Source organism: Haliotis rubra, unplaced genomic scaffold (assembly GCF_003918875.1).
Source record: "Haliotis rubra isolate DU_JTF1 unplaced genomic scaffold, ASM391887v1 Scf1654, whole genome shotgun sequence".
In the NCBI taxonomy this organism is placed as follows: domain Eukaryota; kingdom Metazoa; phylum Mollusca; class Gastropoda; order Lepetellida; family Haliotidae; genus Haliotis; species Haliotis rubra.
Window position 1 is genome coordinate 1 of NW_025765619.1, and position 134,012 is coordinate 134,012.

The window sequence follows — 134,012 nt, forward strand, 5'->3', positions numbered from 1 at the left end:
GAAACGTCGCTCTATGCAATAAACAAGCTAAGATAGCTTGATAATGGTGTGAGAATCTACACAGAAACGTCGCTCTATGCAATAAAACAAAGCTAAGATAGCTTGATTAACGGTGTGAGAATCTACACAGAAACGTCGTTCTATGCAATAAACAAGCTAAGATAGCTTGATAACGGTGTAAGAATCTACACGAAAACGTCGTTCTATGCAATAAACAAGCTAAGATAGCTTGATAACAGTGTGAGAATCTACACAGAAACGTCGCTCTATGCAATAAACAAGCTAAGATAGCTTTGATAATGGTGTGAGAATCTACACGGAAACGTCGCTCTATGCAATAAACAAGCTAGATATTATCTTGATAACGGTGTGAGAATCTACACAGAAACGTCGCTCTATGCAATAAACAAGCTAATATAGCTTGATAATGGTGTGAGAATCTACACGGAAACGTCGCTCTATGCAATAAACAAGCTAATATAGCTTCGATAATGGTGTGAGAATCTACACAGAAACGTCGCTCTATGCAATAAACAAGCTAATATAGCTTGATAACGGTGTGAGAATCTACACGGAAACGTCGCTCTATGCAATAAACAAGCTAATATAGCTTGATAATGGTGTGAGAATCTACACGGAAACGTCGCTCTATGCAATAAACAAGCTAATATAGCTTGATAAACGTCACCATGCAATTGTGAGAATCTACACGGAAACGTCGCTCTATGCAATAAACAACGATTGTAAGAAATATAGCTTGATAAACAAGCTAATATAGCTCGATAACGGTCAATAGAATCTACACGGAAACGTCGCTCTATGCAATAAACAAGCTAAGATAGCTTGATAACGGTGTGAGAATCTACACGAAACGTCGCTCTATGCAATAAACAAGCTAAGATAGCTTGATAACGGTGTGAGAATCTACACGGAAACGTCGCTCTATGCAATAAACAAGCTAATATAGCTTTGATAATGGTGTGAACGTTACCGGAATCTACACGGAAACGTCGCTCTATGCAATAAACAAGCTAAGATAGCTTGATAACGGTGTGAGAATCTACGGAAACGTCGCTCTATGCAATAAACAAGCTGAGAAAGAATGAAATAGCTTTTGTAACGGTGTCAGAATCTACACGGAAACGTCGCCCCATGCAATAAACTATGCAATAAACAAGCTAAGATACGCTTTATGCAATAAACAAGGATAGTGAGAATCTATACACGGAAACATCGCTCTATGCAATAAACAAGCTAATATAGCTTGATTACGGTGTGAGAATCTACACAGAAACGTCGCTCTATGCAATAAACAAGCTAAGATAGCTTGATAATGGTGTGAGAATCTACACGGAAACGTCGTTCTATGCAATAAACAAGCTAAGATAGCTTGATAATGGTGTAAGAATCTACACGGAAACGTTGCGCTCTATGCAATAAACAAGCTACACAGATACGCTTGATAACAAGGTGTGAGAATCTATCTATACAGAACGTCGCTCTATGCAATAAACAAGCTAAGATAGCTTGATTACGGTGTGAGAATCTACACAGAAACGTCGCTCTATGCAATAAACAAGCTAAGATAGCTTGATAACGGTGTAAGAATCTACACGAAAACGTCGCCTCTATGCAAGTTAATAAACAAGTGAGAAGATACAGAAACGTTGATATGCGGTGTAAGATATCTATAACCGAAACGAAACGTCGCTCTATGCAATAAACAAGCTAATATATAGCTTGATTAACGTTGTGAGAATCTACACAGAAACGTCGCTCTATGCAATAAACAAGCTAATATAGCTTGATAGCGGTGTGAGAATCTACACGGAAACGTCGCTCTATGCAATAAACAAGCTAATATAGCTTGATAACGTGTAAGAATCTACACAGAAACGTCGCTCTATGCAATAAACAAGCTAATATAGCTTGATAACGGTGTAAGAATCTACACGGAAACGTCGCTCTATGCAATAAACAAGCTAAGATAGCTTGATAACGTGTGAGAATCTACACGGAAACGTCGCTCTATGCAATAAACAAGCTAATATAGCTTGATAATGGTGTGAGAATCTACACGGAAACGTCGCTCTATGCAATAAACAAGCTAATATAGCTTGATTACGGTGTGAGAATCTACACGGAAACGTCGCTCTATGCAATAAACAAGCTAATATAGCTTGATAATGGTGTAAGAATCTACACGGAAACGTCGCTCTATGCAATAAACAAGCTAATATAGCTTGATAACAGTGAGAATCTATTGCAGAAACGTCGCTCTATGCAATAAACAAGCTAATATAGCTTGATAATGCTAATATGTGAGAATCTACGCGAAACGCGTCGCTCTATGCAATAAACAAGCTAATATAGCTTGATAATGGTGTGAGAATCTACACGGAAACGTCGCTCTATGCAATAAACAAGCTAATATAGCTTGATAATGGTGTGAGAATCTACACGGAAACGTCGCTCTATGCAATAAACAAGCTTAATATAGCTTGATAATGGTGTAAGAATCTACACGGAAACGTCGCTCTATGCAATAAACAAGCTAATATAGCTTGATAATGGTGTGAGAATCTACACGGAAACGTCGCTCTATGCAATAAACAAGCTAAGATAGCTTGATAATGGTGTGAGAATCTACACGGAAACGTCGCTCTATGCAATAAACAAGCTAAGATAGCTTGATAATGGTGTGAGAATCTACACGGAAACGTCGTTCTATGCAATACACAAGCTAAGATAGCTTGATTACGGTGTGAGAATCTACACAGAAACGTCGCTCTATGCAATAAACAAGCTAATATAGCTTGATAACGGTGTAAGAATCTACACGAAAACGTCGCTCTATGCAATAAACAAGCTAAGTTATCTTGATAACAGTGTGAGAATCTATACAGAAACGTCGCTCTATGCAATAAACAAGATAAGATAGCTTGATAATGGTGTGAGAATCTACACGGAAACGTCGCTCTATGCAATAAACAAGCTAATATAGCTTGATAATGGTGTGAGAATCTACACGGAAACGTCGCTCTATGCAATAAACAAGCTAATATAGCTTGATAACGGTGTAAGAATCTACACAGAAACGTCGCTCTATGCAATAAACAAGCTAATATAGCTTGATTACGGTGTGAGAATCTATTCGAAACGTTGCTCTATGCAGGAAACAAGCTAATATAGATTGATAACGGTGTAAGAATCTACAAGGAAACGTCACTCTATGCAATAAACAAGCTAATATAGCTTGATAACGGTGTAAGAATCTACACGGAAACGTCGCTCTATGCAATAAACAAGCTAATATAGCTTGATAACGGTGTGAGAATCTACACGGAAACGTCGCTCTATGCAATAAACAAGCTAATATAGCTTGATAACGGTGTAAGAATCTACACGGAAACGTCGCTCTATGCAATAAACAAGCTAATATAGCTTGATAATGGTGTGAGAATCTACACGGAAACGTCGCTCTATGCAATAAACAAGCTAATATAGCTTGATAACGGTGTGAGAATCTACACGGAAACGTCGCTCTATGCAATAAACAAGCTAATATAGCTTGATAACGGTGTAAGAATCTACACGGAAACGTCGCTCTATGCAATAAACAAGCTAATATAGCTTGATAACGGTGTAAGAATCTACACGGAAACGTCGCTCTATGCAATAAACAAGCTAATATAGCTTGATAATGGTGTAAGAATCTACACGGAAACGTCGCTCTATGCAATAAACAAGCTAATATAGCTTGATAATGGTGTGAGAATCTACACGGAAACGTCGCTCTATGCAATAAACAAGCTAAGATAGCTTGATAACGGTGTGAGAATCTACACGGAAACGTCGCTCTATGCAATAAACAAGCTAATATAGCTTGATAATGGTGTGAGAATCTACACGGAAACGTCGCTCTATGCAATAAACAAGCTAAGATAGCTTGATAACGGTGTGAGAATCTACACGGAAACGTCGCTCTATGCAATAAACAAGCTAATATAGCTTGATAATGGTGTGAGAATCTACACGGAAACGTCGCTCTATGCAATAAACAAGCTAATATAGCTTGATAATGGTGTGAGAATCTACACGGAAACGTCGCTCTATGCAATAAACAAGCTAATATAGCTTGATAATGGTGTGAGAATCTACACAGAAACGTCGCTCTATGCAATAAACAAGCTAATATAGCTTGATAATGGTGTGAGAATCTACACGGAAACGTCGCTCTATGCAATAAACAAGCTAATATAGCTTGATAACGGTGTGAGAATCTACACCGAAACGTCGCTTCTATGCAATAAAACAAGCTAAGATAGCTTGATAACGGTGTGAGAATCTACACGGAAACGTCGCTCTATGCAATAAACAAGCTAAGATAGCTTGATAACGTTGTGAGAATCTACACAGAAACGTCGCTCTATGCAATAAACAAGCTAAGATAGCTTGATAACGGTGTGAGAATCTATACAGAACATCGCTCTATGCAATAAACAAGCTAAGATAGCTTGATTACGGTGTGAGAATCTACACAGAAATGTCGCTCTATGCAATAAACAAGCTAAGATAGCTTGATAACGGTGTAAGAATCTACACGAAAACGTCGCTCTATGCAATAAACAAGCTAAGTTATCTTGATAACAGTGTGAGAATCTATACAGAAACGTCGCTCTATGCAATAAACAAGATAAGATAGCTTGATAATGGTGTGAGAATCTACACGGAAACGTCGCTCTATGCAATAAACAAGCTAATATAGCTTGATTACGGTGTGAGAATCTATTCGAAACGTTGCTCTATGCAGGAAACAAGCTAATATAGCTTGATAACGGTGTAAGAATCTACACAGAAACGTCGCTCTATGCAATAAACAAGCTAATATAGCTTGATTACGGTGTGAGAATCTATTCGAAACGTTGCTCTATGCAGGAAACAAGCTAATATAGATTGATAACGGTGTAAGAATCTACACGGAAACGTCGCTCTATGCAATAAACAAGCTAATATAGCTTGATAATGGTGTGAGAATCTACACGGAAACGTCGCTCTATGCAATAAACAAGCTAATATAGCTTGATAACGGTGTAAGAATCTACACGGAAACGTCGCTCTATGCAATAAACAAGCTAATATAGCTTGATAATGGTGTGAGAATCTACACGGAAACGTCGCTCTATGCAATAAACAAGCTAATATAGCTTGATTACGAGTGTGAGAATCTATTCGAAACGTTGCTCTATGCAGGAAACAAGCTAATATAGCTTGATAACGGTGTAAGAATCTACACAGAAACGTCGCTCTATGCAATAAACAAGCTAATATAGCTTGATTACGGTGTGAGAATCTATTCGAAACGTTGCTCTATGCAATAAACAAGCTAATATAGCTTGATAACGGTGTAAGAATCTACGGAAACGTCGCTCTATGCAATAAACAAGCTAATATAGCTTGATAACGGTGTAAGAATCTACACGGAAACGTCGCTCTATGCAATAAACAAGCTAATATAGCTTGATAATGGTGTGAGAATCTACACGGAAACGTCGCTCTATGCAATAAACAAGCTAAGATAGCTTGATAACGGGTGTGAGAATCTACACGGAAACGTCGCTCTATGCAATAAACAAGCTAATATAGCTTGATAATGGTGTGAGAATCTACACGGAAACGTCGCTCTATGCAATAAACAAGCTAATATAGCTTGATAACGGTGTGAGAATCTACACGGAAACGTCGCTCTATGCAATAAACAAGCTAATATAGCTTGATAACGGTGTGAGAATCTACACGGAAACGTCGCTCTATGCAATAAACAAGCTAATATAGCTTGATAACGGTGTAAGAATCTACACGGAAACGTCGCTCTATGCAATAAACAAGCTAATATAGCTTGATAATGGTGTAAGAATCTACACGGAAACGTCGCTCTATGCAATAAACAAGCTAATATAGCTTGATAATGGTGTGAGAATCTACACGGAAACGTCGCTCTATGCAATAAACAAGCTAAGATAGCTTGATAACGGTGTGAGAATCTACACGGAAACGTCGCTCTATGCAATAAACAAGCTAATATAGCTTGATAACGTGTGAGAATCTACACGGAAACGTCGCTCTATGCAATAAACAAGCTAAGATATCTTGATAACGGTGTGAGAATCTACACGGAAACGTCGCTCTATGCAATAAACAAGCTAATATAGCTTGATAATGGTGTGAGAATCTACACGGAAACGTCGCTCTATGCAATAAACAGGCTAATATAGCTTGATAATGGAGTGAGAATCTACACGGAAACGTCGCTCTGTGCAATAAACAAGCTAATATAGCTTGATAATGGTGTGAGAATCTACACGGAAATGTCGCTCTATGCAATAAACAAGCTAATATAGCTTGATAATGGTGTGAGAATCTACACGGAAACGTCGCTCTATGCAATAAACAAGCTAATATAGCTTGATAATGGTGTGAGAATCTACACGGAAACGTCGTTCTATGCAATACACAAGCTAAGATAGCTTGATAATGGTGTGAGAATCTACACGGAAACGTCGTTCTATGCAATAAACAAGCTAAGATAGCTTGATAATGGTGTGAGAATCTACACAGAAACGTCGTTCTATGCAATACACAAGCTAAGATAGCTTGATTACGGTGTGAGAATCTACACAGAAACGTCGCTCTATGCAATAAACAAGCTAATATAGCTTGATAACGGTGTAAGAATCTACACGAAAACGTCGCTCTATGCAATAAACAAGCTAAGTTATCTTGATAACAGTGTGAGAATCTATACAGAAACGTCGCTCTATGCAATAAACAAGATAAGATAGCTTGATAACGTTGTGAGAATCTACACAGAAACGTCGCTCTGTGCAATAAACAAGCTAAGATAGCTTGATAACGGTGTGAGAATCTATACAGAACATCGCTCTATGCAATAAACAAGCTAAGATAGCTTGATTACGGTGTGAGAATCTACACAGAAATGTCGCTCTATGCAATAAACAAGCTAAGATAGCTTGATAACGGTGTAAGAATCTACACGAAAACGTCGCTCTATGCAATAAAGAAGCTAAGTTATCTTGATAACAGTGTGAGAATCTATACAGAAACGTCGCTCTATGCAATAAACAAGATAAGATAGCTTGATAATGGGTGTGAGAATCTACACGGAAACGTCGCTCTATGCAATAAACAAGCTAATATAGCTTGATTACGGTGTGAGAATCTATTCGAAACGTTGCTCTATGCAGGAAACAAGCTAATATAGCTTGATAACGGTGTAAGAATCTACACAGAAACATCGCTCTATGCAATAAACAAGCTAATATAGCTTGATTACGATTGTGAGAATCTATTCGAAACGTTGCTCTATGCAGGAAACAAGCTAATATAGATTGATAACGGTGTAAGAATCTACACGGAAACGTCGCTCTATGCAATAAACAAGCTAATATAGCTTGATAACGGTGTAAGAATCTACACGGAAACGTCGCTCTATGCAATAAACAAGCTAATATAGCTTGATAACGGTGTAAGAATCTACACGGAAACGTCGCTCTATGCAATAAACAAGCTAATATAGCTTGATAACGGTGTAAGAATCTACACGGAAACGTCGCTCTATGCAATAAACAAGCTAATATAGCTTGATAATGGTGTGAGAATCTACACGGAAACGTCGCTCTATGCAATAAACAAGCTAAGATAGCTTGATAACGGTGTGAGAATCTACACGGAAACGTCGCTCTATGCAATAAACAAGCTAATATAGCTTGATAATGGTGTGAGAATCTACACGGAAACGTCGCTCTATGCAATAAACAAGCTAATATAGCTTGATAACGTGTGAGAATCTACACGAAACGTCGCTCTATGCAATAAACAAGCTAATATAGCTTGATAACGGTGTAAGAATCTACACGGAAACGTCGCTCTATGCAATAAACAAGCTAATATAGCTTGATGATGGTGTGAGAATCTACACGGAAACGTCGCTCTATGCAATAAACATGCTAAGATAGCTTGGTAACGGTGTGAGAATCTACACGGAAACGTCGCTCTATGCAATAAACAAGCTAATATAGCTTGATAATGGTGTGAGAATCTACACGGAAACGTCGCTCTATGCAATAAACATGCTAAGATAGCTTGATAACGGTGTGAGAATCTACACGGAAACGTCGCTCTATGCAATAAACAAGCTAATATAGCTTGATAATGGTGTGAGAATCTACACGGAAACGTCGCTCTATGCAATAAACAAGCTAATATAGCTTGATAATGGTGTGAGAATCTACACGGAAACGTCGCTCTATGCAATAAACAAGCTAATATAGCTTGATAATGGTGTGAGAATCTACACGGAAACGTCGCTCTATGCAATAAACAAGCTAATATAGCTTGATAATGGTGTGAGAATCTACACGGAAACGTCGCTCTATGCAATAAACAAGCTAAGATAGCTTGATAATGGTGTGAGAATCTACACGGAAACGTCGCTCTATGCAATAAACAAGCTAATATAGCTTGATAATGGTGTGAGAATCTACACGGAAACGTCGCTCTATGCAATAAACAAGCTAAGATAGCTTGGTAACGGTGTGAGAATCTACACGGAAACGTCGCTCTATGCAATAAACAAGCTAATATAGCTTGATAATGGTGTGAGAATCTACACGGAAACGTCGCTCTATGCAATAAACAAGCTAATATAGCTTGATAATGGTGTGAGAATCTACACGGAAACGTCGCTCTATGCAATAAACAGGCTAATATAGCTTGATAATGGGTGAGAATCTACACGGAAACGTCGCTCTATGCAATAAACAAGCTAATATAGCTTGATAATGGTGTGAGAATCTACACGGAAACGTCGCTCTATGCAATAAACAAGCTAATATAGCTTGATAATGGTGTGAGAATCTACACGGAAACGTCGCTCTATGCAATAAACAAGCTAATATAGCTTGATAATGGTGTGAGAATCTACACGGAAACGTCGTTCTATGCAATACACAAGCTAAGATAGCTTGATAATGGTGTGAGAATCTACACGGAAGCGTCGTTCTATGCAATACACAAGCTAAGATAGCTTGATAATGGTGTGAGAATCTACACAGAAACGTCGTTCTATGCAATACACAAGCTAAGATAGCAAGATTTGATTACGTGTGAGAATCTACACAGAAACGTCGCTCTATGCAATAAACAAGCTAATATAGCTTGATAACGGTGTAAGAATCTACACGAAAACGTCGCTCTATGCAATAAACAAGCTAAGTTATCTTGATAACAGTGTGAGAATCTATACAGAAACGTCGCTCTATGCAATAAACAAGATAAGATAGCTTGATAATGGTGTGAGAATCTACACGGAAACGTCGCTCTATGCAATAAACAAGCTAATATAGCTTGATTACGGTGTGAGAATCTATTACAGAAACGTTGCTCTATGCAATAAACAAGCTAATATAGCTTGATAACGGTGTAAGAATCTACACGGAAACGTCGCTCTATGCAATAAACAAGCTAAGATAGCTTGATAGCGGTGTGAGAATCTATTCGAAACGTTGCTCTATGCAAGGAAACAAGCTAATATTATCTTGATAACGGTGTGAGAATCTATACAGAAACGTCGCTCTATGCAATAAACAAGATAAGATAGCTTGATAATGGTGTGAGAATCTACACGGAAACGTCGCTCTATGCAATAAACAAGCTAATATAGCTTGATAACGGTGTGAGAATCTACTCGGAAACGTTGCTCTATGCAATAAACAAGCTAATATAGCTTGATAACGGTGTAAGAATCTACACAGAAACGTCGCTCTATGCAATAAACAAGCTAATATAGCTTGATTACGGTGTGAGAATCTATTCGAAACGTTGCTCTATGCAGGAAACAAGCTAATATAGATTGATAACGGTGTAAGAATCTACAAGGAAACGTCGCTCTATGCAATAAACAAGCTAATATAGCTTGATAACGGTGTAAGAATCTACACGGAAACGTCGCTCTATGCAATAAACAAGCTAATATAGCTTGATAACGGTGTAAGAATCTACACGGAAACGTCGCTCTATGCAATAAACAAGCTAATATAGCTTGATAGCGGTGTAAGAAGAATCTACACGGAAACGTCGCTCTATGCAATAAACAAGCTAATATAGCTTGATAATGGTGTGAGAATCTACACGGAAACGTCGCTCTATGCAATAAACAAGCTAAGATAGCTTGGTAACGGTGTGAGAATCTACACGGAAACGTCGCTCTATGCAATAAACAAGCTAATATAGCTTGATAACGGTGTGAGAATCTACACGGAAACGTCGCTCTATGCAATAAACAAGCTAATATAGCTTGATAACGGTGTAAGAATCTACACGGAAACGTCGCTCTATGCAATAAACAAGCTAATATAGCTTGATAATGGTGTAAGAATCTACACGGAAACGTCGCTCTATGCAATAAACAAGCTAATATAGCTTGATGATGGTGTGAGAATCTACACGGAAACGTCGCTCTATGCAATAAACATGCTAAGATAGCTTGGTAACGGTGTGAGAATCTACACGGAAACGTCGCTCTATGCAATAAACAAGCTAATATAGCTTGATAATGGTGTGAGAATCTACACGGAAACGTCGCTCTATGCAATAAACATGCTAAGATAGCTTGGTAACGGTGTGAGAATCTACGGAAAGCGTCGCTCTATGCAATAAACAAGCTAATATAGCTTGATAATGGTGTGAGAATCTACACGGAAACGTCGCTCTATGCAATAAACAAGCTAATATAGCTTGATAATGGTGTGAGAATCTACACGGAAACGTCGCTCTATGCAATAAACAGGCTAATATAGCTTGATAATGGTGTGAGAATCTACACGGAAACGTCGCTCTATGCAATAAACAAGCTAATATAGCTTGATAATGGTGTGAGAATCTACACGGAAACGTCGCTCTATGCAATAAACAAGCTAATATAGCTTGATAATGGTGTGAGAATCTACACGGAAACGTCGCTCTATGCAATAAACAAGCTAATATAGCTTGATAATGGTGTGAGAATCTACACGGAAACGTCGTTCTATGCAATACACAAGCTAAGATAGCTTGATAATGGTGTGAGAATCTACACGGAAACGTCGTTCTATGCAATAAACAAGCTAAGATAGCTTGATAATGGTGTGAGAATCTACACGGAAACGTCGTTCTATGCAATACACAAGCTAAGATAGCTTGATTAACGGTGTGAGAATCTACACAGAAACGTCGCTCTATGCAATAAACAAGCTAATATAGCTTGATAGCGGTGTAAGAATCTACACGAAACGTCGCTCTATGCAATAAACAAGCTAAGTTATCTTGATAACAGTGTGAGAATCTATACAGAAACGTCGCTCTATGCAATAAACAAGATAAGATAGCTTGATAACGGTGTGAGAATCTACACAGAAACGTCGCTCTATGCAATAAACAAGCTAATATAGCTTGATAACGGTGTGAGAATCTATACAGAAACGTCGCTCTATGCAATAAACAAGCTAATATAGCTTGATAACGGTGTGAGAATCTACACAGAAACGTCGCTCTATGCAATAAACAAGCTAATATAGCTTGATAGCGGTGTAAGAATCTACACGGAAACGTCGCTCTATGCAATAAACAAGCTAATATAGCTTGATAACGGTGTGAGAATCTACACAGAAACGTCGCTCTATGCAATAAACAAGCTAATATAGCTTGATAACGGTGTGAGAATCTACACGGAAACGTCGCTCTATGCAATAAACAAGCTAATATAGCTTGATAACGGTGTAAGAATCTACACGGAAACGTCGCTCTATGCAATAAACAAGCTAATATAGCTTGATAACGGTGTGAGAATCTACACGGAAACGTCGCTCTATGCAATAAACAAGCTAATATAGCTTGATAACGGTGTGAGAATCTACACGGAAACGTCGCTCTATGCAATAAACAAGCTAATATAGCTTGATAATGGTGTGAGAATCTACACGGAAACGTCGCTCTATGCAATAAACAAGCTAATATAGCTTGATAATGGTGTGAGAATCTACGGAAACGTCGCTCTATGCAATAAACAAGCTAATATAGCTTGATAATGGTGTGAGAATCTACACGGAAACGTCGCTCTATGCAATAAACAAGCTAATATAGCTTGATAATGGTGTGAGAATCTACACGGAAACGTCGCTCTATGCAATAAACAAGCTAATATAGCTTGATAATGGTGTGAGAATCTACACGGAAACGTCGCTCTATGCAATAAACAAGCTAATATAGCTTGATAATGGTGTGAGAATCTACACGGAAACGTCGCTCTATGCAATAAACAAGCTAATATAGCTTGATAATGGTGTGAGAATCTACACGGAAACGTCGCTCTATGCAATAAACAAGCTAATATAGCTTGATAATGGTGTGAGAATCTACACGGAAACGTCGCTCTATGCAATAAACAAGCTAATATAGCTTGATAACGGTGTGAGAATCTACACGGAAACGTCGCTCTATGCAATAAACAAGCTAATATAGCTTGATAATGGTGTGAGAATCTACACGGAAACGTCGCTCTATGCAATAAACAAGCTAAGATAGCTTGATAATGGTGTGAGAATCTACACGGAAACGTCGCTCTATGCAATAAACAAGCTAATATAGCTTGATAATGGTGTGAGAATCTACACGGAAACGTCGTTCTATGCAATAAACAAGCTAATATAGCTTGATATAATGGTGTGAGAATCTACACGGAAACGTCGCTCTATGCAATAAACAAGCTAATATAGCTTGATAATGGTGTGAGAATCTACACGGAAACGTCGTTCTATGCAATACACAAGCTAAGATAGCTTGATAATGGTGTGAGAATCTACACGGAAACGTCGTTCTATGCAATACACAAGCTAAGATAGCTTGATAATGGTGTGAGAATCTACACGGAAACGTCGTTCTATGCAATACACAAGTAGCTATCCATAAAGTTGTATGCTTCATTATTGACTCACCAGAAAACTGCCGAGAAAACTATGGTTATTCAATACTACCTACATCGCCAAGAGAATCTGCATTCCCCAGGCAAATAAATAGCTGCTTTGACACGCTGACGGTTTAGCCTGGGTTTGCGGAAATATTCATACTAAGTTCCATCTATGCTAAGTCTCCTTGCTCGAAACACTTTAGTACAAAGGTCCCGGTAAATCGTGAGAACATTTCCCCACATGACGTTTATATTGTTTTATGTTTGATTGTTTTAAAAATGACATTTTCGAGATAACGTTACATTTTCTATATCATAAATAGATATACGTGGGTCACACAAGAGAAAAATCGCTTGATTATGATCAGTATTTTGACACGTGCTCTGGAAAGAACGGGATCTGTTACGGCCAGTCGTGGTGTCAACAACCAGTGAAGAAGCTGGACTTTCTTTCAGTAATCTCCCCAACCGGACTTGACTTTGGGTGATGCAATGTGTTCATGTGCACCGTGACCGTCGTGATACGTCGATACGTAACATGCTGTTGTATTACATAAATCTATCATCTTGGGCCAAACCACTGAGGCCGCTGAACCGTAGACTTCACCGAGCGCCATAGACTTGATGAATGCATATATGCATCTTATGTCACTCTATCCTGCTTTGTAACTGTCAGTAACCGTAACGACACTTACCCGATTACTGTTGTATTTTGTTTGTAGAGGATAGAACTTAAGGAATGAAAGCTTAATACATATTTCATTTCGAATAATATTACGTTAATTAGCATATTTAAACATCTAAAACATTACTATAAAATGGCGGACGGTATCAGCTGTATCTAACAGTTAAGAATGTAAGACAAATGGCACGCACGCACGCACGCACACACACGCACGCACGCACACACGCATATACAGAGAGTGAGAGTGGCGTAGTTCAACAGTGTAAAGTATATGTGTGTGTGGTGAGTGTGTGTGTGTGTGTGTGCGCGCGCGCGTGCGCGTGCGTGTGTGTATGTGTGTATCCACCAAATAATGACCTATCACAAAATACAGTTGAAAATAAATAAACTCTGTTGTGTTTGTGGACCTTTTACGCGTAAATAAATAGATGCTTGGACTGAGAAGGGTATATATTTACATGTCAGGGTAAACGTTCTCACATGAAAATTTGTTTCATTTCAGATCCAGGCTTTACCTTTTTATCATGATCCATTGTCTCAGCAATCAAATATTATAAACGTGCCAGTTAAGCCACAATAGAATCTTCAGCTGATCCATTATGTATGAAAAGAAGTGACGAATGTTTAAACACTTTTACAAACCGCGGACAGGAATGTATCGTCGAGTGTCAAGAGCATTATTTTTCTATGTACTGGAATTGCAAAGAAACATTTCTATATCGGTGACATGTGCAGTTTATACAGACGAAAAGAAATTACATAAAGAAATTGTACTGGTAAACACTTCAGAACACAATTGTTATTATTATCAATCCCCGTTTCTTCGGAAACATCGAGAGATAATAAAACGTCTATAACTCCAGGTTTTGGAGACTTAAACTCTGACACCGAAAATCAGCGTTTTAAAAGATATGTAACCAGCTAAAAATTCTTCATTGGGCTCATCACCAGTTGCACTGCCAACATACCAATTACTTACAATATGTATGTAACTGAAACACCCCTCTAGATTATATTCAAGAGACTGTAAATGTCGTTCAGTGACACCCTGACAGAGAGCGACAGGAAGCACCTCATTCGAAATCCCAACTCGGCTTCTGGGGGATTTAATCAATATCCCTTAAAATCTGTTAAAAGTGTAAGAAGTATGTGGCCATGCTGATCTATAGGGATGTCCACATGATCAGGTTAAACAAATCGGAGTGCAGTGGTACAGTGGATCGAGCGGCTGTGAGAGGAAGGTCGGGGTTCAATCCCCGTTATAAGATGATACCCGTTATTATCCTGTAATCGGCGGAGACATCGTACCCTGTCACAGTGTGGCATGGCACCTGAGTTGGAGGCCAACACTATATAACTGGCATTTGTCCCAACCAGTACAAGTATACATCTTGTCATCTGTTTCAGTGGGATTCTTGTTAATATACACCCTTGTGTGGTTAGATGAGCAGTTTCTTTTTTTAAAAAACAACAACAAAGGCATGCAAATGTCACTAAAATGAGTTACTAAATGGTGCCACAGAATCCGAGACACGTACCGGGACACAGGAAGATAACCAGAGTGACTGTCAACTGTTTAACGAGATCAGTTTGTTTGAACTACAGACAGCAATAGACAACTCCCGTAAAGGGAAAGCCCCAGGTATTGCGATCCCAATGGACCTGAAATCGAAGATCATCATAGAGACACCCCACAAACTATTCAACTTGTGTTTCCCACCGGAAAATACCAAAACTGTGGTCACAGGGTATCATTACCCCGATCCCAAAATGTGCCACTAGGACCCGAGAGACCCCCTCTCATATCGGGGCATCACACTGACCCCGTCAATATACAAATCATATAGTAGCATTCTGAACAGGAGACTACACGTGTGGACAGAAAGCAACGGTATACTACATGATTCTCTGAACGGTTCCAGACAGAAGAGACCAACTATAGACCATGTATGTTATCATCTATTTTAGAAACAAGAAAATCTGAAAAAAACTACATTTGTTGCGTTTATAGATTTTAAGAACACTTACGATTGGCTCGATACGATAATATTATGGGATAGAAAAACAAAGGGTGAGTGAGTTTAGTCTATAAAGATGTCAATTGTTGTGTGCGAGTGAATGGTTTTCATGGTTCAATGTTAATCGTGGTCTAAAACAAAGATGTCTGTTGCCTCCTATACTTTTTAATCTTTTTATTGACGGTTTATTACAAACCCTCAATAATGTTATCCTTGTTGTAAATATAGACAATGTAGATATAGCAACTTCAGTATATGCTGACGACCTAGCTCTGATAGCAGAGAATGAAGATGATCTTAACGTTAGATGTTTTACATAACTGGTGCTTTACAAATAAATTGGAGATAAACATTGATAAATTTAAAATTGTACATTTTAGAACACCGTCTACTATGCAGACGAAGTATGTTTTCACTGCTGGAGAGCAAGTTTTACGGGTTGTAAATAGTTATCATTATCTAGGTTTGTTGTTTTCTGAAGTTTTAGATTTTTCTGCAATGACACGTGCAGCAGCTAAATCAACCAACAAGGTTCGTTCATCTCCAAGTTTAGACAGTGGTCCTGTATTGCTAGAAATTGGCGTCGATTCCATAACATGGAAGGTGGATTAAATAATCATGTTTTCATGTGGGCTGATAGATGTGTTAAAATTGGAATTTTGGATTAAGGAAAAAGATCCTGGCTTACAACACATTTTAGACACACCCGTTAATGTTCATAAATTGTCTACTTATTTATTTTTTGTTGAGAATGTTATCATGAATGAGTATGTGACATGTTGGTATGACCAGTTAACTAAACCGGAAGGAAGAGCGGGCCGCAAGGTTGTATAGTGACTATAAGAATTATTTGCCAAGACACTACAGATCTGTGACAGCAAGTGAACTGAAACTGTTCGTTATGAAAATATTCTTTTAGAAAATAGGAAATCATAAATGTCCTAATGATATTGAAGATGAATTACATGTATTGTTTCACTGTGTAATATATGACAACATTTACTTTTAAATGATTGTGTTAATTTTTGTAGAGGTTTTTTATATAAACCTGATATCGACAAGTTATATTTTTCTATTCAACAATAATAATCTTTGTTATGTTTTTGCCAAATTATGCTTTTTAATCCTTAACAGAAAGAAAATCATTATTTATGCTAAATAATGTGTTGATAATCTAGAGGTTTTTATAATGATTTTTGTCTCTCATAATTCTCTCTGAATGGTTCTGTACATTTACTCTTTTGAATGTTTGTAAATATTATTTCATGAAAAGAAGTGAGACGTAAATAAAATATTGTCTGTCTGTCTGCAAATCTTTCCGTATCTGGCAGTCATGACCGTGTATGTGCGCGTGTGCCTTGTAACAACAAATGACACAGGCAGTTTGTAACAGTACATTATTTACTATGATAAACATATAAATCCAGATTATTGCATACACCGACATATAACCTACTAGTATATATTTCGTCATGTCATGTATAGACAACTCCGGTAAATACAAACGTAAATTCAGTTGCACATATACTTTAGTCAACCTCTGCCTTTATTTTTCTTTAAAGATATTGTTCAAACTTTAATTAATGTGCAAATAATCCAGTGATGGTGAGAGTCTTGCCTTGACCACGTAGGAATATCACTGACTGGAAGCAAGAGTATTGCGGCAAGCCATTCGTTTGGGGATTCAAGTCCTCATGTGCAGGGGTTGTAATAGTGGCGAATGGGTCATGTGCACTCCAATAGGTGCTGATGTTGGCTGATCTGGTTCCTGATTCTCTTCATCCTGATCCGAAGATATATCGAGGTCACTGTTTGTCTCTTGATCTCTCAGACCCTCAAATGTACTCGTATAGCTAGGAGGCAGACTTGCAGCTGAAGCCTCACTTCCAGACATCCTCCCTCTAGATGTTTCACTTGACTCGCACTTAGGATGAACACGTGATGTGGAGGTTTCGAATACTGAGGCAACACCTCCAGGGCTTGGTGATGGTCCTGTCTGAAGTGAAAGTGATTCTTCATAACTCGGAAGTTTTGATGCAGGTATGAATACAATCTGTGACCCATCCGACAAGTGCTGGTATAAAACCTGACTGGGCATGTGTCCAAATATTGATTGGGGCATTGGGGGCAGAACGACGTTCCGAACCGGGAAGTCACGTCTTTCATGGCCTGGCGTGGACGCAGCCTGGCTGGGTAGTCGAGACATGTTCTGAACAATCTGTCGGTAGTGTTTCTGGGTCTGGTGACGCTTGTGAAGCCACCGTAGTAGCCCCGTGATGACCACGGCACAGGAGACTATGGCCCCGATAGCTGTGACGAAATACACTCCAGTGTGACTCTCCTCGTCCGAGTCAGCCGTTGAAGCAGCGATGTTATTTGCGCTGAATTTCTTTTCGGAACACAAAGAACTGCGATCTGAAATGACCATTGACACCTGGCGATAAAACCCTGTAAACCATTGTTCATATTAATACTGACGAAATAACTGCAATATACCAAACTGAACCTGATACACTTATTAATGCTCATTGTTTTCATACAAATCCCTGTTCTGTCCCTGTACTTTAATTGACGTCCAGGACCAGTTTATTGTTGAAGATTGTTAATACCTTACAGTATGGCTGCAGCACGCAACCTTTCACTGGCATATTTTACAACAAGGATCGATTAGGATGTAGTTAGTAACATTTACATGTAGACTTGAACAGTATGGAATATTATGATTGTAGCTATGGAATACGAAATCCTACGTTGAGTTGTCTGTCTGACAGTTTCGGAATTAAAATAATTTATGTTCAATCCATCCCATTCTGCAACGAAAACGCCCTGAATGAAGCAACTCTTAATCTCACAGTTCACTTTGGCTTCTTCACTATTCAAATGGGGATGCTTGTGTCTCTGCTAAAATTGTACTTAATCGAAATTCAACTTATCATATCAACAATACATACTTTTGTGTGGGACTCCTTCAATCAGGCAGCGGATGCCATATGTGCTGTTCCCACATTTAGCTTTGCATGTGTAAATTCCTTTGACCGTGTCACTAAAAGACAAAATCTTGAGATGTGATTTATTGTTGTTTAGTTCCGAGGTCACTCTGTAGGTTGGGTCATCGTGTGGCGGGGTGAGGTGGCGGTCAGACTCGTGCGACCACCATATTTTGGAACATGTTTCCTGTCTGACGTGATGAGTAACGGCGCAGTGCAGCACTGCTTCCCAGTGATCTTGTACTCTGAAGTCATCTTCATGCACTTGCATCAAGACCATAGTTTCTGAATAGATAAACCAGCCTTCTATAGCTATTCAGGACTACCAAAGAACTTTACCACAGTGCAGAAAAACGCTGAAGGGTCCGCATTAATCGTGGAAATAGCAACATAAACATAATACCTCGCTTCTCAAACAGTAAAAACGGCCACTTTAAATCGCTAAAACTGGATCATAAAACGAAGAGCCTGCAACTTCGATTTTGCGCATGCGCACATTGAAGAAGAAGGCTCCACCGCATGTGGACATTTTGCAGCTTGGACAAAACTTACATTCCCTTTTCAAAGTATTTCTGTTGTGTTATTTGGCATTTATCGTCATCATACTTGTGTGCACACTTGTAAAATGATTGACAGCAATTATTTCGACATATAAAATCATTTTTCAACGCGTGGCGATTCACGGTTGTTCGGAAATTTTAAAGGAACTCGGATCGTAACGCGCATGCGCAGTAAAGGTCAAAGTTTGCTTTCATGGTCTTTCGTTGCCGTTTTTACTGTTTCGGTAGCGAGGTATTATGTTTATGTTGCTATTTCCACGATTAATGTGGGCTTTTCTGCATTTTTCTCCACAGTGGGAAAGTTTTCTTTGGTAGGCCTGGTTATTGCACAATTGTCAAGATGACGTTCTGTAGACCGAGTCACTACGTCATGTAGGAGCATTGCACATGATTCTGTCAACCCGAAAAACATTCCATTTAGATATGTTTCATACTTACATTGAAAGTCAGAAACTAAACATCAACATTTAACCGGTTTGATGACCTGGTCACAATATATGTGAAAGTGTCCCTGTGTCGGGTAGTCACCATCGACTGGTCTGGAGGTGTCCCATATATTTAGTATATTGTGAATGAAAGCAAGTTTCTCTGTAGATGTATGAAAAGATACATTTAATTTTCGAGTTGATCCAGTATAACAGGGCGACGTAAAACCGTACTCACGCCAGCCGTACGTTAATAGTAAATACGCTACACAATGTCAGAGTACGACAGTAAGATATAATGACAGCCGTGTGTTATGGTATCCAGTCTGGTTAGTGTTACTGGCTGTACAGCGTTGTGGGACAATTGGTGGATTGTCTGCTACCTCTCACTACTGCTCTATGGCAATAACACCCTAGAGGTCGGTCGTAACATCTCCTGTACAACCGCGCAGTTGATATGTATAAAGCCTTTTGTTTAAATCTAGGCCCACCGCCTCCGTGGTGTAGTGGTTAGAGCGTCCGCCCGGAGAGCGGAAGGTAGCGGGTTCGATCCCAGACTGCGTCATACCAAAAGACGTTAAAACATGGTACTTGTTTGTCCCTGCCTGGCGCTCGGCATTAATGGGTACAACAAGGACTGGTCGGCTCGGAGTCAGTATAATGTGTCTGAGTGGGGTATTCATGCTTCACTGCGGCATGGTATCTTAGTGGGCTAGCACTATAAAACCAGCTTCTGGGCTAGTACAAGCAGCCGCACATACACATGTGAGGGAGAGCGAGAGAGGGTCTCACTGCACACTGTCCCATCCGTTGTATCTTTGCCCTGCTTGTTGTTATTCCAATGTATACATATTCGTCCACTGAGTAACCCTGGCTCTTGTTAGTGACCTCCTTAAAGTCATGCCTGAGGGGAGGCTGACCATTAAGTGCCCAGTCAAGGAGCCGGGACTGGACAGGTAGGGCAGACTGCTATTACCTCTGTCGTGAGGATTCAGACTGCATGTGTCCAACTGACAGGGGGTTGATTGAAACCGACGATGTGCATAGCAGGGATGCCGGAGTCTCATTACTGACACATTTTGGTGACTTGTGAAATAGACATCACAACACACTACATGCTCCGTGTCTGACTGCAGCGGCTAGTCACTTCTATCTGAATTTCACCAAGCCATGGCTCACACTACAACAATGTACTGATGATGTATGGTAAACCATGATGTAGCTCCCTGGCACACACACATTATACACGGTCTGGCGAATCTATTGATTAAAAAGGATACTATAGTACACAGCGTGAAACGGGGGACTGTTAATGCTTAGAGGGAGTCGGGTCATGTTATATTGTACTAGTGCCAGAACAAAACAGTCATCATAGGTCATGTGTTTCTTTATCATGCACATTGTTGAAATAATTAGGTTTCACTTTTGATGTTAAATGGTATTTCAGTATATATCAGTAACTGATACGGTTGGAAGTTTCTCTTGATAAATACGCCTGAAGGAAATACCTAATATCACACACCCCTCAATCAATTCGAACATAACGGAATTAAACATCCACGTCTCAGGCGTCATGTCGGTGATGACATAATGTGATACGATCAGTATCGGTCCCCACCTTCATGCGGGTTTTGACATGTATATCAGGAAAACCTACATCGTGCAAACATGAGCAATAGGTAGTTAAATTGAATCATCTACCTCGCATGGAATTATAATTCATACCAAAAACGTTAACTTTACTTTTACAAGAAAAACGTCCTGTGAGATCTGATTTACTATAATCATGAAGTAAATACGTTACTTACCCAGAGACCACGAGTGTCTCATTAGTAACATCAGCAGAAGATATGGGAGTTTTGTCTCCATTTCCTTGGTCTACAAACAAGTGAAGTTAGGTTTCTCGAGTGTAGTTTGCGCCTCCTTGAAGCCTGGGCTATGTCGTCGCCCATCACCGCACATGAAGCTGCTGCAGTCACCGCCGCAGGACATTCAGTTAGTCACCTGATTATGTGGTGTCCATTGCATGTACATTTCGTCCTTGCTTCAAGTTTGACATGCGTGACCTACTTCTGTATGACGAGGGCGTCCAGCGTGACAGCAGTGAGAATGTATGAAAGGTTTCCAGTCCAAGCCGGTGCAAGATCAAGGTGAAAGTGCATTTGTGTTATCGACAGGCAACAATGTGAAGAAAACCCAACTGGGGAACTGACTGATGGCGCATCACTGCCGTTTTACTGACTTAACATCCAATAAAACACCAAATTCTTCGTAATATGGGATGTTCATTTCATGCCGCATAAAAAACACAATGATTGGCACTGTTATAGGAATCCACTTCAGTTTAACAGTAAGCGTATTGGCTTACATCACCAACACAAATTATGTAGCTGTATGTGCATGTGTGTGCGTGCATGCGTGCATGCGTGTAAACAATGACAACACCTCCTCTTTCTTCATTAGTCATTTCGCCTGCTCTCCCGGGCTTGACAGGTGGTTTTCGGGTTCTCGTGATTTGCTTAGCAGTGGAATCAGTAGTTGTATCACGTAGTAGTAGTTGGATGTAGCAGTAGTTGTTGTTGTTGTCGTCGTAATAAGTAGTTGTTTTAGGTAGTGGTTGTAGAAGTAGTTGTAGCAGTAGTTGTTTAAGACAGAACTACTACTACTACTACTACTACTACTACTACTACTACTACTACTACTACTACTAGACATCAGACATCAATATAACTGCACGGAACTGGAAAGAAAATAGAAATAAAATGCACGTGCAAGTTGTGAAAGCCATGTGTAGAGACAATGACTTAGAAAGGTCAAACGGCATCAACATGTACGCTTGTCACCACATGTGAAGTAGGAAACTACCGAGAGTACATGCCAGAGGATATCTTGAAGCTGGGGAGTCCCAGGCTAGAGGTGCACGGCCACAGCAGCAGAGCAGAATATCTCGTTTATGGGATGGGTATACCCGCCTCAATTTTCAGATCGCCTGAGATGTGGTCACCGACCTTACACAAGATTACTTCGTCCGGGTCATCTGGGTCATCGACATGCCACTGCCACCAGTACTACAGGGAATGTACATGGTATAGGAGGGTATAGGAACTAACAGTCATGTGTCGTCTGCCAGAGGTGGGAAATAGGCCCACACAGTTGAACAAACAAAAGTTTATTAAATGATCATTGAAACTCTCGTGTAAATGAAGTGGGCACGCCACCCCCCTTTCTCAAAAGGGTGACACCCCACCCCACCCCTATCTCGAAAAGCTGCATCCGACCGACCCTGTGCATAGACTCTCACTAAATGGCAGAGTTGGTGGCGGAAGTGTGAGGTGAACACAACACAACTCTGGACAAGGCGTTGCAAGAAGGGTGGATGGGAAATCCACGGAACAGAATCCGTCGACTCATGCAGTCTGAGCGTGGAGATGTAGAGCAGTGACCATAGTAAAAAGCAAGTCTAGATTTCCTCAGGTTCAGAACCTCTGGTCTCCCTGGGGCACCTTTTCAATTTAAATGGGTTTGTTTGTCACTATCAAAATTATAATATCATATATTCAGAGACTAAGCATTAGTCTACAGTGACCACGGCATCCCCGGTACTGACATGATCTCCCCTCCCCTCGTGATCACGGCATCCCCGGTACTGACAGGATCTCCCCTCCCCTCGTGACCACGGTATCCCCGGTACTGACAGGATCTCCCCTCCCCTCGTGACCACGGCATCCCCGGTACTGACAGGATCTCCCCTAGAGCTCCCCCCGTGATCACGGCATCCCCGGTACTGACAGGATCTCCCCTCCCCTCGTGACCACGGCATCCCCGGTACTGACAGGATCTCACCTCCCCTCGTGACCACGGCATCTCCGGTACTTACAGGATCTCCCCTTCCCTCGTGACGACGGCATCCCCGGTACTGACAGGATCTCCCCCATCGTGACCCCGGCAACCTCGGTACTGACAGGAACTCCCCTGTCGTGACCACGACATCCCCGGTACTGACCACGGCATCCTCGGTACTGACAGGATCTCCCCTTCCCTCGTGACCACGGCATCCCCGGTACTAACAGGCTCTCCCCCCTCGTGACCACGGCATGCCCGGTACTGACAGGATCTCCGCTCTCGTGACAAGGCAACCCCAGCACTGACAGGATCTCCCCCCCTTCGTGACAAGGCATCTCCCCCCCGGTACTGACCACGGCATCCTCGGTACTGACAGGAGCTCCCTCTCGTGAACACGGCATCCCTGGTACTGACAGGAACTCCCCCTCGTGACCACGGCAGCCCTGGTACTGACAGGATCTCCGCCCTCGTGCCAAGGCAACCCAGGTACTGACAGGATCTCCGCCCTTGTGACAAGGCAACCATGGTACTGACAGGATCTCCCCCTCGTGACCACGGCATCCCCGGTACTGACAGGATCTCCCCCTCGTGACCACGGCATCCCCGGTACTAACAGGATCTCCCCCTCGTGACCCCGGCAACCCTGGTACTGACAGGAACTCCCCCTCGTGACCACGGCATCCCCGGTAATGACAGGACCTCTCCCATCGTGGTCGTGTGACAGTCTTCAAAACATGTGACTATCTCCCAGGTCTATTTCATCCTTGTGTCAGTCACATTAAATGACAGTCGTCCTGTATGTAGTACAATGCGCTGTAAATGCCTTCTCTTGATATGAATACATATGGGTAACTAGAATACGTTTAGATAATAAGTCGCTTTCTTTTGATTATTAGTGGCCACAAATTGATTGAGCCTCTCGTAAAATATATACATAGCGCGCCTCCCCTAGTTGTGTTGGAATCTCCTCAGCTCTTGACACCTTCGTCAGCCTGTCAACCTGACTCTGAACCAAATATACACAATGCAGCCCATGCAAGTCTAGAACGCGTAGCGTGTCTATGCGAATAAAGTCTCTGGGCTCAATAATGTCATATTTTAAAACATAAGTAGAAGCCGTTTTTCTGTCAAATATGTTCATTTCAGAGACTAAATGTTAGTCAACAAATTCGTTTGTACTTTCGGGAAAGAGAGCTCCGCCAATTGCCTATCGCTGTGAGGAGTTTGTTTACCATTTGTTGATTAACCGGGACAATCTTTCTTGAGGGGACGGTCTCCAGAAGGAACGCCTGTACCTTAATAAACAGGTTGATACCATGAACTGACCGGCGTCTTTCCTCATGTGGAGGGCAACCTATCTGAAAGCATCGACCACCCGCCAGGCTCATTTCCGGATTCCGGTGAATACGTGCCTCTTTCCAGACAGTGACCATCCAGACAACTGACTAAGTCTGACATTCGTGACTGCCTGCCATTTATAGTAGAGTGTATTTATAGTAGAGTGTAGAGATAGTGGCACATATTTAACACACTGTATTTTCTTTTGTGAGTGTAAACCTAACTGTGTGTTTCTGTACGACCTGTGCATGGTCATTTGCTTTCAGTGCAGTCTCCAATAAATGGGCTACCTGTCTCGTGTCATCTTGGCATTCACTTCGAAACATCACTGAACCAAATTAAACCATATTATACCATGTAGTTCGTAGGTACAGCTATACATCGGCCCGCCTTACAAAAGTTCGTAGGTACAGCCATACAGCCCCCCGTCCTACCATAGTTCGTAGGTACAGCCATACAGTCCCTTGTCCTACAATAGTTCGTAGGTACAGCCATACATCGCCCCGCCTTACAATAGTTCGTAGGTACAGCCATACAGCCACCTGTCCTAAAATAGTTAGTAGGTACAGCCATACAGCCCCCTGTCCTACAATAGTTCGTAGGTACATCCATACAGCCACCTGTCCTAAAATAGTTAGTAGGTACAGCCATACAGCCCCCCTGTCCTACAGTACTTTGAAGGTACAGCCATACAGTCCCCTGTCCTACAATAGTTCGTAGATACAGCCATACAACGCCCTGTCCTACAGTAGTTCGTATGTACAGCCATACAGCCCCCTGTCCTACAACTGTTCGTAGGTACAGCCATACATCCCCTTGTCCTACACTAGTTCGTAGGTACAGCCATACAGCGCCCCGTCCAACAATAGTTCGTAGGTACAGCCATACAGCGCCCCGCCCCTCAATAGTTCGTAGGTACAGCCATACAGCGCCCCGTCCTACAATAGTTCGTAGGTACAGCCATACCGTCTCCTGCCCTACAATAGTTCGTAGGTACAGACATACAGTTCCCTGTCCTACAATAGTTCGTAGATACAGCCACGCAGCCCCCTGCCCTACAGTAGTTCTTAGGTAAAGCCATACAGTCCCATGTCCTACAATAGTTCGTAGATACAGCCATACAGCGCCCTGTCCTACAGTAGTTCGTAGGTACAGCCATACAGCGCCCCGTCCCACAATAGTTCGTAGGTACAGCCATACAGCGCCCCGTCCCACAATAGTTCGTAGATAGAGCCATACATCTCCCGTCCTACAGTAGTTCGTAGATACAGCCATACAGCGCCCCCTGCTCTACAGTAGTTCGTAGGTACAGCAATACATCGCCCCGTCCCACAATAGTTCGTAGGTACAGCTATACATCGGCCCGCCTTACAAAAGTTCGTAGGTACAGCCATACAGCCCCCCGTCCTACCATAGTTCGTAGGTACAGCCATACAGTCCCTTGTCCTACAATAGTTCGTAGGTACAGCCATACATCGCCCCGCCTTACAATAGTTCGTAGGAACAGCCATACAACCCCCCGTCCTACCATAGTTCGTAGGTACAGCCATACATACAGTTCCCTTACCTACAATAGTTTGTAGGTACATCCATACAGCCACCTGTCCTAAAATAGTTAGTAGGTACAGCCATACAGCCCCCTGTCCTACAATAGTTCGTAGATACAGCCATACAACGCCCTGTCCTACAGTAGTTCGTATGTACAGCCATACAGCCCCCTGTCCTACAACTGTTCGTAGGTACAGCCATTCATCCCCTTGTCCTACACTAGTTCGTAGGTACAGCCATACAGCGCCCCGTCCCATAATAGTTCGTAGGTACAGCCATACAGCGCCCCGTCCCACAATAGTTCGTAGGTACAGCCATACAGCGCCCCGTCCAACAATAGTTCGTAGGTACAGCCATACAGCGCCCCGCCCCTCAATAGTTCGTAGGTACAGCCATACAGCGCCCAGTCCTACAATAGTTCGTAGGTACAGCCATACCGTCTCCTGCCCTACAATAGTTCGTAGGTACAGACATACAGTTCCCTGTCCTACAATAGTTCGTAGATACAGCCACGCAGCCCCCTGTCCTACAGTAGTTCTTAGGTACAGCCATACAGTCCCATGTCCTACAATAGTTCGTAGATACAGCCATACAGCGCCCTGTCCTACAGTAGTTCGTAGGTACAGCCATACAGCGCCCCGTCCCACAATAGTTCGTAGGTACAGCCATACAGCGCCCCGTCCCACAATAGTTCGTAGATAGAGCCATACATCGCCCGTCCTACAGTAGTTCGTAGATACAGCCATACAGCGCCCCCTGCTCTACAGTAGTTCGTAGGTACAGCAATACATCGCCCCGTCCCACAATAGTTCGTAGGTACAGCCACACAGCGCCCCGTCCCACAAAAGTTCGTAGATACAGCCATACATCGCCCGTCCTACAGTAGTTCGTAGGTACAGCCATGCAGCCTCCTGCCCTACAGTAGTTCGCAGGTACAGCCATAAAGCGCCCTGTCCTACAATAGTTCGTAGGTACAGCCATGCAGCCCCCTGTCCTACAGTAGTTCGTAGGTACAGCCATACAGCCCCCTGTCTTACAATAGTTCTTAGGTGCAGCCATACAGCGCCCTGTCCCACAGTAGTTCGTAGGTACAGCCATACAGCGCCCCTTCTACAATAGTTCGTATTTACAGCCATACAGCCACCTGTCCTACAATAGTTCGTAGGTACAGCCACACAGTGCCCCGTCTTACAGTAGTTCGTAGGTACAGCCATACCGTCTCCTGCCCTACAATAGTTCGTAGGTACAGACATACAGTTCCCTGTTCTACAATAGTTCGTAGGTACAGCCACACAGCGCCCCGTCCAACAATAGTTCGTAGATACAGCCACGCAGCCCCCTGCCCTACAGTAGTTCGTAGGTACAGACATACAGTTCCCTGCCTTACAATAGTTCGTAGATACAGCCACGCAGCCCCCTGCCCTGGCACAATAGTTCGTAGGTACAGCCATACAGCCCCCTGTCCTACAATAGTTCGTAGGTACAGCCATACATCGCCCCGTCCTACAATAGTTCGTAGGTACAGCCATACAGTTCCCTGTTCTCTAATAGTTCGTAGGTACAGCCATACAGCGCCCCTGTCCTACAGTAGTTCGTAGGTACAGCCATACATCGCCTCGTCCTACAATAGTTCGTAGATACAGCCATACATCGCCCCGTCCTACAATAGTTCGTAGGAACAGCCATACAGCGCCCTGTTCTACAATAGTTCGTAGGTACAGTCACATCATCACCCGTAACATCACCATCCCAACTCATCCCCAGCTGTACACCTGGCAGCACCACCCGTAACATCAACATCCCTACTCACCCAAGCTGCACATCTGCGATCACCAACCAACTCATCCCCAACTGCACACCTGACACCACCACCCCTACTCACTCCCAGTTGTACACCTGACGCCACCACCCGTAACATCAACACCCCTACTCACCCCAGCTGCACATCTGCGATCACCACCCCAACACCATCACCAAGCACATGTGATGCATGTGGTCTCACCTTAGGCAAGTGAGTTTGTTCAAATTGCCTCTGTTCACCCAGCAGAAAAATGGGTACCCGGTGGGATAAAGTCTTGTGACTATAACCTTCTAGCGCCTAACAGGCAGCTTGGGTTATCCAGGGTAATAAGAATCAGATTCTGATTAAGCGCCGCGAGCAATCACTTGGTGTTTGGAGACTGTGCGCTATAGAAGATGACTTATTATTATTATTAACTCACCCCCAACTGCACACCTGACACAACCGCCCCTACTCACCCCAGCTGTACATCTGACACCACCACCCCAACTCAATCCTAGCTGTACATCTGACACCACCACCCCTACTCACCCCAGCTGTACATCTGACACCACCACCCAAACTCAATCCTACCTGTACATCTGACACCACCACCCCTACTCACCCCAGCTGTACATCTGACACCACCACCCGAAGTCAATCCTAGCTGTACATCTGACACCACCACCCCAACTCAATCCTAGCTCTACATCTGACACCACCACCCCCTACTCACTCACCCCCAGCTGTACATGACACCACCACTGACACAGCTGTACATCTCACACCCCCAACTCAACCTTGTAGGGATACCACCAATTTAACTCTAAGCTGCAGCTGGACATCTGACACCACCACTCCCTACTCACCCCAGCTGTACATCTGACACCACCACCTTAACTCAATCCTAGCTGTACATCTGACACCACCACCCCTACTCAACCCAGCTGTACATCTGACACCACCACCCCTACTCAACCCCAGCTGTACATCTGACACCACCACCCCAACTCAATCCTAGCTGTACATCTGACACCACCACCCCAACTCAATCCTAGCTGTACATCTGACACCACCACCCCTACTCACCCCTAGCTGTACATCTGACACCACCTCCCTACTCTCACTCCTAGCTGTACATCTGACACCACCACCCCAAACTCAATCTCTAGCTGTACATCTGACATCACTTAACTCAATTCCTCAATCCCAGCTGCACATCTGACACCACCACCCCAACTCAATCCTAGCTCTGTACATCTGACATCACACCACTCAACTCAATCCCAGCTGTACATCTGACATCACCACCCCAACTCAATCCCAGCTGTACATCTGACATCACCTCCCCAACTCAATCCCAGCTGTACATCTGACATCACCTCCCCAACTCAATCCCAGCTGTACATCTGACATCACCCTCCCAACTCAATCCCTAGCTGTACATCTGATATCACCCCTCTCATCTCAATACTCCTGCACTCCTAGCTGTACATCTGACATCACCTCCCCAACTCAATCCCTAGCTGTACATCTGACATCATCATTTCTACACACCCAAGCATGTACACCTGACAGCACCACCCGTAACATCAACACCCCTACTAACTCCCAGCTGTACATCTGACATCACCTCCCCAACTCAATCCTAGCTGTACATCTGACATCACCTCTCCTCACACTCAAGCTGTGTACATCTGACATCACCTCACTCTCTCCCAGCTGTACATCTGACATCACCTCCCCAACTCAATCCCAGCTGTACATCTGACATCACCACCCCCAACTCAATCCCAGCTGTACATCTGACATCACCACCCCAACTCAATCCCAGCTGTACATCTGACATCACCTCCCCAACTCAATCCTAGCTGTACATCTGACATCATCATTCCTACACACCCAAGCATGTACACCTGACAGCACCACCCGTAACATCAACACCCCTACTAACTCCCAGCTGTACATCTGACATCACCACCCCAACTCAATCCCAGCTGTACATCTGACATCACCTCCCCAACTCAATCCCAGCTGTACATCTGACATCACCTCCCCAACTCAATCCTAGCTGTACATCTGACATCATCATTTCTACACACCAAGCATGTACACCTGACAGCACCACCTGCAATATCAACATCAACACCCCTACTACATCTGACACCCCAGCTCACATCTGACATCACATCATCATTCCAACTCAACCCAAGCATGTACACCTGACATCACCTCACCCTACTCAACCCCAGCTGTACATCTGACATCATCATTCCAACTCTCACCCAAGCATGTACACCTGACACACCTTTCCACCCGTACACATCACCACCCCTACTAACTCCCAGCTGTACATCTGACATCACCTCCCCAACTCAATCCTAGCTGTACATCTGACATCATCATTCCTACTCACCCAAGCATGTACACCTGACACCACCACCCGTAACATCACCACCCCTACTCACCCCAGCTGTACATCTGACATCACCTCCCCAACTCAATCCTAGCTGTACATCTGATATCACCACCCCTACTCACCCAAGCATGTACACCTGACAGCACCAACCGTAACATCACCACCCCAACTAATCCCCAGCTGTACATCTGACATCACCCTCCCAACTCACCCCCAGCTGTACACCTGACACCACCATCCGTAACATCACCACTCCAACTCACCCCCAGCTGTACACCTGAAATCACCACCCCTACCCACTACCATCTGTATACATGACGCCATGCCGTGCATTGTGATCACATTACCAGTGTCCAATTCCTTGAACAATATGTGACGCCTCCACTGTTTGCATGTTTTACTACTATGATGCTGTGATTCTCGGTTACATATGGCGATCATTTTTGCAAAGGGTATCACTTTTGATTTTTCAACACAAGGCTTGTCAATACACTCTTCTACTTATGACCGTCCTGTATGTGAAGCAGCCTTGGTTGACGCGTGGGAACTGCGTGTGCTTTCGACTGACTGCACACCGTTCACGCTCGCATGTGATCATATCAATGTGTGCAGTACACACCCACACATTGGAAATTTCGACTGTCATGTATAACAGCAAAATAATGAGCCACTCACTCGATTATTTGAATTTGTTTCCGGGTTTTCAAACAAGCCCCGCCCCCTGCTCAATAAGGGACCGAGAAGCAGGGGTATAAGGTACCCTTCCCCCTTACCCTCGTGCACTGTTGCCGCCGACTCTCGTCAACGTTCAACCCTCCGTCTCTCCACACTATCAATATGTCCACCAAAAGAGTGTTCAAAGTTGGATCAAGAGAGAGCAAAGTAAGTCAGTATTAACTATTTAAACTAAACATAGATATCTCGGGATATCATTATGGAAAGCAATGAGGATAATGTGTTTGTGTATCTGTTCCATGCTTTCCTCCTGGCTTGTATTGCTGTACTGTCCAAATAGGACACGTCATGAATTTATCTTTATCGTTTAAAACAATAAATTTCAAACCCAATTAATATCATCTCACAGAAAACACGCTTTCAATACTTGTTTGACAAACGTAAACTAGATGAAACATATTTTGGCATTTTAAAACAGCCTTCTATTTGGACACTTGTAATTTATTATAGGGAAGAGGGGCCAGTAAGATTGGGGGTAGGGGGTCACGGAAATGTGTTATTGAAAGGGGGTAGTGTAGCACAGTTACATGGGGCAGGGAGTGGTATGAGAAAATGCAACCATTTTATTTTATTTCAAAAAGAAACTTTATGCTATGTTACTGTGACCCTGTTGAAGTTGTACACGTTGTAGAAGGTTCTGACTGGACATTTATCAATGGCCTTACAGACACGCTATAACTCAAAGGTCGTGTGCGTAACTATCCCATATATCCCAAACCCGGGTCGAAAAATATATATCGTTAAACAACACTTGTCCGACCTACTGTATACCTTTCATCGTATTAATTCATGTATGTATACAGTGGCTTATATACTTCTTATATTGTTATACCGTACCTATTTTACATGTACTTTTATTGTATATATGAGGTGAGACTCAAGTAAACTATCTGTCTGTCTGTGGTGGGTGTTGCGTAACGTTGAATACAACATATTCATCTCTTTAAAAAACATATCCTTATACGTCGTGTCGTCAATTGAGAAAGCGTTGTTGACTTGGCAGTTACTTTCTTCCTATGTTTAGTCTTCCTTTATGTCAGTATATGAACCAGGCGTGTGCTACAGACAACTACAGCTCTGTTTCTCATCTGCTGACGTTGGTCTGTTGTGCTTCAGTTAGTCGTGCATGTCGTCGCTGTTAAACAGTTGCTAACAGGCAAGGTGTTGGCTAGCAGCAACCGCTCCACCTTCATATGTCTCTTTATGATGCTTAACGTACAGAAAATGAACAAACATCGATCCGGTATTTTATCTTTATTGCCACTTTTTGGATAGGCTTTTTGGCTTAGCTGGGTGTTGATGAATCAGACTGAATTACGTTTGGGAGTATTCGGACATGTTTACTCATGTGTATTTACTCCTCCGCGAAGAGTAACTTGTGATTCATGAATGGAAAGAGCCTTTCGATTTGGTCGACTAATCGATAACCTAAACTTAAAAATTATCTCTTGCGTCAGCTTATAAACGACGATTGAATACACGATTCTAATGTTTAGCAACACAAAGTTCTGTACTAAAAACATTGTTACATACTCACTGAGCCATATTCAGATTCAATGGTATGATACACGTCACACCTTGTCCCTGTGATTAATAGACTGTCCAACATTCTTTATCCACTCACTAACAATTAGACAGAAAGAAGGTTATGACCATTTTGTGGCGGAATAAAATCTGCAAGTTCAAATTAGACTCAGAGTGACTCAGAAAAGAACACAATCTTCCGTTTTCTCTACAGAAACCTTTGTATTGTCTTAAGATCATGTCAAGCAAAATAGTCAATTCAACTTTCATAGAAAGTCAAATTTTCCCTCCGGCATACTGGCGGAGGAAGTCTCGTCATTATTGTTTCTTTAAAAAAAATCGAAATGTAGAGATTTTGAGAGAAACATGAAGAAAGGAGAAAATAATCGAAGTAACGAGAAATACAATGTATGAGTTTTTGAAAGGAACTTAAAATTATGTGAAAATCGAAAATAGACAATTGATTGAAATAACTAGGGCATTTCAGGTTTAAAATACTTTATGCTGCAAAAGCGGAACTATTTGGCTTTGGTAGTACAGTGAAGGCTTCGCTTCATCTTGGAGGCGTCATTTGGCCAACCTTCCTCTGTCCGACTACCGCAAAGCAATCTTACTTTAAGTCGGCCAGCCTTATCCTTAGTATCATACTACAGTAGTTTGGTGGGCCCGATTCTTTTATGTAACCTTGGTCAATGTGTCATACCGTGGCTAATAGACTTCTAATATGTCTAACCCGTGAAGATCCGGGTCAGAATTGGTCTTCAGCAACCCGTGCTTGTCGCAAGAGGACACTAACAGGATTGCGTGGTCAGGCTCTTGCTGGTCACATGTCATCGTATGCCAGTTTCGTAGATCTATGCTCATGGTGTTGATCACTGGATTATCTGGCCCAGACTCGATTATATACAGACCGCCGCCATATAGCTGGAATATTGCTGAGTGCGGCAAGCAAGCAACCAACCAGTCAGCTTAGGTGAGGTGAGGTGAAATTGGGTTAACGTCGTGCTTGAGAATATTTCGCTCATATGACGACGTGCATGCGTGGGTATGTGTATGTGCGGCGGCTTGTACTAGCCCAGACTTAAGCTGGTTTTATAGTGCTAGCCCACTTTACCTAATGTTGAATATTTATTCTTGACGCATTCAAATACGTGTTACCAGTGTGCATTCATACAAAAGACATACGTACTTAATTTAGTCACAATACGTATTTGAAGTTAAGCAGTGTAAAACTTGAAACATTGTGTTTTCAATAGTATTGCAACGAGAGTACCTGATGTATATGTACACAACCGTATGAAGCGGCCCTCGTGTGGCTCGTAGCATGTAGTTAACACCTACTAGTGTAATTTAAGATTTAACATTGTCCAAGTTTGTAATGTTTCTTACCTGAATATACGGCGGGTTGTACGTTTCCTATGTTGTATATGCCAATCTATGTATTTGTCACTTTGTGTATTTTCATTCTGTGACCACACGAAATGTATCACACATGTATTCTATTGTAACTTTCAGCTTGCCCTTATTCAATCCAACTACTTGGTATCGAAACTTCAGGAGATACGCCCGGATGTACAATTTGAAACAGGTACGTACTGACGGGTACCAGAGGCTGCTGCCATTTATAGATACAATTGAAGTTGCAGTCTTTGGGAAATGATTATATCTGATTTGTTTTCTGTTATGCAGTTACCATGACAACTCCCGGAGATAGGGATTTGAGTCAGTCCATAACTAAGGTAAGAAAAGAGTGAAGTGTTACAGTACCCCACGGTTATGGGTGATATGTGAACGTGATCATGGTCGTTCTGCCACATCACTACACAAGGCAAGAATGGTGGTAAGCAAGCTAGACGTCTGTGCTTACAAAACGTGCTTGGTGATGAAGTAAGGTTAACACGTTAAATAACATCAGATCCCAGGCTCTCATTACATGTCAACACCAGTTACGGAATCTGACCATCTATAGAATAAATTATTGAAACACAACGTACTTCATATATTGTCACTGTCGCATTGCATATACTGAATCTAAATAGTATGAATATTTCCGGCTCTATAAACGTTTAATAGGACGGATTCTTTACTTTAACATGCTTAGGTCCTAAACAGGTAATGGGTATTTCAGTGTGGTTGTATGCCATGGTGTTTGCTGTAGAAACTCTCTCAGTTCAGCTGATAATGCTCATTGTGGAGATGATATGACTTCAGATTGGAGAATCTGCACTTTGGACACTAGAGCTAGAGAACTCCCTGAAGAGCGGCAGTGTAGATCTGATTGTCCACTCTCTGAAGGACGTGTCCACCTCTCTGCCAGATGACCTCGTGCTTGGCAGTATTCTTGAGTGCGTCTCATTTGCTTCTGTCTCTGTCCCACATTTTCTAATTATTGCAAGATATTTGATGATTTTCTTTTGAAATAGTGTCTTGGTATATAAGTGAAATGTTTGTAAACACTAAATTTTGTTCTCGTCCTTGTTTTTGCTGAAATAATTTTGCCGATGCGACTCGCACTACGACTTTTTATTGTGACTGTCAGTTAAATTCATGATTTTCTTGTCTGTGCTTTAACCAGGAGAGCAAATCCGTGTGATGCAATAGTGATGAGCCCCAAAAATCATGGCCATACCCTTGCAACTTTGCCAAATGGAAGGTAGGTATTTGAACTAATTATGACAGACACTGGTAGAGTTGGGGCACTGAACACATTGTATAAAACTGTGTCACTCCGTCTGGCACCTCTGATCTTTGTGAGATGAAACCAAAACATGGCCATTATGAAAACGGAGTCTAATTGTATCAGGGTTTCCAACAGTGTAAATGAAGTAGGGGAGGTAACTGCATGTGTCCCCCAGCCCCTCGCCTGACACAGCTGTCCCCAGGGTATCCTCCCATTAGTTACACGTGCCATTACTATATTTGTTTTAGTAGTTACACACCCTTATACAAACATGTAGAATAACATGTAAAGAGCTTTGCATTGTATGAAGGGAGTTGCTTGGGTGCTCATCCTTCAGCTCATCAGTATGGAAGAGTCTATTAAAGCCGTGGGTATAATTCTGTTCTGATCTGACTGTGTCATAACTGGCAATTTCAATCTGTGTAACTCATGGCACGTGTAACTAATGGGCAACCGCCCCAGCCATCAAAACATGTTCTTTTCTACAGGCTGCGTCTGTGTTGATATAGCAGTCTGAATAACTATTTTGTCAGGATAAGTTTTACAATTTTAAAGTTGAATTAACAATACAATTATCCTGTCTACTTGTAATAGTATTCTGAAAGCGTTCTGGCATGTATGGGTATGGATTTTTAAAACGATTGTTTGCAACATGTCATATTTGGTCAACTTTATCTTTTGTAACGTTTTCTATTACATTCACTAAAATCCGTGGGTTTTGTTTGAAAGTTCACTTCAGTCATGGGAGCTGTGTACGTGGCAGGTCGTTACAAGCATTAGCGTGGCGACCTAGAGGCCGACTAGGGCGCCAGTCACTGTCGAGATACCATGCATCCATTGCGTAATGGAAAAAGGCATGGTAGCCCAAAAGAAGGTGTAATACTGTTTTAATGTGCAATTTGCTTGCTTGCATTTCAATGAAAACATGATAATGTGTTGTTTCTGTGCTGACTGCATCAAAGTGTTTTGGGGAATTTATGGCGCCGGTCTGTGTTGTTGCGTAACATTGATCGTATGACTTACACCCTTTACCCGATCAACCGGTTTCCCTTCTCCTGTATAATGTCCCCCTGCTTATATAACAGGTATGTTACCTGTGTACACACATGGGTCAGGATTTATATGGTTTATTGTAAATAACAGCCTTTCTCTCTTTATTACACATTGTCAAAACGTCATCTAGGCGAAGATACTACAGTGTTCATACATTTTCAAGTTACATAACTATCATTATTTAAGAATTGAATGTCAGTTTGTGTGTTTGCACTGAAAAATGAACGATGTCAAAGCGGTGTTCAAACTTGTGTGAACGAGCGAGTTTACACACTTTCGCACTTTGAAGTTTACACATACGTTTTCCACCCACTTGTAGATGATCATTGTTTAGTGTGTTTTAATACCTGTAAGATGTTGTAATGCCATTTGGTTCAAGAACGTACGTATTGCAGCGATGTTTGTATACACAGCGATTTTAGTTTTACACATGTATCCCAACCCTTGAAGAAATAGTTCTCAAAGTATTCGATCTTTAAAATGTAACAACAAATTCGTTATGAGGTTTGAAACTGCTTTAATAAGTATAATCAATAACAGTATCAAACAGAAACAAATATCAGAAGCAATAACAATACCATTTTAACAAACTGGCATTGTACCTTTTCACTTGTAAATACCTTGTTTGACCGCGTAATAATACACTGACCGACTTCGAAGTTGTGCGGCGTGGCGCATGGGAAACAGATCTTGTTGTATTCTATTTATTTGTGATTGTTTATTGTGAAAACCGCCAGATGAACCCGCAAACTGCGAGACATTAAACTCCTGTGAAAAGGAACAATGTTCGGCAATCCGTTTGGTAGTGACATTGCCAAACTTGGGGTGACTTGAAACAGGTTCGTTCGCGTAATTCGCATCACCAATTATTGGGGGTCCTTGAAACCGAAGCGAAAAACGTGTTTACACAAGTATGAACGATTAGAGGGGTTCAAGAGTAATGAACCTTGAAATTTAGATCACATGACCGCTCTCTCAACCAACCAACGTTCGGGAATCTGTGTAAACTTGAAAGCACGGAATTATTACATCTCAAAAAGAAATATGCACAGTATGTCACTCAAACTTAGAAAGCACCTGCACATATTTGTATTGCATGTCAGATCCGCCTGTATTACGTACAACTGTGTTTATTGTGCATGCCAGATCGTACAACGGATTATCCGCCTGTATTACGTACAACTGTGTTTATTGTGCATGCTAGATCGTACAACGGGTTATCCGCCGGTATCACGTACTATATTGTGCATATCAGATCGGGTTATCCGCCTGTATTACGTACTATATTGTGCATATCAGATCGGGTTATCCGCCTGTATTACGTACTATATTGTGCATATCAGATCGGGTTATCCGCCTGTATTACGTACTATATTGTGCATATCAGATCGGGTTATCCGCCTGTATTACGTACTATATTGTGAATATCAGATCGGGTTATATTACGTAGTATATTGTGTATATCAGATCGGGTTATCCGCCTGTATTACGTACTATATTGTGAATATCAGATCGGGTTATCCGCCTGTATTACGTACTATTTTGTGCACGGAGGTTTGTTGCTGTAGTGATGTAGATTCTTACAGTGTAGGAGTTTTCAGCCAGAGGGTACATCTGCTGTACACCAGGTTCGGCCACAACACCCTGAAAAAGGGGCTAAAACCCCGGTATCTCACCTGGAATGCTATTCGTCTTCTTATGTACACTGGTCTGTGGGTTTGTGTCAGCCCACTGCACCCTCGTATTTCAGTTTTTATGAACAAAACCTGAAACCATAAATCCACTCTTTCGGGTTTGCAACTGATCCCCGTAGTAATGTGGTATTGGTAGTTCAGAGAGCCAGGGCCTGTGTTTCGCTTGCAGCTCACAATGAACGTCACTCGCCTATTCCAGATACATTAGTTTCTAGTTTTTGGAAACATAAAGTCCGATCCTGTTCTAAAACTCCATCAACCCTGTTCTCACCGTTTAATGCTACATGATGATAAGCACTATATGCTGGTATCATACGACTGTCCATTGCACTGGCCACCATTCAACCAGTCTCCTGGCTACCTTTCTCCTTGCAGTATTATTGGAACAAGCTCCCTGAGACGTGCGGCCCAGATCAGGAGGAGTTACCCACACTTACAGATATACGACATTGTATCCTTCAATGCAGAAAACCACATGAAGTGTACACACGTGTAACGTGTGTTATTTGAATAATTCAGCATTCACATCATTCAGTTTGTCGGTTGAAAGAAAGGCTCAACTGTGTCAGTTGTCACAGATCTTCTGTGTTCCTGTGTTTCAGTAAATACATGTAGATGAGACCCATTACCTCTTTCGTGGATATCAGTTACATGTAACCTTTGCAAATGGACAATACTTATCTACAGAAAAAAACGACGAAAAGTCATTTCAAAGACATGTAATGTTGAAACATTATTTCTCTGTATTTGTTCTGGCAATAAGTATGCGTGACCCCCTTCAGCTGGGTGACTTGCGCCAACATGTATGCGTTGTTACAGCTAACACCTGCCTACAGAAGTTAGGAAGCATTTTTATCATCATCGTCGGCTCTGAATCAAAGTCTGTGCCTTACTTCCTCGTTTTCAACACTCCTATAATAATGCCTTGACATTGGTCAGCGCGGCAACATAGACGGTCGTATTAAGAAGTTGGACGAGAGCGGTCAGTATGATGGACTATGTCTGGCAGCCGCGGCACTTGAAAGGATGGGCGTGGAGTACGAGAAGCGAACATCACAGGTGGGTCACGTGACACCAGTTGCTTACACGTCACAGGTGGAACACACGACATCAGTAGTCTATCCCTCACAATGGTATCACGTGACATCAGTAGCCTATCCCTCACAATGGTATCACGTGACATCAGTAGCCTATCCCTCACAAGGGTATCACGTGACATCAGTAGCCTATCCCTCACAAGGGTATCACGTGACATCAGTAGCCTATCCCTCACAAGGGTATCACGTGACATCAGTAGCCTATCCCTCACAAGGGTATCACGTGACATCAGTAGCCTATCCCTCACAATGGTATCACGTGACATCAGTAGCCTATCCCTCACAAGGGTATCACGTGACATCAGTAGCCTATCCCTCACAAGGGTATCACATGACATCAGTAGCCTATCCCTCACAAGGGTATCACACGACATCAGTAGCCTATCCCTCACAAGGGTATCACATGACATCACTAGCCTATCCCTCACAAGGGTATCACACGACATCAGTAGCCTATCCCTCACAAGGGTATTACACGACATCAGTAGCCTATCCCTCACAAGGGTATCACATGACATCAGTAGGCTATCCCTCACAAGGGTATCACGTGACATCAGTAGCCTATCCCTCACACGGGTATCACACGACATCAGTAGCCTATCCCTCACAATGGTATCACGTGACATCAGTAGCCTATCCCTCACAAAGGCATCACGCGACATCAGTAGCCTATCCCTCACAAAGGAATCACATGACATCAGTAGCCTATCCCTCACAAAGGAATCACATGACATCAGTAGCCTATCCCTCACAAGGGTATCACATGACATCAGTAGCCTATCCCTCACAAAGGCATCACGCGACATCAGTAGCCTATCCCTCACAAAGGAATCACATGACATCAGTAGCCTATCCCTCACAAAGGAATCACATGACATCAGTAGCCTATCCCTCACAATGGTATCACATGACATCAGTAGCCTATCCCTCACAATGGTATCACATGACATCAGTAGCCTATCCTCACAAGGGTATCATCACATGACATCAGTAGCCTATCCCTCACAATGGTATCACATGACATCAGTAGCCTATCCCTCACAATGGGTCATCATGACATCAGACTATCATGGTATCCCACGACATCAGTAGCCTATCCTCACAAGGGTATCACATGACATCAGTAGCCTATCCCTCACAATGGTATCACATGACATCAGTAGCCTATCCCTCACAAAGGAATCACATGACATCAGTAGCCTATCCCTCACAATGGTATCACATGACATCAGTAGCCTATCCCTCACAATGGTATCACATGACATCAGTAGCCTATCCCTCACAAGGGTATCACACGACATCAGTAGCCTATCCCTCACAATGGTATCACATGACATCAGTAGCCTATCCCTCACAAGGGTATCACATGACATCAGTAGCCTATCCCTCACAATGGTATCACATGACATCAGTAGCCTATCCCTCACAAAGGAATCACATGACATCAGTAGCCTATCCCTCACAATGGTATCACATGACATCAGTAGCCTATCCCTCACAAAGGAATCACATGACATCAGTAGCCTATCCCTCACAAGGGTATCACGCGACATCAGTAGCCTATCCCTCACAATGGTATCACGAGACATCAGTAGCCTATCCCTCACAAGGGTATCACATGACATCAGTAGCCTATCCCTCACAATGGTATCACGTGACATCAGTAGCCTATCCCTCACAAGGGTATCACGCGACATCAGTAGCCTATCCCTCACAAGGGTATCACACGACATCACTAGCCTATCCCTCACAAGGGTATCACGTGACATCACTAGCCTATCCCTCACAATGGTATTACACGACATCAGTAGCCGATCCCTCACAATGGTATCACGTGACATTAGTAGCCTATCCCTCACAATGGTATCACATGACATCAGTAGCCTATCCCTCACAATGGTATCACACGACATCACTAGCGGATCCCTCACATTGGTATCACATGACATCAGTAGCCTATCCCTCACAAGGGTATCACATGACATCAGTAGCCTATCCCTCACAATGGTATCACACGACATCAGTAGCCTATCCCTCACAAAGGAATCACATGACATCAGTAGCCTATCCCTCACAATGGTATCACATGACATCAGTAGCCTATCCCTCACAAAGGAATCACATGACATCAGTATCACATGACATCAGTAGCCTATCCTCACAAGGGTATCACATGACATCAGTAGCCTATCCCTCACAAGGGTATCACGTGACATCAGTAGCCTATCCCTCACAAGGGTATCACGCATGACATCAGTAGCCTATCCCTCACAATGGTATCACATGACATCAGTAGCCTATCCCTCACAAAGGTATCACATGACATCAGTAGCCTATCCCTCACAATGGTATCACATGACATCAGTAGCCTATCCCTCACAAAGGAATCACATGACATCAGTAGCCTATCCCTCACAAAGGTATCACATGACATCAGTAGCCTATCCCTCACAAAGGTATCACATGACATCAGTAGCCTATCCCTCACAAAGGAATCACATGACATCAGTAGCCTATCCCTCACAAAGGAATCACATGACATCAGTAGCCTATCCCTCACAATGGTATCACATGACATCAGTAGCCTATCCCTCACAATGGTATCACATGACATCAGTAGCCTATCCCTCACAAGGGTATCACATGACATCAGTAGCCTATCCCTCACAATGGTATCACATGACATCAGTAGCCTATCCCTCACAAGGGTATCACATGACATCAGTAGCCTATCCCTCACAATGGTATCACATGACATCAGTAGCCTATCCCTCACAAGGGTATCACATGACATCAGTAGCCTATCCCTCACAATGGTATCACATGACATCAGTAGCCTATCCCTCACAAAGGAATCACATGACATCAGTAGCCTATCCCTCACAAGGGTGACATCGCACAATGGACATCAGTAGCCTATCCCTCACAAGGGTATCACGCGACATCAGTAGCCTATCCCTCACAAGGGTATCACATGACATCAGTAGCCTATCCCTCACAAAGGGTATCACAATGAAATGACATCAGTAGCCTATCCCTCACAATGGTATCACATGACATCAGTAGCCTATCCCTCACAATGGTATCACATGACATCAGTAGCCTATCCCTCACAATGGTATCACATGACATCAGTAGCCTATCCCTCACAAGTAGGTATCACATGACATCAGTAGCCTATCCCTCACAATGGTATCACATGACATCAGTAGCCTATCCCTCACAAGGGTATCACATGACATCAGTAGCCTATCCCTCACAAAGGGTATCACGCGACATCAGTAGCCCATCCCTCACAAGGGTATCACATGACATCAGTAGCCTATCCCTCACAATGGTATCACGTGACATCCAGGGAATCACATGACATCAGAGCCTATCCCTCACAAGGGTATCACATGACATCAGTAGCCTATCCCTCACAAGGGTATCACATGACATCAGTAGCCTATCCCTCACAATGGTATCACATGACATCAGTAGCCTATCCCTCACAATGGTATCACATGACATCAGTAGCCTATCCCTCACAATGGGACATCAGTAGCCTATCCCTCACAAATGGTATCACGTGACATCAGTAGCCTATCCCTCACAATGGTATCACATGACATCAGTAGCCTATCCCCACAATGGTATCACGTGACATCAGTAGCCTATCCCTCACAAGGGTATCACGTGACATCAGTAGCCTATCCCTCACAATGGTATCACATGACATCAGTAGCCTATCCCTCACAAAGGAATCACATGACATCAGTAGCCTATCCCTCACAAAGGAATCACATGACATCACTAGCCGATCCCTCACATTGGTATCACATGACATCAGTAGCCTATCCCTCACAATGGTATCACCTGACATCAGTAGCCTATCCCTCACAAAGGAATCACATGACATCAGTAGCCTATCCCTCACAAAGGAATCACATGACATCAGTAGCCTATCCCTCACAATGGTATCACATGACATCAGTAGCCTATCCCTCACAATGGTATCACATGACATCAGTAGCCTATCCCTCACAATGGTATCACGTGACATCAGTAGCCTATCCCTCACAATGGTATCACGTGACATCAGTAGCCTATCCCTCACAAGGGTATCACACGACGTCAGTAGCCTATCCCTCACAAGGGTATCACACGACATCAGTAGCCTATCCCTCACAAGGGTATCACACGACATCAGTAGCCTATCCCTCACAAGGGTATCACATGACATCAGTAGCCTATCCCTCACGAGGGTATCACGTGACATCAGTAGCCTATCCCTCACAAGGGTATCCCATGACATCAGTAGCCTATCCCTCACAAGGGTATCCCGTGACATCAGTAGCCTATCCCTCACAAGGGTATCACGTGACATCAGTAGCCTATCCCTCACAAGGGTATCCCGTGACATTAGTTTCTTACACGTCGCAGGTGGTTCAAGACTGACGCATAGTTTCTAAACGTATAATTTTGATGGAAGTAAATAATTCCATTTAAATTTGAAAAGGAGACCCAGTGAGATGGGAGCTTCAACACAACTCATCTCCTAGTTTCCTCCATGCAACATCTGGTTTCTGTTTGCCCATCCGGTGGATTCTCCACAACGTATCTTATAACCGTTGTTTTATATTCAGATCTTGACCCCTGAGGATTGCCTGTACGCTGTAAGTCAGGCCGCACTAGCCGTAGAGTGTCGATCAAACGATGAAGAAGTGTTAAATTTACTTGGCAACCTTCATCATAAAGACACGGCGATTCGGGTAGTGGCAGAGAGGGCATACCAAAAGAGATTGGTACGTCTGTTTGCTAGTTATTTGTCTCAACTATACGTAGATGACGTTATGGTAGTGTGTGTACACTTAGATGGCGTAATGGTAGTGTGTGTATACTTGGATGGCGTAATGGTAGTGTGTGTATACGCATGTGGCGTAATAGTGATATGTGTAAACGCAAATGGCGTAATGGTAGTGTATGGATACGTAGGTGGCGTTATGGTCGGCATGTATACCTAAATGGCGTAATGGTGGTGCGCGTATACTTAGATGGCCTTATGGTAGAGTGTGCATACGCAGATGGCATAATGTTCGTGCATGTGTACTTAGATGGCGTAAAGGTGATGGGTGTATACGTAGGAGGGGCCTGATGTATATAGAGCGGAATTGGATGTGGCTGGTGTATATAAAGTGGTGTGGCATGGACCTGGTCTATATTGAGTGGTGTGGGATGGGGCTGGTGTATATTGAGTGGTATGGGATGAGGCTGGTGTATATTGAGTGGTATGGGAGGAGGCTGATGTATATTGAGTGGTATGGGATGAGGCTGGTATATATTGAGTGGTATGGGATGAGGCTGGTGTATATTGAGTGGTATGGGATGGGGCTGGTGTATATTCAATGGTGTGGGATGGACCTGGTGTATATTGAGTGGTGTCGGATGGACCTGGTGTATCGAGAGTGGTATTGGATGGGGCTGGTGTATATTGAGTGGTATGGGATGGGGCTGGTGTATATTTAGTGGTATGGGATGGGGCTGGTGTATATTGAGTGGTATGGGATGAGGCTGGTGTATATTGAGTGGTATGGGATGAGGCTGATGTATATTGAGTGGTATGGACGATGCAACATTGGTGTGGACATATTGAGTGGTATGGGATGGGCCTGGTGTATATTGGTGGCATGGGATGGACGAGGATGAGGTATATGGTGTGGCATGGAGTGGTGGGTATGGAGACATGGGGCTAGAGGCATGGACATGGTGTATATGGACACACATGGAGGCAGTATGACACAGCACACTGGTATGGATGAGTGCTGGACACAGACACACACATATTAGGTATAGTACATGGACACAGACTGGAGACACACTGGTGTATAGCATGACACATGGTATGGGACACAGGAAGGCTGCATGTATACACAGGTGGACACATGGGATGGAGGCTGAGTGTATATTGAGTGGTATGGGATGGAGGCTGGTGTATACACAGACAGTGGTATGGGATGAGCTGACGGAGACACATGTATGGACTGGAGGAGTGGTATGGACGAGACAGGACACACTGGTGTATATTGAGTGGTATGTACATGGATATGGAGGTGTATATTGAGGATGTGGTATGGGATGGACACAAGGACACAGGACACTGGTGTATATTTGAGTGGTATGGACATGGACTGGTGTATGTATGGTGGTATGGGATGAGGCTGGTGTATATTGAGTGGTATGGGATGAGGCTGGTGTATATTGAGTGGTATGGGTATGGGATGGGGCTGGTGTATATTGAGTGGTATGGGATGGGGCTGGTGTATATTATGTGGTATGGGATGAGGCTGGTGTATATTGAGTGGTATGGGATGAGGCTGGTGTATATTGAGTGGTATGGGATGAGGCTGGTGTATATTGAGTGGTATGGGATGAGGCTGGTGTATATTGAGTGGTATGGGATGGGGCTGGTGTATATTGAGTGGTATGGGATGAGGCTGGTGTATATTGAGTGGTATGGGATGAGGCTGGTGTATATTGAGTGGTATGGGATGAGGCTGGTGTATATTGAGTGGTATGGGATGGGGCTGGTGTATATTGAGTTGTATGGGATGGGGCTGGTGTATATTGAGTGGTATGGGATGAGGCTGGTGTATATTGAGTGGTATGGGATGGGGCTGGTGTATATTGAGTATGGGTATATTGAGTGGTATGGGATGGACCTGGTGTATATTGAGTGGTATGGGATGAGGCTGATGTATATTGTGTGGTATGGGATGGGGCTGGTGTATATTGAGTATTATGGGATAAGGCTGGTGTATATAGAGTGGTATGGGATTAAGCTGATGCATATTGAGTGGTATGGGATGAGGCTTGTGTATATTGAGTGGTATAGGGTGGGGCTGGTGTATATTGAGTGGTATGGGATGGGGCTGGTGTATATTGAGTGGTATGGGATGGACCTGGTGTATATTGAGTGGTTTGGGATGAGGCTGGTGTATATTGAGTGGTATGGGATGGGGCTGGTGTATATTGAGTGGTATGGGATGAGGCTGGTGTTTATTGAGTGGTATGGGATGAGGCTGGTTTATATTGAGTGGTATGGGCTGGGGCTGGTGTATATTGAGTGGTATGGGATGGGGCTGGTGTATATTATGTGGTATGGGATTGGCCTGGTGTGTATTGAGTGGTATGGGATGGGCCTGGGGTGTATTGAGTTGTATTGGATGAGGCTGGTGTATATTGAGTGGTATTGGATGAGGCTGGTGTATATTGAGTGATATGTGATTGGCCTGGTGTATATTGAGTAGTATTGGATGAGGCTGGTGTATATTGAGTGGTATTGGATGAGGCTGGTGTATATTGAGTGGTATGGGATTGGCCTGGTATATATTGAGTAGTATGGGATGGGGCTGGTGTATATTGAGTGGTATGGGATTTGCCTGGTGTGTATTAAGTGGTATAGGATGGGGCTGTTGTATGTTATGTGGTATTGGATGAGGCTGGTGTATATTGAGTGGTATGGGATGAGGCTGGTGTATATTGAGTGGTATGGGATGAGGCTGGTGTATATTGAGTGGTATGGGATGAGGTTGGTGTATATTGAGTGGTATGGGATGAGGCTGGTGTATATTGAGTGGTATGGGATGAGCCTGGTATATATTGAGTGGTATGGGATTGGCCTGGTGTATATTGAGTAGTATGGGATGGGGCTGGTGTATATTATGTGGTATGGGATTTGCCTGGTGTTTATTAAGTGGTATGGGATGGGGCTGGTGTATGTTATGTGGTATTGGCCTGGTGTGTATTGAGTGGTATTTGATGGGGCTGGTTTATATTGAGTGGTATGACATGGGCCTGGTGTATATTGAGTGGTATGGGATTAGGCTGGTGTATATTGAGTGGTATGGCATGGGCCTTGTGTATATTGAGTGGTATTTGATGGGACTGGTGTATATTGAGTGGTATGGCATGGGCCTGGTGTATAAGCTGCATGGGATAGCGCTAGTGTATAGGGCGGCATGAGAGGGTGCTGGTGAACATTCAGACACTGATGTTAATGTGTGATTTTATGTTCTCTTCTTTGCGTGTATTCTGCGTAATGGCAAGAGCAGTCTCTGTTGTTCGGTATATTGCAAGCCATTTGAAACCCGATATTTACTCAAACATTACTCAACTTTGTATAATATTTGCCTTAGAGCCATTTGCACATTATTACACTTGAGAAGTAAAGGAATAAAGTTGTATGAACCAAGGTAAACATGATATGATCATTGCAGGTTTAGTTTTGATTCTAACACGGATCGACAGTATTTATGCAAAATTAAAACAGGAGTATTTGAGGAAAAACTCACTGATTTTCCCCTGCGTGATATTTGCAGATGTCCATACACTGTAATAAGACTTGTCTGGAAATGACACAACGCATCAATGTCATGTATCTTGTAACACATGTTATGTTTGTGATTACACTTTCTAAGTAAAATGCAGATTCTAGTACATGTCTAGGATTTGAGTCCCATCTGGGCTTCGAACCCACATTATCTTAGTAAGGCACCAAATCACCAGTACACAAAGTCAGCGACCTTAAACACATTAAGCCACCGCCGTTTCCAGAAAAATGGAAGTCAGACAAATAGTTGTCAAGATGACGTACTTGATGTACCACTCAGACAAATATAAACTAGGCACGTATCCCACTGCCGAACCCTTGAATATACATAATGGTTTTTGAAGGCGATTAATTGCCTTACTCATAAGTACTAGCATCTGTACTTAACTGTGAAAGCGTAATCCCAAATATAACATTTGTTGCTTCATTGTTTCACAATAGAGATTGTATAGCAGCAGTATTAGTGTATATTATGTACAAGGACCTCTCGGGCTAATTCACCATTCCATTTGACAGAAAGCCGGCTGCAGCGAACCAGTGGGTGCCCATTCCATTCTGAAGAACGGTGTTGTAAGTATGGACCGGAGATGAAGAAAACACATTATCAGTATTGGCTTTCCTTTGACTCAGCGGCAGGTGGAGAGGCGGAAGTTGAACCATGGATTACGTGACTCGTGTTTTGTTATTGAGCCGGGCACACAAACAACAACCATATCGACTGTACACGATCTCTTGCTGTGCCAAAACACAGCAAGCAAAGTGAAAAACAACAAAACCCAACCGCTGATGGTGGTGTTGGGGTGGGATTTCTAACGCTGGCTCTATGCCTTTGATTTGACACGCAGTGTGAAGCAAGATTTGCTCATACCGTGTCTAAGATCTTGCACTTACGTTAGAAATAATAAACTGTTGAACATGTACATATGTTTTCTCCACCAAAATGTGCTGCCATATGTATATCTGTTTCACATGAAATTGAAAATTACTCAATTCTCACTGGTTAACCAGAGGTTTCTACCCCAGGTAGAACCTCCCAGTGGCACAGCCAATGTGACGACAGCACTGCATAGGATATCAACATGACCCTCACTCAGCCATTGTCTGCTTCATTTTGTAATCTCCAGATACAACTGTTGTTTACAAACTCAACTGTCTTCGACTGCTGTAGTCAGGGGTTGTTATTATGATGAACAGCCTCTGATAACTAGAATCAAGTATTTTCTGAATTCGATGTGGAATGACAGTGGAGTAAAGTGTATGAAATCGTTATCACGGGTTAACTTCGTGTGCATTTCTCTTGACGCACTTATTATCAATCAAATTATATTATATCATTAAACATGTTAATGTCTGTTCAGAAACTGTAAGAGATGCGAATTCTGATTTATATGATTATTTGTTTATCTTAATTATATCAGTGGTAAGTATGGCTGGCTGCTGGCTGTTCTGCTCCTCTATTGGCAACTAACAGTATTGTGTTACATATCAATATAAGTAAAGGGTGTCCGCCTGCCGCCGGGAACACGAGCTTCAGGGGTGGTTTGGATATATACATTCATTGTTTCTGCCCTAGTGTTTAAGTATAAGTGTTCCAATATATAACATGTCCAGCTCGAACTGATGTAGACATGTTCTACATGTTTTCAGCTCACACTGAAAGGGGCGGTGTTTACTGCCGACGGCAAGGAGGCCATCTTTGATGAGGAGACCATAACGCTCCCGAATGGATTGAAGGGCGCCACTGAGGTGAGGAATATTCAACCTCAATATCTTAATAATATTAAATTGATTTGACCACCAGGTGTAATAATTCGGGAATAGAACAGTGTTTAACCGATAACAGCACCACCACGGAGTAATACACATCTTAGGAATACTTCAGACATTTGCCTTAAGCCGACGGATAGACAAACACTTCAATGCTAATATTGCTAATTTGCTTATAATGAAAGAGACAAAGCCATTTGGACAAATATCCCAAAGCTCTGATAAAGGCAGAAATGGAACCATCGGGAAAGAGTACAAAACAGGGGATGAACAGAAGCCGCCAACACACGCGAAACACCGTGGTTGGAGTTCCACAACAGTGGCAAGAGAATAACAGTAATGCCGCCATTGTCAACACCGCTTCATACATGACTTGACGTCCACCGAGTCAAAACGTGGTAGATGAACAGGGAGATAGATTAGAGTCTGTCACGAAGATTTCCTTCCAGCGAGGTGAGGTGACATGGGAGTTAAAGTCGCCTTCAAGACTCTAGCGATGTCAGTGTTGTTTCATGTGCAAGTCACTCCCACTCTCATCTTGCTAGTAGGCTCTGTTGTGCTTGAATGTTTATACTGTTCACACAAAACCAATGGAGTCTTTGCTCAAATGAATATAATGGTTGTTTCAGGAGCTGAGGTCAGGCTTGAAGCAGTACTCATGTATTGTTCCCGGGAGAGGCAACGAGCCGCGCGCGTTTCAGGCTGCCGAGACGTTAGGCACAGATTTAGCTGATAGGATGATTAAGAACGGTGCTGAAGATATTCTAATTACAGTACGGAAACAGATCGCGGCCCAAGGCGCAGGCGGGATATAGTTACTCATGTTACTTGTGCAGGTTGAAACACGTAATTCACCAAATAATAGTTCATTCGGGCTAACAAATGTAGAGAGTAGAGATATTTACCAAAACAAAACAAACCTTGTGTAAAGTATTACTAATATTTCTTTGGTGTCCACTGTCTTTTCAGCAACCGTATGTGCTTGTACCGATGTTGACGGTCTTATGTAAATGTGAAGTTTTGCGTTATGGTTTGTAGCTATGATAGTACATTGTGTTACGCACCCTTTTCTTGGGGAAATATGGAATCAGCGCTCAAGAGGTTTGAAATCCACTCGTCCCGTTTGGGCGCTAACGAAAACATACTGTGGGTCCTATAATAGTACAGACAGAATGAGTCACATCGCATATCGTAACAGCCCCTGGTCTTAACAACGGTACGATGTTTGTTATGATAACTGTCTGTCTGTACGAGTATGTCTGGCTGTCTTTAGCCGTGGGAAGTATGACAGTGTCCTATGGACCACATTCTGTGGGAATGTTGGTTGCCGAACTCCATCCCAGTCACATGGCTCTGGTCTGTAAATAATCGAGTCTGACCCTGACAGTTTAAAAACCTAGTAAGACTGTTTGTATACATTCATCAAGTGACGTTAACACACAACCAACAGGTAGATTGTAGAGGTGCATTGTGTGAGTTGGAATACTACATGTTAAACCTAGTAAGACTGTTTGTATACATTCATGTCTTTATATATACAGAAATAAATATTTCCATTTTTCATGCTTGTTGTTTTGGCACTTCTATAAACATAAGCAACACTGGAGCGAGCTGTATAAATGAGCCTCTACATCTGGATAACTGTGCAAGACACATGATCATCGATAACTGTGCAAGACACATGATCATCGATAACTGTGCAAGACACATGATCATCGATAACTGTGCAAGACACATGATCATCGATAACTGTGCAAGGCACATGATCATCGATAACTGTGCAAGACACATGATCATCGATAACTGTGCAAGACACATGATCATCGATAACTGTGCAAGACATGATCATCGATAACTGTGCAAGACACATGATCATCGATAACTGTGCAAGGCACATGATCATCGATAACTGTGCAAGGCACATGATCATCGATAACTGTGCAAGACACATGATCATCGATAACTGTGCAAGACATGATCATCACTCGGGAATGTGCATGTCGTTTGTCTGCGATCTCTCTGTATGATATGTGACACATAGTGGCGAGCTCCAAGTGTCCTGTGTGAGATGCACGTGATGATCCCGTGTCCTGTGTGAGATGCACGTGATGATCCTGTGTCCTGTGTGAGATGCACGTGATGATCCTGTGTCCTGTGTGAGATGCACGTGATGATTCTGTGTCCTGTGTGAGATGCACGTGATGATTCTGTGTCCTGTGTGAGATACACGTGATGATTCTGTGTCCTGTGTGAGATACACGTGATGATTCTGTGTCCTGTGTGAGATACACGTGATGATTCTGTGTCCTGTGTGAGATACAGGTGATGATCATGTGTACTGGGTGAAGACATGTGTCTCCAGGCGTGTTAGCAATTTCCAGGATCTGCTTGGATACTTGGATGACCTCTATGTGTATCGTGTCGTATATCTGATACGATATCTATGTCTCCTGTGTGAGTTAAAATGGAGGGTGTCGTTGTGTATTGTGCGAGAAAGGCGTGGTTCATGTGACATGCATGTGTGTCCTGTGTGTGATACTCCTGGATGATATTCATGTGGGAGATACGTGGAATATCTCCACGTGTCAGATGCGTGTGGGCGCTCTCTGTGTTTCACGAGTGTGTGATCACCATGTGTCCATTGTAATCTATCGCCAAGAAACTAATCTGGACAAGCCAACTGCCGATACCATGTTTACCACAGCACTTGCTCTTCTGTTTGTTACTTCCTATGTTGGAGAGCGCTCACGGACATGAATGCAGACATCTGTTGACAATTTCAAGCTCACACACTCGAGCTGGGGCTGAGATCATCGACTGGATTGCACGTGTGATTTGATGAGAGAGGCACATCTCACATACATTTTCAATTGGTGTTTGCTTTCACCAAATTATGGTAAACACATGAACGTAATCATATATTTCTATGTGCTCACAGTTGTGCTGAACACTGGGTTTGGGGATTGATTTCATTCTTTCATTCTTTTAGCCATGATGTATTGAGGAACGATCTGCATGGGACAACCGATCGAACTACTTACAGAGTTCAATGGTTAAAGGCCAATAAGCAAAACATACAAAGCCGTTAATCAAGAATTTTGCAAAGAATAAAAACACCTAATCAATATGTCATGTGTGAGGATGTTGTAACAACACAAGTCTGAGTATGTTGTAGCAACACCAGTGTATGCTGAAACAGTAGTATGGGTATGTTGTAGCAACACCAGTGTATGCTGAAACAGTAGTATGGGTATCTTGTAGCAACACCAGTGTATGCTGAAACAGTAGTATGGGTATGTTGTAGCAACACCAGTGTATGCTGAAACAGTAGTGTGGGTATGTTGTAGCAACACCAGTGTATGCTGAAACAGTAGTATGGGTATGTTGTACCAACATCAGTGTATGCTGAAACAGTAGTATGGGTATGTTGTAGCAACACCAGTGTATGCTGAAACAGTAGTATGGGTATCTTGTAGAAACACCAGTGTATGCAGAAACAGTAGTGTGGGTATGTTGTACCAACATCAGTGTATGCTGAAACAATAGTATGGGTATGTTGTAGCAACACCAGTGTATGCTGAAACAGTAGTATGAGTATGTTGTAGCAACACCAGTGTATGCTGAAACAGTAGTGTGGGTATGTTGTACCAACATCAGTGTATGCTGAAACAGTAGTATGGGTATGTTGTAGTAACACCAGTGTATGCTGAAACAGTAGTGTGGGTATGTTGTAGTAACACCAGTGTATGCTGAAACAGTAGTATGGGTATCTTGTAGAAACACCAAGTGTATGCGGAAACAGTAGTATGAGTATGTTGTATTAACACCAATGTATGCTGAAACAGTAGTGTGGGTATGTTGTAGGAACGCCAAGAGTATGCTGAAACGGTAGTGTGGGTATGTTCTAGGAACACCAGTGTATGCTGAAACAGTAGTGTGGGTATGTTGTAGGAACACCAAGTGTATGCTGAAACAGTAGTATGGGTATGTTGTAGTAACACCAGTGTATGCTGAAACAGTAGTATGGATGTGTTGTAGCAACACCAGTGTATGCTGAAACAGTAGTGTGGGTATGTTGTAGCAACACCAGTGTATGCTGAAACAGTAGTATGGGTATGTTGTAGTAACACCAGTGTATGCTGAAACAGTAGTATGGATGTGTTGTAGCAACACCAGTGTATGCTGAAACAGTAGTATGGGTGTGTTGTAGCAACACCAGTGTATGCTGAAACAGTAGTATGGGTGTGTTGTAGTAACACCAGTGTATGCTGAAACAGTAGTGTGGGTATGTTGTAGGAACACCAAGTGTATGCTGAAACAGTAGTGTCGGTATGTTGTAGGAAGACCAAGTGTATGCAGAAACAGTAGTATGGGTGTGTTGTAGTAACACAAGTGTATGCTGAAACAGTAGTATGGGTTTGTTGTAGGAGCACCAAGTGTAAGCGGAAACAGTAGTATGGGTATGTTGTAGTAACACCAGTGTATGCTGAAACAATAGTATGGGTATGTTGTAGGAGCACCAAGTGTATGCGGAAACAGTAGTATGGGTATGTTGTAGTAACACCAGTGTATGCTGAAACAATAGTATGGGTATGTTGTAGGAGCACCAAGTGTATGCGGAAACAGTAGTATGGGTATGCGGAAACAGTAGTATGGGTATGTTGTAGTAACACCAGTGTATGCTGAAACAATAGTATGGGTATGTTGTAGGAGCACCAAGTGTATGCTGAAACAGTAGTATGGGTATGTTGTAGTAACACCAGTGTATGCTGAAACAATAGTATGGGTATGTTGTAGGAGCACCAAGTGTATGCGGAAACAGTAGTGGGTGGGTTGTAGTGTATGTTGTATGCTGAAACAGTAGTGTGGGTATGTTGTAGGAACACCAGTGTATGCGGGAACAGTAGTATGGGTATGTTGTAAGTAACACCAGTGTATGCGGAAACAGTAGTATGGGTATGTTGTAGTAACACCAGTGTATGCTGAAACAGTAGTATGGGTATGTTGTAGTAACACCAGTGTATGCTGAAACAGTAGTATGGGTATGTTGTAGTAACACCAGTGTATGCTGAAACAGTAGTATGGGTGTGTTGTAGTAACTGAAACAGTAGTGTGGGTATGTTGTAGTAACACCAGTGTATGCTGAAACAGTAGTATGGGTATGTTGTAGTAACACCAGTGTATGCTGAAACAGTAGTATGGATGTGTTGTAGTAACACCAGTGTATGCTGAAACAGTATTATGGGTGTGTTGTAGTAGAAGAAGAAGAAAAATGTGAAGAGGTTGTAGTGGCAGTATTAGTGGAACTGGTACATGCAGGTAGTAGTAGCTGCAGCAGTAGTATTATCTGTACATGAATAACAGATACTGTTACATGTTTATCACGTCTTGTGCGTGTAACATGTTTGTTCATATATGTATTTTTATATGTTAAACGTTACATTGAAAATATGTCACTCAATATGATACATGGAAAGCTGCATTAAGACAATTTGTAACTTGAGTATGTAGTAACCAAAACACATCGAGATGACGCCGGGGTTAACGCATCAAATGAACACTTCTCTCTCCTCCAGTAGTTTCTTGTCGCAGCGACATCCCTCCCGACTAGAACGGGTCGGCCACTTCTACCACACAACACTGGAGTTTCTTTGCCGGGAAGCATGTACCGAGTTAACAAATACTTTTCTTGAGATCTGTATGTGGGGAAACATCCTGGCTTACCTATGGTCGTGGTGAGGAACGTTTCCTTCCTTCAGGAATTACACCCTACCTATTTGTTCCATGTTGCTTGGCAACGCTGCCATCTTGGGTTGTTCCTAGTCTTTAGTACCTCGAGATAGGAATGGAAATCATTATGATCCTAAGGAATGAATGTCTGCGCAACGTGAGTATTTCATCCGCCAATGTGCCTTGATTTCTTTGGCTCTGAGCATATTGGAATATGGATGGTCCGGTATTTTCATTCGTGGTATTCGGTTTCCAGCAGGACATGTGTTGTTTTATTTAATGAAGTTTTTCCTTCATTCAATCAAAGGTCTGTTATACAATGCATTAACAAAGGAGTATTGTGGAATACATGGGAACCTGTCAGAGAGACTTTTACTTTCATCTTGAAGAATACATCATAGGAAGTAAGTTTAACACGAATCTGTTTATTATTTCTCGTTCATCATGTAAGGCACATGTACTATACGATATGGCCTAATTTCGTTTATTGTCGATTGTAAACCCTATACAGTTTTAACCTTTAGACTGACATTTAGGACGGTTATGGCATTTAGTTCCGTGGTTCTGTACTCCAAACATAAAACATGTGAAATATTTCTCATTATATGACACAGAAATTCCTCCCTTTTCTTAAATGTTGACAGAAGATGCATGTTACTGTGTGCGTTTTCGCTGGATTTTCACGAAACAACGGGTCATCAAATATAATATATTCCACCTACTATCCCACTTGAAACTACGCCGATCTAAACGCGGCAAGTGTATTTATATTTATAGTTTTCAGGTGTGTAACCATAACAAGTCAAGAGGTACTTCTCTCAAGTAGCAAAACACAGGTGCATTAAGGGGGTGGCGAGTAGAAGGGCCTTTAGAATTCCTATGTTCAACGTCTAGACAGCGACCTCATAACATCATTTAGCGTTCAGAGTTAGGGATTAGACCACCGCTATCTCATATGCAGACACCTGAAGAAATGTTGTAAATGAAAGACTTATGAAAAGGCTGCATGTCTTTGGAACGCCCCGTCATTTAACTGACTAATGTTCGTTTTGAGTTCGTTTCATTTGTTCGTGCTCTGGAAAGAAAGACCCAGATACTGATTCTGATCTAAACATTTCTATTTATTGGAACGTAAATGTAACATATTCCACATTTGCATGACTTAATCATAAAGAGATATGTTCATCCTGTGTAGCCCTGTGTTTACGCGTTCGTAATGGGCTTGACAGAACAAGCACGATGAGAAAGGGATGTTTAAATGTTATCTTAATACTCCATTGTATGTTTTCATCAAAACATACAAAACAGCTGAAACAATGTGATGTTGCATTATGGCACGTACTAACAATGACCTAATGCACATGTATTGTGTGCACTTCCTTGAGATGTATAGGAAAGTCAATAGTCAATACTAGTACTGTCAATTTAGATGTCCGTTACGCGACAGGTCTTCCAGGACGAAAGTCTATTTCAAAGCGCTCCGCAACACTTATAGTATTCACAGAAATTATAGTCACAGGTTATAGTCACATGACTTTATCCAACCGGGTACCCATTTTCTGCTGGGTGAACAGAGGCAATTTGAACAAACTTACTTGCCTAAGGTGAGACCAGGCAGGACTGAAGTCCTAGAAACTCTCAGGAGTCAATTTGCCAAATACGGTCACCCATCCAAGGTCTGTCCGAGCTCGACGTTGCTTAACTTCAACTGATTCGTCACCTGAGCTCTGTGCACAAGACCACGTGCCACAACAATTATTGAGAAAGTTCTTTCTGCAAATGTCTAATATATGTATATAAACTATAGAAGGTTTACTTCAATGAATATGTTGAGATACGATTCCCTTACAGTCTAAGTGTCTTTTCATTACTTTGTGAGACCCCCTTGCCCTGCAATACACGACTGAATGAGCCTAGGTACACTACCGATCAAAGTTTGTAGGAAATCGTGTGATAGTGTCTCCCAGTATTCGGCCACTTCTTTCCTCATATCCTTAATATTTCTAAGCCCTTTTTGGTTTATTCCGTCCTTCATTAGTCCCCACACTTTCTCAATAGGGTTAAGATCTGGGCTGTAGCTGGGCCAGTCTAAAACTTGAACATTTTCGTCCGACAACCACCGTTTTGTGTAGCCCGCAGTGTGTTTTGGGTCGTTATCATGCTGGAAAATCCAATTATCTTCATACAGTGTTCGGGCCGTTGGAAGGAGGTGATCATTTAAGATGTCATCATATCGTTCCTTCGTCAAATTTCTAGTGGAAATACACAACGGCGTCACTCAACGTGAATGATATCCCAAACTTGATCTTCGTGAACCCTACACCAGTTTAAACGTCTCTTTTTGTGCATCTTTCATCAATGGTGAAGAGAATTCCGCGCTTTTTCACCCAGTTAAGTATTTGTAATTCTTGTCTTAGTGTTTCATTACATAGCCGGGGGCTTCTTCTATTAATCATCTCTTTTCTGATATTCTCAACGTTTTTCAATTTTCCCCTACGTCCATGTCAGCATAGGGAGCCGTCTGATAAGTCTTAATGTAGTAAGGTTCATTCTTAAGCATGCAAGAGTTGGCTCCCATACTGAGTACCTTACTACATAATATGTAACACCTATTTTGATATTCTATTATCAATATTAGGAAACCAACATTTTCTCAATAATGTCCCGGAAAACTGTAAATTCTGCCCACCTCCTTCACTAGTACACAAGTGTCAACACACGTATTTGAAACCGTTGAATCGCATCTCAATAGCTTAACAATGTATGGCGACTGACAGAATATTGTCATATTTGTACATTTCTGCATACTCACACACTTTAGTGAATTGGTGTAAAACTCTTTTTTTGCAGATGAATAAAGTGTAATTCTGGATGCCCTCTTGCATCATCGACTGTTTATCGATACCAGTGCACAGAAGGGCAACACCGTCGGCTAAAGAACAGCTTCACCAATGAGTCGTCAATCTTTGTCACGTAAAGCATCGGTTAGCCGGAAGCTGTCGTCTGACAAGAGGGACCAAAAGAGCAAAGACCAGACACAGACGAAAGGCGGAGCCACACACGAAGACTTTGTCGCTAGGGGCATCTTCGGCGACGTACCCCTCACCGATACAGAACGTCGCTTTCTCACAGGAGCTGAAACAGGCAACCTAGAGCAAATTCAGCTGTGTATCCGAGAAAATGGTTCCCTGAACCTGAACTGTCGTGACTACCTTGGCCGCACAGCTCTTCAGTTGGCTGTTCTTGGTGAGCATTATGAAGCCATACAGTTCCTTCTGGACAAATGTAGCCTTGATGTGGTTGAAGAAGGACTTCTCCATGCAATCAAAACTGAGAATGTGAAAGTGTGCGACATGTTTCTGGCACATCCAATCTACTCGGACAAGCGAGCTCGGATGGAGTTGGAATTTCAGCATGGTTTCTATGATCAAGAAGAAAGTAGTTCCAGCTTCGCACCAGATATTACTCCTATTGTGTTAGCTGCCCAGTGTAACAACTTTGACATTGTACACATGTTGATTCAGAAAGGATTTACCATTCAAACACCCCACCATTACTTCTGTCTCTGTACAGAGTGCACTAACCATAAAACATTTGACCGTTTTGTCCACTCCCGGTCACGACTGAATGCCTACACTGGTCTAGGGAGCTCAGCCTACTTGTCTCTGTCTAGTGATGACCCTATAGGGACAGCCTTTGAACTCAGTCGGTCACTGCAGATCCTGGCGGAGACGGAGAAGGAGTACAAGGTGAGTTAAGTAAGTGAATGTTGCTTCACCTGCACTCAGTAGTTTCTACAGTTAATATTGTCGATCAGCCGCAGCATGTAATAAGCAAAGTACGTAATGTACACACATCACAGAAATGATATTTGTGTGTTAAGCTATGTTAAATGGGAATAGTCTAGTATGTTCATTTCACATATCCAGATTACTAGTATATTTGAAGATAGCATGACCCATGCATGTGGGGCATGCCGAGTCGTTTGACCATATCTTCCGCCACTAAAACCTTTCACGCTAATCAGAAATATTTTGTAAATGTCCAGTCACAGAGGCACAGCACCAATGAACTTTTTTGAAAATTAACACTCTCTCAATTGGCAATCTTGATATTAATAATGACCAAGGAGAAGTAAGTTTTGAAGTTCAGAGCAATGAGATGCGGTAACGGCAACTCTCTACCAAATCCTTCATCAGTTATAGCAATTGATTATGTTCAAATCCACAAGGCTAAAAAGGAGGTCCTCCAAAGTAGGACATTCAAATTTAAGTCATGTTAGATTTGGGATTACACTTTCTCAGTAATGTACAGATTGTTTTACTTTCATTACGTTCCCGTCCGGGACTCGAACCCACACTCTCAGAGTCAGGCACCTAATTCCAGAACACAAAGTCAGCCATCTAACCCACTCGGCCACTGAAGCTCTCAGGAACATGTAACTTGGACAACTGGCAGTCTAGATGAGGAGTAACCCTGGAAGCGGTTCACTGCCGAACTTTCCAGGCCCTTTACGGATGCCACGCGTAATATATTAGTGTCAAACCACAACAGTGTTGTGAAATGCAACGCAGCCACCAATGTATACCATATGTCCAAATAAATTCTGTATAATAGAAATATCATTGTCAATGAATTAATATTTACCTCATATCTTAATATATATTGCGGTTCATAATCAATAAAATGAGCATTTATCTCATTCTCCAACGTAGATACCGAAGGCAATTTCTCCTTCGATTTGATAAATACAGTAATATGAAGCAGCATTGTATCAGGTTGTTACGCATCACGTAGGGTTACATGATCAATGATACACGATTGTTGAAGGTTGGTACCTACCCTGTAAGACCAAACAAAAGACGTTTATAGGTCTCTGAATATATACCACATACCTTACAATCAGTGTTGGCTATCCTTTTGATGTAAAGGAAAATATAGCTGTGAAAATGATATGAATGGATCAGTGAAAATCTCCATGTTGTTACTACTCATTTAGAACCATTATGTCGAATGATTGTAGCGGACTGGATTAATTAAAAGGTGAGTGATATTCGTATGTAGGATTCTTACATGTACCATGTTCGACCACACGTTTCTTCACAGCCATGGGGATGGTAATCTGAGGATATCACTGCAAGATGAGAGATTCTCCGATGTAGGAGATCTCATGCCAGTTTAGCAAATAATATCAGTATGTGTGAGAGTAGCCTTACATATGTTTGTTCATGCTTTGTGTTGTTACACTGACCTTTGTGCAATTGAAATTTTGATCATTGCAAAGTTTCAGATTGCATAGTTTCGGATAAAATGAAGAAAATGTCTCGACCATGCCAAGGAAGTTACACCTATTTTAACCAAGACATTTTAAAGTAAGGGGTCATTAATTATATGAAAGTACATAATAAGCAAAATTAATTCAAATCCGCAAAATATATACTAAGCATTTTGACGAAGATTTGTGTTACCAACACATATCCAGTGCAATAACATTTGTAGACAGGTGTCTGTAAAACGTAGGCTCATGTGTTTGGGCAGTGTATCGGTTATGGCGTGGAGTGGTATCACTACGGTGTCCTCTGACTTAGCCAGATTCTGTCAAAACAGGTCTCTCAGATAGCCAGAGTGGGATTTGGCTGACTAGGGTTAGTGTTTTGATAAAACTTAGGCCAGATGAGCCATAGTTTGTTTCAACAAAATGCATCACTATGACTGAACAAAGTGCAATACAGGGTCAGTGGGCAGTACAGAGACACCATTAGATGTGTTGTTTGCTAGGCGTGAGTTGTCCTTGAGGATGACGACAGCCGTGCTCACTGTGCCCCAATCGTCAGTGCTCTCTTCCAGCAGCAGAGTATCTGTAGATGTCATGCCAGCAGTTATTGCAGACGTTGACTGAACTTGGTAAGGCGCTGCAAGGGGAGTGGGTCCTTGAAAATTCCAATAGGAGACCCATATGCAGTGTGCCCCGTCTACTGGTTTATAAACGTCAAACGTTGAAATTGCCCATCTTACCCCTATCGTCCTTCAAGATCATAACATCTACTGTCATACTTAACTACTATTTGCAATGTGTTCCCAGTTCGTTCATCACTATGATGCAACTATTACTTAAATCCAATACATTATTACAATATTTGAATATTTATGTATTTCCGAGTATACACTATATTTTAAGAGTTATTATATTTTCGGTTATATCGACAGTCCCACAAACAGATGGGGAACGCAGGGGAAAGGGCATTGATGCAACTTAAGACCGTCTTCCATGTTTGAATTTCAGAAGTTGAAAATATACTCTCCCCAAAAAGGAACGCATCATGAAAATTGCAATTTCATGTAGCAATGAATTAAAACGTGATTCATTTTACAAAAGTTTTTTCTCTGTTTATGAGTCCTATGGTGTTTATGTTTTGAAACATCACAACAAAACGCACCATCCGTAAAATACCCGTATTGAACAGCATGATTTTCAATTTCGGCGAGTAGTGTCACAGAATACACAATTCACATGCAATGCACGTGAAAGTTGGAGATCAGATAGTTTCAATGATGGGTATAAAAGGTTGATTGCTGTCTGTCGATTATTCACTGTATTTGGAATATTGTTGACGAACGCAAAATGCCACGTCTAAGTGAAGCCAACCGTCATATCGCCATTGGTTTGCTTGAAGCTGGCCAGTCTCAACGTGCAGTTGCCCGACGCATGAATGTTCACCAAAGCACCATTTCACGGGTCTGGGAGAGATATCGCCGGCAGAATTTGGCAGATGCCCCTCGTAGTGGGCGACCTCGAGCGACCACTGCGGCGCAGGATCGCTACATCCGGGTACATCAAAGTATTGACTTCAGCGCCACCACACGTCTCCATGTGACACTCAAACTGACCTTCTTCGAGTTGGTGTCAAAGATGAATAAGTCTGCATTCCCAGTGTGTATTTCGCTATATTTCATTGACTCATAAAGCCTACAAGATGTTTCAAAATAAACATAAAAATACAGTTGAAATTCCTATATGCGTTTCTTTTTTGGGAGAGTATATAAACAACCTAAAGTATACTATTTGACATTTCTTGCACTGTAACAACACCGACACAAGTTGGTGACGTAGTACCGATCTCATGAATAACCTTCAAAAACAGTTAACTAATCATATCTTACCTCCATCTGGTTTACACAATCTTAAACCGTAAACCCTGGAAAAGGTTGATGTCCTGAACTACAGTAGTGATTGTTTAGGTTGGGTATGGTATAAAGATGTTTGTTCGTTGCTTAACACCACACTCAGCAATATTCCAGCTATACTAGGCACATAAAGAAACTGTGCATACAAAAAAATTAAAATCTAAATTTATCAAACCTCTGTAGACACATAAGGATATAAACTCAGAGATTAGTGACATGTATCCAACATGCATGCACGTGCCACGTTCCGTGACGTCAGTGGGTTCGTCCTTAAGACGTGCAATACGTTGTTGCACGTGCATTCCGGGTAAGAGAAACAGAGCAAATGAATGCCACACAATACCGCCTCTTTCGAAAGCTCAACCCCTGCCCTTGCGATCGTTCAAAAAATTAAACGGCTATTGAAACGCATAGCATGCCAAGCCTCACGTCTGCACAACGTCATGAGGCCATTGGGATGGTCCGTGGGGGAATGTCTCAACGACAAGTGGCTGCACATTTCCACTGCCACCGGAACACCATTTCTGCACTGGTGAGACGCTACCAGAACACAAATGACGTCATCGATCGGCCACGTTCTGGACGTCCACGTGTAGCAACGCCAAGACAGGACAGATGGATAAGGGTGACCCATCTTCGCCACAGGTTTCAGACTGCAGTGATGACTGCCCGAACCATCCCAGGACTTCGCCGTATCCACCCCAACACAGTTCGACAACGTTTACGTCATCACGGGATCAGACCACGACGTCCCGCCATACGGCCTATCCTGACACAACGTCATCGACAAGCTCGCCGAATGTGGTGCCGAAATCATGTCCGCAGACCCTTGTTTTGGTGGAGAAATGTTGTTTTTACAGATGAGTCCAGGTTTAACATTTCCCATAGTGATGGACGTCAACGTGCCTATAGACGCGTGGGAGAACGTTATGCACAGGCCTGTGTCTTGGAGAGGAATCGCTTTGGTGGTGGTTCCGTGATGATTTGGGGTGTAATAACAGCACGCCAAAGAACTCCTTTGGTGATTGTTCAGGGCAATTTAACTGGTGTGGGCTACAGGGATCAGATTCTTCGACCTGTGGCAATTCCTTTTTCTGCAACGTCATGGCCCTGGGTTAACATTCCAACAGGACAATGCCCGCCCTCATACGGCAAGGGTTGCTATGGATTTCTTGCAACACCACAACGTTGACTTACTGCCTTGGCCTGCAAATTCACCGGATGTCTCCCCGATAGAGCATGTTTGGGACGAGATGGATCGACGTCTACGCCGTCTTTCTCATCCGCCAGATAACGTCCTTGACCTTGCCACAGAACTTGAGAGGATCTGGTGTGACATCCCACAAGCCTTCCTTGCACGTTTGATAGGCTCTATGCGTCGTCGATGCACTGCTGTTCTCAATGCCGATGGTGGACATACCCGTTATTGAGCTTGTGACATGGTCGTTTGACCCCTGTCCTGCTTGTGGACTCCTGCTTGTGATTGACTTTTCAATTGAAATTCTCCCGACTTGTTATGGTCTCATGATCCCTCCATTAAAGTTTATATGTACCTTTGACATTGTTATCGTACTTATCAACTGGGATAATATTTTGACAATGCACAGTTTCTTTATGTGCCTAGTATATATGGCAGTGGCCTGTCATTATTCGAGTCTGGACCAGATAATCCAGTGATTAACAGGATGAGCATCGATCTACGCAACTGAGATACGATAACATGTGTTAACAAAGTCAGCGAGCCTGATCATCCGATCCCGTTAGTCGCTTCTTGACCAATTGTAACCTGGATCTTCACGGGTGCATACAGATGTATTGTTCACGATTCCTTTATAGGGAAACTAGAAACTATAAATATTCGCTAACATTTTAGGTAAGTAAATTACTCAGGGTTCAGATCAAACTTGATACCTTGATCTTTCACAAACCAACAGATCTATGTAAGTTAGCGAGCCTTGTGTTAACCAAATATGAAATGTTGTAACAATGGTATAGACTATCAGTTCAGAAGTATATAAACCGACACCCTATATTACAGTGTCTATATTTTAGTAATTCCGTTTCCACCGTCTACAGGTGGGTTTCTAAATATATCACAACAACTTCGTATACTACTGGAAGCTAGTTGAAATCAGCTGTTCAGACATATCACATTCTACCCAACTGATGTGAAGACCGTTACATGTAATTCAAATTGGTTTAAAAGCACCACAGTTCAAACACTTGCAAATGATCTTTTAAAAAACATGTAAATATTTTTAAAAACAAGCGAGAATGCGGGGGTCGCGGGGTCGAAAATGTATTCTATACATCGGGTGGATGAAATATCTTGTCTTATAAAACATGGGGCAGGTAGGTTATACGAACGAAGAAATGCTAAAAGTCGCAAGAGATCACTGTGATTGATCAATAACTGGTGCTTTAAAATGCACGTGTTTGCCAAGAAAACTAAGTCAGAGCATTAACTACTGTTGTAGGTCAAACTCTAAACGGTAAATTAATCTGTTTCGAAACGTCACACTCACGAAATAAAAGAAGTTGTTATCCATAAAGCTTGTTCAATATTGTACTTCCAAACTTCTGAAATGCCACTCAAAGACGTTAATGTTGTCAGGAACAATTGTAAGTAGTGTTAGGTCATATACCTGATTGGACAAATGCAAACTTTAATATACAATTATAGACTGGTGATGAGGTCAAAACCTGTTTTTATGGACCTGCGAAAAGACATATTGACCGAGGACGAGCATGTTGCTATGTAATTACCGAAAAAAAGCTTCTAAAAACCCAAACATGTCCATTTAGTCAAGAAAAGTAACCATATTTTCGCTACAAACCAATAACGTTATGTCAACAATACTGTGACATATAAACAACAGAATGACGTCAGAGCTTGACGTCAAAATCAGCTTTTAGTAACTCAGGTCAATATGACTTTTGGTCGGACTTGGTTTGGAGACAATATGCTTTTCTGTCGACGGTCACGTGTCCGCCTCTAGAGCAATCAGGTAGCCGGACAAATATGCTTACATAATAATTAAAGTTATATGTTATAACTTCTTACTGAAATAAACACTCAACGAAACGAAAATATGCTTATTTAGGGGTGGGAAAGGGGTGTGGAGTTGCCCCTTTGAACTTACTAACTTTGTGTCTGAGTAGGAGAACAAGAATGTCATGGAAAGTTAACATGCACTGAATATAGTCGCCAGCAGCATGTGCAACACTTCATAACTACACACGAGGTTGCCGATTTATGTTCAGATCTGTTTCCGTGTAGTTAACCAAAGACCGTCCAACTGAAACCCACATGTAGGCCCTCACGTCTGTGTTTCGAACTGCATGTACAGCGGGCTCAGATAGGAATCAATGCACATAACTATCTGATGGTAGGGCCGGTTTCTCATACTTTCTATCAGTAATTAACTTTTCTCTCGAACCCTGGATGACGTTGTTGGAAGAATGTCAGACAGGTTCCGATTTGCTTTATTGCATCTTCAGAACATCGTTTAAAGGCACCGGAGGTGTTGACACAAATAAGAACTATATAAAACTCAATAAAATTAAATATAATTAAACAACTGTAATGTTTTTATATTTGATTTATGTCGAAACCTAGTGAATAAAAGCATTTACGTATATATACTACATTGTGGTCAGCTTCAATTATTCATTTTTCATTTCGTTAAATAATTGTTCCATCTCTTCTGGGGATCATTGTTTGAAATGAAACATGGAATTTGGATGTGCCAGTTGTTTCGATACTTTTGTGGTGACAGGAGTGGGTGCCCTGGGCTTGAATTTTGAATGGAAACTGGATATTATTTTGCTACTGTTGCAAAATAGATGCACTAGTCATTAAGATATAAACTATGAGCCTAACTACTCCAATAAAATAAGTCTTGCATCGTGTGGCAGCAAACATAACACATATTCAGTTCAAGATTAAATACCATTATTCTTGACTATTTCAACATAATGTGTTTTTCAAAATACGATTTGAAGTAATAGTCATCCATTTATATTGATCGCTGAACTATTCTGTTGCATATTTACAATACTTGGAACCAACCAAGTAATATCTCGATAATCAATAAGCGATAATATTCCAATCGCTGAACTATTCTTTTAGTTATCAAATAGGTAATTAGTTGTAGTTATTTTGAAGTTACTCTGATGTACCAGTTAACATGATGGTTGGCATCGCAGAAATCAGTGAATAAATAAGAAATCATACATCTTTGCATTTATTGGAATTACAATCCAGATTCTTACACTGTTATCAAGATGCTTATATTATTAGTTCATGATGTCGTTACATGCAACAGTGGAGTCGTTATCTCCATTGGTAGAGATGTTCTAGCGTACAAGTTGGTTTTAAACAATCCCAACAGTGGAGTCGTTATCTCCAATGGTAGAGATGTTCTAGCGTACAAGTTGGTTTAAAAAAAACCAACAGTGGAGTCGTTATCTCCAATGGTAGAGATGGTCTAGCGTACAAGTTGGTTTTAAACAACCCCAACAGTGGAGTCGTTATCTCCAATGCTAGAGATGTTCTAGCGTACAAGTTGGTTTTAAACAATCCCAACAGTGGAGTCGTTATCTCCAATGGTAGAGATGTTCTAGCGTACAAGTTGGTTTTAAACAGCCCCAACAGTGGAGTCGTTATCTCCAACGGTAGAGATGTTCTAGCGTACAAGTTGGTTTTAAACAACCCAAACAGTGGAGTCGTTATCTCCAATGGTAGAGATGTTCTAGCGTACAAGTTTGTTTTAAACAACCCCAACAGTGGAGTCGTTATCTCCAATGCTAGAGATGTTCTAGCGTACAAGTTGGTTTAAACAACCCCAACAGTGGAGTCGTTATCTCCAATGCTAGAGATGTTCTAGCGTACATGTTGGTTTAAACATGCCCAACAGTGGAGTCGTTATCTCCAATGGTAGAGATGTTCTAGCGTACAAGTTGGTTTTAAACAGCCCCAACAGTGGAGTCGTTATCTCCAATGGTACAGATGTTCTAGCGTACAAGTTTGTTTTAAACAACCCCAACAGTGGAGTCGTTATCTCCAATGCTAGAGATGTTCTAGCGTACAAGTTGGTTTAAACAACCCCAACAGTGGAGTCGTTATCTCCAATGCTAGAGATGTTCTAGCGTACAAGTTGGTTTTAAACAGCCCCAACAGTGGAGTCGTTATCTCCAATGGTAGAGATGTTCTAGCGTACAAGTTGGTTTTAAACAACCCCAACAGTGGAGTCGTTATCTCCAATGCTAGAGATGTTCTAGCGTACAAGTTGGTTTAAACAATCCCAACAGTGGAGCCGTTATCTCCAATGGTAGAGATGTTCTAGCGTACAAGTTGGTTTAAACAACCCCAACAGTGGAGTCGTTATCTCCAATGCTAGAGATGTTCTAGCGTACAAGTTGGTTTTAAACAACCCCAACAGTGGAGTCGTTATCTCCAATGGTAGAGATGTTCTAGCGTACAAGTTTGTTTTAAACAACCCCAACAGTGGAGTCGTTATCTCCAATGCTAGAGATGTTCTAGCGTACAAGTTGGTTTAGACAACCCCAACAGTGGAGTCGTTATCTCCAATGCTAGAGATGTTCTAACAAGTTGGTTTAAACAACCCCAACAGTGGAGTCGTTATCTCCAATGGTAGAGATGTTTGGTTGGTTTAAACAACCCCAACAGTGGAGTCGTTATCTCCAATGGTAGAGATGTTCTAGCGTACAAGTTGGTTTTAAACAGCCCCAACAGTGGAGTCGTTATCTCCAATGGTACAGATGTTCTAGCGTACAAGTTTGTTTTAAACAACCCCAACAGTGGAGTCGTTATCTCCAATGCTAGAGATGTTCTAGCGTACAAGTTGGTTTAAACAACCCCTCAGTAACATACTTTAGGGGAACGTTTCTCTCCACAGACAATCGCTATATGGTTGCACGTTACCAACTGGTGATATCTTTACATACGGTTTTATCAGATGTATCACAGTGACCCAGAGGACACTCTCGATCTGTAATTATGTTGAGTAGTTTGTTGCATGTGCTACTGGTGGAACTGAGGCTGAGGTATGGCGTTATACCGCTGTTTTCAGCTGGAGAGTTTCAGATAGTCTGAGCCAGTGCACATTTTGTTACCGATGTTTGCTTGGCTCTGACAGATGTTAATGCGTGTTTTACATAATCGTACGCGTGGTGATAAACCCGATTTCGCCATGTTTGATAATCTGTTTTATATCGATCGTATATAGTTCAAATGGGTTATCGGCAACGATGGATCGTTGTTTTCATACGCAGGAGTTGAGGTGGAAAGACACGTTTACTGTGAGGTATTTAACTGAATTAGGTACCCGATTGCGATATTATTTGACGAAACATACTCAAGTATTATCCAGTTTCATAGTAGAATATACATTGGAGCAGGAGGTACAAGCAGCCTATTCCCGTTTTATATTTGAGCAATGTTTTCACAGAACGAGTACAAGGCCCTGAGTGAACAATGCAAGAGGTATGCGGTGGAGCTTCTGGATCTGTGTAGGTCTAACGAGGAAGTCATGGCAGCCCTTCACGGGGGATCTAATGTGCGAGATCTCTCAAGAATAAAAAAGGCCATCAAATACGAACAGAAGAAGGTAGATAATATTTCGCATAATTTGTTTACAAACTATTGTGTACTTTTCCTATAGTACAGTTCGCCAACAGCAAGTAGTTTGTCCACATTCGTATTTCACTCTTTTCTTCAACATCATATATTTGCTGGAGAAGTTGAAATATACAATAAGAATCTAAAATGTTTTTATGCTTTTGTCCAATCTGTCATGTTGGTTTCGTTGAGATGACAAAATCACCACCACCAGCATCAGAAGGGTCCTCGGTAGCGATAGATTATTGTTACAACACTCAACTCAAACGCATTTCACTGAACTATTGTTAAAAGAATGTACATGTATGTACCCGTTAGTTTAGGCGTATGGGGTTAAAGTGTTGCATGCAGGATAAGGAAGGCTGTACTCGTGGAGGCCAGAACAGAAGAACACGACCATACAGGACAATATTACAATCATGTCTTTGTCACATAAGCTGCTTCAATATTGATATACATTTGCCAAAGACGATAGAATCATATTCCCACTTTTCGCCCATTTTTTTGCAAAGGTATATATGGGTTGTACAGAAGGATGCTTGTCTTTAACCTACAAGTATCCTACGGGACGTCGTTTTAACAAAAGGATACATGCGACAAACCTGCAGAATATTTGCGCTGCCAACTGCGTGGCACTGCAAATACTATTGTTCATCCTACAATTAAGACAAACCTGAGTGGCACTGCAAATACTAGTGTTCATCCTACAGTTAAGACAACCCTGAGTGGCACTGCAAGTACTAGTGTTCATCCTACAGTTAAGACAACCCTGAGTGGCACTGCAAGTACTAGTGTTCATCCTACAGTTAAGACAACCCTGAGTTGCACTGCAAGTACTAGTGTTCATCCTACAGTTAAGACAACCCTGAGTGGCACTGCAAGTACTAGTGTTCATCCTACAGTTAAGACAACCCTGAGTGGCACTGCAAATACTAGTGTTCATTCTACAGTTAAGACAACCCTGAGTGGCACTGCAAGTACTAGTGTTCGTCCTACAGTTAAGACAACCCTGAATGGCACTGCAAATACTAGTGTTCATCCTACAGTTAAGACACCACAGGATTTTCAGAGAGCTTCACAGTGATATTATTGCAGAATATTTGCGGTCACTGAAAGCTGTGGTAATAAGGTATTGTAGCTTCCGCCATCGCAAATGCGATGGAAGCCATGCCATTTTTAAATTTCCATTCTCTTCCACTGAAATGTACGAACAGAATTTCTAACTTAGATAATGACCATAGAAACAAAATATACACAGACCAAACATTGAGACAAGCAATGACAGATAACATGCTGTTTCAACAGAATCAACTGGTTTCTGTAAACTATGATCATGTGTTGTATTTGTAGTTCATTGCACACGCCAGTTCGCAGGAGCATCTGATGAGCATGTGGTACACTGGCGTGCCGTGGTTCCAGCATCAGCCGGTCATGATGAAGCTGTTCCTGGCACCGCTTGGAATCATGTTCATACCTGTCACAGCCATCGTCTACGTATTCCTGCCCTACTCCAAGGTACCCCCTCAGCAACCTCGGTCAGAGGGTAGCCTTTTTCAGCAAAATGTCCTGTGAATACAATGTTTTGTTCTATGACATTTTTCTTGGAATGGTGATCTATATCAGGGTGTTTCAGATTGGTGAGGTATTGCGGAGCCCTTTCATGAAGTTCATGAACTATATCTGTTCTTACACGGCGTTCCTCATCCTGCTGTTCGTGGCCACCACACTTGAGTCTTCTGACCATGTCGACTTGTTTGAAGGGACAAAGGGTACCGTCAACAGCCTCATCATGTTCTATGTATTAGGTACGATGTGACACAAGCTCACTACTACTACTACTACTACTACTACTACTACTACTACTACTACTACTACAACTAGTGTTAACAGCTGTGGGAGGAAGGTGTGAGAGAATACTTCTCCCAGATCTGTATATGATAACTATGCTCTCTGATATATACAGGCATGTTCTGGGTGGAGTGTAAACAGCTGTGGGAGGAAGGTGTGAGAGAATACTTCTCCCAGATCTGTATATAATAGCCATGCACTCTGTTATATACAGGCATGTTCTGGGCGGAGTGTAAACAGCTGTGGGAGGAAGGTGTGAGAGAATACTTCTCCCAGATCTGTATATGATAACTATGCGCTCTGATATATACAGGCATGTTCTGGGTGGAGTGTAAACAGCTGTGGGAAGAAGGTGTGAGAGAATACTTCTCCCAGATCTGTATATGGTAACCATGCACTCTGTTATATACAGGCATGTTCTGGGCGGAGTGTAAACAGCTGTGGGAGGAAGGTGTGAGAGAATACTTCTCCCAGATCTGTATATGATAACTATGCGCTCTGATATATACAGGCATGTTCTGGGTGGAGTGTAAACAGCTGTGGGAAGAAGGTGTGAGAGTTCTCCCAGATCTGTATATGGTAACCATGCACTCTGTTATATACAGGCATGTTCTGGGCGGAGTGTAAACAGCTGTGGGAGGAAGGTGTGAGAGAATACTTCTTCCAGATCTGTATATAATAGCCATGCACTCTGTTATATACAGGCATGTTCTGGGTGGAGCGTAAACAGCTGTGGGAGGAAAGTGTGAGAGAATACTTCTCCCAGATCTGTATATGATAACTATGCTCTCTGATATATACAGGCATGTTCTGGGTGGAGTGTAAACAGCTGTGGGAGGAAGGTGTGAGAGAATACTTCTCCCAGATCTGTATATAATAGCCATGCACTCTGTTATATACAGGCATGTTCTGGGCGGAGTGTAAACAGCTGTGGGAGGAAGGTGTGAGAGAATACTTCTCCCAGATATGGAACTACATGGACATCATGATGTTGGCTCTGTACACGGCCTCGTATGCGATAGAGGGGGTTATCTACACGAAGGCCAGAGACATTCACACCACCGGTCTGATAACAAGCGAGGGTAGGTGAGCACATGTTGTCAACTTCTTGCAAAATATAACACAATACCAATTCTATCAAATCAAATAAAACGTTTTGTGTCAAATATAAAATTGATAGATATAGTTTCAAATGGCGTGAAGGTAAGATTATCTATATTATTCGATATCATTCAGTGCCTATACACGTTGTATTAATTTGACAACAAGTTGACGTTTAAGAACAAATAGGAACTGAATTATAGATAAGACGATATTTTGCTCCAGAGTCATATTGGTCAAGTGTTTGAGCAGTATGAACCAGTCTGTAAAGGTGACGACATTTTTGTAATATTATCAGTTTTTGTTGAACCCCTCAATGGAAACTGACACAGACTGACACTAATACGGTAAAGGCGTAGCTTTGATCTTCAGCTATTCATGCTTGTCGGTAAGAGGCGATGAACAGTTTCGATTGCTTACAAACCGCCGTCATATAACTGGAATGGTGGTAAGCGCTACTTAAGGCAAATAATAATTACTTAAAGGAAAATACTAGAACATTTCATTAAATGACTGGGTGAAATATAAACTCATCAGAAACATTTTCATCAATTTTTCATGCAAGGTATTTTTATTTATATTTTAATCGCGAAAACAGTTTTTGTCATCTCACCTTCGGCCATTATGCATATTCCGCTGACACCTCACGTGACCTTTTCACTCGTGACGTCATATGTGACTGAAGTCGGCCATATCGCCTAACACCAAGCGCTAGAGTAATGTAAACCGCTTCTTACTGTCTTTGTTTTCACAAATGATAAGATGGTGTATTGTGTTGGGGATGCATGGCGTCACGAAACAATGGAAAGAGCCACCATTTCTTCCGTTTGCCAAATAATAGGCAGATTTATTCAGGAGATTCACAGGATTCACCGGTGTCAATAGGCTTCCTAATGACGTCACGTAATTCCCCGTTTCGCTACGCGCGGGCTTTACAAGCTGCTAAATGGCATAAAATGATTAAAACCTGCAATGCGTTCTAAATGTGCACCTATCCGACAAATGAATAATCTTTATTAAAAAACATAAATATTTGTTTATTACGAAATCAGCCCAGCCAAACGTCCTGATACATGTTACATGTAGAAGGATACACTGACTGACTGAGTTTAATTTTACGCCGCTTTTAGCAATATTCCAGCAATATCACGGCGGGGGACACCAGAAATGGGCTTAACACATTGTGCCCATGTGGGGAATCGAACCCGAGTCTTCGGCGTGACGAGCCAACGCTTTAACCACTAGGCTACCCCACCGCCCCGTGTAGAAGGATACATGTCACATGTAGTAAGATACATGTCACATGTAGTAGGATACATGTCACATGTAGTAGGATACATATGTCGCATGTAGTAGGATACATGTCACATGTAGTAGGATGCATGTCACATTTAGTAGGATACATGTCACATGTAGTAGGATCCAACTGCAAATACGAGTGCGTATTTTCTTTTGCGATTTTACAAACTTTTTGTTCACTTTTCAATCATGGAAGGTGACTTTTAAAATGTTTTTACCCCTTGAAAAAATGTTTGGCGTTGGTATTCACCTTTAAGGCTCGGTTGTTTTCTGATATTTAAGAAAATCATTGTGTTTCTATATTAATGGCCGAGCGTTTGTGTGGGAAAGGCACTTTTACAAGTTCAATATTATGTTAAACGCTTCCAAATTAGTCCCATACACTATAAGAGATGGGTAATATAATTTGTTAAAGCGTTTGCTCGTCACGCCAAAGACCCAATTCCGATTCCAAATTCTGGTTTCCCCAGAAGGATATAATGCTGAACTCATTTATAACATTTCTTCGGGAATCGACAATGTACAACCGAGTTCTGAAATTCGCTGTTCAGTCTACCCTCTCCTTTTCATCGCGCCACCTTCACTGCTAGTGAAACCTCCTTCTCTCTGTCTATTTGTACCATACTATTTTTATGTTGAAATGTTGCACCTTTCTAGACTGGTTTTAGTCATGCGCGATGCAGTAGGCAGCTGCACATATCAGTACCACAGTGCAGGTGTCAGCCTGTTCCTCTCATCGCCTCTCACAGAGTGCACTCGGCGGTGGGAGTAAATACTGTATTTTTCTATTTAGACGAAACTGAAGGCCGCCACATGCTCGACCTGAATCTGATGGCTTCTGATCACCCCGGGAAAATCCGTCTTGCAGGCTTAACATGATGTTTAGGCGTTTGTTATTTTACAACCCGTTTTAATCAAGTTCATTATGTTTTAGATGACAGTATCCCAAACCCTCAGATACTGTCCAAGGTCCTCTTTTCCGTTGCCAATGTGCTGAGCTTCGCCAGAATTGCCTATATCCTCCCGGCCAGCGAGACGTTTGGCCAGCTTCAGATCTCATATGGCAGGATGTTGCAGGATGTGGGCAAGTTCATCTTCATCTACTTCACCGTCATGATCGCCTTCATCTGTGGGCTAACCAGTCTCTACAGCTTAAGTCAGAACAAGCATTTTTCAAAGTAAGCACCCGTGTCTGTTTAGACGGGGCCCCATATATACCATGTGCCTGAACAGAAAAGGTCCCATATACCATGTGCTGAAACATAGTAGGTCCAATATACCATGTGCCGAAACATTGTAGGTCCAATATACCATGTGTCAAAACATAGTAGGTCCAATATTCCATGTGTCAAAACATAGTAGGTCCAATATACCATGTTCCGAAACATAGTAGGTCCAATATACCATGTGCCGAAACATAGAAGGTCCAATATACCATGTGCCGAAACATAGTAGGTCCAATATACCATGTTCCGAAACAAAGTAGGTCCAATATACCATGTGCCGAAACATAGTAGGTCCAATATACCATGTGTCAAAACATAGTAGGTCCAATATACCATGTGTCAAAACATAGTAGGTCCAATATACCATGTGTCAAAACATAGTAGGTCCAATATACCATGTACCGAAACATAGTAGGTCCAATATACCATGTGTCAAAACATAGTAGGTCCAATATACCATGTGCCGAAACGTAGTAGGTCTAATATACCATGTTCCGAAGTATAGTAGGTCTAATATACCCTGTGTCGGAGCAGAATAGGTCCAATATACCATGTGCCGAAACATATAAGGTCTAATATACCATGTTCCGAAACATTGTAGGTCCAATATACCATGCGTCGGAGCAGAATAGGTCCAATATACCATGTGCCGAATCATAGTAGGTCCAATATACCATGTGTCGGAGCAGAATAGGTTTAATATACCATGTGAAGAAACATAGTATATCCAATATACCATGCGGCGGAGCAGAAAAGGTCCAATATACCATGTTCCGAAGCATAGTAGGTCCAATATACCATGTGCCAAAACATAGTAGGTCTAATATACCATGTGCCAAAACATAGTAGGTCCAATATACCATGTGCCAAAACATAGAAGGTCTAATATACCATGTGCCAAAACATAGTAGGTCTAATATACCATGTGTCAAAACATAGTAGGTCCAATATACCATGTGCCAAAACATAGTAGGTCCAATATACCATGTGCCGAAACATAGTAGGTCCAATATACCATGTGCCGAAACGTAGTAGGTCCAATATACCATGTGCCGAAACGTAGTAGGTCCAATATACCATGTGCCGAAACATAGTAGGTCTAATATACCATGTTCCGAAACATAGTAGGTCCAATATACCATGTGTCAAAACATAGTAGGTCTAATATACCATGTGTCGGAGCAGAATAGGTCCAATATACCATGTGCCGAAACATAGTAGGTCTAATATACCATGTGCCGAAACATATAAGGTCTAATATACCATGTGCCGAAACATAGTAGGTCCAAAATATCATATGCGGAGCAGAATAGGTCCAATATACCACGTGACGAAACATAGTAGGTCCAATATACCATGCGTCGGAGCAGAATAGGTCCAATATACCATGTGCCGAATCTTAGTAGGTACAATATACTATGTGCCAAAACAGAGTAGGTCCAATATATCGTGTCGGAGCGGAAAAGGTCCAATATATCATGTGTCGGAGCAGAACAGGTCCAATATACATTGTCCATCAACGTTTATCACGTTGAAATTGGTGATAAACGTCTGAGATGATTTTCATGAACAGAATTACGTTCACTTGAAAATTTAGGAAACTATACATGGAAATAAAAACAAAACTTGTTGATCAAGTCCTTGACCCGTCTGCTTGTCCATCAGCAGACACATAGTGAAATTTCATGAAGACAAACATAAAATGTGTTTACCACATGCCCGAGTGCTTACCATATTCTGTGAGAAAGACTCCACTTAACTTCGCCTACGCAACCAATATTGCCAAATCGGATATCTTCTACTTCGACCAGAAACCTTTATGTTGGGGCGAATACAATCGTTTAGCACGGACACAATCCAGAAATCTGTTTCATGCAAACCCAGAGAGATCGTTTATGGGGCATTTGCTTCTACTATTACATATTGTATCTGTCTGTATAAACACACAAGCTGCATACATGTGGCACGGCTTGTTTATACAGAGAGGAACACCAAATATCGCTGACACGTGTAGCTCCCGTGTGCGGATAACACCTCTGGGCAACTCACATGGCAAACGTTAAACATGGAGGCGTGGGGGTTCACGCAGTGTGTTCGCCTCTATGCCTAATTTATGCAATTCGAGAGGAAAATCATTGTTATTTTGTAGCCGCAATCCAAGTAAATGTAGCGCCTTTAATAACACACCAGTCTGACTGAAGACGACTCTCATGGGCGCAAGAACGGCCATTTGCTCGCTCCTATAAGCGTTCAAATCAATGTTAAACACAGTCAATTACTGTTCAATTCCACGTACAAATTTTGACTTGATGTCAAAAGCTTTCCATTTGTGTATTGTCTATCTATCATGCTCTACAGGCATGTGTTGTCTGTCTGTAATGCTCTGCTGGCATGTATTGTCTATCTATAATACTCTACGGGCGTGTATTATCTATCTATAATGCTCTACTGGCGTGTACTGTCTATCTAAAATGCTCTACAGGCGTGTACTGTCTATCTACAATGCTCTACAGGCGTGTATTGTCTATCTACAATGCTTTACAGGCATGTGTTGTCTATTTATAATGCTCTACTGGCATGTATTGTCTATCTACAATGCTCTCCTGGCATGTATTGTTTATCTACAATGCTTTACAGGGGTGTATTGTCTATCTATAATGCTCTCCTGGCATCTATTGTCTATCTACAATGCTTTACAGGCATGTATTGTCTATCTATAATGCTCTACTGGCGTGTATTGTCTATCTATAATACTCTACTGGCGTGTATTGTCTATCTACAATGCTTTACAGGCATGTGTTGTCTATCTATAATGCTCTACTGGCGTGTATTGTCTATCTATAATGCTCTACTAGCATGTATTGTCTATCTACAATGCTTTACAGGCATGTGTTGTCTATTTATAATGCTTTACAGGCGTGTATTGTCTATCTATAATACTCTACTGGCGTGTATTGTCTATCTACAATGCTCTACTGGCGTGTACTGTCTATCTAAAATGCTCTATAGGCGTGTATTGTCTATCTAAAATGCTCTACAGGCGTGTACTGTCTATCTAAAATGCTCTACAGGCGTGTCTTGTTTATCTATAATGCTCTACTGGCATGTATTGTCTATCTACAATGCTTTTCAGGCATGTGTTGTCTATCTATAATACTCTACTGGCGTGTATTGTCTATCTATCATGCTCTGCTGGCATGTGCTGTCTATCTACAATGCTTTACAGGCGTGTACTGTCTATCTAAAATGCTCTACAGGCGTGTATTGTCTATCTATAATGCTCTACTGGCATGTATTGTCTATCTACAATGCTCTACTGGCATGTATTGTCTATCTACAATGCTTTACAGGCATGTGTTGTCTATCTATAAGGCTCTACTGGCGTGTATTGTCTATCTATAATACTCTACAGGCGTGTATTGTCTATTTATAATGCTCTACAGGCATGTGTTGTCTATCTATAATGCTCTACTGGCATGTGCTGTCTATCTACAATGCTCTACAGGCATGTGCTGTCTATCTACAATGCTTTACAGGCGTGTACTGTCTATCGACAATGCTCTGCAGGCATGTGTTGTCTATCTATAATGCTCTACTGGCATGTGTTGTCTATCTACAATGCTTTACAGGCGTGTACTGTCTATCTAAAATGCTCTACTGGCATGTGTTGTCTATCTACAATGCTCTACTGGCATGTATTGTCTACCTACAATGCTCTACTGGCATGTGTTGTCTATCTACAATGCTCTACTGGGATGTGTTGTCTATCTACAATGCTCTACTGGCATGTATTGTCTACCTATAATGCTCTACTGGCATATGTTGTCTATCTACAATGCTTTACAGGCGTGTACTGTCTATCGACAATGCTCTACAGGCATGTGTTGTCTATCTATAATGCTCTACTGGCATGTGTTGTCTATCTACAATGCTTTACAGGCGTGTACTGTCTATCTAAAATGCTCTACAGGCGTGTATTGTCTATCTATAATGCTCTACTGGCATGTATTGTCTATCTACCATGCTTTACAGGCATGTGTTGTCTATCTATAATGCTCTACTGGCATGTATTGTCTATCTATAATACTCTACAGGCGTGTATTGTCTATCTATAATGCTCTACTGGCATGTGCTGTCTATCTACAATGCTCTACAGGCATGTGCTGTCTATCTATAATGCTTTACAGGCGTGTACTGTCTATCTTCAATGCTCTACTGGCATGTGTTGTCTATCTACAATGCTCTACTGGCATGTATTGTCTAGCAACTGCGTGATGTATATATTCATAAAGTATATATATGTAGTGTGAAACTGTAAACGAAAATATGTTTTTACTCAATGCTTATTTATTTTACAGCTGTTAACGGTTTTCAACATTTTCAGATATTTGTATGTTATTAATACATAAAATTAGTTTCTGCCAAGTGGTAATGGGACTCTAGAAATCAATCAATGACAATATTCAATACACAGCTGCTATCACTGACCATTAGCAGACAGGCAGGCAGACACACAGGTGTCAATAAAACAAGACATTGAGTTTTGTCTGTGACAGCGACATATCTATATCACAGTTAGAAATTGTGTCAACGCTAAATAATGACATTGCTTTTAAGTATCTAACTGAGAAAGTGACTCGATAAGAAGAACGTGTGGTGAAATAGACAAATGAAATTATATAAACAGTTTATTTACTGTCATAACATATAAAAAGCTCGCGCCTGTGAGATATCAACAAAACATTATAAAATGGCTCACACCAAAGCCTTCACTGAGTATTCACCAGACAGCCCGCTTCCAAGTTGCGCGAACGTATTTCACTGCGCACGTGCTATGAGCGCAGCCCAGCTGTTGAAACCCGTATTCCCCAGAAAAGTCTGGGAAAAATAGTGAAACGTTTGAACTCCGATTTCGCGCTTTTTTTCATCGCGTTATTTTTCAACTTTATAAGTTGAATTTGTATTTTTGACGCTTTGTTTCGGTAAGTCCATACCGAAAGGTATCAGAATCTGCAAAGTTGTGTTTTACGTTGCATGTGACCTTTAAGCAAAGTGTAAATGAGGAAGAATAATGACAATTATTATGGATATACAACTTCTTTTATTCTGTGGAGGCGACGTTTCGACATAGGTTCTAATGTCGTTGTCAAGCAAGTGATACATGAGTAACAAATTGAGTGAATATATACATATGAGAATATCCAACTATATATACTATCTTGCATCTGAATATCAGTTATGTGGAAAACTAACTATTTGACATAATTATTTAATTACAAGTATACCGTGACAATACAAGTATACCGTGACAATACAAGTATACCGTGACGATACAAGTATACCGTGACAATACAAGTACACCGTGACAATACAAGTATACCGTGACAATACAAGTATACCGTGACAATACAAGTATACCAAGTGTATTTTGTTTCCAAACCAAATATACCTACAATACAAATGTAGCGCACTAAGTTGTTCAACAGCAGATGTTTGTTTTGTTAATTATTGTCAATGTGAATATCTGAAGGTTAATCCAAACAAATCATTACAATCTCGATATATTTTTATGACAAAGACTTTTAGAGTTATGTAATCGGACTATGTAATCAAATTTCAGCAAATAATTAGATATATTTTTTAAAAGGATCGATATAATGTTTCTCGGCGTCAAGATGCATGTGGAGTTGTTTGTTTACCGCCATTGTCATGATCGTTCTGATTCATGAAATCGGTGATGCAACAACCAGACTGTTTTGGTTTGTAACTAGTTAAAGGTGCTTATTTTTAGAAAAATGAGGAACTTCAGTGTATTCTAATAATTATACTTAAAGCTTAGTATATATTTAGAACACTGAGCATTTATGCATTCCATGTATAATTCAAAAGGCACGTAAATTCAACTTTGTGAATATATAGAGAATACTACACGAGCTCTCATTACATACGAATTATACGAAACGAGTGTCCTTCCTATGGTATCTGACCGAGTAATGTTGAAGATCGATAAGCTCGCTACCGACTACAGCTTGTTCAGCTTGACCTGGTCAAGTGACTACTAATGTATTGCGTGACCGTGTCACAATAGACCGATCCAGTCTGTCAATCAAAACTGGCGCATGCGTCAAATTTGGCCAATCAGCAGGCCGGGCGCGCTGTGTGGATTTGTCGGACTTATTTCCGGGGTCAAACGATGCCTCCGAAGCGATGTGCTTCGAATTATGCCATTTACACTCGCTATATTTATTACATATTGCTGCGATTTGATGTGTACCTTTAACAAACCATTACGGTCAAGACAACAAAAATGGAGGCGGATCAAGAAACGCGATAGGCCTAACGATCAGTTAAATGTCTGCACCATCGTTCAGGAAACCTACGTCTGCCTGCTGATGAGAATTTGCACGAATTTCCACACTTTTGCACATGTGCAAAATCATTACCAATTGATGACAACAAAAAAGCAGTTTAAGACTTTGCAAGTGTTATAAACACGGACAATTCTCGTAACTACAAAATTGTTTTTTGCTTAACGTGTTTAGTCACTACTAGGCATTGAGTTGGTACGCCATAAAGCTCAAATGAGACATGCGAGAAAGCCGTGACACAATGTAAACAAATCTCCATTTCGGTTACGGTCAACCGAAATAGCAAAACTTGTTACATGAAAGAAAATGTGGCGGATATTGTCCCCTTCGCTCTTAGATATTCTTCAATTTGTCACACATTTTAGGATGTTTTAAGTTTCATAAGCACAATCTGAAGGCCTACAGTATCTTGTTAACAGAGCAAAATATTCGAGGAGTAATATTTTTTATTCAAACGGAAATATTGTCAGTGTCAGCAGTTGCCTATCATGCAATATCCAAGTATCAAACTTAATTCATATGAGTGCCTATAAAACCTTGCTTTAAATATTTCAGCTTTTTTATAAAGAGTTGCATGGGACTTTGAATTGAATTACCTTCCTCCATGTTGATCGAATACGAAAACTATGTGAGAAGAATAGTGATCGACTTTCTGGAGTATTGGACGGAGTGAAATAAAGTGTATATCTTAATTAGGAGAACATTATTTGAAGTTTTGTTACCACATAAATTATTCACATATATTGGTACATTCTAGGAGTAATATTACAACTGTAATTTTGATTAATTCACTGGAAATGATAGCAAAGTATGTTTTAAGAATCTTGCTTTTTTAGTAAACGTGGAAGGGTAATAAAATTAATAATAATCTAATCAATAATAAATAATTATTTGATTGATTGACATATCAGATTCTTATGATTTTAAGGCAGAACTAGGCAAACAAACACCATACATATCATGGCAGGACAATCACTTGGTATTAACTTAGTTTCTTGGCTCCTGCTTTTAGATGTTTTTAAATACTACATTTACTAATAAGATAATTCTGAAAGTGATTGCTAGTATCATAACTCATTTAAGTTATTTCAACATCCAGAGAATTTGAAAAGCAAAGGCTACGTTTTGGTCAACCCTGGTCAGGCATTATCCAGTCCTGGAACAGAATAACTTACAAAAATCTCAGTTGACTTTTCATGTAACGGAATAAATATTGAAACATATATTTAACCCATATTTGATGTAATTCTTCTGATAAATCATCAGTTTTTTAGGAGGTTACTAATATTTGAAGACTGAGCCAAAGCTAGTGTTTATTAAGATGATGGATTTGGACAAATTGTTCAAGGTTTGTTGATGATTATTTGGAAAATGAGTTTCATATTTAATTGCACACTGGTTTGTAGGAGGTGAACGCTTCAGGACATTTTCATGTCTGTTTTCCTAAACCTTTGTTATGACTTTGACCAAATTTTGAATCAACTTTACTATAATTCTTATGACACCAGTAAGTATCTCAGAAAAGGAAATAGATCAAAATCAGTGTTATGTCCTCTAGGGATATGGTCTCAGATCCAATAAAACAAAGATTATTATTGTTTAATTAAGAAGCAATAATGTCAATATGTAATTGTATTGACAAAAAGCTTTGAACTTAGGATATATTCTTTGCACCTTATTTACACTAGTAGTTAGCAGTTAAACATCTCTGATAAAAAAACAATAGATGTACATTTGTATTTTGTGTAACATTCTACTTCAATGCAAGTTAATTGTTCGGATAACTGTGGATCCTCTGTTCCAAGATTTTGCAGCACATGTTTCCTATTTCTGGAAGATGGGTCAGCTAGTGTACAGGTCCAGACTGTATCTTGGATCTTCTTTGTGTTCTGGTGCTGTGACATACCTGTACATAAACGCTGGCAGTTCATGAAGTCCAGTATTGTGGAAGTTTGTATGTAAATTAGGATTCAATAACAAAGTACATATAGAAAAATAAAATGGAAATGATGATTAAAAAAATTATTTTCTTATATTCAGTGTCATTTTATCATGGTGTACAGATTTTGAAGAGAGAAACTTTACTGAGAATTGCTGCAGATCAGCTGTTGAATATTTGCTTCTGGGTATATCCAGATACGTCCATGGAAACATACTGTTTACAAGCCCAATTACCTTTTCCCGATTTCCAAATAAGATCAAATAGGTTATGCTGTGACTGATTTGTTTACATTAATTATATACAGACAAATAAGGTGCATGAAGTAGTAGACAGGAAATATTTTCTGCTTTTTATTTACCATTCTCTTAATTCATTAAAAGATAGAAACCCATGTTTTCAGATTATTGAACTAAATTTGAACAACGCCAAAAGATAAGTAAAGGCGCCACGCGCAGTATACGTGTTGATAATCTATTTATAGATACCGAAACGATCTGCAACATGAACATGTGGTTGTGTTCACGAGTTTTATAAAAAATTATAAATAGTTACAAACAACAAAATTCAGTTACCCTTCCCCTGCTAATAGCTGTGACGGAGGTGAATTGCCAGATAGATTAATTGATTCGAAAGAAATTACGCTTCCAACAGTCTCAGCAGCTAGTCGAGACGATTTTTCATCGGGCATGTAACTCATTTTCACTCGCCAGTTGCAATCTGCCAGCTAGAATATATTTAAAATCACATACGTATAACTTGCCTCTTTTAATTAACATTCCCAAACGACGGATACCAAAGTATCACAAGCAGAATTCACCAACAACGTTCGCAATCACGTAACGTTTCGCCGGCGCTGACGCCATTGTGATTTGCCAGTGGTTGTCCCCCCTAACGTCAAAAACGAAGTGGGCGGGGCTTATCGGCCGGGACTGGATCGGTCTATTGGTTGCGTCTGTTATTGTGAATGGGTGCACCTTTGTAAGTTGAGACAAGGTCGCCGTTTGACATCTCAGTGTCGAGAAATCGTCAGCAATGTCCAAACTTTCTTTAAAAAAGAAGCTACAGATGGTTTAATGTTTCCAATTCGGGCTTTTAGGCAGCGAGCAGCAGCAGCGACATTTGTAACATTCTCTGCTCCCCTACTTAATGAAGTTAACTCGACCTGCCGTTTGTGCCATTTGACCTCCCGGGTCATGCATATGTAGAGTAGGTCAGGTCAAGCTGAACAAGCTGTACATGACATGTAAACAAAATGGAGTCTGACACTCGAATGGAATTTTAAAATCAGCGAAACTTATTCTTAAAAGCTTAAAACTGCCATAAAAATTGTTAATTATGTTTAAGTTGGGTGTGCAAACGATTCAATGTATAATCTAGTTTGAATAAGGCAGTGAAAGTCGGTAAAATAAATGTGTACATAGTGAGCTCAAAAACAGCTAATCGAACGGTTTTCAAACCCCGTACACTGCATGCGTCATATTATGACGTCATACGACTGTTAGCGATACAGCTTCTCGACGGAGAGTTTGGCGGTTACAGTGGCAGCCGGTAATATGTTTTTTCCAGTTGTCACCCTCCTGGGAGGGGGACACGTAAACGTTTTAAAGCGTCATTGGCCAATGCAATTAAAGTACTTTACATGAAGGTAAGATAATGCAAATTATATTTGGGGAATGTCAATATGACACTCCCTTGTCGAATGGGGTTCTGCAGCAGCACTGAGAGGATTAAATGTATGAGCAAGAGTATATCAAATCATCACTTCCTCTTCACCCTTCAAACTGTCCCTAATGTTGTCCAGGGGTATATATTTGGATTACCTTGAAGTGCCACGACGTCAACATACATGATGAAAGGGGAGGGTAACCATATGTGTATGAACAACTTATTTATTGCATTGTAGTTTCTATCACCATTATCAAGCAAGTGATAAAAGTAATATGGATTGTACAGTACAAACACTTCCTCGCACTCTCCATCCATAGTTTGTTCATCACTTGCCTTCAGCATCGATACTTCGTTCACAAACAATGAATAAAATGAAGCAAAACAATACTATATCATGAGCAGAGTCAACAAGTGTAACGGTTATAGCAGAGATCTTTCTTGAAATTGTCAAAACTTCTACGCGCAAAACATGGAAACTTTCGAATGTGTTTTAGTGTTAAGTTTTACAGACGTAAACATACTTGGACAGAATGTTTGTCGTCAACATTATTCCAATATTTCGTATACTTGATGAGTAATTAAGGATACCCATGAGAGAAGGCCACAAAACGAGCGGCAGCATGCATGTTACCTCTCTAGATGTTATGTTCCAGTTTGATGCAGACCTCTGGCACCTTGTTCTGGGCAGCTTTCGGGATGGGAAACTCTGAAGCCCCCCGGATCAGCGAGGGGGGGTCACACAAAGTGGTGGAGATGGTGGGGTTTATCTTGTACGGAGTGTACATACTGGGAGCTGTGGTGGTCCTCATCAATATGCTCATTGCCATGATGAGTAACACATTTGAGGAAATTCAGGTGAGCAGGTGTCCAGCACAACCTGTTACACTGAAAACATATTCACCTGTTCTTGCAATATAAATCCGCATACAATATTTTTCATATCATATATCACGAGGTACAAACTGCAGCAATTTGTTGATTTTATATTAACCTGGACCTAATAGTAACCATTTTAGGGTTTGTATTTGGTCTATGACAATTATTATACCCAAAACATGTTGTCGGGGAAGAGAAGACACTTTATATTATATTAGAAAATAAAATTCACGTTATGTAACGCAGCTGAGAACATTGCATAGAAAATAATGAGGTAACTGTTCAGTAAGACACGTGCTAGATGTTATCAATTACTAAAATAATCTTCAATGTTTATGGAGGACGTAATGATAGGTATTACTTTACTACCACCCAACAGAATACAAGAAACAGAATAAAAGAATAATAAAAATACACAAATAACATAAACTTTCAGTATGCTAGTTGAATAATATGACCACTTCTATCATATCTAGGACTATGGTGAATTACTAAAAATCGTATGCCGAACGGCAGGTTATTGAATGAGTACACGTATATATAATTAGAGCTTAACAATACTGAGAACATAGCAATATATGAGCAGCTGAAGAAAACAACAAGGTCTACGTGTGCCCACGAGTTTTGTATGTACAGTGACGTTACCTCACATAATATGTACATTGTTTAAGCATTGAATGATCAAAGATAACATGGATTATTTGAATTAAACACATATAATAATTATGTAGAAATACATTCTCTGATATATATTTTGATTGCACACGCGCAAAAAGATATACAACAAGAATTACTTTGCTCCCACCAGCCCGATATATGTAATTTTGATTTACTGAACTTATATAATGTCTAAACGTTACTATATCATACCGTATAATATTTTGATGTACGCTAAATTGTTAGATTAGGGCTACGTGGTCTGACCTAACTAGAATATAAATATTTCCAATCAATACAGCATGGTTTAAATGTTTATATTGGTATAAACTAACAGTATGAAATGCAATAGAAAACAGAGAAAATATGAACATAATAAGAACATACAATAATTGAAGTGAACGTGACTTACCTTCAATTAACAAAGAAAATAATCTATTAGTTGCCAGCCTTTATTCGGTGCATTCCATGTGGGGGATACCCCGGCTAAAGGCCGTAATATAGTCGCACGTTCAACGGTCACTTCTTCAAATGATAGTTTCAAATGCTGCTAATCTACACTGCTGACTATCTGAATCTTGACATTACCGTAGCTTGAAAGACTTGAGAATGCAGAAATGACTAAAATTATCTTACACTTTTCTCGGAGAGCGTGCTATCATAGAGTAATGTTTACTTTTGTCTCCGGACATGTAGTCTTAACGATTAGTACATAAAGCTTATCAAGTAAACTTGCAATCAAGACGAGCATATATCGACACTGACGGATGCATGTTGTCAATGCTAATTAGATTAAAACTTGGAAAATGAAGATCAGTGTATCAACACTAAGACAGACTTTTAGTATTCTCGTTATTGAGAAAATAAACAATATATGCTGTTTAGTCCTATTTTATAAAGTCACAATTAATTATATAAGATTGAGGAAAAATGACATATTTAGAACTATTATAGTTTTGATTCGAAACTCTCTCATTATAGACAAAACAAAATTATCATCACTCTTGGAATCAATATATATTCTGACTCTCTTGTTACCTTCAAAACGCACCCATTTTAATTTGCAGATAGACGAAGATATGGAGTGGAAGTTTGCACGTGCAAAATTGTGGATATCATTTGTAGAAGAGGGCACGACTTTGCCTATTCCCTTCAATATTATTCCGACGCCCAAGTCCATCCTCAGGTTTATCCTCTACTTTAAGACCTGCACCAAGGGAAAAACACCATTAAGTATACTTTATGACTTGTAACTATAGATGTGTCTACTGTAAGATTCCAATATCCTCTCATCTTATGTATGCGTGCGTGCGTGCGTATATATGTACACATGCATGTGTGTGCCGTCCTGTTTTAAAGTATGCTATTGACAGCAACTAACATTATTACAGTATTTTCCCTGTTTACAGTATAACATTGACAGAACCAATAAATATTACAGTATTGCCCTGTTTACAGTATGATATTGACAGCAACTAACAGTATTACCGTATCATCCTGTTTACAGTATGATATTGACAGTAACTAACAGTATTACCGTATCATCCTGTTTACAGTATGATATTGACAGCAACTAACAGTATTACCGTATCATCCTGTTTACAGTATGATATTGACAGATAACAGTAACTAATAGTATTACCGTATCATCCTGTTTACAGTATGATATTGACAGCAACTAACAGTATTACCGTATCATCCTGTTTACAGTATGATATTGACAGTAACTAACAGTATTACCGTATCATCCTGTTTACAGTATGATATTGACAGCAACTAACAGTATTACCGTATCATCCTGTTTACAGTATGATATTGACAGCAACTAACAGTATTACCGTATCATCCTGTTTACAGTATGATATTGACAGCAACTAACAGTATTACCGTATCATCCTGTTTACAGTATGATATTGACAGTAACTAACAGTATTACCGTATCATCCTGTTTACAGTATGATATTGACAGCAACTAACAGTATTACCGTATCATCCTGTTTACAGTATGATATTGACAGCAACTAACAGTATTACCGTATCATCCTGTTTACAGTATGATATTGACAGCAACTAACAGTATTACCGTATCATCCTGTTTACAGTATGATATTGACAGTAACTAACAGTATTACCGTATCATCCTGTTTACAGTATGATGTTGACAGCAACTAACAGTATTACCTATCATCCTGTTTACAGTATGATATTGACAGCAACTAACAGTATTACCGTATCATCCTGTTTACAGTATGACATTGACAGCAACCGTATCATCCATCCTGTAACTAACAGTATGATATTGACAGTAACTAACAGTATTACCGTATCATCCTGTTTTTACAGTATGATATTGACAGCAACTAACAGTATTACAGTATCATCCTGTTTACAGTATGATATTGACAGTAACTAACAGTATTATCGTATATTGACAGTAACTAACAGTATTACCGTATCATCCTGTTTACAGTATGATATTGACAGCAACAAACAGTATTACCGTATCATCCTGTTTACAGTATGATATTGGCAGTAACTAACAGTATTACCGTATCATCCTGTTTACAGTATGATATTGACAGCAACTAACAGTATTACCGTATCATCCTGTTTACAGTATGATATTGACAGTAACTAACAGTATTATCGTATATTGACAGTAACTAACAGTATTACCGTATCATCCTGTTTACAGTATGATATTGACAGTAACTAACAGTATTACCGTATCATCCTGTTTACAGTATGATATTGACAGCAACTAACAGTATTACCGTATCATCCTGTTTACAGTATGATATTGACAGTAACTAACAGTATTACCGTATCATCCTGTTTACAGTATGATATTGACAGTAACTAACAGTATTATCGTATCATCCTGTTTTACAGTATGATAACAGTATTAACCGTATCATCCTGTTTACAGTATGATATTGACAGTAACTAACAGTATTACCGTATCATCCTGTTTACAGTATGATATTGACAGCAACTAACAGTATTACCGTATCATCCTGTTTACAGTATGATATTGACAGTAACTAACAGTATTACCGTATCATCCTGTTTACAGTATGATATTGACAGTAACTAACAGTATTACCGTATCATCCTGTTTACAGTATGATATTGACAGCAAGTAACTAACAGCATTATCGTATGATTGACAGTAACTAACAGTATTACCGTATCATCCTGTTTACAGTATGATATTGACAGTAACTAACAGTATTACCGTATCATCCTGTTTACAGTATGATATTGACAGTAACTAACAGTATTACCGTATCATCCTGTTTACAGTATGATATTGACAGCAACTAACAGTATTACCGTATCATCCTGTTTACAGTATGATATTGACAGTAACTAACAGTATTACCGTATCATCCTGTTTACGGTATGATATTGACAGTAACTAACAGTATTATCGTATTGACAGTACCAGTATTACCGTATCATCCTGTTTACAGTATGATATTGACAGCAACAAACAGTATTACCGTATCATCCTGTTTACAGTATGATATTGGCAGTAACTAACAGTATTACCGTATCATCCTGTTTACAGTATGATATTGACAGCAACTAACAGTATTACCGTATCATCCTGTTTACAGTATGGTATGATATTGACAGTAACTAACAGTATTATTCATCCGTATGATATTGACAGTAACTAACAGTATTACCGTATCATCCTGTTTACAGTATGATATTGACAGTAAACTAACAGTACCTATACCGTATCATCCTGTTTACCGTATGATATTGACAGTAACTAACAGTATTACCGTATCATCCTGTTTACAGTATGATATGATGACGATAGTAACTAGTAGTATTACCGTATCATCCTGTTTACAGTATGATATTGACATAACTAACAGTATTATCGTATATTGACAGTAACTAACAGTATTACCGTATCATCCTGTTTACAGTATGATATTGACAGTAACTAACAGTATTACCGTATCATCCTGTTTACAGTATGATATTGACAGCAACTAACAGTATTACCGTATCATCCTGTTTACAGTATGATATTGACAGTAACTAACAGTATTACCGTATCATCCTGTTTACAGTATGATATTGACAGTAACTAACAGTATTACTGTATCATCCTGTTTACAGTATGATATTGAAAGCAACTAACAGCATTATCGTATATTGACAGTAACTAACAGTATTACCGTATCATCCTGTTTACAGTATGATATTGACAGCAACTAACAGTATTACCGTATCATCCTGTTTACAGTATGATATTGGCAGTAACTAACAGTATTACCGTATCATCCTGTTTACAGTATGATATTGACAGCAACTAACAGTATTACCGTATCATCCTGTTTACAGTATGATATTGACAGTAACTAACAGTATTATCGTATATTGACAGTAACTAACAGTATTACCGTATCATCCTGTTTACAGTATGATATTGACAGTAACTAACAGTATTACCGTATCATCCTGTTTACAGTATGATATTGACAGCAACTAACAGTATTACCGTATCATCCTGTTTACAGTATGATATTGACAGTAACTAACAGTATTACCGTATCATCCTGTTTACAGTATGATATTGACAGCAACTAACAGTATTACCGTATCATCCTGTTTACAGTATGATATTGACAGCAACTAACAGTATTACCGTATCATCCTGTTTACAGTATGATATTGACAGCAACTAACAGTATTACCGTATCATCCTGTTTACAGTATGATATTGACAGTAACTAACAGTATTACCGTATCATCCTGTTTACAGTATGATGTTGACAGCAACTAACAGTATTACCTATCATCCTGTTTACAGTATGATATTGACAGCAACTAACAGTATTACCGTATCATCCTGTTTACAGTATGACATTGACAGCAACCGTATCATCCTGTTTACAGTATGATATTGACAGCAACTAACAGTATTACCGTATCATCCTGTTTACAGTATGATATTGACAGCAACTAACAGTATTACCGTATCATCCTGTTTACAGTATGATATTGGCAGTAACTAACAGTATTACCGTATCATCCTGTTTACAGTATGATATTGACAGCAACTAACAGTATTACCGTATCATCCTGTTTACAGTATGATATTGACAGTAACTAACAGTATTATCGTATATTGACAGTACCTAACAGTATTACCGTATCATCCTGTTTACAGTATGATATTGACAGTAACTAACAGTATTACCGTATCATCCTGTTTACAGTATGATATTGACAGCAACTAACAGTATTACCGTATCATCCTGTTTACAGTATGATATTGACAGTAACTAACAGTATTACCGTATCATCCTGTTTACAGTATGATATTGACAGTAACTAACAGTATTACCGTATCATCCTGTTTACAGTATGATATTGACAGCAACTAACAGTATTATCGTATATTGACAGTAACTAACAGTATTACCGTATCATCCTGTTTACAGTATGATATTGACAGCAACTAACAGTATTACCGTATCATCCTGTTTACAGTATGATATTGGCAGTAACTAACAGTATTACCGTATCATCCTGTTTACAGTATGATATTGACAGCAACTAACAGTATTACCGTATCATCCTGTTTACAGTCTGATATTGACAGTAACTAACAGTATTATCGTATATTGACAGTAACTAACAGTATTACCGTATCATCCTGTTTACAGTATGATATTGACAGCAACTAACAGTATTACCGTATCATCCTGTTTACAGTATGATATTGACAGCAACTAACAGTATTACCGTATCATCCTGTTTACAGTATGATATTGACAGTAACTAACAGTATTACCGTATCATCCTGTTTACAGTATGATATTGACAGCAACTAACAGTATTACCGTATCATCCTGTTTACAGTATGATATTGACAGCAACTAACAGTATTACCGTATCATCCTGTTTACAGTATGATATTGACAGTAACTAACAGTATTACCGTATCATCCTGTTTACACTATGATATTGACAGTAACTAACAGTATTACCGTATCATCCTGTTTACAGTATGATATTGACAGTAACTAACAGTATTATCGTATATGTTTACAGTAATAACAGTATTACCGTATCATCCTGTTTACAGTATGATATTGACAGCAACTAACAGTATTACCGTATCATCCTGTTTACAGTATGATATTGGCAGTAACTAACAGTATTACCGTATCATCCTGTTTACAGTATGATATTGACAGCAACTAACAGCATTACCGTATCATCCTGTTTACAGTCTGATATTGACAGTAACTAACAGTATTATCGTATATTGACAGTAACTAACAGTATTACCGTATCATCCTGTTTACAGTATGATATTGACAGCAACTAACAGTATTACCGTATCATCCTGTTTACAGTATGATATTGACAGCAACTAACAGTATTACCGTATCATCCTGTTTACAGTATGATATTGACAGTAACTAACAGTATTACCGTATCATCCTGTTTACAGTATGATATTGACATGATAACTAACAGTATTACCGTATCATCCTGTTTACAGTATGATATTGACAGCAACTAACAGTATTACCGTATCATCCTGTTTACAGTATGATATTGACAGTAACTAACAGTATTACCGTATCATCCTGTTTACAGTATGATATTGACAGCAACTAACAGTATTACCGTATCATCCTGTTTACAGTATGATATTGACAGTAACTAACAGTATTACCGTATCATCCTGTTTACAGTATGATATTGACAGTAACTAACAGTATTACCGTATCATCCTGTTTACACTATGATATTGACAGTAACTAACAGTATTACCGTATCATCCTGTTTACAGTATGATATTGACAGTAACTAACAGTATTACCGTATCATCCTGTTTACAGTATGATATTGACTGTAACTAACAGTATTACCGTATCATCCTGTTCACAGTATGACACTGACAGAGACAATAAGTATTGCTGTATAATTCCTGTTTACAGTTTGACAGTGAAGAATCGGGGAATGATGACGATGGATTTGAGTTCGATTATAAGGTGAGATACGTTTCAGGAGATCTTTAGGTCAGATATTCTGATATGATTAAAGGGAATATACTGTATGCCAGTGAGTCAAGTTTGGTTTGAGCAGTGTATAACTGGAGAACTGTTTTATAGTCATAACTTAGAAGTTATCAAGTGACAAAGCAGACACAAGTTATGGATAACGCTTTTATTTACTATTTTAAGTATAGTAGTGTAAAAAAGACGTTGTTATCTGGTTTGTCGAGATTATAGAAAATCCTATGTGTTATTACTACTTGAAATATTATAAGGGGTTCATCTGCGAATCGTTACAGATGTGCGTAAAATAAAATTAACATGGTTATGTTTCATATTGTTTACTGTATATCTCAATGATTTCGGAATATTTTTAATAACCTGTAAGAAGATTTTCGAGTTGCATGTGTTTTTCGTGCTACCGTTGAAAAAAAGGCATTAAACGTGCCCTTGAATCAATTGTCCTCCAAATCGCCATATGCCGCTTGTGAAGGCACAACGAAACGCCGTCGTTGCAGACCGTCCCCGAAGTGACCGTCCACCTGTAACCATGCCACGCAACGATCGTTGGATTCGAACCATCCATCTAGCCTCACTGACAGCCCGAACAGTTTCTGGTGTCAACAGGATATCGCCGAGGACCCATTCGCCGACGTCTGGCTTCACACGGTATACGTGCTAGACGTTCTGCCAGATGACAAATTTTGACATTACGTCACCAACGTCTACGACTGCAGTGGTGCAGACAACATCTGCGGTGGAAAGCACGTGAATGGAGAAATGTTCTCTTCACTGACGAGTCCAGATTCCGCTTGCATCGCGCTGATGGTCAAACCCATACCGGCGACGTGGTGACCGTTATGTTAGGAACTGTGTCCTTGAGGCAGACCGTTTGGGCCGCGGTGGAGTGATGGTTATGGGTGGGATAACGAGTAATGCACGTACACCTTTGCTTGTAAGTGGAAATGTAACGCGTCTCAGGTACACAGACGAAATTGTTAATGCAGTCGTCCAGCAGAATGGTCCAGGAATGATCTTCCAGTTGGACAACGCCAGACCTCATGTCGCCAGGGTGGTTCAGAAGTTAATGGCGAGGCACAATGTTAACGTCCTTCCCTGGCCCGATAAATCCCCAGATCTGTCCCCTATCGAACACGTCTGGGACGAAATGGAGAGGAGATTACGACGTTGGCCAAACCACCCAGTCACGCTTCAGGAACTCCGCCAGGTGGTTCCACAAAGAGGGAATGCCATTTACAAAACTTCTTGCGACGTTTGATTGGCTCTATGAGGCGCTGATGTCAAGCAGGCATCAATGCTCATGATGGACATACACGTTCATGACTGTGTGAATTTAATTTTGGCCGTTCTCTCACTGTGACCTTATTAACATGAATCCGCCAGAAAAGTTTAAAATTTGTCATTTGCAATCCTATTGCGGAATGATTTTCTTGCAATATTAAAAAAAGTCTCATCATGAAAATATCAGTGGTTGATTCACATATCTAACTTCAAGTCAATCACAATAACTTTTGCCTTTAAGTATAATTACTCTGGCTACTGAACGTTAGAACTAATTGTGATCTGTTTTCAGGCAATAATGCATAAAGTGGTTCTGCGCTATGTCCACAAGATAAAGTTCGAAAAGAAAGGAGAAACACTCAAGGACGGTGAGACCTTCTTATTACTGATTACCTGTGAAGATCCGGGTTAGAACTGATCTTCAGTAACCCATGCTTGTCGTAAGAGGCGACTAACTGGATTGGGTGGTCAGGCTCGCTGACTTGGTTGACACATGTCTTCGGTTCCCAATTGCGCAGATCGATGCTCATGCTGTTGATGACTGGATTGTCTTGTCTAGACTCGATTATTTACAGCCCGCCGCCATATAGCTGGAATATTGCTGAGTGCGGCGTAAAAATAAACTAATTCACTTAAGGAAGGTTTTGTTAATTTGGTTTCCTTGATATTGAACACAACGTGAGTGCAACGTTTCGATAGATTCTTGTACCGTTGTCAAGCAACAAGTTGTTATCCATAAAGTTTGTTCAGTGTTGTTTGTCCCAACTTCTTAAATGCCACTCAAAGTGGTTTTCTTGACATGGGAACAAACAAACAGAGATATTTCAATCATTAACAATATATAATGATTGTCCCTTCAAGTAATAGAGTGATCCCTTCGGCCATGGCTTTAATAAGGAGATGATTAAGTCGAGTTCAGCTAATCATGTGGTTACGACTGATCACTTTGCTTTCAATAAAGTACTTTGTCACGGTTGACAAAGAGCTCCTATGTGACAAATTAAGCATCCGATACGAAAGTTTTAAAGCTCTAAACTGAAAACGGATATGTTTCCATATATTTCAGACATAACTGAAGCCAAGGACGAGGTGTTAAACCAGTTAAAAGGCTTTTACAGTAAAATATCAACAAGAATGGACGCATTGGAGAAAACTATCCATGAAGTCAAACACTCCGTTGAGATCAAAGCAGCGGAGCCGCCCTCAACCCATCAGCCGCAACCACCGTCTCATTCCATCAACAGCCCTGCTACTGTACATAAACATGGAGGTGCTCGTGCTGACGTTACATCTCCTAACGTTGTCAGAAAGAGTCCACAACTAGCAAGACCCGACTCAAGATCCCGAGAAACACGTGTTGGGGTCCAGATAAAAGCGGGTCCTCAAGGGCCTGGAAATACTGTGAGCCACCCACAAGGACGACCAGAGCCCAGAGGACATGGTGTCAACGAATACAATCATCCCAGAGGTCGAGAGTCGATGAGACAAAGTCCGAGTGCTTTGGGGAGTAGAAGGACACTATCCCGAGAGAACATGCCAGAGAACAAGAGAAACAGTGTGATTAGAAGGACACCATCTCTTGAGCGCAGGCCCATGGATCAAAGCCAAAACCATACTGTACAACAGCGAACACCCGCCTTTGTTGAAAGACCTCATGAAAGGAGGGGAGATGCGAGATCACCATCTGAGGAGAGGCCGCCTATCGACAGGCGTGTTAATCAACAATACGCGTACGATAACTGGCCGCAAGTACAAACATATGAGCTGCGCACTGTACAAGGTCCTCAAGGAAGCTATGCATGCAGAGAAAGCTCTCTGGAGAGGCATTTGCGGACGCAGTCCCTCAATCGACCACCACGTCAATACACATCGCCCCAAGACCATATGGGTGTTAAGGAAGTCTGAACAGGACTAAAGTCTGGTAACCTTTATGACCACATGACGACCTGCAGGCCTTGGACACCTACTCACACGGTGCTGCGCTGGACCTCTGCCCCCTGAGGGTCAGCATATTCATCCGTGATGGCACGCTCACGGGGTATTTTGCACCTCTTTGGATGATGTATACTCCCGGGTGTTGGATTGGGAACCAGAACATCCTTGTGGTGTTTTGGGCGCCTACCCTGGATTTGTTTTGAGAACGTTGGTGGTATAACTTTCCTTGACAGCCCGAATCCTGGTTGTGTCTTAAAGTACCCACTCTGTAGACGTGCATTGGGAACCTACCTTGGCAGTGTACTATGAACCTTCGGAATTCGTAGGGCGTCTTGGTTTTGCTTTTGGCTCTCACCCTCGGTGTGCACTGGGAACAGTATGAACAGTTCGTAGGACATCTTTGCTGTGCTAGTTGGCTCCTACGCTGGCTGGTCAAGGGAGACTTTCCCAGCTAACACACAACGTTTTCGCAACGTTTGTGGGTAGGTTGTAGATTGGTAACGTCATGACAGAACGTTAGTATTACGACATTTTATAACGTTATGTCACAACGTAATGACAACGTTGCAAATTTACGGTGACGAAAAGTTATGCTTTGGGCTCCTCACAACGTTATAACAACGTTTCTTATAACTTGGTGTCATAGAGTTCTCTGTAAAACCTTTCACTTTGAAATTCTTTCCTCACTCACTATTCAGATACAGTTGCCAAAACAACACGCAAATTGACGAATAAACATTGAAGTGAATTTCTGCTTTGTTTCTTATGTACTTCTAGACATACAGATCGACTTGTGTGATTTCTACTGCAAGATATACTCTTCAAAAACGTAGGATATACAAGACATACAGATCGACTTGTGTGATTTCTACTGCAAGATATACTCTTCAATAACGTAGGATATACAAGACATACAGATCGACTTGTGTGATTTCTACTGCAAGATATACTCTTCAAAAACGTAGGATATACAAGAGATACAGATCGACTTGTGTGATTTCTACTGCAAGATATACTCTTCAAAAACGTAGGATATACTCGGAAATGTTAGAACATAAACTTGTTTCATGTGGCAAATGGGATTATGTGACAAACAGCACATTAAGAAAGTTAAATGGATGTTTGACAACAGTTTTTTTCTACAAAATGTATAGGGTTTGTGTTTCTTGACGTGATGCACATAAACACTGATCCAGATTATGTACCACTGATCGATGTGACTGTTGAATCGCATCTCACTATGTAATGACAGCTGCTTTCTATTCAAAAGAACGTTTTGTTGAAGGATAAAGCTCTCTTTCACCGTCCATTTCAGCAACAATAACTTAACAATGTATAGCGACTGTCAGTATATCGTCATATTTGTACATTTGTCCGTATGTAAATTTTTGCATATCTCTCTCTAACTATCACGAAGAATAATTCAGTTGCGTCATGAACCTTTGGGCAATCGTGTCTGCGAGGTAATCGCCGCGAGCAGCTGTAACAATCGTGTCTGCGAGGTAATCGCCGCGAGCAGCTGTAACAATCGTGTCTGCGAGGTAATCGCCGCGAGCAGCTGTAACAATCGTGTCTGCGAGGTAATCGCCGCGAGCAGCTGTAACAATCGTGTCTGCGAGGTAATCGCCGCGAGCAGCTGTAACAATCGTGTCTGCGAGGTAATCGCCGCGAGCAGCTGTAACATTGCTGATGCGGCGTTAAGCAATATTCACTCACTCACTCTGCGAAGAAATGTAACAAAAATGTTCATTTACTGCACATCAGTTGGGGATAACAAGCATAGTTTACGAGCGCTTCGATTGTTGTATACCCCGCTCACGTTGTCTATGATGCAGAGCAGCCTCATGGTGCCAGGTTGGGTCTGTGGCCCAGTCGGTACCTCTACACAACAACTAATGAGTTTGTTTATATACATGCTGTTGCCCTTATAATATCAAGAAAATGTATATTGTTATGTGTCCACTTCCAGATTGAACAATATTTTATCCCGGAAATCTACGCGCAAAAGGATTCGACCCGTGAAGGTCCGGGTTAGAATATTGATCTTCAGTAACCCATACTTGTCGTAAGAGGCGATTAACGGGATCGGGTGGTCAGGCTCGCTGACTTGGTTGACACATGTCATTGGTTCCCATTTGCGCAGATCGATGCTCATGTTGTTGATGACTGGATTGTCTGGTCCAGACTCGATTATTGCAGCCCGACGCCATATAGCTGGAATATTGCTGAGGGCGGCATAAAACTAAATTCACTAGCTCAAGCCAAAGGATTCAGTACTAAAGCAAACACCAACCACGAAATGTTGTACAATCAACAGTTATGTAATAAATTAATTAATCTTAGAAATACGAATGATTGCAATGACACGGCACAACGGAGTGTCATTACAACATTCACTGGTTGTTCAGTTACAACAGCAATATAAAATATAAAAGAAGTGGTGAAAGCAGTAACATCAGTCATGATATTCAGCTGGCAGAACCACTTGTCACGTTTGTTAACTTGGCCATACGTGGGTAGTGTGCCAACTTACACTAGTCAACGGGGACACAACCAGGTGTTCCATGCAGCGTGACAAGAAATCTGTGAAGATTGTGTTAATAAAAGGAGAGCATATGAAGTTGATTCAACCTAAACAAAGAGATACAAAGAATTATGGAAGCTCATTGGGTACCATAAGACAATCATGACAAGGGGCAATGTTTGCATTTCAAAAGGTATGTGTAATATATGCAAGCCACAAAACAGATAGACAGACACATTTATTACAGTATAAGGCCTCGGACTACAGTATGGAAATCGATTGATAACGATTATTGCGTGCATTAAGTTTAGTTTTAAAGTATATGAGGTTACACGACGTGCGTTGAACACTTTGTACAGGAACATAGCTGTAGCTTGGAATGTTTTTATATCAGTGGATTGCAAATTTATGCAAAGTTGGATTTTCAAAGAAATATTGGCAGATATATGTTTTCCATAGATGGTGATACTTGGGGCAACACACGAGAACATGGTATTGATCTTCGATGAACTTTGCATTATTAGTTGTGCACATTTCACATAATCTTTGACTGCGAGGTATATTTTATGACGACCAGATTCTATTAATAAGTTGAAGTTGTTGCTACGGAATTTAGCTACAAGTATATACTTGATAAGATAAGGTTGGATATCACATGTAAGGTACTTTTCAACATCAAAGAGAGATGTATACAGCTTGTAGTTGCAACATTTTGTGTTGCCATGTAGAAATGCCAGTCCTCAATTAGATTATCTTTCAGTCGTTGCTTAAATTCCAATAAGAACAGATCAATGTTTCCCATTTCGTGTTGTATCCACACTTGTCCAAATCCCAGTTTAAACAGCATATTTCTGATATCAGAACCCCAAGTATAGCGACCTGTATCAAAAATGGTTTAATACCGTAGCTGCACTAATTGTAACTATGTTCAAACGTAGACTGTTCAACACTCCCAACTCCACTGTTATTTTAACTTAATGGTCTGTATGATATTTTAATGTAAATGCTTAAAGGTCACATGCAACGTAAAACACAACTTTGCAGATTCTGATACCTTTCGGTATGGACTTTCAGAAACAAATCATCAAAAATGCAAATTCAACTTATAAAGTTGAAAAATAACGCGATGAAAAAACCCGTGCGAAATCGGAGTTCAAACGATTCACTAATTTTCCCCCAGCGCTTGGGGGAAAAGTGGTTTCGACAGCTGGGCTGCGCTCATAGCACATGCGCAGTGAAATAGGTTCGCCCAGCTTGGAAGCGGGTTGTCCGGTGAATACTCGGTGAAGGCTTTGGTGTGAGCTATTTTTCTAATGTTTTGTTGATATTTCACAGGCGCGAGCTTTTTATATGTTATGACAGTAGATTACCGATTTAACTGTTTATATAATTTCATTTGTCTATTTCACCACACATTCTTCTTACCGAGTCACTTTTCAGTTCAATACTTAAAAGCAATGTCATTATTTAGTGTTGACAGAATTTCTAACTGTGATGTAGATATGTCGTTGTCACAGACAAAACTCAATGTCTGTTTTATTGACACCTGTGTGTCTGCCTGCCTGTCTGCTAATGACAATATTCAATACACAACTTCGATCACTGACCACATGCAATTTGAACTTAACACCTATCAGGCTATACACCATAAACAAAACGCATTGATTTATGGCCCGAGTTCGGTCTCTGTCAAATTATGTAATTACACAGACAGGCAGGTGTGATACTTGTACACATGACATGTTATGATGTTTGTTGATTGCAAAATGTGATACACAAAAAATGAGCATGTATTTACAAAACCCAACCTTTCTATATATACACACACAATTAGCCGTGAGGGCATCTGCATATGAACCAGCCGTTACACTTGAGTGCACACCCACCCGCTCTGACTGGGTTCGGTATTCCGGCTGCTTCGTTTCTTGGAAAGTAAACCCAAGTACAAAATATTGCACTTTTGATTTGCGATTGTACGCTTATAATTTTGTTTATATGTTTTTTCATAATCAGCAATGTATACTATATGTCATGAATAAGTGATGATTGTGTTTTAATTATGTTTGATTTTTTTGGTTGCATGTGACCTTTAACAATATATCTTAAACGTCTTATCTTAGCACCTATAGTGCTTTTAACATATTGTATCAATTGTCATTGGTTTCTAATAGGCCCAAGATGGCCAGTCGATCAACATATGAACCATTAAGTGAAAATGAACCCGTGTCGCTAGACACTCGAATAAATTATTTTTCGCATTATTTTTCTCTTTAATTATATAGTAGGCTTGGTAAGGGAGTTTTGAAGGTTCCAGATGGATAAGCCTGTACCAGAATTCAATAGCTATTGTCATACAAGGTAGCTGTAAGTAGGTTTTGTCCCATTCTCCAAAAGTCTAGCTTTGCTCAGTCCAAGAAATCTTCTGCAGAATTGAATGTGAACAGTCTCATAGCATAGTAAAGGAACTACTGTCCTTTCATACAATTTGAAAAGGTCGCAACAGTTGAATTTACCAAAATTATACTGGTATCGATAAATACTCTTCGCTTGAGATGCAGAACAATTTAGTGCTTTAGTCCACGAAGGTTTAGGCGTGAATACAATTCCCAGATACCTGTAATGGTTTACAACTTGTATTTCTTTCCCTTTAAAATACCACGTTTCTTAGTACCACAATGGGCCGCCGTTTCGAAACACTACTATTTTTGTTTTGTCTGAGTTAATTTTCATTCCAGTTTTATCACAAACATCTTCAAGAACATTGTTTTTCTTTTGTAGCTGCAGAGTAGTATCTGCTATCATTGATAGGTCGGCGGCGCATAGTAGTGCATATACATTTAAAATTTCAGTTGATATAAAAGTGCGATGACCACCATTTACTTCCAGCATGTTGACTAGTTGATTGATAAACATAGTAAATAATTTTGGACTTAGTATACATCCTTGACGAGTTCCCATGTTACACGTGAAATATTCTGAGAGACCTGTTCAAGTCTTCACACAAGCTGCTAATTTAACATACATGTCACACTGCATCTTGAAGATTTTACCATTTATACCCATAAATTTCAGTTGATTTAGTAAACATCGTGATGAACGCAGTCAAAGGCCTTCGACGAATCAACAATAAAACCTTCCATCCTGTTTGATATTTACTTTTGAATGATTGACTGTAAAACAAACATTTGGTCCACCGTGGAATATCTTGGTCGAAAATCAGCTTGAGTTTCGTTAGTCGCGTTATTGCCGTCAAACCAGATCTGAAGTCGTGAGTTGAGTATGGAGGTGGGCACCTTACACACAGAGTTAATGAGTGAGATGTCTCGGTAGTTTGCCGGGCTGTGTCTATCACCTGCAGGGTCGAAGCTACCATTATGAAAGAATGGCCGGGCTTAGACATGATTATTGCTAAAAAGTTTGGGCAAGCTCTCAATACTATCCCAATGTAAAGCTTTGCAACCTATCGGGCTTACACGAAAAAATTGGTTTGCTACGCGCCTGACCTACTTAATGAAGCGGACATATAATGCTTTTCCCTCACTGAGAAGGAAATATTTCAGAATCAAAGAGTTCATAAAACAGTATTGTTAATAGAAGTGTTACATAATGTTTAGTTGATTGTAGAAGTTCAATCGCCAGGAGATTTGTTTCTCTTCAGATGCTTAAAGTATTAAAAACTTCTTCTTCTTAAAAACGACGTATTAAAAGTACCAGATCTATTACTTATTTCTGATGTATGTAATTTCTTCAGTGATTGCAACGCCCAAATATATAGAACAACTATAGACTACATATGAATAGACGGTAGGGGTTTTATTTGCTCATTGCCGTTACCGATTAACTACGGGCTTCCCTTGTTAAGAGCCCATCACTGGTTTTCTTATCACTGTTGCTGTTTCACATGTACGTATATAGCTCTGGGACTGGGTGGGTTTGAGGCAGTATTTGTAATCGGCTACACAAATGGAGCATGCATGTTAAGCCGAATAGCTTTACGAAAAGGGGCGCGTGGTGACGTGAGTTTCACAGCGAGCGCGGACACCAAAAAGGCTCCATTTATCATAAGGTCTATTTATGCATTCAGCAGTTTTTGCACGTACTACATGAACAGATGTGTCGATTTCAAAATATATATATATATATATATATTTTATAATGTTTTTATTGTTCCCAAGGGTACATCATTAAAACACCAATTCACGTTTTTTAGAGTGTGTTAGGTAGAGTTCAAAAATACACAAACATTCACATTTTCACATCAAAATAACGTACCGAATATAGAGTCTATTTTCATTGTTAAGTTGGGAATATAGATCTCCATTTTGTGTCTTGACTTTGGAGGCTATTATTTTTAATTGCAATGAACTTTTCCACATTGAAGATTTCTCTCAAAACAAACAGGAACTTTTGAAGTTTTGGAGTATGGATATATTTTTTGGCAGTTAGGATAATATGGTTTAATAATCTATCTGTGTATAATATTCCAAACAAGATATTTTGCTATTTTAGTTGTGTTCTCAATATGATTATTCATCCAAACTTCAAGTTCGTTCCAGTATGTTTGTGTTTCTCTACTATCCCAATAAACATGAAAAATATTCTCATTCAGCTCATTACAAAAACAGCAAACAGTATTGTCAACAAGTTTCATTTTAAATAGTTCATTTTTAGTATAGATAATACCTTGAAAAACTTGTAAAAAGAATCAGAATTGGAATCAGATTTTTACCACTTATAGAAATGGTTTGAAAGATGTCAGATTCCAATCAAAAGTAACATTAGCGAAAGATTCTTGCCATTTAAGACACATTTTAGGTAAATCTTCATTGGAAATCATGGCGTCATAAAAAATTCTAGAGCCTTTGCATGATTTCAATAAAGTCAAATGACACTCAGTTAGGAGCAAATAAAAAACTGGGATGTTCTAGAGTGTCTAATAGTATATTTCCAAGAATCAGGTAGTATATTCAAAACATGCAAATAGTCCAGGTATGTGCCTTTAATGCCATACATTTCCTTTTAATTTGTCAAGGTGAGGTAAGGTGAAATTGGGTTTAACGTCGTGCTTGAGAATATTTCGCTCATATGACGACGTGCATGCGTGTGTATGTGTATGTGCGGCTGCTTGTACTAGCCCAGACTGAAGCTGGTTTTATAGTGCTAGCCCACTGAGATACCATGCCGCAGTAAAGCATAAATACCCCACTCAGACAAAGTTTACTGACTCCGAGCCGACCAGTGCTTGTTGTACCCATTAATGCCGAGCGCCAGGCAGGGACCAACAAGTACCATATTTTAACGTCTTTTGGTATGACGCGGTCGGGGATCGAACCCGCGACCTTCCGCTCTCCGGGCGGACGCTCTAACCACTACACCACGGAGGCGGGCTCAATTTGTCAAAGGATAAAAAAACAATTTTGTTCACACAGGTCCTTTAATTGTAAGAATGCCTTTACTTGCCCAGATTTTATTGTAATGTGTTGGGTTTTTTGTAATTATGGTTAAACCATAGTGGTTGGGCTAGGATTTCCTAAATATAACAGAATTGACATGACTTTTTTTGCAATATTTGTTCCAAGCTTTCAAAACATCCTTCCAATAAGGGTTATCGATGTGAGTTACTTGATCAACATTTGCACCAGATTTTAAAATGACATCATAAGGAATATTACTGTTGTTTTTCTGCAATATGATCTCAGGGTAGCTAGTTTCAAAGCTTCACAAAATGTTACTGTGTAAACCATCCTTAAACCACCATTTTTGTATAATCTTTTCAAATTGTTCCTTTTTATATTATCAGGTTTGTCATTCCATATGAATTTGAAAAAGCTATTCTCCAATGCAGTAATGAAGTCTTTTGGAGGATTAGGCAGAGTATTGAATATATGAACAAGTTTTGATAAAGCCAAAGTTTTTATGACAGTTATTTTACCAATCAGTGTCAAGTGTCTTTTCCTCCATTGTGAAAACAATCTGGTTATCTCATCTAGTCTTTTTCTGGTATTGATTACCCGTATGCTCTTAAGATATGTGTGGAATTTAATTCCCAAAAACTTCAAACACACCCTTTTGCCATTCTATCTTAATGTCTTTACATAGTATATCCAAACTATTTCTTTTTGAGCCAATCCATATTGCTTTTGTCTTATCAATGTTTATTATAAGTCCTGACATTTTATAAAATGTATTAATTTCATCAACAGCAGCCTTTAAGCTTTGTTCATTTCCATCAAGAAATAGTTCCGTATCATCTGCATATTGGTTTAATTTAAACTCATTGTTGTCAATAACAATACCTTTTATGTTCTCATTACTTCTAATCATACAACCAAGTATTTCAGCGACAAAAATAAAGAGGTACGGAGACAGAGGGTCCCCTTGCTGCATCCGCGTTCATTTACGAAAAAATCAGAGAGTTTACCATGTTGGATGGCACATGATGTTGTTTCATATGTGAGTATATTTATCCAACGAGTGATTTCAGGCCCAAAACCAATTTAGCTAAAACAATATTCAAGAACTCTTTGGACATTGTATTGAAAGCCTTCTCAAAATCTATTAGGATAATTAGTCCTGGCATATTTCTTTTATTAGTTTCAAACATTATATCATATAGTAATCTTGTGTTTTCACTTTGAGTTCTACCTGGAATAAAGCCTGTTTGGTTAGCATGTACTAGGGAATCTAAGGTTTTCTTTAAACGGTTAGTGATACAAGTGCTTATAATTTTATAGACTGCATTCAATAAAGTAATAGGTCTCCAATTTTTCAAAAGTGTTTAATCTCTGTTAGCTTTAGGCATGCAAGTTTTTACTTCTCTTTTCAAAGTTATAGACATTTGATTTTTTTTCTGAAATATTTTTGACAATCTTAATATCCAAATTTTGAGTTCCTTCCAAAAGAATTTTAAAAATCAATTGGGAATCCATCAATTCCCGGGCTTTTGTTATTTTTCATATTCTTAACTGCATAGGAAATTTTATTCATATCAATCTCTTTTACCAAATTGTTTCTTAATTCATCATTGAGGGTTGTGGTTACAATGTGATCTAGGGCGGAAAAGTATTTTTCGTCTTGTTTATCAGCAGAATAAAGTTTTTTTATAGAAGGATTTTACTTCATCCAGTATAGAATCACTATCTGTTAACTCCTCATTGTTGCTTGACCGAAGATTATTAATAGAATTATTAACATAGTTTCTGTTTTCCAATTGACAAAAATATTTTGTTGTTTTTTCACCTTCCTCATTCCAGAGCAGTCTATTTCTCATTGATATTCCTCTCATTTCTTCTTCTTTTATTTGTTCAAGTTCAGTTTTGTGTTTTGAAAGTTCACCTAGCAAATATTCACTGGTGTTTTGAAAATCTCTTCTTATATCTTGTTCAAGAGCCTTTATTGTAGATTCTAGTTCATCAGTTCTATTCTTTTTACTTTTTTTAAGATATGTAGAATAAGATATACTTTTACCTCTTATTTTCATTAGCAGTGTTTCTAGAAATAAGCTATCAGTAATCTTAAGCTGTAATTCCTTTGGATTATCATAATTTACTGGTTCGGATATTGTGTATTCATCAACGATTTCTTTTATTATATTTCTAACTAAGTTTCCATAATCTGGGTTTAGAAGAAAGGAATTATTAAACGTCCAATAACCTCTCCCTCTTTCTTAATTAATAGAGTTTGAAAAAAATAGTGAAATGGTAGAATGAGCAGATTTATAACCTGGTAAAATATTGGAATCCAAGGTTAGGTCACATATGTCTTGTGAAAAAATGAAAAAATCTAATCTAGTTTGATGACCTGGATATTTTTTCCACCACGTATATTTCTTTTCACTTTTATTTAATTCTCTCCAAATATCGAAAAGGTTGTAATATTCCAGAGAGTTCAATACCTCATCTCTGGATTTGGGGTTATTTATGTGTTTGTAATTCTCTAAGTCTATTGATGGGTCTAAGACTAAGTTCCAATCAACCACAATTTTCAAATATGTCTTTAAAGAAATTTGAGTTATCGTTATTTGTTCCGTAGAGATTAGTAAGTGTAATTCTTTTATCTTCTACAGTTAGATCTGCAATATTATATTTCCATTTTTATCGATAATTGTTCTATGGATAGTGTAGTCAATATCATTATTAAAAAGTATTGCGACGCCTCTTGCGTTATATTCATAGGTAGCAATTATACATTGTAGACCCCACTCATTTTAAATAGCATTCACATTTTCGGTGGAAATATGAATGTCTTGTAGACAAATAATTGAGTATTTCTTTCTTGATGAGTTCAAAACTTCTTTTCTCTTGTTTTTATCAGCTAAACCTCTGCAATTTGATGAAATCATTTTAATTTTCGTAGTCTTGGCCATTTCATATGGCGATTTTGATATGGAACAATAAGGCTCTAAGATAGAAATATATATTGATATACCAATGGCATGGTAGTTTGAAATTGGATGCAATAGGTTTTAAGAATGTGGCATATAAAACATGAGAAGTCAATATGGTAAATGTAGTGTGTAACAAGCGTAATATTTCAAAATATATTTGTATAGATTAGCAACCTGATTCCACAATTCAATATGCAAACATGCGACAAGATTCCTGACCATGGAGTGATCGAATGGAGCATCAGACAGAAGTTGAAAGGTCATGTGGCTGTGTTTAAAATAATCAGGAGACGTCTCGCAGGAAATATGCCTATTTATTTCGAACTGTGGACATTCTGAATATTGAATTTCGAAGCATCACATGAGAGGGTCAACAGTACAACGGGTGATACAGATATTGCCATCCAGATATATACCTAGGATCCAGTCTTCCATCACCTAATGACCCTCTTGGGTGGCAAATGGAAGAAAACTAGTGCAACAGGATGGGGAGGTACTGCCAGGCCGACAGTGAGGTTAATTTCTCGGTTTCAGCTACTTCTAGCAAGTCGGCCTGGCGCAACATTTTATCCTATCCAGTTTAAAAAGCATTAGCGTAACAATGGCAGTGTGTGTGGTGTGTGTGGTGTGTGTGTGTGTGTGTGTGTGTGTGTTCAGATCTGGGGGACATGTCAAAAGAAGTTGGCGGAAAAGTTATTTACGACTGGCAAGATGATACGTTTATTTAGAGTATATAACAATTTACAAGCACTTTTCATACATTATATTAAATGTTGAACACTTTTCATACATTACATACATTTATTTAAAGCACTTATCATGTATTTCAATTAATCAATTACATGTCATACATTTCTTAAACATGTAACCTTGATACACTTATATTCCTTCACCACGGTGGGACGGAATGAACTTAAGATCACTCTGTGCGTGAGCCATGATTGCGAATGCATGGTTTAGTAATTAAATGTATCATTCCTTAAAAATGTTCAGTACTTTCCAAAGTAAATTCGGAGAGTGGTGAGCATGTTTTTTTAAACTAAAGTGATGAACTAAAACTCAATATATTCAGTAAGTGGTGAGCTAAATTCACTGACATGGTGAGACAACACCAATGATAATTGGCGTTAATTACCTCAAAGGACACCGACAAGTCGGCCTGGTGCACCTTTCTGCATGTCTATTTGGTACAAATGGTCGGTCTCGCAGGACTCTTACCTTCCCCGCAAATGGCCATACTGGTGGAGATTTCAGACGTCCCCTCAACCTATCACCGTGTTACCTCTGTGCTCTAATATCTATGCTGATGTTCATAACATGAGACTGAGTGTAATCCTGGAAACAAATATTAGACTTGTTGATAACCAAATGTGTTTCATAGTGGACGAATATATATGTACACCTGTTATGGGCATCGATAATTACCCTTAGCGGTAGGACAATCAACTGGAGATTATGTACCAATATGTCAAAAGCTAAAGTTATACACTTCACACTCAGTTGAGAGATGTGAATCCAAAGCTCAGTATTGAAGAGAATGCTTTGGATTACACTTGACTCCTACAGATATCTAGGATGCTGGTTCACGGAACATTGTGATCTTGTAAAACAGCTGATGAAATCAACATCCCGGGCTCTAGGTGTTAGATAGATATTACAGTGCTGGTGACATGGACTACCGGGTGTTTACACAATATTGTGTATCTAGTGCATAGTTAACTCCTCTGGGATTTGAGGCATCAACAAATGGATGTGTATCATCAGCAGCTGTGGTATATCTACTTATTGAATTATAACCACTTTGCTTTAACGGGGCCTTGTTGTGATGGGATAACCATTTATTTTGTTTAATTATTGATAAATGATAATATTCAGAAAACTACATAAATATAAATGATGATTTAGTGGAGGCGTAGGGATAATAACCATTGTTGTAGTAACTAGGTACTCTGCACTCTTCATGGGCGAGCCCCCTAGTTATACCACAGCTGTGACTGGAGAAATTGCATCTGCATTTTGTACTTGTTCATATGGTTACCTCACACAAGTGAGCTTCTTCAGTATACAACTGATACTTGCTTTCAACTGCGAGGAATTTACACAGAAATGCGAGTAATTGTTTTAAAGATGTGACACGATGAGAAATGTTTTCAGAGATTAGTACTGGTACTAGTTGGATATCAGTGGAGACAACCAGGCAAACCGTCCTGGATAACCATTCTACAAGTTACACTGGGCAGCACGGGTGAGTGCACTACACTTGATCCAGAGTTTACAGGAAATAAATGTACGAACAGTAGGATTGAGCATCTTTTCATAAAGGCCAGTTCATTTCTGTATGAGGTCATTCAGTGACTATTGTAAATGTACTTACACTTAATGTACTTAATGTGTCGGAGTTTATTGCTTTGTTTAAATTTTGTTTTAAGAAGTCCTGGTCAAAGAATGCAGTCAGTCAAATTCCTGTACATAAAACATAAGATACTTTACCAGGAGGAACCATATCTATAGGTCTCAACCTTAGGGGTACACCGGCTTCACTTGGCCAAAGGGAACAACTGAGGGAAATCGTGCTTAATAAAAACGTCAGCGCAAGAGAAATAGAAACAGATTCCTTATTTGGTCAGATGGCACAGTCGTGATGAAACCTTTATGTATGGATCACTGAAAAGCACTGATGACATCTTGTGTTTGTGAAATGGGTAGGCACGTCCCATTCTGTCGGAAGCAGAAGCCATCTTCCCATATAATAAGTGTGAAATAAGTGTGCAAACTCCATGTATAGATCAAATGTCAAAACTACCTGTTGTATGATTATAGCAGATATTTCAGGCAACATTTAATAATGTGGCATTTGTGATACTTGTGCCCTTTGAGCCGACAAAACCCCACAATGAGGTGAATTATATCTGACCTTGCTCAAACTTTTTATTGTTCGTGGTAATGATATCAGTAACTGGCTAAATAGTAACGGGCAACAGTTACTTGGTCCTGAAACAATTATTATTTACAGACAGATCGTAAAGTTGCAGCAAAACATGTACAACAATTTTATAACAAACGCTACCCCCACAGAATACACTGAACTGGACACTGTTATACAAATAATCTATTTGTCGTTATGGAGTGTGGGTTGTCGTGATAGTGCGCAGTGGTATAAAACTAACAGATATAACATGACGCAGTAACCTATACAGATACGATTGAGAGAATGAAGTTTGTATCTATTCCTGCACGCTAAAACTATCAGCCCGTGTGTGTATGTGCGTGAGTACGTGTGTGTGTGTCTAAACATGTGCGTGACATTCTAATCCAATTTACCTGAAGTTCTACCACCTATCAGATAGGGTACATACCATAAGCCAAGGAGGCTCACACAGACCTCGCTTCTTTACAAAGTGCCGATTTTACAGATAAATGTAAAACTTGATCTCTCAGCAGGGTTACTCAGAAATACTATCAGGTTATTAGGCACTCTCTGTCGAGCTACGGACCGTCTGACGTTCAGGTAGGTTATATATCTATTCTCAGAGAGAATCATCAAGAAACACTTTTCTCAATGTTTTGAGAGAATCGTAAACTGACAGACAAGTGAAAAAGAAGTTTTATCAAGCTTTGTTCAGTGCAAATACATATTGTTTTGATGAAATAAACCATATGTTGTTGTTGACCACGTACATAACAACACAACATGTATACTTACAGCCTTCTCACAGTTGGTTAAATCTTATAATATATAAATCCTTGTATATTGCAAATGGGCTAAAAAACTTATGTAAATTATTGTCAGATAATGTTGCTCTACTGATAATTACAACCCTATGAAAGATGACTCATCAATTCATAGTAGCAAATCCATCGACACGTTATGGTGTTTAGCAGGCGTTAAAGCGTGTTGAATAGGTGTTTTCAGGAATATAAGGTGTCTTTTAAATGTAAAGTTAATAACAATATCTAGATATGTGATATTTCATCACAGATGAATGTGTTACAGGTAAATGGATGTGACTAAGTCTCTTTTCAAGCAAACAGAAAAGTAGGTATCTTCCTCAGTTGTGTACATCCCATGTCATATGAATTTATCGTCTTTATCCGTACTGCCAAGCACCCTCACTAACTCCTGATCTGTGTATTATTCACCGTAACTAGTGTTTTGTGAATTGTAGTCCCACGGCTGTATAAGCCTTCGTTATGACTCAAGAGAGGAAGAGGACGTTCTCACCCTTACTTTATTAGATCAGGGGCACGATAACCACACCTACCAGATTCTCTATCAAAGTAAACGTAAAACAGATATTTAGGGCAAGCCATTACTGAACACATTGATATCCTTGCCAGAATATGAACCTCTGCACGATAATTCACAACTTGTATTTTTGTTTAAATTCTAAATCTCTAAAACCTGTAGACATGTCAATTGTCTTTCTGTTACCTTGCTCCATAAATATACGTACAGTAAGAGACAACTAATGGACCACCAAACCCCAGTCTGCCAGACCCTTCACGTGACGCTTTGCTGACAGACGGGCTGCATAGAGTTGGTTCTTTTATCGTAGATGTTGAAAATCGCCTCCCAGATATTCTAGAGAATCCTCCATTGGTAACTGGAGGAGATTTGAACAGCTGTTCGGGTAATAACGCGATTTTGTTCATTCCGAATTCAAGAGGAAGTAGACACTTTTTTTTCAACTTGCTTTATTTGCTGTTGAATACATGAACTTAAAAACTGTACAACAGTATGAGATATCTTGGTACACAAGCTGTGGTGGATTCGAGATACCCATGATCACCTCAATGAACACTAACTGTGCAAATATGGCATTGGTAACGGTCTTTCAAGGATAGTCAAATGTCCTGTAAAATTGATAATATTTACCAGCTATCATATTTGCAAAATGTAGAGGTAGACACTCTATCTTGGTCACAAGTATAGGGTTAAGAGCACAAAAGGGGACCGAGTTCATTGGAAATGTTGTAAGACAGGTTGTCCTGCAACCGCCAACACCGTCAGTGATGTTCTCAGCAGTTCCTAGAACATGCACAACCATCATCAAGATTCAGCTTCACACTGACACCTTTCTTCCCACGTTGAAGACCAAAGTCCGGAGTGATTCCAGACCAGTTCAGGCCATTTACAATGAAGAAATAAACAGTAAGTTTAACATTGTGGACATGACCTAAATACCGTACCATATAACTGAGATACTGAAATGTGCAATGGATTTTGTATATGGAATATCAAGTCAGTAAGATATCATATGTTATAATTTTATATTCTATTTTATTTGTTATATATGTTGTTTTTGTTTCCAGAACTCCGGAGAGATGTTCCCGAAGCAGTGCCTTCAGTGCCCACTTTCTACGGTATTCATTCCAGCCTGTACCGATCTCGAGCCAAGGAAATGCCAAACCTGCCACGCCGGCGCGCCGACATCGATCTCCCCGACAACTTCACCATGACGGCTACCAACACAGACTTCCTGCTCCATGCTACTGACCACAACAAGATCATGATATTTGCTACGGATGAAAACCTTCGCCACCTTGCTGTTGCTGATGTATATTATTGTGATGGTACTTTTAGCACGTGTCCTGTATTCTATCAAATCTTTACTATACTATACATGCTTTTGTTGAGGGGAAAATGTTTCCTCTAGTGTATGGCCTACTGCCTGACAAGTAATAATCAACATATGCAGATTTCTTTAGACTTCTCAAGCAGAAGGCAGCTGAGCACAACATCAATCTCCGACCTTCAACGTTCTTCAGTGATTTTGAGAAAGGTGCGCAGAATGCAGCAAAGGTAGTGTTCCAGTGTGAGCTTAAGGGCTGTTTGTTCCACTACAAACAGGCCCTGGTGAAACATGCAAGAAACTATGGACTGAAGGGAGCTTACAAGAATGATGACAACGTGCGTACATTTGTCAGGCGTGCATTAGCACTACCTTTGGTTAGGGTGTGTGATGTCGAGAACTTTTTGCTTCATGCACTAGAGAGTGTTGATCTGAATGACCAGGGTGTGCAACGGTTTGCCAACTACGTCACCGAGCAGTGGGTTGAGGGTGGCGAGCTGCTGCTCTGGAACCACTTTCATACCTAGAACGACCAATCACGTAGAAGGTTGGCACTCTCATATAAATGCTCTGTCAGCCTGTCATCCAAACTTGTTCAAGTTTGTAGACCTTCTAGCAGCAGTCCAGTGTGGACATTACAATTTCTCAGCTGCAGAACGGCGGTTCCAGACGTCCCAGGAAGAAGCTGTATCGAGCCCTGGATGATCGTCTTGCAGTGCTGAAGTTGCGTCTCGTGAATGGGGCTTACACCCCAAAAGCATATAGGGATATTATCTCAGACCTGGTTGGAATAATTCTGTATATTTCTGTATATTTCTTTATAATTCTGTATATTTCTGTATATGTGTATATTTGTATATTTCTGTATATTTATGAAAACAAATATATCTATTTATGTCTTCAGTAACCATTTTCTGAAAATGTACCTAATGTGTAGGAGAGAAAATATACCAAACTGAATTGCTGAAATAAAAACATCGAGATAAAGTATAGTGTGTTAGACCGTTTGTTTGATCGAAACAGACTATAAGTTAATCCCCTATTGTTATAGGGATTATCGCGCATCAGTGATTTTTTATTCCGAACAAAAACGTCCGGCAAAACGGGAACCCCCCTTTTGGCCCTATCACGCTTCTCTTCTTTCTCAGCATTGGATATTGCTCGCTTACTGTGGCTATTGTTTGTTGCGTTCAATTGTCACGCCAAGGTTCAATAAACGTACGCCTCGATGATTGGATACACAATGCCGTTCAGAAAGTGGTCAAACCTTATGCTATGTTTGGGATTATCCCCCATGGGACTGAGCCCCCTAGCGTACTGGAATCTGTACGTTACTGAGGAAGCTTAATCTCAAATGTAACAAATGGTAAGTCAACCGACTGTCGCATTCAGATCATTGGTTCCCTTATTGTGGTATATGTTGTTACGTGTCCGTACGAGGATAATTTTTCAGAACTGAAAATAGATGTCATCACAAGTTTAACGAGAAAACAACATGCTGGTTGCCCTAATTGATGGCATCTATGTGGAATGTAGGGACAACACGTTCAGCAAGACATAGGCATCCACTTGATCTTCTGTCTCCCGAGTTTCTATATGAGGATGGATTTGAATTTCTGCTTGAATTGGCCAAATGATGATCTCGAGAGAGAGAGACTCTCTCTCTCGCTCTCGCTCTCTCTCTCTCTGAAGTGATGTTGGTTCTTATCCATCAGCCGCTTGGCCAGACAGCATCATCAAACTAAGGACGTCAGGTCGATCACGAGTGTCAACACCTGACAATCACAAGACTTCATTTGTTTGTTTGTCCAACAGAACTTCCGAAATCGCTTACTATCGGTCGGTTATACAGCTTGACGATCTGTCAGATGTCCGTTGTTCTCCACAGAGCACACAACATAGCTTCGTAGCAAACTCGAATTCGAGAATTTGGAATTTGAAACCACGGGGTATGGTCCACTATTCGGCCTAAAGTCGATTAACAACGAATCTGCACAACGGAATAACTTGGAGCAATTCATTGTTGCTGTGGGCCGGGATTGCCTCCCATATGACTGACTTTGATTTTGTGAAGATCAGATTTTGTGAAGATTGTGAAATCTGAATTGTCCATAGTTATCATCACTGCAAAAGGAGGGAATGTTTTGTTATGTTTGCTCCTCTGAATTAACTGCAGATCGACTTGATGGAAGGACGCATTTGTAAAATGTATGACAATGCTCTGTCATCACCATAGAGAATGACTCCAGCGCTTTTCATAGTGTTGCAAGATCATACGATCAGTGCATTGAATCGACAGAAACATTGTAAAAGCAAGTGTTATTATTAGAAACGATAGTGAATTGACGTAATGCCAGAATAAAGAATCACTGTACTTAGATAAATGCGACAAATCCTGACCCATATGTTGGCTGAGAACAATGTATGAGAAATCCTTCAGACAAAATAACATCAGTTGGGTAGACATCAAGCAATTTCATTGAACGAACTTTCCTGAACACATTCTTTTATATATAAGAAAGAGGAAACAATATGCATGTGTCTAACAAATACCAATAACTTGTATCATGTCGTGGCAGAATAATATGAGAGGGAAGTCCCTAGTGGTGAAGAGTTTAGCCGTTTACCACTGTGATGATGCTCACGAACATCGGTGTATTGCTCTCAAACGAAGGATTATCTACAGGCGAAACCGGGGTTCGAACTCACAATCGTATAGCCCTTGGACGCTGCCAAACCGCACCCACAAAATAATTTTGGTTGTGTAATGTTTCAGGAGTGTACTATAGTCTGTTTGCAGTGAAAACGTACCGATGAATTTCACTTTAAACAAAAAAGTAAATCAAATAATGTGAAATGAAGATCGCTAATCCTCATATAAAAGTAAATCAAATAATGTGAAATGAAGATTGCGAATCCTCATAGATTCAAATTGCTATTAATGGTTTGTATTACAAGGGGGTAAGCACAGTAGTTGGAACTGTGAAACAAATGCACGTGCGGTACGTGATGAGCGTTAACTTAGACCAACCCTACTTGTTCTCGGTGTTCCATTTAATGTGCATACCCCTTTGTAATACAAACCAATAATAGCCATTTGAAACTATGATCGTTTGTTAAACAACTTTTATCCTAGGTTGAATAAAATTCTGAGATTTAAATGTTCAACTGGCAAGGTAAAATCATGAGGATTCGCATTTTTATTTTCACTTTATTCGAGTTACTTTTTGGTTTAAAGTGAAATTCTTCGGTACGTTTTACTGCAAACAGACTGTTATAGCCGTGATGCCATTGTAATAATTTTATCGAAATTTTAGATTTGATCCAGCTGTACAATTATCGGTAATTATTTTTTTATCACTACGTAATATTCTTATATTCACTTATTGGGTTACTTGTCAATATATGCACCTATAATCGGCTGTATTTCTACCGTTTAGGTCGCAGCATCGACGGAGACAACATGTTGGTCAAACATATACTCCTTGCCACACTTGCACTTATCTGCTACAAGGACACGAGCGGATGTAAGTTCCACCAGTACCTCACAGTACATGGACCTCGTGTGAATATACAGGGATAATGACCTGAGTGTATCATAAATATCATACAGTAGGAGTACAAATCGTGTTAGTCGAGACTTTTGTGTGGTGTATACAATACAGGATGACAAGATGATAATAATATATCAAATAATGCCGTTCCTGGTTGAATTAACCTCACGAAATGTTTGTGAACACAATAGTGTGGTGAACAACCCTGCTTGCCATGGTGCAAACTGATAAACTGGAAAACACCAATCTAAACAATAGTATATTGACCAAGTATATAAGTCAGTTATGTGTTGATCATATCTAACATAGTACCTGCTATATATTGGACATGCACGCACGTACGCACGGACACGCACGTACATATGTATATGCACACACAGAGAGACACACACACACGCAAGCACGCACGCAAGCACATACATGCATGCATGCATACATACATACATACATACATACATACATACATACATACATACATACATACATACATACATACATACATACATACATACATACATACATACATACATACATACATACATACATACATACATACACACATACACACACATACACACACATACATACATATACAGTCGTCCATTATACTGTTTATCTGTTTTATCTCCAAAGATCGTTGGTCCGGTATCACTGTCGACAGCACTGCATGGTATGAACTGCTCAATCTGGATGTGACCATCATCGGAAAGACATCCTTGATCTTTGCGGTCCTTGGTTGCAAAGGTGCAGATATAGTATTCTACCAATATGCTGACTCAGGAAGCTACGTATATGTGCGTCTCGGTGACGCCGAAAACACCTACTCCATCATGTTTGCAAGCACCCACTGCGACAGCAGTGGCTGCTCTCCTGGAGGCTATGAAGTTAAGGAACACTTGAATTGTAACGAGTACAAGGTGTTCTGGGCGCAGTGGGATAACGTGGGAGGCTTCCAGGTCGGGAATGGCAACATCGTCGGGGAGGATGCCTTCATGTATATGGACTATAACCTCAATGACAATAACGGGGTGTTCAACCTGCGATACGCAAAGGTATCCGTCAACGTCGATAACGTGTACGTGGACTGGCAGTTCTACATAGGTAAACATTGTACTACTAACTATTCTCTCAAAGGTAGATCAGTCTCTCAATAGTAAAATACTATCCACTGTAAAATACCATCTGATTGGTTGTATAAAAACATTTCAAAGACTTGAAGCTGTTCTCTCAAACAAGCTGGCATTGATTATGTACTGAACTATAACGTCATCAAATACATTTCAGTGCGGGACACCCATTCCATTTATTTTTATTGTTCACAATATAAGTTGCTAATGTTTGATTGAAAATATTCCTCTGTAACAGTTAGTCCTACATATAATGCCAAGAACCTATATACGCTGTTGTTTTAGATAATCCACCTGAGATCACGCACCCTGATCCTAGCGGTCTCACAGTGACTAGTCTAAGCGAGGACTCCCCCATCGACTCCGTCATCCTGGGATTCAAAGGGACCGACCTTGAAAATGACACTTTGCTATGGGCAGAGTTGAGCTCAGATTCCAACATCTATACCATTGACTATACTGATGACACACTGAGAACCAACACAACCTTCGACTATGAAACCAGGAGCTACTATTCCGTAGTATTGGCGTAAGTGAATATACAATTAAACTGTTTGAATGAAACAGTTGTATGTATTTCATAACTATTTAAAGTGTTATCAGAAAAGACACTGCCAAGGGTTAAACCACAGTGGCCACAATACTGTTTCACATGGACTACTGTGATCTGAAGAATCTAATTGCAAAACTCTAATACATACAGAATATTGCCACTCGCTGTGACTGTCTACGGCGCATCTCTCTCACTCATGACAACAGTTCTCTAAGCCCTTCATTTGTTGCATACACAGAGGGTGTTCTAAGTTCTTGTTATAACAAATTGTTATAAACATATCACAGCACCATCGTGTTATTAATTCATCTGTTCATATAAATCCGAAAGGTATACGTTCTTCGAAAATGCTCTCACAGATCATATTGCTTTAATATAATTTGTTGTGCTATGGGCGCATATGCTTGAACCTAGCGCCATAGAATGTACTCAATTTGTCTTAGTATCTCAATTATTCCCTTTTCGTGTGGTTGTAGAGTTGATACAAAGGTAGAAGTTAGAACCATGTTCATTTTGCCACACAATAATATATGACATTCAATGGAATTTGATAAAGTTAACGTTTTTAGCTCTATTTCTCTGTCATCCTTTAGTGTGTACGATGGTGCCGAAATAACCAACGCATCCTTTAACTTGGAAATAACTGACGTGGATGACACAGCTCCAACCCTGACTATCAACAGTGATCTGGCCATGCTGGAGGAGCAGCCGCTCGACTACAAGCTGGGAGGCTTCTTCGTCGTGGAGGACCCAGACAGTCAGACATTTACTTACGCAGTTTCAGGTAGGCGACCGCCAAGCCGAGTTTCTCTGATTTCAGTGTCGCATTGGTATTACCGTCACTGCTTACTGTTTCAGGCAATGACGAAGCATTCTTCAAGGTTGATGCTGAAGGGGTACTACTGATCAAATCTCGCGTGGATAGAGAGAGCCTCAGAGACAGTGCCTTGACCTTCACCTTAAATGTTACGGATCCTAGTGGGCTGACAGCAACCGGCGACTTGAGCATTACAGTTACTGACATTAACGACAACGCCCCCTCATGTGATAAAGACATATATTTTATAAACGTGGAAGAGGCGGGAACTGGTAGTAGGTTTTTGCACGACGTACAACAATATATTGCTGTTCACATGTTTCAACTGCAGCTTATCGTAATTCCATAGTCTAAATGACGGCAGAGTTATAGGATGTGATAAAATGGGTGTGAGATAAGCGATGGTTATCATGTTATGGTTATTGCCAAACTTCTCAGACCAGCCTTTTTCTTGTCAGATAATCATGCATTTGTTCTTGTCCCAGTGATGTTCCTCATGTTCATCACACTTATTCCTCAGTACATTATGGCAAACGGTGCTGACCCCAAATCCAGTACAATGCCAGTATCATATATACAAGTTAGTTTACATACCCGTTGTCGGCGAATTACCACTTGCATAACATGTCCAGTACATGTAGGCTTTACATGTTGAATGTGCATATCATGGTGCCAGCTGTTGATGACTTTACTTCTAGATGTGAAAGTCCTGGAAATGACATGTACTGACGCCGACAGCGGGGACAACGCTAAAGTGAGCGCAGATATAACCGGTGGAAACAGCGCTTTGGTCTTCTCGAATACAGGATTCGATATCTTTGCGGACACTAGCATGATAGACTACGAAGCCCTTCGTGACAGCAACTACACCTACTATCTCACTCTCGATGTCTACGACGTACCGTCTGCAGGCCCAGCTAACACCGGACACATCACTATCGTTGCGGAGGTAAAAATATTAATATAAGTAGGGTGTAGAAAATTTAACCTCTGCACGATACCCTGAACTTGTACTTTAAAACTTAATTGACTTGAGAAAATGCATTTGTACGGAAATAGGCAAACACACATCGACATAAACACAGAGACACATGTGCGTTCGTGTTTCGTAACTGTGAGAATCTATTTGCCTAGGTAACCGGCAAGAATGAACATACTCCGGTGTTTCTGTCTCCCGCACTCACGGGTGGCAACTTCCCTGAGGTGTCTGTAAGTGAAGATGCCGCTCCAGGTGAAAGCCTTGTCACATACGTCGCCACAGACGATGACGCTGGGATTGATGGTGTTGTCAAATATGAAATCGTCTCCGTTACCTCGGGTGAGTGACCTATATCAGTAGGTTGTAGGTTTATTAATTTGAAAAATGTAAGTAACTATCTAAAAGAATAGAATGTAGAACGGACGGTTGTTCGTGTAGCTTTGGACGGAGTGTGTAAAACCTCTGGCGCGATCAACAGGCTTACTTCGCTCGGGTCTGTGGTTCAAACTACCATCCATGTGTGACCAGCACCTATTTTCCCTTTCATGATTCGTAAGTTTTGGAACTAAAGAATAGCACATCATACCACAATACAGAATTAACCACAATAATTCGTGTTAAAGACACGTCCGCAAGTGCTCCTGGGACGTTTCATATCGTCCCCGAGACGGGGGAACTCCGGGTAGCCACGACACTGAATAACGACGCAAGTGTTACCAGCTACGACATCGTTCTCAAGGCAGTGGATAGTGGATCATCACCTCTGGAGGCCACGGCAACGCAGAAGGTCAGGCTGGCTGCCGCAAATGATAACGCGCCGACTTTCGACAGCCCCGTATATGAGACTACAGTGGATGAATCGGCTCAAGTTGGAGCTGCTGTTATTGATGTTAATGTCAGTGATGAGGATGGCGACCCGGTTACTTTAACATTGACCGGGGCCTATCTCTCTTTCTTTGATGTTTCGGGTAAAACCATCTCGATCAAGCAGAGCATTGATTACGAAACTACTACTTGCTACAACATTGGCATAACGTGAGTAGTTCAGCTGACCTTGTGAATGTGGTAAACGGGTAACTTCCCCAGCAATGGTTTCAACATTATTGTTTCCTGTATTCTGGTCTGCAAAACGTAAAGCCGTCTATATCACTTCTTCTTCAGAAATATCATTATTTATGTTTTGTTCATGCATTAGATGTTTTACGTATTTCTGAGGTTTCCGTATTTCTGCAACCAGTGCAAGCGACAGTGTATACAACACATCGTCCGCCTTGACAGTGAAGGTGACAAATAGCAAAGACGAGGCACCGGTCATCACCGTCAATGCTGACAACACAATGCTGGAAGAATACCCGGTTGGAACAGTAATCTACGGGATGTACACTGTGTTCGACCCTGATGGTCCCGACGCCCTCACCTACTCCCTCAGTAGTATGTATTAACATCCTCTCCTACACCCTCAGTAGTATGTACTGACGTCCTCTCCTACACCCTCAGTAGTATGTACTGACGCCCTCTCCTACACCATCAGTAGTATGTACTGACGCCCTCTCCTACACCCTCAGTAGTATGTTCTGACGCCCTCTCCTACACCCTCAGTAGTATATACTGACGTCCTCTCCTACACCATCGGTAGTATATACTGACGCCCTCTCCTACACCCTCAGTAGTATATACTGACACCCTCTCCTACACCCTCAGTAGTATATACTGACGCCCTCTCCTACACCCTCAGTAGTATGTACTGTCAGTAGTATACTGACGTCCTCTCCTACACCCTCGGTAGTATATACTGACGTCCTCTCCTACACCCTCAGTAGTATGTACTGACGCCCTCTCCTACACCCTCAGTAGTATGTACTGACGTCCTCTCCTACACCATCAGTAGTATGTACTGACGCCCTCACCTACACCATCAGTAATATGTACTGACGTCCTCCTACACCCTCAGTAGTATGTACTGACGACACCTCTCCACACCCTCTCCTACACCCTCAGTAGTATGTACTACTGACGTCTCCTCCTCACACGCCTCAGTAGTATGTATTGACATCCCTCCTACACCCTCAGTAATATGTATTATGCACATCGTATGGTAACATCCTCTCCTACACCTCAGTAGTATGTACTGACGTCCTCTCCTACACCCTCAGTAGTATATACTGACGCCCTCTCCTACACCCTCAGTGGTATGTACTATCATCCTCTCCTACACCCTCAGTAGCATGTACTGACGCCCTCTACCCTACACCCTCAGTAGTATGTACTGACGTCCTCTCCTACACCCTCAGTAGTATGTACTGACGCCCTCTCCTACACCATCAGTAGTATGTATACTGACGCCTGCCCTCTCCTACACCCTCAGTAGTATGTATTAACATCCTCTCCTACACCCTCAGTAGTATGTACTGACACCTCCTCCTACACCCTCAGTAGTATGTACTGACGTCCTCTCCTACACCCTCAGTAGCATGTACTGACGCCCTCTCCTACACCATCAGTAGTATGTTCTGACGTCCTCTCCTACGCCATCAGTAGTATGTACTGACGCCCTCACCTACACCCTCAGTAGTATGTACTGACACCCTCTCCTACACCCTCAGTAGTATGTACTGACGTCCTCTCCTACACCCTCAGTAGTATGTACTGACGTCCTCTCCTACACCCTCAGTAGTATGTACTGACGTCCTCTCCTACACCATCAGTAGTATGTACTGACGCCCTCTCCTACACCCTCAGTAGTATGCACTGACGTCCTCTCCTACACCCTCAGTAGTATGTACTGACGCCCTCACCTACACCCTCAGTAGTATGTACTGACACCTCCTCCTACACGCCCTCAGTGGTATGTACTGACGTCCTCTCCTACACCGTCAATAGTATGTACTGACGTCCTCGCCTGCCCTCGGTAAGTATGTGCTGACGCCCTCCTACACCCTCAGTAGTATGTGGCTAACATCCTCTCCCCACACCCTCAGTAGTGTACTGACGCCCCACCCTCAGTAGTATGTACTGACGTCCTCTCTCCTACACCCTCAGTAGTATGTACTGACGTCCTCTCCTACACCCATCAGTAGTATGTACTGACGTCCTTCTCCTACGCCATCAGTAGTATGTACTGGACGCCTCACCTACACCCTCAGTAGTATGTACTGACGTCCTCTCCTACACCCTCAGTAGTATGTACTGACGTCCTCTCCTACACCATCAGTAGTATGTACTGACGCCCTCACCTACACCCTCAGTAGTATGTACTGACGCCCTCACCTACACCCTCAGTAGTATGTACTGACGTCCTCTCCTACACCCTCAGTAGTATGTACTGACGCCCTCTCCTACACCCTCAGTAGTATGTACTGACGCCCTCACCTACTCCTCCTCACTCTCTCCCACACCCTCAGTGTATGTACTGACGTCCTCTCCTACACCCTCAGTAGGTGTGTACTGACGTCCTCTCCCACACCCTCAGTGGTATGTACTGACGCCCTCTCCTACACCCTCAGTAGTATGTACTGACGCCCTCACCTACAACCCTCAGTAGTATGTACTGACGTCCTCTCCTACACCCTCAGTAGTATGCACTGACGCCCTCTCCTACACCCTCAGTAGTATGTACTGACGTCCTCTCCTACAATTCCTCTCCTACACCCTCAGTAGGTATGTGCTGACGTCCTCTCCTACACCCTCAGTAGTATGTACTGACGTGCCCCTCTCCTACACCCTCGGTAGTATGTACTGACGCTCCTCCTACACCCCTCAGTAGTATGTACTGACGCCCCCTCTCCTACACCCTCAGTAGTATGTACTGACGTCCTCTCCTACACCCTCAGTAGTATGTACTGACGGCCTCTCCTACACCCCCAACACCCTCCCACCCTCAGTAGTATGTACTGACGCCCTCTCCTACACCCTCAGTGGTATGTACTGGACGTCCTCTCCTACACCCTCAGTGGTATGTACTGACGTCCTCTCCTACACCCTCAGTAGCATGTACTGACGCGTCTCCTCTCCTACACCCTCAGTAGTATGTACTGACGTCCTCTCCTACACCCTCAGTAGTATGTACTGACGTCCTCTCCTACACCCTCAGTAGTATGTACTGACGTCCTCTCCTACACCCTCAGTAGTATGTACTGACGCCCTCTCCTACACCCTCAGTAGTATGTACTAACATCCTCACCCTACACCCTCAGTAGTATGTACTGACGTCCTCTCACCTACACCCTCAGTAGTATGTACTGACGTCCTCCCTCTCCCTACACCTCTCTAGTCGGTGCCTGTACTGACGTCCTCTCCTACACCCTCAGTAGTGATGTCTCCTCACACGGTGGTGATGACGCCCCTCTCCTACACCACCTCAGTAGTATGTACCTGACGTCCTCTCCTACACCCTCAGTAGTATGTACTGATGTCCTCTCCTACACCCTCGTACCCTGACGCCCTCCTACACCCTCAGTAGTATGTACTGACGTCCTCTCCTCCTACACCCTCTCAGTAGTATGTGTACTGACGTCCCCTCTCCTACACCCTCAGTAGTATAACACGTACTGACATGTGTAATCCTCCTCCCACACCATCAGTAGTATGTACTCGACGTCCCACACCCTCTCCTGCTCCTACGCCACACCCTCAGTAGTATGTACTGACGTCCCTCTCCTACACCCTCAGTCGGTAGTAGTATGACATCCTCTCCTACACCCTCAGTAGTATGTTGCTGACGCCCTCCTCCACTTCCTACCCTCAGTAGTATGTACTGACATCCTCTCCTTGCTACACCCTCAGTAGTATGTACTGACGCCTCTCCTACACCCTCAGTGGTATGTACTGACGTCCTCTCCTACACCCTCAGTAGTATGTACTGACGTCCTCTCCTACACCCTCAGTAGTGTGTACTGACGCTCCCTCTCCTACACCCTCAGTAGTATGTATTTTGACGTCCCTCTCTCCACACCCCTCAGTCAGTAGTATGTACTGACGCCCTCCCTCTCCTACACCCTCAGTAGTATGTACTGACGCCCCCTACTCACCACTCTCCTACACCCCTCAGTAGTATGTACTGACGACGCTCTCCTACACCCTCAGTAGTATGTACTGACGTCCCTCTCCTACACCCTCAGTAGTATGCACTGTACCACATCTGACGCCTACACCCTCAGTAAGTATGTACTGACGCCCTCTCCTTCCACCAGTAGTATGTACTGACGTCCCTCTCCTACACCTCAGTAGTACGCTCTGTACACAGTAGTATATGCATGACGCCTCTCCTACACCATCAGTAGTATGTACTGACGCCCTCTCCTACACCCTCAGTAGTATGTGTACTGACGTCTCTCCTACACCCTCAGTAGTATGTACTGACGTCCTCTCCTACACCCTCGGTAGTATGTGTACTGACGTCTCTCCTACACCCTCAGTAGTATATACTGACGTCCTCTCCTACACCCTCAGTAGTATGTACTGACGCTCTCCTACACCCTCAGTAGTATGTACTGACGCCCTCTCCTACACCCCTCAGTAGTATGTACTGACACCTCTACTGACCTCCTACACCCTCAGTAACATGTGTACTGACGCCCCTCTCCTACACCCTCAGTAGTATACTGACGTCCCTCTCCTACACCCTCAGTAGTATGTGACGACGTCCTCTCCTACACCCTCAGTAGTATGTATTGACGCTCTCTCCTACACCCTCAGTAGTATGTACTGACGCTCTCCTACTCTCCTACACCCTCAGTAGTATGTACTGACGTCCTCCTCACCTACACCCTCAGTAGTATGTACTGACGCCCTCTCCTACACCCTCAGTAGTATGTACTGACGTCCCTCTCCTACACCCTCAGTAGTATGTACTGACGCCCCTCTCCCACACCCTCAGTAGTATGTACTGACGTCCTCTCCTACACCCTCAGTAGTATGTACTGACGTCCTCTCCTACACCCTCAGTAGTATGTACTGACGCTCCTCTCCTACACCCTCAGTAGCATGTACTGACGCCCCTCTCCTACACCCTCAGTAGTATGTACTGACGTCCCTCTCCTACACCCTCAGTGGTATGTACTGACGTCCTCTCCTACACCCTCAGTAGTATGTGTACTCGACATCCTCTCCTACACCCTCAGTGGTATGTCTCTGACACCTCTCCTACACCTCTCAGTAGTATGTATTGACATCCTCTCCTACACCCTCAGTGGTATGTACCCCCTCTGACGTCCTCTCCTACACCCTCAGTAGTATGTACTGACGCCCTCTCCTACACCCTCAGTGCAGTAGTGTACTGACGCCCTCTCCTACACCCTCAGTAGTGTGTATGTATCTGACGTCCTCTCCTACATCCTCAGTGGTATGTACTGACGCCTCTCCCTAAACCCTCAGTAGCAGTATACTGACACCCCCTCCTACGCCTCCTACGCCTCAGTAGTATGTACTGACGCCCCTCTCCTACACCCTCAGTAGTATGTACTGACGTCCTCCTACACCCTCACACCCTCAGTAGCATGTACTGACGCCCCTCTCCTACACCCCTCAGTAGTATGTACTGACGCCCTCCTCTGACCTCACACCCTCAGTAGTATGTACTGACGCTCTCCTACACCCTCAGTAGTATGTACTGACGTCCCTCTACTACACCCCTCAGTGGTATGTACTGACGCCCCTCTCCTACACCCTCAGTGGTATGTACTGACGCCCTCCTACCCTCGGTGGTATGTACTGACGCCCTCTCCTACACCCTCAGTAGTATGTACTGGACGTCCTCTCCTACACCCTCAGTAGTATGCACTGACGCCCTCTCCTACACCCCTCAGTGGTATGTGCTGACGCCCTCTCCTACACCCTCAGTGGTATGCACTGACGTTCCTCTCCTACACCCTCGGTAGCATGTACTGACGCCCCTCCTACACCTCAGTGGTATACTTACTGACGTCCTCTCCTAGCACCCTCAGTAGTATGTACTGACGTCCTCCCCTACACCCTCAGTGGTATGTACTGACGTCCCTCTGCACCCATACCCTCAGTAGTATGTACTGACGCTCTCTCCTACACCCTCGGTAGTATGTACTGACGCCCTACACCCTCAGTAGTATGTGTACTGACACCCTCACCTACACTCAGTGGTATGTACTGACGTATTCTCTCCTACACCCTCAGGTAGTATGTACTGACGTCCCTCTCCTACGCCCTCAGTAGTATGTACTGACGTCCTCTCCTACACCCTCAGTAGTATGTGCTGACGTCCCTCTCCTACACCCTCAGTGGTATGTACTGACGTCTCCTCCTACACCCTCAGTAGTATGTACTGACGCCCTCTCCTACACCCTCAGTGGTATGTACTGGCGCCCTCCACCGCCTCTAGCCTACACCCTCTCCTACATTGCCCTCGGTAGTATGTGCTGACGTCTCTCCTCCGCCCTCGGTGGTGTGTATTGGCGTCCTCTTCCTACACCCTCGGTAGTATGTACTGACGTCCTCTCCTACACCCTCAGTGGGTATATACTGACGCCCCCTCTCCTGCACCCTCGGTGGTATGTACTGACGTCCTCCTACACCCTCAGTAGTATGCACTGACGCGCCTCTCCTACAACCTCGGTAGTATGTACTGACGTCCTCTCCTACACCCTCAGTAGTGTGGTATGTACTGACATCTCTCCTACACCCTCAGTAGTGTGTACTGACGTCCTCCTCCTACTGACGCTCTCCACCCTCAGTAGTATGTACTGACGCCCTCTCCTACACCCTCAGTAGTATGTTGTACTGACGCACCCTCAGTAGTATGTACTTGACGTCCTCCTACACCCTCAGTGGTATGTACTGACGTCCTCTCCTACACCCTCAGTAGTATGTATTGATACACCCTCAGTAGTATGTATTGACATCCTCTCCTACACCCTCAGTAGTATGTACTGACGCCCTCTCCTACACCCTCAGTAGTATGTACTGACGCTCAGTAGTACCTATTAACACCTACACCCCTCAGTAGTATGTACTGACGCCCCTCCTCCCACACCATCAGTAGTATGTACTGACGCCTCTCCTACACCCTCAGTAGTATGTACTGACGCGCTCACCTCTCCTACACCCTCAGTAAGTAGTATGTACTGACGTCCTCTCCTACACCCTCAGTAGTATGTACTGACGCCCTCTCCTGCACCCTCAGTAGTATGGTCAGGTATGTACCATCGCTCTCACCCTACACCCTCAGTAGTATGTACTGGACGTCCTCTCCTACACCCTCAGTGGTATGTGACATTAACACCTACCTCAGTAGTATGTACTGACGTTCTCTCCTACACCCCTCAGTAGTATGTACTGATCCTCTCCTACACCCTCAGTAGTATGTACTGATCAACCTCTCCCACACCCTCAGTAGTATGTACTGACGCCCTCTCCTACACCCTCAGTAGTATGTACTGACGCTCTCTCCTACACCCTCAGTAGTATGTACTGACGCCCTCTCCTACACCCTCAGTAGTATGTACTGACGTCCTCTCCTACACCCTCAGTAGTATGTACTGACGCCCTCCTACACCCTCAGTGGTATGTACTGACGCCTTCCATACCCTGATGGTGTACTGACGGCCTCCTGCAATTCATCAGTAATGTATGCACTGACGCTCTCTCCTACACCCTCAGTAGTATGTACTGACGTCCTCTCCTACACCCTCAGTAGTATGCACTGACACGCTCTCCTACACCCTCAGTAGTATGTGTACTGACGCCCTCTCCTACACCCTCAGTAGTATGTACTGACGTCCCTCTCCTACACAGTAGAATACTGACGCCCTCTCCTACAACTATAGTATGTACTGACGCCCCCTCATAAACCCCTCAGTAGTATGTGGCTAACGTCCCTCTCCTACACCCTCAGTAGTATGTACAGACACGTCCTCGCCTAAACCCTCAGAAGCATAGCCTGATCGCCCTCCAACACCTCAGTAGTATAAAAACACGCCCCGCCTACAACCTCACAGTAGTAGCTGTACTGATCAGTCCTCCCACACCCTCAGTAGTATGTATTAACATCCTCTCCCACACCCTCAGTAGTATGTACCGACGTCGCTCTCTCCTACACCCTCAGTAGTATGTACTGACGTCCCTCACCTAAACCCTCAGCAGTATGTACTGACGTCCTCTCTCCTACACTTCTCAGTAGTAGTATGTACTGACGTCCTCTCCTACACCATCGGTAGTATGTACTGACGCCCTCTCCTAAACCCTCAGAAGTATGTACTGGACGCCCTCTCCTACACACCCTCAGTAGTATATACTGACGCCTCCTCCTACACCCTGAGTAGTATGTACTGACGCCTCCCTCTCCTACACCCCTCAGTAGTATGTACTGACGCCCTCTCCTACACCCTCAGTAGTATGTACTGACGCCCTCTCCTACACCTCAGTAGTATGTACTGACGTCCTCTCCTACACCCTCAGTAGTATGTACTGATCGTCCTCTCCTACACCATCAGTAGTATGTACTGACGTCCTCTCCTACACCCTCAGTAGTATATACTGACGCCCAAACGTCCCTCCTACACCTCAGTAGTATGTACTCTCCTCCTACACCCTCAGTAGTATGTACTGACGCCCTCCCTCCTACACCCTCAGTAGCATGTACTGACGTCCCTCTCCTACACCCTCAGTAGTATGTACTGACGTCCTCTCCTACACCATCAGTAGTATGTACTGACGTCCTCTCCTACACCATCAGTAGTATGTACTGACGTCCTCTCCTACACCATCAGTAGTATATACTGACGCCCTCTCCTACACCCCTCAGTAGTATGTATTAACATCCTTTCCTACACCCTCAGTAGTATGTACTGTCGCCCTCCCACACCCTCAGTAGAATGTACTGACGCCTCCTACACCCTCAGTAGTATGTACTGACGTCCTCTCCTACACCCTCAGTAGTATGTACTGACGTCCCTCTCCTACACCCTCAGTAGTATGTACTGACGCCCTCTCCTACACCATCAGTAGTATGTGTACTGACGCCATGTACTACACCCTCAGTAGTATGTACTGACGCCCCTCTCCTACACCCCTCAGTAGTATGTACTGACGCCCTGTCCTACACCCTCAGTAGTATGTACTGACGTCCTCTCCTACACCCTCAGTAGTATGTACTGACGTCCCTCTCCTACACCATCAGTAGTATGTACTGACGCCCCCTCACCTACACACCTCAGTAGTATATGCACTGACGCCCTCTCCTACACCCTCAGTAGTATGTACTGACGCCTCTCCTACACCCATCAGTAGCTACATGTAACTGACGCCCCTCTCCTACACCCCTCAGTAGTATGTACTGACGTCCTCTCCTACACCCCTCAGTAGTATGTACCTGACGTCCTCTCCTACACCATCAGTAGTATGTTCTGACGTCCTCTTCCTACACCCCTCAGTAGTATATACTGACGCCCTCTCCTACACATGTCCACATAGCAGTATAAGCATGGCTAACATCCTCTCCTAAACCCTCAGTAGTATGTACGTGTACTGACCCCTCTCCTACACCATCAGTAGTATGTACTGACGTCCTCACCTACACCCTTCAGTAGTATGTAGACAACATGTCCTCTCCTACACCATCAGTAGTGTGTACTGACGCCCCTCTCCCTGCACCCTCAGTAGTATGTACTGACATCCTCTCCTACACCATCGGTAGTATGTACTGACACCCTCTCCTACACCCTCAGTAGTATGTTCTGACGTCCTCCTACGCCATCAGTAGTATGTACTGACACCCTCTCCTACACCCTCAGTAGTATGTTACTGACGTCCTCTCCTACGCCATCAGTAGTATGTACTGACACCCTCTCTCATACACCCTCAGTAGTAGTATGTAACATCCTCTCCTACACCCTCAGTAGTATGTACTGACTCCCTCACACCCTCAGTACTGTATTGACACCCTCTCATACACCCTCAGTAGTACGCTAACCCTCTCCTACACCCTCAGTAGTATGTACTGACGCCCCTCTCCTACACCATCAGTAGTATGTACTGACGCCCTCTCCTACACCCTCAGTAGTATGTAATTGACGCCCTCTCCTACACCTCAGTAGTATGCACTGACGCCCTCGCCTAAAGTCCCTCAGTAGTATGTACTGACGCCCTCTCCTACACCCCTCAGTAGTATGTACTGACGTCCCTCGCCTAAACCCTCAGTAGTATGTACTGACGCCCTTCTCCACACCCCTTCACAGTAGTGTGTACTGACGCCCTCACCTACACCCTCAGTAGTATGTACTCGACGTCCCTCTCCCACACCTCAGTAGTATGCACTGACGCCCCTGCCTAAAACCTCAGAAGTATGTACTGACGCCCCTCTCCAACACCCCCAGTAGTGTACTGACGCCCTCCTACACCCTCAGTAGTATGTACTGACGCCCTCACCTACACCCCTCAGTAGTATGTACTGACGTCTCCTTCCTACACCCTCCTCAGTGGCATGTACTGACGCCCTCTCCTACACCCTCAGTAGTATGTACTGACGTCCCTCTCCTACACCTCCTAGTAGTATGTACTGACGTCCTCTCCCACACCCTCAGTAGCATGTACTGACGTCCTCCTACACCCCTCAGTAGTATATACTGACGCCCTCTCCTACACCCCTCAGTAGTATGTACTGACGCCCCTCCTACACCCATCAGTAGTATGTACTGACGCCCCTCTCCTACACCCCCTCAGTAGTATGTACTGACGTCCTCTCCTACACCCCTCAGTAGTATGTACTGACGTCCCTCTCCTACACCATCAGTAGTATGTACTGATCGTCCTCCTCCTACACCCCTCAGTAGTATATACTGACGCCCCCTCTCCTCACACCATCAGTAGTATGTATAACATCCTTTCCTACACCCCCTCAGTAGTATGTACTGACGCCCCCTCACCCACACCATCAGTAGTATGTACTGACGTGTCCTCTCCTACACCCTCAGTAGTATGTACTGACGTCCTCTCCTACACCCTCAGTAGTATGTATTAACATCCTCTCCCTACACCATCAGTAGTGTGTACTGACGCCCTCCTCCTGCACCCTCAGTAGTATGTACTGACATCCTCTCCTACACCATCGGTAGTATGTACTGACACCCTCTCCTACACCCTCAGTAGTATGTTCTGACGTCCCTCTCCTACGCCATCAGTAGTATGTACTGACACCCTCTCCTACACACCCTCAGTAGTATGTTCTGACGTCCCTCCTACGCCATCAGTAGTATGTATTGACACCCTCTCATACACCCCTCAGTAGTATGTATTAACATCCTCTCCTACACCCTCAGTAGTATGTGTACTGACGCCCCTCTCCTACACCCCTCAGTAGTATGTATTGACACCCTCTCATACACCCTCAGTAGTATGTATTAACATCCTCTCCTACACCCTCAGTAGTATGTACTGACGCCCTCTCCTACACCATCAGTAGTATGTACTGACGCCCTCCTACACCCCTCAGTAGTATGTACTGACGCCCTCACCTACACCATCAGTAGTATGTACTGACGCCCTCACCTAAACCCTCAGTAGTATGTACTGACGTCCTCTCCTACACCCTCAGTAGTATGCACTGACGCCCCTCGCCTAAACCCTCAGTAGTATGTACTGACGTCCTCTCCTACGTCCTCTCCAACACCCTCAGTAGTATGTACTGACGTCCTCTCCTACACCCTCAGTAGTATGTACTGACGTCCCTCCTACACCCTCAGTAGTATGTACTGACGCCCCCTCACCTAAACCCTCAGTAGTATGTACTGACGCCCTCCACACCCTCAGTAGTATGCACTGACGCCCCTGCCTAAACCTCCCTCAGAAGTATGTACTGACGCTCTCTCTCCAACACCCCTCAGTAGTATGTACTCTGACGCCCTCTCCCACACCCCTCAGTAGTATGTACTGACGCCCCTCACCTACACCTCAGTTGTATGTGCTGACGCCCTCTCCTACACCCTCAGTAGTATGTACTGACGCCCTCTCTCCTACACCCCTCAGTAGTATGTACTGACGCCCTCTCCTACACCCTCAGTAGTATGTACTGACGCCCTCTCCTACACCTCAGTAGTATGTACTGACGTCCCTCTCCTACACCCCTCAGTAGTATATACTGACGCCCCTCTCCTACACCCTCAGTAGTATGTACTGACGCCCTCTCCAACACCCTTCAGTAGTATGTACTGACGCCCCTCCTACACCCTCAGTAGTACCTATACTGACGTGCCTGACGTCTAACACCCCTCAGTAGTATGTACTGACGTGTCCCTCTCCCACACCCCTCAGTAGTATGTACTGACGCCTCTCTCCTACACCCTCAGTAGTATGTACTGATCGTCTCTCCTACACCATCAGTACTGTATCAGAACTCTTTCCCAACCTTCTGTAGTATTCTGTATCAGAACTCTCCTGTCTCTGTAAATCTGTATCAGAACTTCACCTAAATCTTCAGTTTTCTGTATCAGAACTCTCCTAAACCTTCTCTCAGGAATCTGTATCAGAACTCTCTCCTAAACCTTTCAGTATTCTGTGTATCAGAACTCTCCTAAACCTTCAGGGAATCTGTATCAGAACTCTCTCCTAAACTCTTTAGTAATTTGAATCAGGAACCCTCCTAAACTTCAGGAATCTTGTATCAGAACTCTCTCTCCTAAACCTTCAGAATCTGTATCAGAACTTCTCCCACCTTCAGTATTCTGTATCAGAGCTCTCCTAAACCTTTCAGGAATCTGTATCAGAACTCTCTCCTAAACCTTTCAGTAATTTGTATCAGAACTCTCTCCTAAACCTTCCTCAGTATATTCCTCTGTATCAGAACTCTTCCCCTAAAACCTTCAGTAATTTGTATCAGAACTCTCTAAACCTTCAGTAATTTGTATCAGAACTCTCCTAAACCTTCAGTATTCTTGTATCAGAACTCTCCCAAACCCCAGAATCTGTATCAGAACTCTCTCCTCAAACCTTCAGGAATCTGTATCAGGATCCCCTCCTAAACCCTTTCAGGAATCTGTATCAAAACTCTCCTAAACCTCTTTTTCAGGACACAAACGCTGATCTGTTCACCATCAACAGTGACGGACACCTGGTCATAGCATCCAGAATTAACAACAGAGAAATATTGAGCAATTCAGACCCTTTGTAACTT

The 134,012-nt window shown here is 41.6% G+C and overlaps 3 protein-coding genes and 1 long non-coding RNA gene across 5 annotated transcripts; 2 read left to right on the forward strand and 2 right to left on the reverse strand.

The window, feature by feature from the left end:
• Positions 1-17,125: 17,125 nt before the first annotated feature.
• Positions 17,126-22,070, reverse strand: LOC124272049. Its single transcript, XM_046707188.1, has 4 exons — positions 21,505-22,070; positions 18,676-18,996; positions 17,383-18,139; positions 17,126-17,344 (listed from the first exon to the last, which is right to left on the reverse strand). Exons 1-3 carry the CDS (start codon positions 21,563-21,565, stop codon positions 17,409-17,411), a joined length of 1,113 nt encoding a protein of 370 aa, XP_046563144.1. The 5' UTR covers positions 21,566-22,070; the 3' UTR covers positions 17,126-17,344; positions 17,383-17,408.
• A 9,121-nt stretch (positions 22,071-31,191) lies between these two features.
• On the forward strand, positions 31,192-50,939 carry LOC124272050 (porphobilinogen deaminase-like). 2 transcript variants are annotated; one of them, XM_046707190.1, is made up of 11 exons: positions 31,198-31,506; positions 34,399-34,471; positions 34,573-34,622; positions 35,095-35,228; positions 35,459-35,536; positions 38,686-38,761; positions 39,250-39,369; positions 44,036-44,194; positions 48,295-48,348; positions 49,426-49,524; positions 50,175-50,939. In XM_046707190.1, the coding sequence occupies exons 1-11, from the start codon at positions 31,462-31,464 to the stop codon at positions 50,358-50,360; spliced, it is 1,074 nt and encodes a 357-aa protein (XP_046563146.1). In that variant the 5' UTR covers positions 31,198-31,461; the 3' UTR covers positions 50,361-50,939. The 2 variants fall into 2 exon arrangements, with proteins under 2 accessions (XP_046563147.1, XP_046563146.1); XM_046707191.1 differs by lacking the exon at positions 44,036-44,194 and having other exon boundaries at positions 31,192-31,506.
• Positions 36,231-38,042, reverse strand: LOC124272051. The gene is made up of 2 exons (XR_006897227.1): positions 37,625-38,042; positions 36,231-36,787 (listed from the first exon to the last, which is right to left on the reverse strand). It is a non-coding gene; the product is annotated as an uncharacterized LOC124272051 (long non-coding RNA).
• A 4,551-nt stretch (positions 50,940-55,490) lies between the features above and the next one.
• On the forward strand, positions 55,491-96,911 carry LOC124272048 (short transient receptor potential channel 3-like). The gene is made up of 15 exons (XM_046707187.1): positions 55,491-55,679; positions 58,126-59,024; positions 68,934-69,092; positions 70,454-70,618; positions 70,737-70,908; positions 71,166-71,231; positions 71,364-71,429; positions 71,557-71,622; positions 71,854-72,033; positions 74,286-74,529; positions 85,209-85,410; positions 87,156-87,317; positions 93,072-93,125; positions 94,723-94,798; positions 95,497-96,911. The coding sequence occupies exons 2-15, from the start codon at positions 58,227-58,229 to the stop codon at positions 96,333-96,335; spliced, it is 3,249 nt and encodes a 1,082-aa protein (XP_046563143.1). The 5' UTR covers positions 55,491-55,679; positions 58,126-58,226; the 3' UTR covers positions 96,336-96,911.
• Positions 96,912-134,012: the final 37,101 nt, after the last annotated feature.

Coding starts and splice junctions, on each gene's coding strand:
- LOC124272049 (XM_046707188.1), bottom strand. CDS start 21,565: ATGGAGACAAAACTCCCATATCTTCTGCTGATGTTACTAATGAGACAC. Junction 18,997..21,504: donor GAGACACTCGTGGTCTCTGG/GTAAGTAACGTA, acceptor TTATCTATTCAG/AAACTATGGTCTTGATGCAA. Junction 18,140..18,675: donor TGAAGGAGTCCCACACAAAA/GTATGTATTGTT, acceptor TGGTCATTTCAG/ATCGCAGTTCTTTGTGTTCC.
- LOC124272050 (XM_046707190.1), top strand. CDS start 31,462: ATGTCCACCAAAAGAGTGTTCAAAGTTGGATCAAGAGAGAGCAAA. Junction 35,229..35,458: donor GTGCTTGGCAGTATTCTTGA/GTGCGTCTCATT, acceptor TGCTTTAACCAG/GAGAGCAAATCCGTGTGATG. Junction 48,349..49,425: donor CCATTCTGAAGAACGGTGTT/GTAAGTATGGAC, acceptor ACATGTTTTCAG/CTCACACTGAAAGGGGCGGT.
- LOC124272048 (XM_046707187.1), top strand. CDS start 58,227: ATGAGTCGTCAATCTTTGTCACGTAAAGCATCGGTTAGCCGGAAGCTG. Junction 71,232..71,363: donor AGAATACTTCTCCCAGATCT/GTATATGATAAC, acceptor TGTTATATACAG/GCATGTTCTGGGCGGAGTGT. Junction 93,126..94,722: donor GATTTGAGTTCGATTATAAG/GTGAGATACGTT, acceptor ATCTGTTTTCAG/GCAATAATGCATAAAGTGGT.